Genomic DNA, 112,271 nt, shown 5'->3' with positions numbered 1-112,271 from the left:
GCTCATCCCATGGTGCACATCAGTACAATGCTTCAGGCTGTTTGAGCTCTGCATCACATGAAACTTCATCCCTGCTTCTTATTCTTCACCACATTTGTGACTCCTGTTCTTTGCTCATTCTTCAACTCCACTGTTTTTGTGCTACAGTCTCAGAGACTGGTGGGAAAGGCACTGACATTGGAGAACATGCACTGACATTGGAGAGCATGCACTGACATTGGAGAACGTGCTCTGCCATCTAATGTGCATGGAAGTTTCTGGAAACATTGGTCTCCTTGTGATGCCACCTCCCAGTGGATTTCCATGTTGTTGAAAGGAGAATGAGCAATAACTTGCTGCTTGTCATTAAAAGTGTCCTGGGTCCATTCAAGGAGGGAAGATTTGGAATCAGACAAACTTCAAAATTTTGACTTCTGCTTTGAACCAGAGAATGAGGAGAAGACAGTTGTCAAAAGACACAAAACTGATGTGATCCTAAGACTTTTAATTAAATAAGCAGTGAATAGCTCATCTTATGCATACAGGTCTTGGAAAAGCTTAACATAAAAGAACTGCTACAAAGTTGTGTTGAGGGAAAGGAAAGATAAGGAAGTGGTAAGAGATTTGAATCTTAACCAAAAACATTAATCCTTTACTCTGTACCCTGACCATGGCTTTTTTTTATGTTGCAGTTAACCTACATATCTGACCTACAAGCTCATGTTTATCCCACCCCGCAAATGCACACTTCTGGGTCATGTTGAGCTTCTCATCAACCAACAACTCCAAGTTTTGTCTCTTCAGGACTGTGTTTAATTCATTCTCTGTCCAGTCTGAATTTGTGCTTGGGTTTGTCTGGATCCATATGCAGGACCTTGCACCTGACTTCATGAAGTTTGCATGGGCCCACCCCTCAAGCCTGTCAAGGTCCCTCTGGATAGCATCCCTTCCCACCAGCATGTTGACCACACCACATGGCTTGGTGCCATCTGCAAACCTGCTGAAGGCATGCTCAGTCCTGCTGTCCACATCACCAACAAAGATATTGAACAGTACCTGTCCCAATATGGACCCCTGAGGAGCACCATTCATCACATGCTATCTAGAGAAATCCTTTGACATTCACCTGGCCAGAAGCAGTTCACAACCCAGTCTTGCTGTGCTCTCTTCAAAGTCACCAGAGAGAAATAACCACAATGGATGGAGTTCTCAACATTCTGAGACTAATTCCAGTGTCCCAAGAGGCTGTAGACACCTGGAGGTACATCATATGAAACTCCTGGTGCTTGCTGCAATGCAATTTGCTTTATTTAGTGTTGTTGTTTTTCTACTAAAGCTGAGAACTATTTCTGAGTATTTCTTCTGTATGAAGAGAAGCAGACCAGAAGCTCAGAATTGTTTTCCAAGATGGAGGTCCTGGATCTACATTTCCAGACAAAACTCTGTGGCACGGTGGTTTTTCATCAGCTCCTTAACTGTCTGTATCTGAGGCATGACCACTTGCTTTTCTCATCCTGCAGCAAAAAGGCACTTAAGATGTTGGGTGGCTTTTGGCACCAGTAATGATGCCTGTGGATGCATCAGTGCTCCTGCCAGCTCAGATTTCTGCTCTGCATGACATCACAACACATTATGTTCTTCAATATTGTTGACAAGGCAGTGGCTCCTACTGAAACAGTAGAGGCTTTCCTCCAGGCAAAAGGAACAACATTTGAGGATGCAAGACAAATTACCTGAGATTCAGTTGGTCAAGCAAAGATGCTGTGTGAGCTACTCTGGAATATACTGTCTGGTTTCCAGTTGCTGTTTTCCAATGGGTCAGTCTCACAGAGACCTACATTATCTTTGCTAGCCACATGTGGATGTCTTGTATATCTTACACATCTGTGACAGAACAAGAGGACACAGTTTCAAGCTGCACCCAGGGAGGTTTAGGCTGGATGTTAGGAAGAAATTCTTCATGGAAAGAGTGATTTGCCATTGGAATGGGCTGCCCAGGGAGGTGGTGGAGTCACCAGCCCTCAAAGTGTTTAAAAAGAGACTGGATGAGGCACTTAGTGCCATGGTTTAGTTGATTAGATGGTGTTGGGTGATAGGTTGGACTTGATGATCTCGAAGGTCTTTTCCAACCTGGTTAGTTCTGTATTCTGTATCTAAGTTGGGCCTGAAAATTAAGATTTAGGCAACTAATTTAGGCAACTAAATGCCTTCCTTACCACGTTTTTAATACTTTGGTTATTACCATGTCCTGTTCTCATAAAGAAGATGTTTATGTGTTATTCCAGCCCACAGTTCCTTGTCCTTCCTGGAGCCCAGTAAAAAGCATTCAAGTGAAACAGAAGTCCCTCAGAAACATCCAGGTTATTCACAGCAAACAGAATGCTGTGGAGTGGTAATGCAAAGACTTGTTTTGAATCTGTGACAGTCCTCCTATTACAGGTCTGACAGGACCACTGATTCATAAAATAGCTGCTATTTTCTGCAAGGAAGGGCCATACATCATGCTATGAACCTTCTCCAGAGCCTGAAATGCCAGTATTAGGGGTTTATATTTTAGTATTTTATGATTTATATTACAATGAAGACTTTCAGTGTCCTGTCACATTTAGAGCTGTACAAGCCCAAAGGTTCAGTACTGTAAATATGGCAAATATGCTGGGAATACTTTTAATTAGCCCACAGGAAAGCTCTGGAAGAAATGGATGGGCTTTCCAGAACAAAAGCCTTTCTTTACACTTCTGTACCAAGTTTAAAATGGCTCTTGGTATTCCCAAAAGTATCTTCCTAGTCATATTTCTCGCTTCTTTGGTACTTAAGTGTGTACCTAAGTTCATTCAAAAGCTCCAGCTTGCCCCAAGACCAACCTGTTTGGAGTAAAACCCGTGTAAAACACAAATTTGGAGTGAGATCTAGAGCAAGACAAGGAGAGAACTCAACTCATGCCACCTTTCAGCATGGTCCTAAGTAGTCCTCGTGCCTACCACATGAACTGATCTCAAGAGCACTAGGGGCTGATGAAGTCACCCAGAGCTTCAATTTGGTGAGCTTCCTCAGGACCAGGGGTGGGGATGCCCTGTCTGTGAGCCATGAATCAAACTAGGCTCCAGGCTTTGCTTCAGCCAGTGCTGTGCCTGCCAGTGTAGACATAACCAGAGGAACTTAATGGCACAACGCAATACTGACCTCACTAGCACAGGAGATAGTTTCCTTTCCATAGCCATCTGGAAGACACTTCAGCAATGTTGCACTGCAAATCTGGAAGCATGGTGATCATCATTATCTCACATCTATTCATAATTGTTATCAGTGCCCTGGCAGGCATGGCTGAAGCTGGTATTAGCTGTTCTCCCACTTGGTGGTAAATGTTAAGTGATAGGCATTATATCTGGTAGCATTATGTATCTGTTGAGTTTAACCTCCTTGCCTCTTTCCTTTGGACCTTAAACATGCTTTATTATATCAAAGAGCAATTAACATTCCTCAGGGGTGAAGGTAGCTCCACGGTGTGTTTACGGAGGCGGCCAGCTGTCGCCACTTGGCAAGCAACTTTTATCATAAGCTGGCTGAATTTAACATATATCAGCATTTGTCAGCCCAGACTCTGTCAGTTTTATAAATGAAAACAGAGGGACAATAAATCATTTGGTGCCCAGGTGATACGGCGTACATAAGAGAGTATATTTACCAGGTTAGGTGGATTCAACCAACAAAACGCATCTCAGATTTTGTTATTTGATCTTTATCAAACGTAGCCTCAGATGGGTGGTTTTTTGGTGCACAACCCACATCTGAAAGCTTTGGTGAGATGCATGCTGAATGCCCCCCTCCCCTCCTTTTTTTTTGCCTAGGCTGGTTGCATCGCCTTTCATTTGTTTTCAGTAGGATGTGAGCATTTCCACAACCAAGAACGCATGGGGGCCTGCTCCTGACTAAACTAACAAGACCAGAATGGACTCTCAGAGAACTCTGTAAGCCTCTCCCCCAGCAGTCACTCCAACAACTTGTCCATAGTGAGGTACAAGTAAGGTAGGTGCCCTGGGGGAGCAGGAGAATGGCTAGGAGGAGCCTGGCATGTCTGTAACAGCTCCTCCCTACAAACTGCAAACCCTCCCTTCTGCTTCTGCCAGACCAGCTAAGGAAGGTTTTGATTTGACTGTCTGACTCTGCCAACTCCTCATGTTATATTAAAATAGTTTTACCTTTGGTTTTTTTTAGACCTTATTGCTCTCTACAACTACCTGAAGGGAGGTTGTAGCCAAGAGGGGGTTGGTCTCTTCTCCCAGGCAACCAGCACCAGAACAAGAGGACACAGTCTCAAGCTGTGCCAGGGGAAGTTTAGGCTCAAGGTGAGAAAAAAGTTCTTCACTGAGAGAGTTGTTAGTCATTGGAATGTGCTGCCCAGGGAGGTGGTGGAGTCACTGTCCCTGGAGGTGTTCAAGAGGGGATCAGGCATGGCACTTGGCACCATGGTTTAGTCCTAAGGTCTGTGGTGACAGGTTGGACTTGATGATCTTTGAGGTCTTTTCTGGCTTTATTAATTCTATGATTCTATGACTTCTGTTGGAGTACATTTTACTCAGCATCCATAAAATTACTAATAAGTCTCCTCAGGGGAGGTTTAGGCTGGATGTTAGGAAGAAATTCTTCACAGAAAGAGTGATTGGCCCTTGGAATGGGATGCCCAGGGAGGTGGTGGAGTCACTATCCCTCAAAGTGTTTAAAAAGAGACTGGATGAGGCACTTGGTGCCATGGTTTAGTTGATTAGATGGTGTTGGGTGATAGGTTGGACTGGATGATTTCGAAGGTCTTTTCCAACCTGGTTAATTCTGTATTCTGCATTCTGATGGAATATAGAGCTGGGAGAAGAAAAACACTGAGGTGGGGCAAGTCTGCATCCTTAGATGCCTTAAAGAATTACTCCAATAATTTTCAGTCATGTTTCATCCCAGTCTCAACATATGTCCTCTGAATCTTTGAGGGTTAACCAGGGCTTGTAGATGGCATCTAAATGAGTAAATGTGTCAGTATCTGTTGTCTTACCTTGGGGACTAAATGGCTACCCCAAAGTGAGTGGTTCAGCCATAGCACCTACCGGATACAGTACTGTGCTACTCCTTAACCATGTGCAGGCTAGCTGGCATGGGATGAAACTCAGCCAGGATGTGTGCTGAAGTCTTAAACAGAGCAGTGAATTGCTGGACAGGAGGCAAACTCTGCATCTGGGGGTAACTTAGGTCACACAGCACTGTTCTTACATTGGGCAAGATGGAAGAAGGGGCATGCTGGGATGTACCTGCCAGTCCTGAGGGAACTGGCAGAAGTTGCTAAGCAACTCTCCATCATATTTGAGAAGTCATAGCAGTTCAGCAAAGCTCTTGCTGACTGGAAAAGGAGAAGCATAACCTCTATTTTTAAAAGGAAACAAGGAAGACCCAGGAAACTACAGGCCAGTCACTCTCACCTTTGTGCCCAGTAAGATTGTGTAGGGGATCCTTCTGGAAGCTGTTAGGGTGCATGATAAATAAGGAGGTGACTGGTGACAGCCAACATGGCTTCACTGAGGGCAGGTCTTTGCCGGTGGCATGGACAGTAGTGCATCCTTAGCAAGTCTGAAGATGACACCAAGCTGTGTGGTGCAGTCAACACACTGGAGGGAAGAGATGTCATCCAGAAGGACCTTGACAGGCTTCAGAGGTGGGCTCGTGCTAGCATCACGAAGTTCAACATGGCCAAGTGCAAGGTCCTGCACATAGGTCATGGCAATCCCAAGCACAAATTCAGGCAGGACTGAGAGTGAATTGAAAGCAGTCCTGCAAAGAATGATTTGGGGTGTTGGCTGATAAGAAGCTCAACATGATCTTGCAATGTGCACTCACAGCCTAAAATGCCAACTGTGTACTGGTCTGCATCAAAAGAAGTGTGGCCAGCTGGTCAAGGGAGGTGATTCAGCTCCTCCACTCTGCTCTTGTAAGGCCCCGCTCACAATAGTCATTCAGCTCTGGGCCTCCCAACATAAGGAGGACATAAATCTGTTGGACCATGTTTGGAGGAGCACCATGAAGATGATCAGGAGGCTGGAGCACCTCTTCTATAAACACAGGGTGAGGGAATTTGGATCGTCTTGCCTAGAGAAGAGAAAGCTGCAGGCAGACTGTATAGTGACCTCCAGTACTTAAAGGGGGCCTGCAGGAAAGATGGTGAGGAACATTTTATCAGCAAGTGTAGTGATAAAACAAGATGTTAACTGTTACAAACTGAAAGAGGGTAGATTTAAGTTAGATATAAAGAAGAAACTCTTTACTGAGAGGGTGATGAGACAGTGGAACAGGTTGCCCAGAGAAAGTCTGGATACCTCTTCCCTAGAAGTGTGCAAGGTCAGGTTGGATGGGGCTTTGAGCAATTTGGTCCAGTAGAAAGTGTCTCTGCCTGTAGCATTTGGGTTGGGACAAGATGAGCTTTAAGGTCCCTTCCAACCCAAACCATTCTATGATTCTATGACTCTAAAATTCTGTCTTTAACTGAAAAATTGCTGAGAGTGCATCATTCACCTGTCTGCCAGCATCTGGCAATATAAACATTGTTAATATGACAATGAACATTTTCATTCTTCACTGTTCTTTTGGTTAATAATAACCCAATCGGGATCATGATCCTGTAGAGAAGCCCTCTAGGCTCAAACTTTTAAAGTGAAATGGTGATCAAAGAATTTGCAAGACTGGCAGATGAAAGCAGAGGGATACAGGAGAAGAAAGAACAGAGTAATCCCTGTTTTCTAGTTGGAACCTTTATAATGGTCATCACCTATTTCCAAAGAGCTGCCCTAACTCACATCTGCCCCAGATCTATCCCCTTATTATCCTTCTTGTCTCACATCACCTGACTATAAACCTCCACTTCTGTAGATGGAGAAGTGTTGCCCATATCTGGGGAAAGGTTGGCAAGTGCCCTTCTCAGACCTCTGTATGTGGGAAGGTGCTTAGATGACCTACTGCCTGCACATCTTCCCGCAGGGAAGTTCTGTCCTGTACAAGGACATGTAACTGTCTGCACCTCCCAGTGTCAACCAGCCCCAGGCACTGATTAAACAGATGGTGGGTGAAAACCAGGTAATTTTCTTCTCACTGGTGTTAAGACAGATACCTTTGGCTGCTCACCACCAGTTTTTGTTGCTGTCAATGGGCAACAACATCTTCTAGCACATGTTTGACACTGGCTGCACCAGGGAATTACTGAAACTTGGTGTCTGTTGCTGTGTTGTTTCCTGGGGGAAGACAAAGCTCTGTCATTCCTCAGCCCTGCAGATGGAAATGCCCTTTGTCTTCCTCTTGAGCTGATGCACCCTTAAGACTACATGTTGCTCACATCCACCCTCTCCTGGCAGGGACACATGACTAAGCCTGCGCTTTGAGATATGCAGTGGCTGGTAGTTGCCTGCTGTCACAGAAGGACATGGGCAATGTCTAGCAGGAGGCACAAGGCATGTCGTTCCTGACTGTTGTCATCTTGTAAGGCACCAGCACTCCCAGAAGTAGTTCGTCCTGACATGGTGTCACCCATTGCACATGGTGATTTCCATTCATTGCTCAGATGTGGACATGTTTGGGTGCCAGACAGCTAGTGCAAACTGGGAACTGCATTATTCAGAGGCATCCTGGAGCATGGGAATAACTTTCCACATACTGGTGACAGAAATCATAGCAGCTGAATAGTCGCTATCAGCTGAGAGATGGCTGCTCCAGGACATCCCAGATCAATAGCTACCCAGTGCAGTGTTAGCAGTGAGCTCTGAGGATAGGGATGTTTGCCATGCAATGAATGGAATAGTTTACTCCAGGGCAGTGACCTAAACAAGGGACTGAAAGAGCAACTGGATTCATGGAACAGGCTGCAGTGAGTCTGCAGGTATCTCCCATATCATGCAAACATATCCCCTGTCAAGTGAAACCTCAGTGGGCCACAATGAGAAGCTTGTGGCAAACTTGTGGGACAGTCACGTGATCCAGTGAGTTCATCTGGCCTTACACCAAGGACACACGTGTTCTCTAGGAGAGCTGAGCTCCTTGTGGGAGCCCTCTTTGCCTCCAGAGGTTGAATGCATGACAGTGATTCCCTGACCACAGAGCAGATGACAAAAGGGCCTTTTGTGGGTTTGAATATGCCAGCAGCAAGGTAGTAGGACTTCTGTCCGGTGGGTGCCAAGAGGATTCTGTCATCTGGTGGAAGAGAAGCTAATGCTGGCTGGTTGGACATAGCATGATTTCTGCAAGGAATAGGCAGGAGTTTTATTCAGTGCCCCAAAGATTATTTTCTTTAAGGCCAGGCTGGATGTGGCTCTGAGTAACTTGATCTAGTGTGAGGTGTCTCTGCCCATGGCAGGGGGGTTGGAACTAGATGATCCTTGAGGTCCCTTCCAACCCTGACAATTCTATGATTCAATGATTCCAGGCAGCTGGTGTGGCTCAGGTGTGGCTCAGGTGCCTGACATGGTCCCAAATGTCTGTGGGGTGGCAGTGAGGGATGTGAGAGTGGCCTAATACACATGCACCTCACCCAAGTGTGCAAAGCGGGAAGTGGGAGAACTGCACCTGGCACGTCACACTCCTGTCAAGATGTTGCTGCAATAATTTCAGTGTTTGGAAATGGATTAAGGGTTTTGGGCACAACCTCCCACCTCTTCATTCTCTCTGAGCACCAAAGCATAAGCATGCTGTCCACATCTCTTCATTAGCAGATAATACCAAATTAAAACGAGATGACACAGAGATTGGATTTCACTCACGTAACTGCAGATGCCCAAGCCTGACTTAGCTGATCGCTTTGTTGTGAGCGAAGGCTCCTGTACCCAAGCACTTGGCATGCATCTGCCCAGTGCCTATGTTGAGCCAGTGATTTGTAAGAGAGCCTTTGGCTTTCTTGAGCACAGCTTGAACATTGTCTGGCTGCTTGGTCCTGCCCAACAGGGGGAAAACCTCATGGACAAATGTGCAGCTTTGTGTTCTGCAGCCAGCACCCCTCAGCCCCCAACCCTGCTGCCCCCACCAAGGTGGGGTTAAAACCTTCTCGGTTGTACACTGGGCAAAAAAGGAGGCACTGTCAAAGAGGGACATGGAGGCAGAAGGACCTGTACCAGGATCTGGTTTGAGAGGGATGGCTGATGTGGGAAGCAACACATGGTGCAGGTAGAAGCCATTTGATATCAGGAGGGAGAGTGGGCACTTTAACTTTGCTGAATGTGTTTGGATCCTTTCCTTTGGGCTCACAGAGTGTCTAAGTCTGCCTCAATAAAAAAGGTGTGAGGAGCTCAGGTAAAACCACAGGCAAAGGCACAGAAGGTGTTTGCAGTGTGGCCTCACCACCAGAAGAGATTGCTCCTTCCATTGCTCCCACTTGGCTCCCACAAGGGCACCAGAGCTCTGGAGTGCGCTGGTTCTGCAGATCGTGATTCCAGAGGGACAGAAAATCCTTGGAGCTGTTTCCACATCCACCCAGAGCTAATGCTTCGTCTTGGGAAAAGCGCTAAATGCATCTAGGCTTTGAAAACACAGTGAAATCAAATCTGAATTTAAAACAGTTTATGCATAGACCATCATAACATTTTAATGGGGAAAAAAATACACAGTCGTTTCAAGCTTGAAGAGTCTAAGTAGTGTGATTTTGTATAAATGGTTGATAGGTTATTTGTTTATTGGGCAATCTGCTTTTTTATATTGTTTGTCAGGCTGTATAATTTTAGGTGAAAGCTTTTTAGCATGCTGCACCTGACAGAAGAACTTCCTTTATAGGCAGGTTTCTGCTCCAATGTGCATAGAAAATAGACCATTAATTGCCTCCTTACCCTTTCTTGCATGCTTAACCAGAACCTGGCTACTCCATAAATTAAACAAGGGCATTAATGCTGCTGCTGCACAAATGAGTGGAGGACTCGTTTCAATTGAAGTTCACAAGAGAATCATCTAGTTTAAGAGGCTGATTTTGGCAGCCTGGCACACATTTATTCAATTGGAAGCTTCCTAACCACAGCCTTGGCTGGGGGGTGGACAGTGATCTCTTCTTATGACACCAGCCAAGGTTGAAAGACATGAACTATTTCACTGGGATTATTTCTTGGGGTAGGTGCCTTCCTTGCCCTGAGCTTCTGTCTGCCTTGGTCTGCTCTGGGTCTTTGGGCTGTTCAGTACTTTGAGAGGAGGTCTTCTCATAGATTGAGCTGATGTTGGGACACATGGCCCTGATGGTTGTAGGGATTCTGAAAACTTCTTTACTAAAACATGAGGTCTCACTTAGAATCATACAATATAGAATCACTTTGATTGGAAGAGACCTTTAAGATCAGCAAGTTCAAACATTAACCTAGCACTGCCAGGTCACCACTAAATCAGTGTTCCTAGGTACCACATCTCACATCTAAATACCTACAGGGATGATGAAACCACCACTTCCTCGGGCAGCCTGTTCCAGTGCCTCACAACCCTTTCAGGTAAGAAATGAAGAGATTTTTCCTAACACCCAATTTAAACCTCCCTTGGAGCAATATTTTCTCTTGTTCAGTTATTTGTTACTTGGGGAGAGAGACTTCTGTTGTAGAGAAGAGGTAAAGTCTCCCCTAAGCCCCACTCCCTCCAGTTGCTGTGATGTAATTGCTCTCATCAAAGTTTCTGCAATGCCATGTTCATTTTATTGACTGTGAAAAACTGTTGTAGATGCAATATGGGTGAACAGCCTTCACTTAAGAGATCTAGTAGTTATGCCTGGCTAGAAACCTGGTTGATAGGTGTTGCTCTGCTAAAGCCCACCAAGTGGCATTTTAAAGTGTAAAACCCATCGGAGCCTCTCACCACTGGCTCAAGCATTAATCCTCTCCTTGGCAGTGCAGGCAGCAGCTGTGTCAGGAGTCAGCACAGTGCAGGGCTCTTACAAATTCAAACGAACTGAGTAACCACATTGGAATTTCTTCTTCCCTCTATCTTTCCCTAGCACTTCTGCATTCACCGTGCACTCCTGGGCTCTCTACCCACTCACTACACAACCAGTCTAGAAGTGCTCTTCCAAGGACCAAATGCTCAGTGAGTCCCTTACTGGCTAGGGGAGACTCTTCCCCTTTGACTCTCTTTCAGTGGACAAGACCAATTACTCTCCCAAATCACATTAAGTGTTTTCTGACTGCCAGTTTTTAAAGCCTCCAGTTATTCCTAGGACTTGGACCAAACACTGAGTTAATGATTGCTGGGTGGAGTTTCACTGGCTGTTTTGAGAAGACAGCCTTTTCCAGCCTTCTGGACACCTGAGGCAGGACATTTAATCAATGTCTTTGTCCTTGTCAGCTGATGCATTAAATCAGGTGATGTTTAGGTACATAAAAATCATTTCAGGCTCTGACAATGTTCTTTCCAGTGTGCAGGTAAGGAGCAATAAACCCTACATGCATCGTTAACAGAATGAAAATGTATCTGAGCTTTCAGCTAAATGTGCAGATTTATACCCATTACGTATGTACAGTTTATCGTTGCTCCATAAGGATATTGTTTTTATCCTGGTCTGCTATGTAATTGTGGGTTTAAATCACAGCTCTTCAACCTTGAGCTGGGCTTAACTTCCAAGTGTTATATAGATATAAAGATATAAATAGAGCACATAAATACTACACAGGGAGAAGGAAATACATATATAAATAAGGGACTGGGAAATACAAGATGGAAATGCAATTAAGAAGATTATGATGGAGAAAGAGAAAGTGAAAGAGAAATCAAGTGAAAGAGAAAGTGTGGCAAGGGTAAGCAAGGCACAGGGAAAGAGATAGAAGCAAACAGGTAGAAAAATTCAGGGCTACATGGATCCCTAGCACGAATAAATTGCACTTGAAACATTTTGTTATAAATAAAATATGCAAGCTAATAGATGTTACACTGCACAATAAATATTCAGATTATTTTACACACAGAGGGAAAACAGTGGTCATTGCAGCTGAGCAAAGGAGCTGATTGTGCTAACATTTGTATTTGTAATTCTCTCTGAGAAAGTTCCATCTTATTTTCCGTCCTCACAAGAGGTCCTAAAGAGTTTTCAGAGAGCAGACATCTCTGAGTTTAAAAAATAGGTATGTACTTAAATATTTCAACTTCAGTCTGTGGTAGTAACTGTTACAGTCTCAAGCTGTGCCAGGGGAGGTTTAGGCTGGATGTTAGGAAGAAATTCTTCATAGAGAGAGTGATTGCCCATTGGAATGTGCTGCCCAGGAAGGTGGTGGAGTCACCATCACTGGAGGTGTTTAAGAAGAGATTTGATGGGGGGCTTGGTGCCATGGCTTAGTTGATTAGATAGTGTTGGAGGATAGGTTGGACTTGATGATCTCGAAGGTCTCTTCCAAGCTGGTCTGGTCTGGTCTGGTCTGGTCTGGTCTGGTCTATTCTATTCTATTCTATTCTATTCTATTCTATTCTATTCCATTCCATTCCATTCCATTCCATTCCATTCCATTCCATTCCATTCCATTCCATTCCATTCTACTCTTCTCTATTCTATTCTATTCTATTCTATTCTATTCTATTCTATTCTATCCATGCATAAATCTCTCTTCTCTTGTTGGATGAACATAAGAATGACACGCATTGCAGTGTGTTCCACAGACAAGGAAATACAAGAAAGGAAGTTGACTGAACAGCTTCAGCCAATGCCACTGACTACACACAGGTCTCCTGCTCTCCTTCTGCTCCTTCACAGGACTCTTCTCTTATTTGCAACATGTAGACAAAGCCCAGTTAAACCAATTCTGCATTTGTTTTACTTTCCCTGCTGATGTCTTCGAGCCCAAGGCATACTCATAGCAGATTTTATTAGACCACTGCTCAGAGGACAGAGAAGTGAGTTTCCTCATAGGCTCCTTACCAGCACTTCCCTCTGTGGGCTCTGAGTGGTTCATAGCAACTCCAGGGTTGATGTGGTATCAGTCTATGGAGTGGAGGAAGCAAGCTGGTGCCCTGATTTCAGATGGATTTCAATCACTGCATAATAATGTAAATACTTTCTGAAAGTCACATTAGATCAAGTGGAATTAAGTTTAAAATTCTTCACTATTTCTTAGTGCCAGTTGCAGTGCTCAAAAGTGCTACTGGACTCACAAGCTCAGAAGCAGCCTGTGTGGACAGCACTGGAGAGGCTCAAGATACTTCCAAAGCCCAGTTCTTGTTGCATTGGGCATTCACAACCAGACTTCCCAAAAGCTTCTGCTTCTCCTGGGAGTACCTCAAGCCATTGCAAACCAGACATCTAGAAAAGCAATGTGTCTGCAGCTAAAAATTCTTTCTAGAAAGTTCCCGTGATATCTATCAAAGTTGTATTATCTCCCTTTAGTCAGACCTGCTGGAGCATCTGTGCAATCTAGGTCCTGCTTCCCACATCTCTCAGCTCTCAGCTCCTGGGCTTGATACCAAAAGTGCAACACAGTGAGATCTCTCTCAGTCCTGAGGCCCAGGGCAGGGATCTGCTCACTGTCGAAAGAACCTGTGAAGAGCTTCGCTGCTAAGTTGTAAGACATGTCTGTGGATCCTGTGTGATGTGCAGTAGTTCAGAGTTTGACTAAAGAGACTGGTCTGGAGCAACACTGCTGTCTGGCAACAGCCCAGCAAGAGTTCTAACATTTAAATCCAGTATATAAACATGGCAGCAAAGAAAACTTGACAGGAAAATTGTGTGTAGGGTTGCTGTCTCCAGATGTCATCTGTTCCAGTCATCTACTTGTTTGGGATTAGCCATACATCCATTGCTCTTTTCAGAGGCTTGCAGGGGCAGCTACTCCATACCCTCCCCATACAGCCAGCTCCAGTGGGCCACCTTTTCTCAGCTTTCCTTTTATACCAGTTCAAACCAATTTAAGATAAGTTTTCCCATGAGTGGTGAGAGGTGGAGATACAGAATGGAAAATTTCAGCCCAAATGATTGGAGTCCAGCAGAGCTACAATGGACAAACAAGAGACCAGGACTATGGTGGGAACTGCCAGGTGCCACCTGCACAGCCAGGCTCCAGATGAGCCCAAAACCTGGCCTGCCCCAATGAGCCCAGAGTCTGGAGGAAAATTCAATCAAGGAAGGGATGTGAGGGGGAGTCCTCTCTGAGCTATATTCTTGCCCTGAATTCTTCTATCTGTTACTATGCTATATATATATACACACATACAATATACATTTTTTCTTTCATATATATTATGTTATTTTATGTTTATATATATATATATATATATATATACACACACCATTTTCTACTCCTTTCTGATATAATAAACATGAAGGGGAAAATAGAAACTCTTATAGGGCAGATAACATTAAGTTCTTGTGTTTTTAGTGGAAAGATCCACAGTATTTTAAAGTAATTCCTGAACTCTTATATGGCAGTGAATTTGTGCCTTGCTAGTGATAGGCAAGATCTCTACCAGAGTTTTATGGCGACTGGGGATAATGGGAGGAAAATGTAAAGGTATAAAAGAGAAAGTGTAGTAAAAGGCTACGCATATAAGATCCTCTCCTGCTCTCAGCATTTCCCAAGGCAACGTTCCCAAACATTTCCTGGACAAGGTCTTATTCAAAAAGGCTTAGGTAAACATGTGTTTCTGCAGTTTAAGATGTGGCTCGCACCTATGGTGTGAAGAATCTGATGTGTGGTGGGAAGAGCAAACTGAAGTCGCTGTGTGTGAATGCAGAATCACTCAGAGAGCAAAAAAATCTGCCCCCCCCCCCAAAAAAAAAAGCTGATGAACTAGTGTTACTTTAAGGCAGGTGGAATAGTTCATGCTCTTGTTTTTATCGTTAGTGCTAAGAGGGAAAGACAGCTTTGTTTTCACATGGTTATTGATTATTAACCAGCTTTGTGAAAGGTTACCTTTCTGCTAGATACAGCCATGGTGGGGGCAGGGAGAGGGTGTTAAAAATCAATCCCTGGGAAAGCTCTGTTGTCCTGTCAACTTCTCCTGCTCCCACTGCCTTCCTGTGTCATGGAGACTATTTCCCTGTGTTGGTTTGAGCACAGCTGGGAAAGAAAAAGAGATTATTTTGAGTGTGTTCTACTCACTTTCAATACTTCTGCCTAAATGTGGATTGCAGAAAAGCAGTTGAGTGCTGAGAAGTTACTGAATGTTATACAGATGTAGAAAATCAAACCAGATTACTACAAGGAAGAGTGACTGAACTAGACTCATTACTGTTGTATGCTCTAGCAAGACAGGGAAGTGGGGGGAATGACGAAACCACCATCAGCCCTAACAGGAAAGGGGACTAATTGAACCTAAGTGATACTGTGATACTGTGATACTGTGATACTGTGATACTGTGATACTGTAATAGTAGGTCAGTGTGTAGATACTTCTACTTCCAGTTCCAAAATATTCTTAGATTTGCTCAAATCAGTGACCTCTAATTAGCACCAGAACAAGGGGGGACAGTCTCAAGCTGCACCAAGCTGCACCAAGGGAAGTTTAGGCTTGAGGTGAGGAGAAAGTTCTTCATCGAGAGAATCATTCGTCATTGGAATGGGCTGTCTGGGGAGGTGGTGGAGTCACCATCCCTCAAGGTGTTAAAGAGGGGATTGGACATGGCACTTGGTGCCATGGTCTAGTCATGAGGTCTGTGGTGACAGGTTGGACTCAATGATCCTTGAGGTCTTTTCCAACCTTAGTGATACTGTGGTACTGTGGTAGAGGATCACAAATTATTTGCATTGAAAGGCAAACAAAATGCTGGTGCTGCCTTTCCTAGGGAAAATCCAGCCACGGTACTCTGTCCAGATGGTTTTATGTCTCACTTATCTCAGCAGCTCATGATGATACCTGTCAGACACTACTGAGGAAGAAGTGAACAAGACTTTCAAAATGCAGTAACTCCCATTAAGCCCCAAAATTAGCCATTTAAAGGTAAGATCATGAAAAATTACAATGAAGATCAAGAGTCACGTTGGGCATGTTGGTGCACATTTTAAAACTACACAGACAACACATGAGGTCTGTGTCTTGGACCTCCAAACCCCCCCATACCATTTTGTAAAGTTTTGGGCTTCATATCATACAGAGCAAGAGTTAACTGTGCAGATGACCTCTTCTCTGACAGGCAGACACCCAGCTAAATGAATATGATCAGGATTCTCTTGACAAACCCTTAATGCATGCTTTAATATGGTAATTCAATTATTGCAGTCTTGCTACTGTGTCACCTTACTGTAGGACAGAAACAGCTGAGCACTTGACATCCTTGTTACTGGAGTTCTAACATCTGAATTTCTGTGCTTGTTTTGAGGGTTGTAATTACAATCTTCCTGTTTTACTTAACATTGCTGCTATCACCATCATCCTTCATTTACTGACACAAACTCGTGGATTCATTTTTGTTTAATCTCTTGGAATAATAAACTTGGTCTAAGGATTTATGTTCTAGGTAGATTCTCAGAGCAACTATATTTGAGTGCATTAAGATCCAGAAAAGTCACCTAAAAGGAGTAAAGTTCTACTAGACAAAACTGACTGGATCTACTTGGGGTTGTTCTCAGCATGAACTGTGACTGTGTTAATGGTTGTGGGACCACGCTCAGGAGTCTAACACAACCCCGAGTTGAAAGTGTGAGCTTTCTAGATCCATGGATGAAGATGGGCAATCTGAACATGGCAGCCATAAATATTCTCAAGATCTTTGGGGGAATCTATGGTCCATGAAAACTTCCTACCAAAGGTAAAGTACAGGACCTCCAGATGAACTGTAACATACATATCAGCCAGGCTTTAAGATGAGTGAAAATCTACATAACCCATTGTTGACTTGTTCTGGTGTAATACATCCCTTACTTTTCTCTGCTTTCAATTATTAAAACTCTGGTTTACATTTATCAGTGGGAATAAACATGTTTGTATCAGCCATCTTTCCTTTTCATGGTTACTCACAGAGTGAGAATGGCCAAATTTCTTGTCACTTCAAGGCTGTCAAAATCAGACTTGTGGAATCAGGACAAGGGAAGTTCTCAGCTAGGAGATAACAATGTGTGTGCTCGAATCCCTGGGTTCACAGTTTAAAGTATTCAAGTACTGCTGGCCTCACAGGGTTCACATACAAACTAAAGAGGCAATGCCACACCTTTTTATTCCTTATGTCATGCCTCTCAAGGCTCTCCTAGTTGTAGAATTAGGATTAATTAAATGCAGCAAGTTGCAAAGTCATTAAAGTGTGGTGGTGCCTCTGTTAATCTAGGGAACACTTTGCCACGAGATGGTGGGAGGCAAAAGGTTTGCATAAGGTTTCAGAGATGTGAGATGCATAAGAATCATTTGAGAGCTATAACATCTACGTGGCTCTGGAAACCCCTGGAGTAGAAAATTTTGTGAGTTTGGGAGAAGGTTTGGGTGTGGTATGTTATGTGCATACCCTGCTGGGACTGCCCAAGGTGATTCATATGAACATCTTCTAGGAAGAGGTTGACCACTAGACCTTTGTCCTTGAGTCAGCACAGTGGTATCTGCAGAACCCACTTTAGGGGCTGGTGGAGCCATTCCCATCACTCCCATCTGCCCCTTCCATCACCCACTTTCCACACCAAGTGGGCACTGTGGTGGGACCCACTCATACCTCAAAGGCTTCACCTGAGAACCCACAGCTATGGAGGAGCTCAGGAGCTCTTCAGCTAGATCTCAGTGGTCACATGTCAGGAGGGGGAGGCAAGCCCTTGGGCTCGGGCTACGGGCTGGCTCATCTCCCCACCCCGTGACTCCGGGGCTGCTGGAAGTCTCCCACCCCTGTGCCTGGCCAGTATCCCCCGGGCCGGGATGTCCAACGGGGTCTTTTTCCTGCATTGCAGCTTGTCGCCTTGTTGTTAGCACGGCAACGCGTGCCCTTATAGCCTGCTCACGCAGGAAGAATGAAAGAGAACTAGGTCTAAATTATACGAAATTCATTTGCTTTAAATGGGAAAGTGTTTGCTTTATTTAGAAATGTTCGTTATAGAGAACAGATCGCATTAAGACACCGGGTAATGGTCCTCTCTGGAGATGAATCAATTTGCTCTGGTTTTTATGGCCTCGCGTTTGTTTGACCGTGACTGTTCCCCGTGGAAAACCCGGGGGTGTAAATGCTCCGGGGAGCAGATCTCTGGGGAAAGAGCTGGGGGGTGCTGGGCTGGATTAGGGGCACAAGAAGATCGGAGAACACCCATGCCTGCAAAGGACTTCAGAGGAGACATCGCTGGCGATACTGAGGAGCGGGGGCACCACCGCTGAGGGAGCTGACCCATCTCAGCACATCCCACCATGGGTGCACACAGACTGCGAGCCCCAGGCAGGACACGTACCCCGCCTGGCGTGCTAGGGGGTGGAGAAGGAGGACTCTGGGCAGCGGGGGAGAGGGGTGGGGGGCACCCGAGCCGCAGTGATGTCTATCGGTAATTCCCGCTAATAAAATACTTTTTCACTATCCGCACTATAATTGGTTTACAACCTTTTTTGTTTATTTATCCATAAGAGCTGCTGTTAAATGGCTTGGGAAAGCAATCGCTTAATGGCTCAATATTGAATCAAAGGCTCAGTGTGCTTTCTAAGAGACGGGAGACCCGCGTGGGTTCAGAGCGGAAACGCATTTTAAGTGTAATGGACTGGGCGGGTTTATGATCTCACGGAACCGGGTGCAGGGGCGAGGTACCGGGAGCTTCTTGCCCCGCCTGCTCCGAAGATGCATTGCCACCGACAAGCCGAGCCGGGCTGGGCTTAGCCATGGGAAGCCGAGGCGAGCCAGGCCGCCCGTACCCAGGTTCGCCTCGCTGCTTCCCTGCCGCCCAGGACAGAGCTGCCGGTGCACGCCCCGACGGCGGCGGCCGGAACCCCGGGGCCGAGGGAAGGCACCGGGGGAGGAGATGGTGACAGCAAGCGGGCCGGGCAAGTACGAAGTGTGCCTGCCTCCGAGGTGGGGAGAGCGGCGGTCGGGACGAGCGTAGAGAGGCAGGGAAACGATCTTTGTTCCTTTCGGTAGCACTCCGCCTCCTCATAGCCTCGTCACCAAGCCAACCGGCACCAGCTCGGAACAGATTATCTCCGAGGGTCAACACATTGCAGTTCAAGCCGCCGAGAAGGCTCCCAAATTTACCCCTTGGGCAAACAATCCGCTGCCTATCGGTCGCTCGCTCCGGTGATAGCATTGTGATCCTCACCGGCCGCATCCCTCCAGGCGGAGGGGGAGTGGGCAGAAACCCGGTCCTTGCCTCCTGCCAGCACCCCGGCACACAGGTCTCCACGAGAGAGCAGCCCCTCGGCTCACCCTACCCGTCCCCGGACACTCGCATCTCTTGTCGAGATGCCCTCGCATCTAAATTCCCGGGTGCCAAACCCCTTCAAGGAGTCGTGTCTCCTCGAGAGGATTTTGCTCTCTGGGCCGTACCGGGAGAAGGGGAGGGGGGCCTGGGAGAATGAGCAGGCCCTGTATAGTCAGGGCAAGGAGGAAAAAGGTGGATTTAGGGTCCTTCCCTCCTAGAGCACGTCGGGGCAACCTCTAGACCACCTCCAAGGCCCCGCAAATGACGCGTCGTGTGGCTCCTCACCCCAAAGTAGGGAGCAGCAGGGTCGAGGGGGTTCCAGGGCTTGCCGGACTGAGGGGAAGGGGGTTGCGGGGCCAGGGCCACGCCGGGTGGCCTCTCATGGGTCGTGCCCCGCCCCGGAGGGCTGCGGGAGGGCTCACGTGGGGGGAGCGGCGCCTATGGGGAGGCAGAGGGAGCCGGGCAGGGCGGCGGGGCCCGGCGGGGCGGCGAGCTGTCAAAGAGGCATCCCGGGCGCTGGAGCAGCCCTATGTGTCCCTAAGCTGCGAGACCCCCGCCCTGGCCAGCTCGCCATGAACACCGAGGAGCAGTATTACGCCTCGGCGCAGCTCTACAAGGAGTCGTGTGCGTTTCAGAGAGCCCAGGCACAGGATTACAACCCCAGCCCCCCCGCCTGCCTGTACATGGGTAGGCAGCAGCAGACACCTTATCCTAGCGCCTTAGGGGCTCTCGAGCAAGGCAGTCCGCCAGACATTTCTCCTTACGAGGTACCCCCCATCACAGAGGATGCCGGGCTCTCCCACCTTCATCACCATCACCACCACCACCCTCATCTTCCTCCTCCCCACCAGGACGCGCTGCCTTTCTCAGACGGGACAGACACGGGGGCGATAGAGGAGCCTCGAGTGCAGGTGCCTTTCGCCTGGATGAAGTCCACCAAATCACAAGCCTGGAAGGGACAGTGGACCGGTAAGCTCCGCCGTCTCACTCCACCACGCCGCTTCTCTTCCTCTGGGCGTGTAGGAACCTTCCCCTCCACCGGTTCTGCATCCGCCGCTCGGATGTAGCGTGGAGAGGTCCCGAAGGTCGCCCTTCTTCTACGGCAGCCCCTCAAGACCCACTGGTGTGGGGCTGCTGCCTTTGGGTTGAACTCCGGGATGGAAGCCGGCCCTCCGGTACCGGCTGGCGGGCTGGCCGCTCTCCGCGCTTTCCAAGCTCTAAGCAATTATTAACGAATTATTTTTCACCAATTAACTAATTGTCGCCAACTAGGGACGAGGTGCGAACGGCTACTGGGCGCTGCTGTTTCGCTGAGCTGGGGGTTTAGCGGTGCGGCAGCTCCAAGGGCGCCGCGGGCTCCGCTCCGGGGCTGATGCTTCTCAGGGCGAGACTTGGGGCCATAGAGATACCCGCGAGCTCAAACGGGTCGGGAAGCGGCAGGAAGGGGTGTGAAGGCAGGGCACGGCACGGCTGCCCCGCGTCCCTGCAGTCTGAAAGGGAAGATGAGCTCTACCCCCCAAAACCCTGAGTCAGCTGCCTTGACCTCTCTTCGCTGCCTCTCGATTCTCCCTGGTGTCCCAATGGCAAAGCCCATCTCTTCTCCCGGCCCCTCTATCCAACCCTTTCCTGCTTCCCTGTGTGATTTAGCCTTAACTGCACCTTTCCAAGTAAAAATTAGGGCAGGGGAAACAATGCACAAACGAAACAGAGCTGCCAGCGAGAGGAAGAAACTCTATCTAGGCAGAAAGTTCCGCTGCTCAACAATATTTCTGTCTCTGCTTGCACAATGTTATCGTGTTCTGTGCCTTTGTCACGCCTATACAGCAAATATTATATTAATGGCTATGTTCAAATAGACAGTTGAAAAAAGGACTGGAGTATTAAAATCACTGTGGAACAGTCTGGGAGACGGAGGGGGGGAAGGAAAGACAGGCGGCGGTCCCCAGTCCCCACGGAGGTGTATCTGCCAGGCAGAGGAGAGGCTCGCATCTCCACGCCGCAAAATCGGGGACAAAGATTGTGCCGGAGGAGTGAGGTCGTGAGAAAAATCTGACTGTTTTTCTTGCGTTGAATGAACTTCGTGAATATTAAAAAAAAAAAAAAAAAAAAAAAAAAAAAAAAAAGGAGGGGGGGCTGATGGTGGGTGTGAAGGAAAAACAAAGATAAAGGAAGGGGAAAAATAATTATAAAGCCCGGTTCTCAAACTAAGTGTATTTCCCCTCGTTTCCTGTACCCAAGGAATGCAAAATGAAACTTTTCCCTTAAGAGGCGAAAACTCTCCCCTGTTGTTTCCAGTTCTCCCGGGAGGTCCAGGCTAAGGCTGTGCACGGTGCATGCGGTGTGTGCGAGCACAAACTCGCACCGGGCTGCCCCTGCCGCGGGTGCGCGGTGCACGCCCTGGCAGCCAAGGGGGCACAGCGCTGCGCCAGGCACCGGCACAGCGCTCGTAGCCAAACCTTGGGATATTTTGTCAAGTATATATTGCAAACCATGCAGCCTAAAGACGTAATTTAATTTCTTTTAATAGAACCCCTCGAGATTTCGGCGTACACGGATTCTGAGGGGGGTTGTTTGTTTGGTTGGTTGGTTTGCTTTGTTGTTTTTTCCTCCGGGGAAAGGCACCCCAGAGAGGCCACTGCAGAGCCCGGTGTCAACTGCCGTGCCCGGCGGTAAGCGCGGCCTGGAGAGCCCCAGGGTTCAGCCGGTAGGCCCAGGTGTTCCACCTTCCCGGTAGCATGAGCTTACTTCACCAAAACAGATCCATTTTTTTTTTTTTCAGATCCGTACACACACACGAGTGAAAAAAAAAAACTATGTGTGAGGTTGTATTTCAAAATATTTTAATGAATATACATTTATTTTAATGTATATTTTGGTGTATATATGCACACATAGGTTTGTGTTTATAAACAATTTAGTGTACGTGCATGTGTTTCCAAAATAGACGATACAGATAAGTTTATCTAGATAGGTTTACGTTTATCAACATTAAATATAAAAATCATGTCAATAGGAAGATGGGAGCCACGGAACCCTCACAGCTCTACTGAAATGGGTGCTTCAACCCGGCTGTTTAAACCACTGTTCCTTACAAATGATATTGACACCAGAAGTGCGCCTAGCTGGTCTTCCGGAGCTGGCAATAGCCAGTCGGTGCCTGGTCCCGGCCGCACTCGCTGCTGCCGCCGGTACCACTCGCGCCCTGTTCCCGCACAGGACGGCTGCGGCCGTGCTGATAATGGAGAGTCAGCTGCTGCCGCTCTTTCCAGGAACAAGAAAACCAAAGTTTCAGCAGCCTGGCGAAACGGAGGGGCTCCAGTCCCGTTCCCGGCCTGGCAACCGCCCCAACACCCTCCCCGCTGTCACCCGTGGAGGTCCCGGTGTCCCGAAAAGGGCCGAAACCTTCACGGGCCCAGAGCTGCTAAGAGGTGATATCCCGGGAGAAACCCCCAAACTCCTGTTCCATGAGATCTCTTTCCACCTTTTTTTGGCCCTTGCCGTCGAGGCAAGCCACCTGCCCACCCAGCCCTGCCCAGCCCCAGTAGTTCTCCTGCCACCCCGGAGAACCTGCTGCCAGAGCTGGCCGTCCGTAGGCCCTCCGCTGGAGAGTGGCTGTCTTTTTCCTCCCGCTGGCTAACAGGACAGGTGACCTATTTTAACAACATTTAAAAATTATATTTACTTTGGTTTCTTGTGCGTGTGACACACACGAAAGCCAATTTTTGGTGGTTGTTGCATCAGTGCTTTGTTTGGGGTATTTTGCTACTTAAAAAAACCCAAACAACAGTTTTGTTTTGTCTTTTCTTTCTTTTTATTTTTCTTTTTCTTTTTTTCTTTTTCTTTTTCTTTTTCTTTTTCTTTTTCTTTTTCTTTTTCTTTTTCTTTTTCTTTTTCTTTTTCTTTTTCTTTTTCTTTTTCTTTTTCTTTTTCTTTTTCTTTTTCTTTTTTTTCTTCTTCTTCTTTTTCTTTTTCTCCTTCTTCTTTTTCTTCTTCTCTTTCTTCTTCTTTTTCTCTTTCTCTTTCTTATTCTCTTTCTCTTTCTCTTTCTTTTTCTTTTTCATTTTCTTGGTGGGTGGGTTGGGGGAGATATTTCCTTTATGTTTTTTTTTTCCTTCTTTCCTTTTCTTTTCGCCCCAAACTGAGAAATTGACAGGCCCTGGTGGCACCTGAGGGAGCGGTGCTTCCCTGAGGACTTCGACCAAATTATTATTTAAAAAAATAAATAAAAAATAGCAGCAGTCTTGATAGCCGCTATCCGCACTGGCTAGTTGTACCCGACCAGGTGTGCTCCCCGAGTCCTCCCCCTCATCTTACTTGCTTTCCCTGATGTGTCCTCTACCCCACGCAGAAGTGCGGGGCCGTGGTCCCCCTACCCGAGGGCGCGGCGGAAGGGCTGGAGCTGACTCTTCTTTCTCTCTAGGGGGGTCCTATGTGGTGGAGCCGGAGGAGAACAAGCGGACGAGGACGGCGTACACCAGGGCGCAGCTGCTGGAGCTGGAGAAGGAGTTTCTTTTCAACAAATACATCTCCAGGCCGCGGCGGGTGGAATTGGCTGTCATGTTGAACTTGACCGAGAGACACATCAAGATCTGGTTCCAGAACCGGCGGATGAAGTGGAAGAAGGAAGAAGACAAAAAACGAGGGGCAGGGAACAGCAATGACTCCGAGCAAGACTGTGTGGTGTCCTCCGGGGAGCTCCCGGGTAAGGAGGATCTCCAGTCATGCTCCCCTGAGAACCTGCCCTCGGGGGCCTCCAGGGACCTGCTCGCTCCCAGTCTCGCCCCCAGAAGGCAGCAGGACTCTCGGTGAGTCTCGGGGAGCCCCGAGTGCCAGGCCAAGGAAGAAGATGAGACCAGGAAGAGAGATGAGAGACAGACACCAGCTTCCCACTGCCTTACCCTGCCGTGGCCGACCCTTGTCCGCCTTCCCCCGAGGAATTCAGTGCCTTCACTCAGAAGCTCCCATGGTGAAAAGACATAAATTTAAAATTATCAGCTGTAGCAAAGAGATGCTCTCTAGGGCCAGAGAGCTGGATGAGGCCGCAGCGATCCGCCGGGATGGCGGTGAGCTGGGCCCTGTTCTCCCTGGGCGCCTTGTGCCACAGCAGGCCCTGCGGGGCAGTTTCCCCCGGGGAAGGCGGGTCTTGAGTGGTCACCGACCGTGTGTACAACTCTGGGTGCACGGAGCAGCCTGGAAACTGGAGGAGAAGCAAGGGCACGCCGTCTCGCCGAGGACAGCTGCCCGGTCGGGGCGCGGGTCCTGCGATGCCTGGCGCTGCACAAGCGCGGATGCAGAGCAAAGCTTTCCAGCCCTTCCCCGGGCTGGCACCCCGCCGTCCCCGTCCTGTCCAGCGGCTCCGGAGCATCACCTGTACCGATCTCTCCCCCAGAACTATTACTCACTTCTTTGGAAACTGGAACCTCCTTTGTTTCGTTTTGTTTTCCCTTTGGGAGAAAAAAAGAAAAGAAAAAAATAATTAAAAGGGCGGGGGTGGGGAAGAGAGAAAAAGAAAGGGGAAAGAAAAAACCAAACAACCACCAACCACCAAACAGAAACAAACAAACAAAAAAACCCTCGAGCGTCCTGCTGGCAGTATTTGTCTCTCCCGATGACCAGCTCCCGATGACCAACCAGCGTAGCCAGACTTCTCTGCAGGCTCCGACAGCAGCTGCGGAAGACGTGCCGCGGCCCGCGGCTCCGTGCTCGTCTGGGCTCCCCGGTGGGGACTCGGTGGCGCACAGGGCTGCGCTCCTCTCCCCAGGGTGCGAGCGCAAGCCCAGAGATGCGGTAGAAAATTCGGGGCCGATCTCCGGGCAGCGAGCAGAGGCAGACTGGGCTGCGAGCCGAGAGTGGGACATCTGTAGGGTACGGCTTGTCCCAGAGTAATTTTCCTTTGGGGAAAGGCTCCTGCCTCTCCTCCACCTCTCCCAAAAGTTCAGACTTTGCCTGGGAGAGATTAAGCCTCCCTGCAGCACCAACTCCCGACCTGTCGTGCCTCTCTGTGTAGTTTTTCTCAGCAGACCTAGCTTTAGACCTCAGCAGAGGTTGGGGGGCGGCTGCTTCCCAAGGCGCTGTAGGGCTTCAGTGCCTTTTTCTTGGCGTTATTTTTCGGTCTTTCACGACTTGGAGCGAGAGGCCGACCAGGTGCAGAGTCGGCCGGCCAGGGCTCCGCTGTCCCTGACCCAGTCTGCCTTTTCTTTATCCTCTGCCAGTCTGTTGCCAGAAACATCTTCTGTGTCTCGACAACGGCGGGAACAGGCATTCTGTTCCAGAGACCGTCGGGAGTTCAGCTAAGTAGGGAAATTTAGAAAAAACACCCCCCCAAACTAGAAACAGAGAAGAGCGGCTGGGAAGAAGCAGGAGCTGCTCGGGTTTGCCGTGGGTCAGGCAAATCTGTCTCCCCTTATCGACGAGGAGGTTCCAGACCTGACCCTGGAAACAGTAACCCCTCGAGCATCCCTTCCTGCACTGTGGGTCCGGGAGTGTCGTGGGAGGGAGAAGAGGACGAGGACCTGTTCCACTCTGACCAGAGGATATTCCCAGTCTCTGGGCTGATAGCAAAGGGCAGAAGTAGTTTGCCGCAGCTCTTTGTCTTTTGGGTTTTTTTTCTTCCATCTTACAGGAGTCTTAACAATAAGATGAAGACTTGAGCTGAAGGTGTAGTTAACCTATTGCTTTTCTTTCCTTTGAGGGCATTAAGAGACATTTCTGCTCATTTTTCCTGCAAGTTGCCTGAGAAACTTCTCATCTGAGCCTGTATATCCTTATTCATTAAAACGCAGCCAATGACTGAGAACTTTACTAAGTGATTGTACAAGCTTGAGAAGCAAAGCACCATATTAATTAAAGTAAAATTTCTCAGACTTTGAGGGCTAACGTCCCCATTTTTAAATCTCAGCATTTCTCATCACTATTTGTTCACATGTTACTGGTAACATGCAGTGGAATAGTTTCCAGGTACCTTCTACGGTGTCTGGCATTGAAATGGCAACTCTGGAACCACTATAAACAGGGATCTGGCTGTGGAAATGGTGTCTATCACACAAAATACCACAATTTTCTGCTGAGATTTGTACAGCCCATTGACCCAGATAAACAGCATATGTGGTGGATGAAATTTTGCCTGTCCTTGCTCAAGTCTAATGCATTCTGCTTTTATTTTCTCTGTTCATTGGTGCAAAACCAGAGAAACTGCAGAATTTATATATGAATTGTTTGACCAAGGTGCCACGGTATTTTTATGAGTGGAAGGAGAATCAGACCTGCATGGCTTAATTTTAATGAATAAAACATTTTTCTTTGAAGAATTGACATAGTTTATGGATTTAGCGCTCTAAAAAACCCCAACCCAAACCAAAACACATTCTTTTTACAACTGCATCCATGGAAAAATAGTGTTAACTGAGTCGAGGCAGTTCTGGAGACATTGTGGAGGTAATGGCTTATGGTAACCTTCACCTGTCAGAGCAGTCAGACCTGCACCATGCTGGAGAAAACCAAGGCTGACACAGAAGGTTATAAGGCAGATAGAATTCTCATGCCATGTTGTCTCACCAAAAAACTCCCAGTTGTCCAGACATACCCATTTCTCCTAGGAGACAACCTCCCTTATGAAATAGCTAATAACTTAATGAATCAAATAGTCCATCATTTATGTTTATGGCAGGGTGGTTCGAACGAGATGATCTTTAAGGTCCTTTCCAACCCAAACCCTTCTGTGAATCTGTGAACTTTTAGGCTAGCATTTCTACAAGATATTCTAAAAATCCTGGCTTTAAAAATTAGACAAGAGATTAGAAGTGTGACATGTCTTTTTATTTCCTTCTCAGGCAATACCCAAGTCCTTTAGGTCTGTGTGGAAGAGATGTGTACCCAAGAATCACATGTTTTCAGTGTTAATTATTTAAAGAAAAATTGAGCAAGATTCAGGGCAATTTTGCCCTTCCTGGGTGCACCTGGCATGGACCTCCACAGCACCAGGAACTATGGAGACATCAGTTCTACCTATGGGTCCAGGGGAAGATGGTGAGGCTGCAGGTCTTGATGCAGCTTTGCACAGGCAACACCTTTACTGCTCCTGCTTTGCTCAGGTACATGCCCCAACAACACAACAAAAGCTTTCTTCTCTGCTTCTGTGCTACTGAGGTACTGACTGTTGTTACATGAAGGACCGCAAGGAGGAAATAATTAATGCCCTCTTCTTTCTGCAAGCAGAGCTGAGCATCTAGTGAGAATGGCACACAGCTAGCAAACCCTGACCAGGAATTGGGGGTTGTTGTCACACAGCTGTCAGACAGCTGCCACAAAATGGTTATTTGTTTGCTGCCGTCTGAGAAGCTGCATCCAAGCAGCCCCTGGTGGGGCCATTCTATCACAATGGAAGGGAAACAGGAGCCCCTGTGCTAACTCCTTTTGCTTCCCACATACAGGACCATGTTCCAGGATCCTGCAATGATGGCCACATGAAAGGTAGGATTGGGAGACTCTGCTTGTTCTTCCATTATAGACCCCTACATATGCCTGAAAATCCCTTCGTGTATGAATAATTGTGCCCATAAATCAATTCTGAAAGCAGTGATTTAACCTAAGGTGCAAAAGTCTTTCCAGTCCAACATTGAAGCTTGCCACTTCCCATGTTGTTGGTGCTGCTGCTGCCATGACCACAGCTGAAGACAGGTGTTGCAGGCTTAGAGAAGAAACATTGCTCAGGGAGGCTTTGATGCTTTGAAGTGCAACTAGAGATGGAATGCCAGCCTTCCACCACCACCAAGGCATGGCCTGGGATTAGGCAATGCACCTTACAACCTGGCCTCCACATGGGGCAGAGCTGGCTGGGATTTAAGGGTTGTGGTTACTTTGGAAGTAGAAAGAAATGACATTGGGCTCTCTTCACTGCTGATAGCTTATAGGGTTGCTCGTATGAGAGGGTTTCACAGGTTAGACAGCCAATATACACATCCATGCACAGACATGGCTTACAATAAAACATGACACAGAAAGGCAGTTTCCTCCCTACTTGGTTCTGTCCCAGACAAGGGTAGGAATGACCAGGTCTTGAAGGATATTTTTACAGCAGTCAGGAACAGGTCTGGTTCAGCCTTTAGGAAGGACAAAGAAATTTGGAAATGGTGCTATGTCCATGTTAGTAGTGGTCACTGCTGACTTTCATTTATTCACTATTTACTTTCATTTATCATTTTTCCTCATTGCTCCTGTTCCACTGGCTTCCAGCACCCTTTGCAAGTATTTCTGTCTACCTTGTCAGCACTGATGTCTCCAGCAGTGCTTTAGCTGCAAGCACAAAGAAAGGTGGAGCAAAGGGGAAAATGTATGGAGTGAAGGCTTCTCCCAGTCTCTGCCTTCTCTCCTCTGACCACTGACTGTTCAGACACACAACTCTGTTCCCTAGTGCTTCTGGGATAAAAACATATACAGGGGCAAACAAAACACAGAGAAAATAAGCTGAGTCTCTCTTTTTCCTCTGCATGCTTCATTGATGAGCCAGGCTGGCCAGTCTCCTTTGTGGAACAGAAAACTGAAATAAGAGGTTCCTCTAGTATTTTGGCCTCATGCACTTGCTGCATTATGTTAGGGATTATTCCAAAACCTATTTTCTTCCATCAGTGGCACCACTGGAAAGAGAGACTGCACTTGCACTGTCTTTTACCAAGGTGCATTTAGGAGGGGCCCCATGTTCACAGGAGCCCTGATGCTGACTCCACACCAGGATTTGCTGAGCATAAGAGGCTGGTGCCTTGACAAACAGGCTTGATTTTCATGGATGACTCAAAAATACATTGGGATGGAAGAAACTTGAGTGACAAGGGTGAGCTGGACCAGCATGCCAAGAACAGAATCATCCTAAGCAGGAGTGGAGCATCCCACTTTGAGGGCATTGGCAAAAAGGGGGTTGCTGGGCTTTGTTTCATGATAGGGCTGGTAATGAGTACAATGAGCACTAGTTGCCACTGGCAGATTCATGTCCTCCCTGCCCCTTGACACAGACCCAGGGGGAGAAAAGTATCTGCTCAAAGAAGCCTAGGCTCAGTGTGCTTCAGAGTCAAGACTGAAACTTATTTAACAGGCACGGAAAGCAGAAGCTGTGATTGTTTGTGTCAACACTCACAGGGCTAGACATGATAGCAGGTAGTGGAAAAACTACTGTCTCCATGAGTGACTGGTAGCATGCTAGTATTTCCTCTGAGCAGAGGCAGTGTGTACCACTATGTGTTTAGCCAGTTCTGTTTTGCACATTACCTGTGGATCCCAAAGCACTGAGCAGAGACAGGGAGTGATTAGTGACTTCCCTATTCACTGGTGTAAGAAGCCAGAATAAAGAAAGTTTGCCCCCTTTGGAGTGCACAGAAGGTGATTGTAGCCTATGCCAGGAGACCAAGCTTTCTCAAGACCAAGATGAAGCTAAGTGAGGGATACCAGGTCCTGGGCTGTGTGGAGACTTGTGTTTGAACACCACTTCCCTGAGCCCAAACCTTTCTCCAGGGAAAAGCAAACAGTTACCTGCTGGGAGCCTTAGCTAGGTGTGGCAGAGAGGGCATAGGGCTCCAGAGTCATGTTTTGAGTGCAACCCCTACTAGAAAGGAGGCTGTTTGCCTCTGGAACAAGTGGTAGTGAAGCAGCCTCCTTGCATCCCGGCTTTTAACTACAGTTAGTCATGACAGCTCAGCTCCTTCTGATTCAAAATATGTCTCTCACACCCTGCCAGTCTCCCAGCAGTAAGAGTTGATCTGTCATCTGGTACACTCTCTCTCTCCTTCTCCGCTGCTAACCCCTTGTTGGTGAGTCAGTATTTGGTTAAGGGTGAGACTGCAGGAGGTGACATTTCTCAAGATAAGCTAGCAGAATAGCAAGCCTTGTTTTTTCAGTCCACTCTGTAAACTGGACTTTTATGCCAAGATCTAAAATGACCAAAAAGGGGAATGAGAGGGAAACATCTCTATTTTGAAGCCATCAAATCCTTTACCTTGGAATTGGCGTGGTAAAACTAGTTGTTAAAGTCACAGCTGGTTCTTGGGGTTGTGACTGGAAACTTGCTTAAAGCTTCACCCTCTGCTGCCATGTCATTAAAATTTGGTTATATTCATCCCACAGTGCTTAGTGAGTTTCACTTCAAATAGAAAGAGGTATGCCTGATGGCAGGTGTGCCAGACAGTATTTTGATCTATCCATGAGAATAGATGAAGATAAAGGGAGAGGAAAGGTGTTGTTGTATAGTTAGATCATAATGTATAGAAAGGATCATAATGCATAGCACCACAAGACCCTCACATGGGAATTAAGGAGATTCCTTAGAAACACCCCCAAAGGACCAAAAAAACCCAAAACACAACCAAACCCAAACAACAGCAAAAAAGTGAAGCTGGAGCCATTGAGGTATCTACTCTCTCCTTTTGCCCAAACCAGGATCCATTCAGACATGTTGCACTTCCTTCTTCATTAAGGCCTACAAAGCTGCAGATTTTCTTCCTCTGTTCCAATGTATTGATATTCCTACAGCTGGGCCTACAACAGAAGCAGAGGAATGGTACTCCAAGCAGTGGCTGAAGGTAATACTGTGAATGAATGTACAAGTAGGAAGATGAGCTGGCATTGAAAGCAGGAAGGGTCAGAAGAGAGGCCAGTGGAGTCTGAAATGATTTGGTTTGTTATGGGGAGAAGCCAGAGAGAGCCATTAATGGAGAATGGTGAAGAAAAAGGTAACTGATGCGGTGCCAAGATCTCAGCAGCTACAGGATTATGATGCCAATGAGCTCATTAGCCCGGAATGCAGTTCTGCTTCCCAGGGAACAAGTCATGATACAGAGACCAGGTGCTTTGTGTGTTTTCCTTAGCTGTTAATTGCAGCTTGCACCTTTCCTGGGAAGCTTGATTCCCCCTCGTGAAGTGATGGAGTTTGCTCATTCATCTCTGCTTTCCTCCTGGTCCATACACTAAGAAAGTGTTAGGATTCCAGCAGAGATTTCAATTTATTGCAGTTTCTCTGTACCGATGTTTATTAATTGTTAGACACAAAGTTTGTTTCAACTATCCCTGGTCATTACAGATCAGGTCCACATAGTCCAGCTTACTCCAGGCTCTATATAAAGCTATTTTTGGCAAAACATCTCATCCCAGTTGGTTCAGATGGCAGGCACTGGAAATTGTCAGGGAAACTGCAGAGATGTAAAAGGTACAAATCCATTTGGGATGACAGATTTATGTTCTGTTCCAGAAAAGCTTAATTTGCTCCTATGCCTGCTTCTATCCTGTCTTCTCAGCTTGGTCTTCTGCATGCTTACACAGTGCCATCCTGGTTCTGTGCCTGGTTATGGAGCCCAGAGTGGGAGATAGAGAAGGATGCAGCAGCAGCTAAAAGCCAACCAAGGAGGGAGCACTCTGTGCTCCCTGGCACAAGCCTTCTCTCTCCTGAAGGTCTACATGGAATGAAGCATGGGGCAGAAAGCAATGATGCAGATGGAGTAACTATCAGGCAAGGGTAGTGTTGAGGAGCACAAATGGATGAGAAAGAGTCATAAAGTCATCACATCCCAGTCTGAAGGTGCAGCAGCATGTCACATTAATCCAAAGTACTAGTGCTCCCTCTCTGCCTGCTGTTTTGTAGCAAACATGAAGATGCTGGATGAGACAACTCAACTCATTGATCCAACAAAATGCCTACTGCCCTGCAAAAAGTGAATCTCTTCCATTTTTGGAAACAATTAACCCCAAACTTGTATCTACACTAGCTTTGACACAAAGCAGGAACTGAGTGCTCCTGCAGGATGGGGAGCCAGGAAGAGGCAGGCAGGGAGGTAGAGAAGAATCATCCACAGGGCTGTGGATGCAGCACAGACACTGAAAGGTGGGGAGAGGAAGGAAAACCTATGAAGGTGATTTTGTCCAACAACTCTCTGTTTCTCTAATTCTTCCTAACTTCTCTGCTGGATGTCAGCCACACTTCTGGCCCAGACAGACTTCTGCTTAGGGATGAATTCATACGAGAGAATCTGAGGTCAGTGAAAGAAACAAGGACAAAAGCAGAGAGCTGTCCTTTGCCCATTGTAGGATAACTGCAATAACAAGAAGAAATGTGAATGAAGCAAATGCCTTGGGACCCATCCTTACAGTGAGAAAAGTAAAGAACAGTGAGAAAAGCCAGAAGAACTTGCCTGGAGAGGCTGTAAATTCTCCCTACTAGGTAGCTTAAGAAGCAGCTTAAGCATAGCCCTGCCAGCAATGCCATGACTGCTATCAGTGTGATCAAGGAAAAGGAGACTGGATGAGGTGAGCCTTTGAGAATGCTGCAGCTCTATTTTTGAGAAATCCTCTTGCCACTACTATTCCCCCACCAGTACTGCCCTATTTGAAACGTGGGTAATATGCTCATTTACTTAAGGTATGTACCACTTTGATGCTCTCCTCACTGTCAGCCTCCTGCCTTGTCCTGTCGAAGAACTTTGTTGCATTGCATAAGTTTCCTTTTGAGGCCAAACATGTATTAGCCACTGGTCACCTTTATTTCCTTGCTGACAGTCCAGCAGATACCCTACTTTGCCATTAACCTCACAACCTTATGCCATCTCTTAGACAGCCCCTGCTCCATCCCAATAAGCTCTCTGAAGCCATAATTTACCCAGTGTAGAGAGTTTTCCTTCCCTGAATGAAATGGGACCAAGGGAAATTTATGGAAAGAGAGTCTTTAGGCAGGCAGAGACTGTTCCAAGTGGGGGCATGGAAGAGGCATAAAGCCATGAGCCAGCAAGGAGATCTAGGCCACAGTCCAAAGCTAACTGCAGCCAATGGGACTGTTTTGAATGGTCTTTGGACCAGACTCCTAGAGAGCATCTGTGAAGGAGGATACCAGGAGCATAATGTGTGTAGAGATCTAAGGACAGAAAGTGAGGAGGAAGGATTTGTTCAGCCATTTGAGCATGCTTTATGTAGGACATATAATGGCTTTCTTAAGTGCCAGTAGGGCTCTCCAGACCGTGCCATAGAGGTTTGCAGGTTCTGCTTCACGGAGTTGTGTTTCACATGACAGGAATGACTGATGTCTTGTACTGCAGAAGCCACAAGTATTTGAAGAAAGGGAAAACAAAACAAAACAAAACATCAGAGGGAGGAGGGCAAGTGGAATTGTACTCAGTGCTGCTCTACTTCTTGGTGAGAAATGAATACTGAATGGTTTCAAAACTCCCCATATCCATCCCTGATGGCACAAGGCAAGGAGAATGTGCTGAAACAGTCCCACTCAGGAGGTCAGATCACGGCAGTGATAGAGTCCCGAGGAGGTAACACGTGTTTCACAGGCAGCTTGAATTTTTGCTGCAGGAGATGAATTGATGGCAGCAGTTCAACAGAGAACGTTGGGCCCCGGCAAAGCGGAGCCGGGGGCCAGGTGAAATCCCCTGATGAAGAGCACCTTCGGCTTTCACCTGGAGATGTCATGCTCGGTGCGGAGGGACGGCTGCGGAGCCGAGGCTGGTGCGGGGCTGTGGCTAGGGCTTCACCGCTCGCCTGGACTCCCGAGCCCAGCCTCGGCGCCTTCCGTGGCGACCCTGCCACCTGGCGGCTGCGCTGCCACCGCGCAGCCCCGGGAGAGGTGGGGCCGGGCTCCTCTGCCCCGCAACCAACCATCCTAGATTAACTTGATTTATCTTCTCTCCTTTCCTTTCCTTTCCTTTTCTTTTCTTTTCTTTTCTTTTCTTTTCTTTTCTTTTCTTTTCTTTTCTTTTCTTTTCTTTTCTTTTCTTTTCTTTTCTTTTCTTTTCTTTTCTTTTCTTTTCTTTTCTTTTCTTTTCTTTTCTTTTCTTTTCTTTTCTTTTCTTTTCTTTTCTTTTCTTTTCTTTTCTTTCTTTTCTTTTCTTTTTTTCTTTTCCTCTTCTTTTCTCTTCTTTTCTTTTCTCTTCTTTTCTCTTCTTTTCTCTTCTTTTCTCTTCTTCTCTTTTCTTTTCTTTTCTCTTCTTCTCTTTTCTTTTCTCTTCTCTTCTCTTCTCTTCTCTTCTCTTCTCTTCTCTTCTCTTCTCTTCTCTTCTCTTCTCTTCTCTTTCTCTTCTCTTCTCTTCTCTTCTCTTCTCTTCTCTCTTCTCTCTTCTCTTCTCTTCTCTTCTCTTTCTTCTCTCTCTTCTTCTCTTCTCTTCTCTTCTCTTCTTCTTCTCTTCTCTCTTCTCTTCTCTTCTCTTCTCTTCTTTCTTCTCTTCTCTTCTCTTCTCTTCTCTTCTCTTCTCTTCTCTCTTCTCTTCTCTCTCTTCTCTTCTCTTTCTCTTCTCTTCTCTTCTCTTCTCTTCTCTTCTTCTTCTCTTCTCTTCTCTTCTCTTCTCATCTCTTCTCTTTCTCTTTCTCTTCTCTTCTCTTCTTCTTCTCTTCTCTTCTTTCTCTTTCTCTTCTCTTCTCTTCTCTTCTCTCTCTTCTCTTCTCTTCTCTTCTCTTCTCTTCTCTTCCTCTTCTCTTCTTCTTCTCTTCTCTTCTCTTCTCTTCTCTTCTCTTCTCTTCCTCTTCTCTTCTCTTCTCTTCTCTTCTCTTCTCTTCTCTCTTCCCAAACCTTCCATTCCCAGAATCTGGGTGACACAAGCAATGAGCAGCACAGTACCCGCAGTCAGTCTCTGTTGCAGCTTGAAAGCGACCCAGATGTCATCCCAGATCTTCCTCATGCAAAAAGAACATATCCCAGAGCATGTCTCAAGGCCATTCTAGCCCCACAACACGGAAACTCTGCAAAGAAAACCAGTTTGGTCTGTGAAGAAACAGGTAGCAATTTCCTGCTGGAAGCCAAAGACTCAGCTTGCTCTTGGTCAGAGTGGCAGGGGGCTGCAGTTGTCAGACAAGTGTTGCCAGCTCTCCTCATCCTGGCCAATCAGCCCACCAACTGCACAGGCTCAATTCTGGGCAGCTTCTTGGCAATAACAGCAAAAATCACTACTGTAAGTTCAGCACAGCTTGAGCATCTACCCTGATTCTGCTTTTTGGTTTTTTTTTTTTTTTTTGTCTGCTGTGGAAGCCAAGAGAAAGGAGTAGATTCCCTACACACTAAGTGTGTCCACGTATTCAGATATCTAGGACTTCTTACAAAGCTTTTCCTGAACTGATTTATGTGATTACAAATGCTGCTTACAAATCTGAGACTACATCTACACCTGTAAGCTGATCATGCTCCAGATCAGTCCCTCAGCATTGAGGCCAGCTGTCTCCACATAACCATATGCAGATGGCTTCTCTGTTACCCTCTAGGACAGGTTGGTTGTACCCTAGGAATAGTCCCTTTGCCTGCACTAAACCCTCAAATCATGTCCTTGGGCAAGCAATAGCTGGGCCAAGTAAAGAGCTGGTTGTGGACCATGCCAACCATTTACCAACCCAGATAATTGAGCTCCAGTGCCCAGGAATATTCCCTAACACTTTTTTAATGTTTCAGGTTAGAGGTAGGAATGCAGCTTGAACTTTTCTTCTCTGGCTTAACAAGTGGACACTTTGACAGGAGCAGGAAGGTTTCTGTCATCTGAGCAGGTTCTGGATGACTTCAGGAAATGTCCATGGCAGTAACAAGATGCCACTGTATCGTGTTTGGCTTTCAGAGGCAAATACTCCACTCTTGGGTTACAATGCTTTGGAGTGCCAGAGCAGTGAGCAGCTGGAAGTCAGTCTGAGAGAATGCAAACCAGGACTGACTTGAAAGTGAGGAGCACAGCTGTAGGGCTCTGAGCACATGCTGACTTGGGAAAAAGCAGTCTCACGTCTTTTGTAAAATGACGTACATAGACTGTGATGTTTGCCAAGGAAAAATATACTGAGCAAGATTAATTATCAGGACTCTTTCCTGAAACATTTTAAGTCAGGTAAAACCCCACTGCTGATTCCTGTAGCGTGAATCATCAGTTTGTGCTGACGTGCTCTCCTAACAGTTCACACCGGCCCTTGGTTTTCCCTTGGCTCTTGGAAGGACCCATGGTCTGAGAAGACTGGGTGGCTGGGGAATGGAGAAACATGGTGGCCCTCCGTGGGGGCTGGAAAGGAGCAGTGGCTACTGGGCAGTGCTATTGGGCTATCACTTTCTCCTCTTTGGTTTGGGTTTGGTTTTGTGGGTTTTTTGGGGTTTTGGTGGTGGGTGGTTGTTTGTTTGGTTGGTTGTTTGGTTGGTTGGTTGGTTGGTTTGGTTTGTTTTTTTGGTGGGTTCTGCAAGCTGCCTCAATGGATTTACTTATGTCCTTCTCAGCAGGGCCTCCATTTGCTCTGGACCTCAGAACAGATCACAGACTGGTCTGGGCTTCCCGGCAACCAGAGGAACCTCCCGGGACACAGGCAGCTGCCAGGCTGGAGTGAGTGGCACTGCTGCCTGCATTACATGGGCCCGGGTTCACCCTCAGCAGGACGGCAGTGGGTACTGCTGAGGAAGGGGAGATAGGCATCCCCCTGCCCCCAGGGGCACTTGGCACTGCAGCCCCATCTTTTCCCTTTCCTGTGGCAGGCCTCACTCCTTCTCTTTGAGAGAGGAAAATTACTTCTTGTTTTGTTTTGTTTTTTCTCATTCTACATTTGAATTTTCCTGTCTTATGCAAGAGGAAGCCAGCACCAGGATGTGATGGCAGCTCCCAGCCCACTGGGGATATAGGACCATTTTTTGAGGCCAACAGAGGTGGGAGATGTTTTTTTTAGGTGCCTATGGTAAGATGTCTGGGGAAGGATGTGCATGAAAGGAGGCTGAATCCCCCCATCCCCTAGACCACCATGGGATTTGCTGGAACTGCTGAGCCCTCACCATGTCAGTCCTGGCTGCCCCTGCTTGGGCAACTGCTTTTGATGGACTGGTGTCAAGGCTGTATTTTCCTACTCTGGTATCAGGAGCATGTGCCCACAGGCAAAGAGATAACACAGGGCATGTTTTACCAGCAGGAGCTGTCAGCAGAGGGCAAGCCTCCTAGAATGGAAAACACCTTTGGAGCCATGATGGAAGCTTGATGAGGCATGACTGATTATGTAAGAGAGGTCCAAAGTATTGTTCAGACTTTAGAAGAGCAGGGTGTTGCTACTGGGAACAGAAAAAGGCTCATGTTTCTAGGCTGAAATCCTAGAGGAAGAAATACACTCCTGATAAGAGACAGTTGCTTTTTCTTCTGAGTCACTACATTCCTAGGAGTCATTGTGCAAGATGTTTTTAAAGACCTCTTTTCAGTCCCTGTGATTACCTCTACATCTAGAGATACGTATAAACATCTTGATGAGGATTAAGGAAGCTTGAACTCCTTCTATGACAAGATGACCCAACTACAGGATGAGGGAAAGGTTGTGGATATAGTCTAGGCTAGGCTTTCAAAAAGCCTTCGACACTGTTTCCCACAGAATTCTCATGGACAAACTGGCTGCTCATGGCTTGGATGAGCACATACTCTGCTGGATAAAGCACTGGTTGGGTGAACAGGCCCAAAGAGCGGTGGTCAATGGAGTTAAATCCAGTTGGTGGCTGGTCACAGGTGGTGTTCCTCAGGGCTCAGTGTTGGGACCACTTCTGTTTAACATCTTCATTGATGACCTTGATGAAGACATAGAGTGTGTCATCAGTAAGTTCACAGATGACACCAAGTTAGGTGTCAGTGTTGACCTTCATGTGGGTAGGGAGGTTCTACAGAGGGACTTGGATAGATTGGATCATTGGGTCAATGTTAATGGGATGAGCTTCAACAAGGTCAAATGCCAGGCCCTGCACTTGAGCCACAACAACCCCAAGCAATGCTACAGACCTGGGGAAGTGTGGCTGGAAATCTGTCTGGCAGAAAGGGACCTGGGACTTCTAATTGACAAGCAAATGAATATGAGCAAGAAGTGTGTCCAGGTGGCCAAGAAAGCCAATGGCATCCTGGCTTGTATTAGAAATGCTGTGTCCAGCAGGAGCAGGGAGGTGATCGTCCCCTTGTGCTCAGCTCTGGTGAGGCCACACCTTAAGTATTGTGTCCAGTTTTGGGCACCTCAATACAAGAGAGATGTGGAGCTGCTGGAGTGAGTGCAGGGGAGGGCAATGGAGCTGGGGAAGGGCCTGGAGAATAAATCTTATGAAGACTGACTAAAGGAGCTGGGGATGGTTAGTTTAAAAAAAGGGAAGGCTGAGGGAAGACCTTATTACTCTACAACTACCTAAAAAGACATTGTGGAAAGGCTGGTGCTGGTCTCTTCTCCTGGGTAATTGGTGATAGAACAAGAGGGAATGGCCTCAAGCGACAACTGTGTAGGTTTAGACTGGACATCAGGAAAACATTTTTCCCTGAAAGAGTGGTCAGGCATTGGAATGTGCTGCCCAGGGAGGTGGTTGAGTCACCAACCCTGGATGTGTTTAGAGGTTGTTTGGGTTTGGATGTGGCGCTTGGGAATATGGTTTAGGGGTGAACCTTGTAGATTAGGGTTATCAGTTGAACTGGTGATCCTGAGGGTCTTTTCCAACCTGAAGGTTTCTGTGATTCTGTGAAAATCTAAGAAATTAACATTATTGCTAGAGAAAAAATATATTACACTTATTATATATGAAAAATGAGTGGCTTGATTTTTTTTCCCCTATTATTACAATTCATGATTCATAAAGCAGCATATTTTTATTTTAAGATAGATTAAACATTCTTTGGTGCTGGTGATAGGAGATGATTCTCACTGAGAGCTAATGTCAATAATTAATATTTATTCAATTAAATCAATTACATTAAATGTATTAAATTAAATTTAAAACCATTAATGTTAATTCCTTCTTATGCTCTTCAATTTTACAAATAAGAAACAAAATTAATTCTGCAGATTAGGTGAGGACTGGAATCTCCCTGAAATGCAGTTGAAAGCTTGAATTATCTTTAAGGAACTCTCAGTGATTAACTGTTACACAGTTCTTTATATCACTTCTGACAACCATTGTGAAAGGGATCAGCTCATTTTCAAACTGTAGAAAAAGAAAGAAAAATATTGGATGCTGTCTTGACTCCTGCTTGATTTAGGAACTTAGTGTCTTGAGGCTTGGAAGGCCTCTGGTGTTCATGTATCATAGTATCATAGTATCAGTCAGGGTTGGAAGGGACCACAAGGATCATCTAGTGCCAACCCCCCTGCCATGGGCAGGGACACCCCACACTAGATCAGGCTGGCCACAGCCTCATCCAGCCTGGGCTTAAACACCTCCAGGGACTGGGCCCCAACCACCTCCCTGGACAACCCATTCCAGGGTTTCACCACTCTCATGGTGAAGAACCTCCTCCTCACATCCAGCCTGAATCTCCCCACCTCCAGCTTCATTCCATTCCCCCTAGTCCTATCACTACCTGAGATCCTGAGAAGTCCTTCCCCAGCCTTCCTGTAGGCCCCCTTCAGATACTGGAAGGCCACAATTAGGTCACCTCGGAGCCTTCTCTTCTGCAGACTGAACAGCCCCAACTCCTTCAGTCTGTCCTCATAGGAGAGGTGCTCCAGCCCTCTGATCATCCTCGTGGCCCTTCTCTGGACACGTTCCAGCACCTCCACATCCCTCTTGTAATAGGGGCTCCAGAACTGGACACAGTACTCCAGGTGGGGTCTCACCAGAGCTGAGTAGAGGGGGAGGATCACCTCCCTCGACCTGCTGGCCACACTTCTCCTGATGCAGCCCAGGATCTGATTGGCTTTGCGGGCTGCAAGTGCACATTGAGAGCTCATGTTGAGCTTCTTGTCCACCAGCACCCCCAAGTCTCTCTCTTCAGGGCTACTTTCCAGCCAGTCACTGCCCAGCCTGTATTTGTGCCTGGGATTGCCTTGACCCAGATGCAGGACCCTGCACTTGCTCTTATTGAACTTCATGAGGTTGGCTTGTGCCCACCTCTCCAGCCTGTCAAGGTCCCTCTGGATGGCCTCCCTTCCCTCCAGCGTGTCTGCTGCACCACACAGCTTGGTGTCATACCCCATGTCTTGCCCCTCTTCCTTCCGCTCAAGATGCCTCAGTGATGAACCGTGATCTTAGAAGAAGTCCTGAGATCCACCTGATTGTGGAAGCCCCTGAATCATGTTCCTTGTTTCCAGTGTTTGAGCCTTGCAGCAGGACATCCTCCAAAGACTTGCTTACAAGTAATCCTTCATTGGAATCCTAAACTGGCTTTTCTGCTTTCACTCAAGGAGACAGGGGACCAAGGAAGTTTAGTAGCCCTCAGAGATTTTTCTCTTTGCACAGCATGGAAAAATTACACCACAAGCAATCTAGGTTTCCAGGGCTGAAATCTTGTCTAATTCACCTTGTGAGGAAGGGATTTTCTGCAGTAAGGAGCATTCATTTTCAAAGAATGTTGGAGATAAGGCAGTTTTCCGCTCACATGCAAGTTATTTGAAGGAGCATCTGTGACTGTGGAAGGGAACAAGGCTTGTCAGGGGAACAGGATCTGATTCAAAAGCAAAACTACATGAGCTATCAAAAACTGCCAAAAACTACCTGGCTGAGTAAGGAAGCAAGAATGCTGAGAGCAGGGAATGTCCACGTGCTCTGTTTGGCTTGCTCTCTTCTTTTGTCAAAGCGCTATAAGAAGTGCTTTCTTTCCAAACCTGCCTGTGACAGCCGGATGCAGGAGTGCCTGAGGGCAGACAATGTGTCCAGACATTATATTTAGCATCTGTCACATTGTCTTTACTCCAGCTCTAGTGCTAGGGGTTGGTACATTGTAAATAAGCAATCAGAATTTTAAATTGATAGAAAGACATAAGGAGGATATTTTTCACACTGAAGGTGGGTTAGCACTGGAACAGGTTGCCCAGAAAAGTGGCCAATCCCTGGAAACATTAAAGTTCAGGCTTGAATGGGGCTCTGAGCAACCTGATCCAGTTTAAAAGTGGCCATGCTCATTGCAGGGGGGTTGGACTAGATGACCTTTAAATGTCCCTTCCAACACAAACCATCTTGTGATTCTGTGAAGCATACAAACCACCTTGTGATTCTGTGCTGAGGGAGCTGGCAGAGGTCATTGTCAGACCACTCTCCACCATCTTTTGTAAGTCATGGTGGACAAGAGAGGTACCTGGGGACTGGAGGAAAGCTAACATAACTCCAGTCTTCAAAAAGGATAAGAAGAAAGACCTGGTAACTATAGACAAGTCAGCCTTACCTCCATCCCCAGAAAGGTAACGGAACAATTTACCCTTGGTGCTGTCCTTAGGCATATCAAAGACAAGAGGGTCATTAGGAGCAGTCAACATGGTTTTACCTAGGGGAAGTCATGTTTGATCAACCTGATAGCCTTTTATGAGCACATAACCAGGTGGATAGATGATGGTAGGGCAGTGGATGTGGTTTATCTTGATTTCAGTACAGCATTTGACACTGTCTCCCACAGCATCCTTGCAGCTAAGCTGAGGCAAGGTGGTCTGAATGATCAGGTAGTGAGGTGGATTGAGAACTGGTTGAAGGGAAGAAGTCAGAGAACTGTGATCAATGGGACAGAGTCTAGTTGGAGGCCTGTATCTGGTGGAGTCACTCAGGGGTCAGTACTGCAGCCAGTACTATTCAATATATTCATCAGTGTCCTGGATGAGGATTCAGAGAGCACTGTCAGCAAGTTTGCTGATGACACCAAACTGGGTGGAGTGGCTGACACACCAGAGGGTGGTGCTGCCATTCAGTGAGACTTAGATAGGCCAGAGAGCTGGACAGGGAGAAATTTAATTACATTCAACAAGGGCAAGTGTAGAGTCTTGCACCTGGGAAAGAATAACCCCATGTACCAGTACAGGTTGGGGACTGACCTGTTGGAGAGCAGCGAAGGGGAAAGGGACCTGGAGGTCCTAGTGGAAGGAAGGGTGACCATGAGCCAGCAATGTGCTCTTGTGGCAAAGAAGGCCAATGCCATTCTGGGGTGTATTAGAAGGGCTGTTGTTAGTAGGTCAAGAAAGGTTCTCCTCCCCCTCTACTCTGCCCTGGTGAGGTCGTATCTGGAATATTGTGTCCAGTTCTGGGCCCTTCAGTTCAAGAAGGACAGGGAACTGCTTGAAAGAGTCCAGTGCAGAGTCACAAAAATTATTAGGGGAGTAGAACATCTTCCCTACAAAGAGAGACTGAGGGAGCCGGGTGTCTTCAGCTTAGAGGAGACTGAAGAGTGACCTCATCAATGTTTATAAATATGTAAAGAGTGAGTGTCAAGAGGATGGAGCCAGGCTCTTCTTGATGATGCCAAATGACAGGACAAGGTGCAATGGGTGGAAGTTGAGGCATAAGAAGTACCATGGAAACATGAGGGGAAATTTTTTCACTGTGAGGGTGATGGCACATTGGAACAGGCTGCTCAGGGGGGTTGTGGAGTCTCCCTCTCTGGAGATATTCAAAACTTGCTTGGATGTATTGCTGTGTGACCCAGTATAGGTGATCCTGCTCTGGCAGGGCGCTTGGGGGGATCTTTCAAGGTCCCTTCCAATCCCTAACCTTCTGTGATTCTGTGAAGAAATTTAAGAAAGGAGATGATGCACTTCTATTAGTTTGAGGAATTGAATCAAGGCCTCTACCTTGACCGTTAGGTTAGACATGATATTACATTAGATAGATTATCTGTTATAGCTAGAGAGATTGTGTTAGATACTTGGTTAGGATAGACATTAGCATAATTAGAAGAAATTAGGAACAATAGGGAAATTATCATCTTACTTACCATCTTGCCAACAGTTAATTGCACTGGGGCCAGCTGAATGCCACAGATGTGTATCTAGACACCCAGGTGAACATGGAATGAGAATCGTCTGTGAGTTTTCATCCTCTTTGTCCCCATACTTCCCATACTTTGAAACCATCTGCAGAGGGATCCAGTGGCTGTCCCAACATAGGTGATACTTCAGTTTAGAAATACAGGGCTAGAAAGGGATTCCTGGGTCTCTGGCTCCAGTCTCTGGGCAAGAAACTATTTGTTTTAGTGAATAGCTCAAATTTTTCCTTCCCTTTGCAAGCGAGTGTTTTCCCCCCTCTTTCAACCAAGGTAAGTTTGACTTCTGAAAGCACTGAAAACTGCAAATGGAACTGGGGGCGTTGCTGAGATATAAGTTAACAGAAATTGTCTGTGTTCACCTTGGTCACAGCACAGCAGAATATGCAGTTGAGAAGGAAGCTGCCCATGCTCATCAATGAGATATGAGGGATGCACTGCTCCACTAAGGACATCAGCTAGATCTGATCAAACCAATCCAGAAGGCTGTTAAAGCTTCCAGGAAAGTTTGACTCCACCTGTCCTCAAAAGTTCTTGACAATTCTCTGCCATGATTTTCCCCCAGTAAACAGAGCTGTTTTTTATAGTGAGCTTCCTAGCATGCACCTCCCTGACACTTGTCCTGTGCTGCTTCAGGCCACCCCTCTCATGCCATCTCATGCCATGTTGTCCTTGTTTTCTTGAAGAAATACCTATGCAGCTGGACATGCTATCAGCAGACTCATGTCCTGATGACTATTTATGAGCTCTTTATTCCTAGAAGACCTCCAGCACTGCTCTGGCATCAACTTTTGCTTTCAGCTGTAATTGCTCTATACTCCAGAACAAAGCTCCATTACCTGAGTGGGATCCAAGGCAAGTATTGGTCACAAATTTTGACCACAAAGCATTGCATTCCACAAAGCTATATCAACAGAATTGTAAATTCCAGGATTTCCTCTTCTACTTCAGCCACTGATGGAGGGGCAAAGAGAAGGCTATGGCCTCACACAGCCACATAGCTCTCTGAAGCCAGGATTCAAAACACCCGTAGCAAAACCCCCTCAGTTTCAGAAGGATGTACTTTGCTCTCAGTTAGATGGCTGGTATCCAAGTCCTCTTAGGACCTTACTACTCTCCCTATGGTGGGCTATGACACATATGGCCATTCTTGCCCCAAGCTCAAACAGATTTCCTGAGAAACTCATATATTTGCCTAAGAGCTAAGCCAAGAGAAGGGATCCTAAGTGCTTTGTTACTTTATGGTGATAGGAAAAGGAAAATTTGTCAAGAGAGGGAGAGCAGGGAACTGTTTGGGGGACAAATCTTCTAGATTTCTGGATTTTACCCAGTCTGGGCAGAGGCTTTCTGAGGATACCTGCCCCAGCCTCTGCCAAGAAGAAAAGGTGCAGCAGCTCTGACTCATTGTGTCCCACTGCCCTGGCTCAGCTCACTGATGCAGGACAACTGGGAGCTTTGTAAGAGGGGAAAACACCTATGGAATAGGCAGAGGGTCACCACAACCAGCTCACCTCTCCCAGATGGTGCTTCTGGTTCAGTGTTGTGGTCCATTGGACTGATTGAGAATCCTGTAAATATCACCCCAAATAAACAAGTTATCCAGTTTGTGCCTTACTCTCCTTTATGGCTCACGAGGAATGTAAAGAAAGACAGAAGGTTGGTGGTTTATTTGTTTGGGGATGGGAGAGAGGAAATGTTTGAAGTTGGGTGTGGATCTAATTTGCTCAGTCAGTTCCTTTTTACACCAAGAAATTTGAGTTCTGCATTATCATAGTCATGAATGTGAGGACACCTCACAAAATTAACATTCAATAGCAAAGAGGGGAAGAGAGATGAAATGAAAATGTTTACAGTAGGCCAAGTTTGCTTATGTGTCTCAAACATTTTGGAGACAGGAAACTTTTGTGGACATCCAGCAGTTCACCTCAATGTGGGGAACCCCTTCTCAAAAGTCCTACAGGAAAGAAATTTTGTTAGTTTCAGCATTAAAACCAATCAGGAATACACTGATGAAGGGTTACAGGAACTGCCCCAAATGTTGCCATGCCAAAGCTGGTGCTGGGGGCAGCTGCATGCCACCAGTGAAGCGAGAAGTCCTGGTTTCTGCCAGTCCCATGCCACTCCAGCCTCATGAGGGGCCAGTGAATGCCAACAAAACTCTGCCAAGCAGCACCTCTTACACCCCCTGATCCTTTGTGATTGATTTACCTATTGATGGTCTTTCATAATTCTGTGGTCATCTCTTTTCACGCTGCCATTAATTATTCCTGGAAGCAAATAGAGGGGCCCACCTATATCTCCCCCTCCCTCTTGCCACAGCCAGCTTTTCCTTAGGGAGAAAAAACTTGTGCTCGTTTGCAGTGGGACAATGCCGACTTTTGAACCTCTAACCACTAAACAAACAAACCTTGCGCTCTGCTCCACAATCCAAACAGGGTTTATTGACAGGCGTATCGCAGCAACGTGGAGCAACTTGGGCAGCAGCTGGGCTGGGGATCAATGCTGCAGGGGTGGCCCCAGGCATCAGAGGGCATCCTCGAAGGGATGGCACCACCCAGGGCCGCCCTCACCTCAGTTGCAGCATGGCTGTTGCCCTCTAAGAGCCCTTTTGCCCTCATGAGGAGAGCAGTGGAAGAAGTGTACTATGGTGTCTGCAAAATCTAACTCAGTCATCTCTGTCACAACTGCTCTCCTCTGTTTTAAGGCTGATGCTGCACAGCCAAGCCCCTTAGTTTGGATTCTGCTCAGCTATAGGTGTCCCAAGGGAAGCAGCTCCTGTAGAAAGATCCAAGGACCCTTTCAAAGTGAAGAAGGATGGACCTGGCTTCTGCCTTCCTCGCCCAGAGTGAACCATGGACATTGGACCCAGTAGGACATGTTGTGTGTCAAGCCCACATTAATGAGCCTTGGTGCTGCACCCATGTCTCCTGACAAGACCTGCTTCAGAGACTATGCATAACACAGAAAATCAAGTAGGCTGCCTGCACTGGATGTACTGCCTCCCACCATGGTCTTCCTCTGGGCACAGGAGCCCTGGACCAAGTGTACACATGCATTTGCTGTCAGTCTGCCAGTCAGCACCTAGCCCCTGCCCCAGCAAGCCATGGAACTACACATGGCCAAAACCCAGTATGAAAGCTTTGAGGCTGGGCTCTCCATTTTCTCAAGCTCTCTGAGGTGGAGAAATCCACCTTGTCTGTGGGGCCAGGCCTTGGCAAACCAATCTTCCTTGTGAAGTTCTGTAGATCCTGCTGTCATTCAACTTTGGCTTGAAGCAAAAAGATGAGAAAAGGATCAGTAAAGAGAAAAACAAAGTGCACCCAAAGAAGACAAATGGAATAGCTTAAATAAATGTGACAAGTAAAACAGAATAACATGGGGTCAAACACTGGGGAGGTCAGAAAACTACACGATGTGTTCAAGGGCTGGACAGTACTCCCATTCTTGCTGAGGCCCAGATCCACATGAACTGAACCCAAACGCAGCCCTGGGCACTGGCTGCAGCACGACTGTCCTCACTTCAGTAGAATTTCTCCTGGTCATAAATAAGCAGCACACACAGCAAACAGATAGGGTGATTTAGCCAAATGAACTGGACATCCTTTTTTCATCTCTGGCCAGTAGAGTCATTTAGCATCTCTATCCTGGCCCATACCATCTAGCCAGCATGTGGAAATGGGCCATAGCCTGTGCAAGGTGGGTTCTGGAACAGCACAGGGCTGTCCTGAGGGTTTCTGCTCCTGGTGAGGCTGCAAAGAAGCCCAAGTAAAGCTGATAAAACCAAAAAGACTTTGGAAAACTAACTGAAAAAAACCCAACCAACCAACAACAAGCAAACAAGCCAAAAATTTTAAGGTGAGAAAACACAATTTAACCAACGGGATGTTGTACACACAAGCAAGGCTCCTCATTCCAGTGTGACAGGACACCTTTCTCAGAGGAGATTTCATTCTTTCAATTTCTTTGCATTGCAGCTGATAAATCTGGCTGGATGACTATCAGCATTGGATTTATGGGCTCTTTTACAAGTGTCTAACATTAAGCAATTCACTTCTGAACATTCAAACAGTGCCTTATCTAGTTTGTTCTGGCCCTTAGGGCAGGATGAACATCTTGCATATTGATAGTTAGAAAAAGAAAAAAAGAAAATATAAAATAATTAAAAAAGAGCTTTAATTTTCTTTCCTGTTAAAATTCATTGGTAGCCCAACATTTGTAAGGTCTTTCGGACCTATCCCTGAGATTCACCAGGGGCTGACTGGCAGGCAGTGCCCCCCTTTTATCTAATAAACTCCAGGGTAAAAAACCCACCCAAACATAATAATAATAATATTAATGAAGCGATGACCACGCTTCCCCCGGACGACAAGACACATATACTGTACATCTGTACACATGGCCGGCCCTGCGGGTGCTGTAGTGCATAGGCAGGTGGGGGGCTGCTCCCACCGCTCTCCCCTGGGCCTGGCCCGGCCCGGCCCGGCCCGGCCCCACCGCAGCCGTGACCTCCAGCAGTCCCTGCGCCGATGTCCCCAAGCCGCTGTCACTGCGGGGCGGCGGGGCCCAGCCCAGCAGTAGCTCCTCCTGCTGCGGGACCCTGCAGCGGGGCACCGGGGCTGAGAGGCTCAGTGCCGCTGGGCTGTGCCTGTTGCAGCTTCTTCTTGTTGATCTTCCTCTCCTTTGCCCGTCTGTTCTGGAACCAGATTTTCACCTGTCAGGAGCAAGGGAAAGAGGGCAATGAGTGGAGTGAGTCGCCAGGAACTTGTTCCTCCAAGAGAGAGCATTCCTGTCCCATATCCCAGCCTTCATACATCCTAGTCCCCTTGTATCCCAGCCTCTGTGCATACCAGCCCCCATACATCTCAGTCCCTGCACATCCTGGCCTCGAACACCCCGGCCACGCTTAGCAAGCATGGGGAGCATCACCCGAGGGACCGACCTGCCTCTCCGACAGCCCCAGGTTGGAGGCCAGCTCAGCTTTCCTCCTGATGGTGATGTAGCGGCTGTAGTGAAATTCCTTCTCCAGCTCCAAACGCTGGTGGTCAGTGTACACGACGCGGTACTTGTCTTTTGTCCTGGTTTTAACTGTGGAGAACAAGGCCGGGGTTGGGAAAGTCAAAGTCAAGGGGCCTGGGTGGAGTGTGGGTCTCTGTGGGTTCAGGGTGAGCAAGATTAGGCCTCCCCCAGTTGCTGCTCGACTCCCCCTGCCTGGGGCTTTACTGAGCTCAGAAGACAGAGGGGAGAGGAAGAAACCCTTTCTATAAGGGCAAGCCAGGAGTCAGCTTTTGGCCCTGGCTGCCAGCCCCAGCCCTGCAAGCATGCCTGTACGTTGCCCTTGGGACACTTTCATTGTGCACTTGCTGTTGGCTTTCAGTTTTGTTTTGCCTTCCCTATCGAGAACATATTTTTTACAAAGAGAAGGGGAAGGGGGGGAAAGGAAAGCCCCTTCAGGGCATGGTGGCTTCGTTTCTAAGCAAGAAACACCGTCCTAAGCGCGGACACCAGGGAGAGGACGTCGAGGACCTTCGGGGCCCAACCGGGCTCCGGTCCAGCCCCCCCAGCTTCTCCCCCTGCTGCCAGAGTCGAGGCAGCGGCTAAACCACCTTCTCCATGACCCTGGAAGCGTGATACGTAACTTCAGTGTTAAAAAAAAGAACGACTCAAAAATCCGAAAACCTAAACTCAACGAAATCAAAGGAAATCCAAAGAGAAATGCCAGCAAGCGGCCGGCGAGTGTGCATCGTCGCAGCCGCTGACCTCCTTTCTCCTGAGGGTTTCTTGTTTAACTGGTTGTGTCCCCGGCCCTGCCGTTCCCCGGGGAGCCGAGGCGGGGAGTTTCTGCCCTCAAGGTGCTTAATGGCTAGCAGGCTGACTTTGTTCAGGTAAACTCTCTGCAAACCACAACAAAAGCACCCTGTAAAGATACAAGCCTGATCAGAGAAAACTCCCCAGAGCCAGTGAATAGGGAACACAATCCCAAACAATGCAGGACAAGGAGATCTTATCAAAGAAAAACCCTTCTCAAAGCCTTAATGACAGCCACATTCTGTTTGAATTACCACTACTGAACAAATGGCGGCAGGCTCTTTCATCCCCCCAGCCCTGCGCATTAACATAAACACTGGCTCCAAAGACAGAATTTGAATGGAGACAAGGGATCGGCCACGACCGCACAAGCCCAAACTGTGGGAACACCACGGGCTGCTGTGGGAAGCGCGACGGGCCTGGGAGAGCTCCACCGCCATTGCCACTCGAGGAGTAGCCGGTGCCAGCGGCCGGCATCGGGACTCCGGGGTTTCCCCTGCGGCGCGGCGGTAGCGGGCGTGTCCGGGACCCCAACTCCGCACCTCCAGAGGAGCCCCAGCCCGATATGTCGTCCATCGGGCAAGGCAGGAGATGAGAGAAGAATGCCAGAAGTAGCCACCTTTTTTTTTTTTTTTCCCTTACCTGCCAATAGATAAGGAAGGGGAAAAAAAAATGATATAACCCCCAAATAAAAACAAACAAACAAAAAAGAATAAAGGAAAAAGAGGAGACAACGGCCGTGGAAGACCTATATCAAAGTTGGGGACAATGATCTCCCCTAGCAGGGCGGGGCAATAAAAGAGAGGGTCTGTGGGGTATTAACATCAAAAGGGAGCCCGTCCCGTCCTGGAAGCCGCGGCCGGCTTCCTGCGCTGGGGGCGCGGGGTACGCCCTCTCACCTCCCGTCCCCACCGTCGCGGGCTGGCTTGGCCTAGGGCACGACCCGCAGGGGTCGGCGGGCAGCCTCTGCCTTTCGGGACGCCTGGCCGTACGGAGACCTTAATGAAGGGCAGGCGCCCAGTGACTCAGAAACAAATGCGGAGCGACACCAGCAGATGATTTATATGACTATAATTGGTTATAAAAATCTTCTAAGTGGCTATAAGTGGACGAGCGGAGCAACGGGAGGAAGAATGAGTGTTTCCTCGGCATTCCAGGTCATTCCGCTCTGCTCCTGCCAGAACGCACCCCGGAACGCACCCCGAGGCACCGGCCCTTGGGGCCGGCAGCTGCTGCTCGCCGGCGGAGAACCCCTCCTGCCGCTACCTGCCCGGCGCCGCTCCGGGTCCCGACTCCGTAGTACGGGCAGGCTGTCTGAACAGCCTCGTAGCCTCCTCACTTCCAAGGACTGTCCCTTGGGCGGGTTTGTTTCTGGCTAATTTTCTCCCCGCCGCCGAGCTGCCCGGCGCACAAACAGCCGGCGGCGTACCAGGGGAGCAGTAGGTGGGACAGCCCCCCGCCCTCTCGCCTCCCCCCGGCCCGTGCTTACCCTGGCTGCTAAGCGGGGTCTGCGCCGGCTTCCTCATCCACTCGCAGAGGCCCCGGCGCTGCCCACTGGGGGACAGTGGCTCAGGGGCGGCGGCGTTGGCGGCGTTGAGAGGCTGCATGACCCCCGCAGAGCAGTGGGGCGCGGGGCCGGCATGGTGATGGGCGTGCGGGTGGTGGTGGTGGTGGTAGTCGGCGGGGCTGTAGGCCATGGCGGCGGTGGAGGACCCGCCGTTGAGGCCATGGACGGCGCCGGCGGCCGCCGGCGGCCCTTGCCCGTAGGCGCCCCAGTCATCGCGGAGTGGGGCGGCGTAGGGCGCAGGCCAGGCCGGGCCGGGGGACTGGGCGCTGTCGAGGTTGACATGGTAGCCGCCGTAGTCCGCGTACTGCGGGGCGCCCACGAAGTTCTGTGCCGCCAGGTTGAGTCCCCCCGAGTGTCGCACCGGTCCGGGGTACATGGGCCCGTCCTTCTCCAGGAGGTAGCTCACGTACATGCTGGCGGGGCCCCGGCGACGGCTCTCCGCATGCTGTTGCTGCTTGGGGCTCTGGCAACGGCGCGCCTGCCGCTTGAGGAAGGGCTGCCCGGGGCGGGGAGGGGGCAGGCGGAGGGGCCGCGGCCCCGCGCTGTGCTCCGCGCTCCGCGCTCCCGGCTCCCGGTCCGAATCCAATGGCCGGCAGCACTTACATGATTAACGATTGTTTACAAGGCTCTATTAGTAATGGCCCAGACACACCAAAGGCAGGTGACGTGGAGAGGCGCTGGGTATATAGCTACTACCCCTAAAAGACGATTTGCATTTAAAAAGATAAGGAGAGGGCAGCGACCTGATCACAGCTAAATATTCAAGCCTTTATTGTTTAAGAGCTTCCTCCTTCCATTGCAACCTGGTGCACTTTAACCTCCAATCAGAGGTTCAAAGGATGAAATCAAGAGACTTGCAAAAGACAGAGAGGGAGATCTAAAGGCGAGGGTGGGAATATGGGAGCCGTGTATCGCGGGCGATCTGTAGGCAGCACTTTAACCAGCTCTTCTCCATGCTTGAGGCTGGGGGAGAGAAGGGGCGGCGGCAGAGGGAATTTTTATTAAAAATCCACAAAGCCATTTTGTCGTGGTTGTTTTAAGCAACAAATCCTACCGCGACGGCCTGTTGCTATTTTCCAACGCGCTTCCCACCCGCTCCCACTCGGTCACGGGCGATGAAAGAGAGGTAAGAGGACAAATACCCCTTCGGAAGGCACTGCGTCCTTCCCCACGCGTGTGTGCTTGCTTTGCTTCGAGGTCAGGAGCTGTGCACCTTTCCTGTCCCAGCCTGGGCCTCGGGGACGGGGCGGGACGAAGGGTAGGGTTTTTAGGCCTTCACCTGAAACACCCGCTGCTCTCGTACCCCGCGCTGGAACGAGGTTGAAACATCTCTTCGCCCGCAGAGGCCTGGGTACTGAGCCAGGGCATATACTCCCGCCAAGGGGGAAACCATCCGACTCTTATCGGCGACTGTACCCTTCGCTGTCGACCCCGTGGGGAATCCGGCGACTTGTCTTTCTACTCACAGTCGCTCTTCCCTACCCCGGCGCTTTGGAAACCCTCTGGAAATGTCGTCCCTGTAAGGGCTGCTCCGGGGCAAGCGTCAGCCGGCTCCCCCGGCCCGGCCAGCCCTCTTTGAAGAGGCGACCCCCTCTCAGCTTCCCCCCGTCTCTTTTAAGCTTTAACTTTTCACCCTGAGCGGGGACAATACCAGACAACGCTTGCATATTCGCATCTGTTCCCATGACACAGGGAGGAAACCTTTCAGCAGTCGAGAAAAAAATGGATGGGGACGGGAGCGTCCGCTCGTTTTCCCGGCACGGTACGCCGGAGCAGAGCGGCAACGGCTGTCACCATCGGCTCTCCCGGGCACTTGGGGCGGGGTCTTGCCTGGGGTCCCCCACAGGCCCCGCGCTGTGACCAACCACTCGTGTTCGGGACTCCCGTGAGGAGATCCGGGTGGCCGTGTCTTAGGGTATTTTTGCCTCCTCCGTGAGCGGCTGTTATGCAGACCGAGGACTGTCCCTCCCCAAGTCACTGAAATGCGTTTTTGCAGCTAAGGGTGGATTTCATCCCTGTAGAGGCAGATGTCCCCAACTTCACTCCCTGAAAGTGTCCCTCTCCTTCCCTCATTACATTGTGTCCTTTGGTGCTGCTGAGTGTGGGTGTGCGGCGTAGATATGCTTTACCCGAGTGGGACTAATTCATCGATGTGTCTCAAAGTATCCAGGAAGGTCCCCTGTCACTGGCCTTGAGGGAACGAGGCTCTCAAGGAAGGAGCATCGCTCCCGCGGAAGAGATCACGGGCAGCCTCCTCGGAGCCGCTAGGCTGCGAGGAACGCGGTATTCCCACTCTGCCCACAGCCGGCAATGCTATGCCTGCGCCCACACCGTCACTTGTCTGTTGCAGGCTCTATCTGACGGCCGCAGTTGAGACCCTAAGGTAACGGCACTACAATAGCAGAGACGCAGGTACGCCTGCCAGCCGTCTTTTCTGGGGAGGATTTCTGTCCGTGTACCCATTCCGACCAGCACGCCTTGCCGGTGGGGTAACTGGGACAGGGAGTGAGGCTGGCAGCCCCCAGCAGTCTGTGCCACCGGAGACTGAAATGTAACTCTGGAAAAGGAACGCTGAGTCCCTTCAATGTAATCGCTTCTTCCGATAAGCACGACCCAGCCGATCTATTGCGGATGTGAATTTGATGATGCCATAAACGGAAAAAGGGGCTATTAAAATGACAAAATTCTGAATACGCTCTATTAAAAGGCACAAACTCCTGACAAACCCCGATGCAGCCCGATTTAATGTCTAAGTCTCAATCCACGAACCCCTAGCAGGCAGACGGCAGCGCTTTCGGGTGAGACTCGACGGCAGCCCGAGCTGACGGAGTTGGGGGCTGTCGGCTGCGGAAGTGGTTGAGAACCCCAGGGCTCCAGCGGAGGAACAGGACCGAGCTCTGAGGCAGTACCTAACTCTCAGAGAGCGCACCATTCCACTCTTTCCCGTCCCGGGCTTTGCCTTTCTCTGTCGGACAGTGACCCCAGCTGTACCGCGAGCGTGGGGAGGACTGACATGGGGAGGACAGGCCTTGCCAGTCGTGTGCCCACCCCAGGTGGGCTATGAGGTGGGGTCGACACCCGTGTTCCCCGCCGCTTCACAGCCACGGTCTGTTCCCGATCCGTAGAAGCTACCAGCCAGGCGTCTGGGATGGGGGAGGCTCATTCCCTGGACTCCCTTTTCTTAAAATAAGACGGATCCCGAGCCGTGCACATGCCAAGCCTGCGTGGCTGGGGGCTGCCGGGCTTCCTGTCATTGCGACTGCAGCAGAATTTGTCCCCACGCTCTCTCCTCAGCGATCGGGGCTTCCCGAAGGGATTGAGGAGGAGGTGCATCTCTGTTAGGTGGATTCTCTCCTTTTCTCCTTGAGGTCCTGGAAGGGGCGACCAAGGCGGGAAGTTTCCCGAGACAGTCTCGGCAGCTGCCCACTCCTCCTCTGCTTCCATCCCAGGGCTTTCCGCCGGCTGCCACGCAGCCCCCAGAGCGGATCGGGACCTCGAGATCGGACCCCGAGACCAGAGAGCAGGAGAAGCCCTAGCCTCTTCGGATTATTTCGGGGTTTACCTATTTCGTTAGATCTTGAGTGAGGAAATGCGACCCAGCGTTTCTGAAGTCGACAAGTGCCTGATCTGGAACACAGTTTAAAGGGAAATATTTCTAGAAAACATTTTCCTCCCTCCGTGCTGACCTCTGTATTCTCACCAAAGCGCCGTTTCACTTGGGGGGCCGGCCTGGGCAGAAGGCTTCCCGGCTTCCTCCTTCAGCCCCAGCCTTACTATCCGAGGGGATATGCCTACCCGGGGTGAATCAGATCAGCGGTATGATTGCGTGAGAAATGTTGGGGGCACGGCGCTGCTGCCCGCCCTGTTTGGTATCTTCTGCCGACTGGCCATGCTGCCTGCTGCCCGCTCTGCCTGCGCCGTTGCCCGTCGCCGGACGCCCGCAACCCGGGGAGGCGGAGGCTGGTGACCGGGTCTGGAGCGGACATCTCTCTTCAGAATCAGCGCTCATCGCCACCTCGGGCCCCGGGGTTGTGGCGGACTGGGGAGTAACGGGACGGTCAGCACACCCCAGGGACCCCCGTCTCGGTTCAGAGACTTCCCCGTAAGCCCCGGGAAAGGCCGGATGCCCCGTAAGCCCTCGTGACCTATCCGACGCTACCGCTCCCGTTTGCCGGGATCTTTGATGGGATGAGGATTCACCCCGCATCATTCGTGTTTATTTCTAATACCTTTCGAGTTTAAGTAATTTTTCTGACACTTAGGAAAAACTCGGGGTGAGGGGGAATCCTCCCTTCTTCACCACTTTAACGACACGGAACTGGGAGTTTTGTTTGCAAGGTCGAAGGAAAAAGAAGAAAAAGAAAAAACAAGGGGGAGGGGGAGAAGGGGGAGGGGGAAAAGGGAAAAAAAAAAAAAATCGAGTCTGTTGAAAGCCCTTTGGTGGCCGAGGAGAGAGAAGGAGGAATCGTGTGTTAGTCCGACCTGTGGAATTTATGACTCCCCCTAAGCACAGACATGATAAGGACTCAGAAAACATCTTGGATCTTTTCAAGCCGGCAGCCCCTGAGGCTTTGATGTAGATTACTTTGCAGAATAACCCAATACTTTTATCGTGGGGTTGATACTCTGCTTGTTTAAGCGCATGCCTCTCGGATCGGGTTAGATGCTAAACGTTCTCTCCCGAATGGATTCGCGTTGCTGGGAAGGGAGCAAAGACGAGGAAGTTGGGGGTGGCACCTTGTGCCGGGCTGGGCACCGCCGCTCTGCGAGCCCCGGCAGCCGACGCAGGCCGTCCGCACTGCCACGGCCACCCCCTGCCACCGCACATTGCTGTTGTCGGACCTCGTTTCGAATCACTCCGGCTCTCCGCCGGAAAACAAAGACGTAAGGAGAGAAGGAAGGAAAAAAAAACCAGATTATGCACCAGAGGCTTTGTGCAGCCACAGGCCGGTGCAGATGACCCCAGACGGTCGGGTCCAGTGGCCATACCCTTCTGGAGAGACTATCGTTGTGTCCAGGGGGAACTAGAGGCTTACCCCGTCTTGCTCTATGACCCTATTTCCGCGGGCTGGCCACTGGCCTGCTCCCATGGAATTCGCTGGTGCAGGGCGACCGAACCCCCCGGGGCAGCTCTGCTGGCCGGTGAAATACATGAAATACATCCTTGCCTGGAGATAGATATGTATATACATATGTATGTATACATTTATGTATGTGTATATATATATGTATGTATATATATATATATATATATATGTATGTATATATATATATATATAAAGAGTATGTATATACTTTTTAATAGCTAGAGCAAGAAAAGCTGCAGCAGTGCGCTCCGGGCCGTGGTGCCTGCCCCAACAGTCTGAGAAGCTCTTGTGCCTGGGCCCCGCTGGCGTATCCCTCCTCGAAGGGCCTGATCCGGTCACAGAGGCCGTGAGTCACCGGCGACGCGCATCCGAGGGGCGGCCCCGACGGCATGGTCCCAATGGGTGAGGGAGGTGGCGGGTCTGCTCCCGAGGAGGGAGCCCAGGGCCCGATGGATACCGGTCCGTCCGCTCCCTGAGGATATCGCCCTTCTCCCGTACGGACGCTCACCGGTGCACGCAGAGCTTCTGTTATCTTTCTCGAGGGGAATGTCCTCTGAGCTCACCAGCCACACTCTTTCGGCTTTGCAGCGGGAAAGACAGCCGGGACGCGCTGGGGAGCCCGAGGCAGGCGTGTCCCGTGGTCCCCAGCCCTTGTCCAGAGCCATGCCGCTCCCAGGGAAACTGCAAGTCAGGGTCCAGATGGCATAATAGTGCCACTAACGTGCATGTCGATTACCACGCCAAGCAAAACTTTGAATTCCAGCTGCAAAACGGCTTGCACATGTTTGCCAACAGTGAGCCCCTGAGCTATCCCCTCCCCAGCCCAGGGGCAATGTAAGGCCGATGTCCTTACTGCCTTCCTAGTTGATTCATTTCCTACATTTCCCAGCTTTGAAATGTAACCTTGTCATGGCAGTAATGCACGCCCCATGGCCGTGTCCTCCCATGTGTCTCATCAACGATAGTATTCCTGCTGATTTCTTTCCCCTGCTCCAGGGCCTTCCACGGTAAGATGGTGTGGGACTGCTGCCCCATAGCACCCCCTCCACCTGTGTTTCACAGTGGGCCCAATCCAGGAAACCTGTTCAGTCAGCAGAGGCGTGGGGTGACTCTAGCCTGCATAGACGGTTTGTTATTTGCAAGGTCGAAGGTTTCAAAGGCTGTAACTGTTCACATCCCTGCAGTGCTGTGGTGCTTTGTGGATAATATTTAGAGCTAGGCAATGTGGGAGGACAACACAGGCTGGTGCCAAGCATTTCTTTGGCCCGAAAGGGAGCAGCCTGAACCTCTCATATGGGACATTTCTTTATTCTTGGGCTGTAAGAAAGCAGAAGATTTATCTTCTTCCATGGGCAAACCTGTTACTACCTGAACAAGCAAAAACTCAGTTCTTTTGGCTCCAAGGAGAAAATGGTGCCTGACTGCTCTCCATCATCTCCCATCTGCCCCCAGCTATCTTCCCTTAGTTCTTGGAAGCACAGAGGAGTCTTATCTCTCTTTTTTTTTTTTTTTTTTTTTTTTTTTTTGGTGTGAAGAGAGGCCCCAAAAGAATTCAAAGGTAGGGCCAGGCCTGGATCTCAGGGCCAGACCCTTCACCTGTGGCTCACACTGCCATCCTCTGGCCAGTGGCATTGTGGCTCGGCTCCTGGGGATCAATCCTGACTCTGCCTCAATTTGTCTCTGCAGCCCTTCTGCACCTAGGACACTCCCAGCTACAGGAGGCTTTTCCAAAGGAGATCCTAGTCAACATCAGATAGAATCATGTAATTGTTTCCATTGGAAAAGACCTCTAAGGTAATTGAGTCTAACTATTGACCTAATACCGACATGGCCATTAAACAATGTCCCACAGTGCCATGTGCGTATATTTCTTGAACACCTCCAGGGACTGTGACTCCACCATCTCCCTGTGAATCCTGTTCCAATGCTTGTCAAGCCTTTCTGTGAAGAAATTTTTCCTAACACCCACCACCACACCTGACACAATTTGAAGCTACTAGATACTAAGGAGAACAGATGAACACCCACATCACTACACCCTTTCTGCTTGTTGTAGAGAGCAGTAGCATCTCCCCTCAGCCTCCTCTTCTCCAGAAGAGATAGGTAGTCCCTTCTCCAGGATAAATAGGGTGGAAACTAGATCTAGGTGCCTCCTTCTTTTCAGGATCTGAAACCTCCAACCCTCTTCTGAGATTGAGGATGTCATGACATTGGTAGGATTGGAGGGCTGCCATTAGAAGTGACTTCCAGTCTTTCTTCAGCTGAAAGATAGTGATACCTCTACAACATAGAGCATCAAGGGGGGTAACCCTGGTGCAGCTGAGAACAGGCTTCTCTGGACACACATGGGCAGCTACAACTAAGTGCCCAAGAGTAGTTGTGTGTAGTGATTGTGTGTAGGTGTCATATGGTGGAAGTAGTGTATCACTGTTAAGAGCTCCCATGGGTTTTCATCCAACTTAGCAGTCCAAACAAACCAAATCTCAGCCCAGTCTTCATGTTCTTCTGTGGAGGTGGCCTCTGTGGAAGTGGCCACCACTTCTCCACCTCTCTCCAGAGCACAGATCTTCAAAATTCCTTCTCAGCTGAGATCTGATCCAGACTGTACCACAAGGCACCTAGGTTTCTGCAAGGAGTGTTGCTCTATCAGTATTCCAGAAAAGCCTAAAACACTTTAATTGTGGCAGTAGCCTAAAATGCAGGATCCTCAACCCAAGTATCTCCATTGTTTATCTCCTCTCTGTGAAATATGTCAAGAAGCATGAATTTGGCCCAGGTCTCAGATAGCTTGGCTGAAAGAGACTCCTTCCCAACCATACCACAGTGTTGGGATGCTCACCAAGGGTGAGAAGGAGGCAGGTCAGATTCCACCTCTTTCTGAACTGATCTGTGGATTCCTCAACCACAGATCTGTGTGGGTCTCTTTTATTTTGCCTTTTAAACAAAAGCTGGTTCATTTTGCATGGCTTAATTAATAAACCATTGATGAGGGAGAGAAGGAGGCAGCCACTTACTAGAACAGCAGCTTATTTAGCCAGGAAGGAGTCCTGTGCCACTGAGTAATTGATCTAGTTCAATATCTGGGAGAAGGGAACTGAAGTCTGGTGTGCCCAGCTGTGTGGAGAATGCTCCAATACAGTTATCTTCAGTCTGCCTTGACTTTTGCACCCTCAAAATATCTTCCAGCAGACATGTGGACTCTTAAACAAAAAAGACAACCAACCAACAACCAAACCAACCAACCAACCCAAAACCAAAACCTCGCCTCCCCCCCAAAAGAAAATCAACCCCCTCCCCAACAACAGCAACAACAAAAACCAGCCCCAAAACAATGAAAACCAAAATTATCTGCAAATACCTCAAAACTATCTGCAAATATGATCTTGGATTTCCTCATAGAAGTGTGTCATTTGGAAAAGACCTTTAAGATCATTGAGTCCAGCTGTCAACCTGTGGCCACCATGGCTGTTAATTCTTGTTCCAAAGTGCCATGTCCACATACTTCTTGAACACCTCCAGAGACAGTGACCCCACCACCTCCCTGCACAACTTATTCCAATGCATGACCATCCCCCATCTTGTCCCCTTTCACAGATTCCACCATGAACATGTGGACTCAATGCCACTGCTAGCCTACATGACATGGTCATTTCTGCTATCCTTGTTCAACACACAATTACCTGCAGCATCTCCCAGAGGGGATCTCAGGGAACCCACCTCAGGTGTCCCAAACCAGAGGGTGAGATATATTGGAGAAGCACCTCTATTTTATCTTGAACTGGACAGGGAAGGGCCTCGTTATTTTTGGTGTCTGCTGCTTTCGGTGCATGGGCACAGCTGTTTAGGAGATACACTGAGGGAGGGCCTGGCTAGTTTTCACTGGTACCTGGCATATCCTATCAGTGCTACGAGGTTTTGGCTGTGGTTTCCTTTTGTCCAACACTCCCATCCCCACCCCTGCTCCCTTGGGGCTCCGGTAGCACTGGTCCAAACAAAGGAGCCGACCCAGGCCCTTCTGCTAAGCACCAGCCCTGCTCCTTGACCCCTCTCCGCCGCCTGTTCCCGCACTAGACTGCCGGACAGCTGGGGAAAGCCGCGGTCGCGGAGCTCCACCTAGTGCCAGCTCCGGCAATGGGACGGGGATGGCGGTCTCAGGGGACAATACTGTGAACATCACGGGGAGGTCTCCTTCCGACCGGGCTGCAGGCTCTGCGGTGTTCTTTGGCCGGGAAAAGGGAGAGAAATCAGAGCCAATTCCTCAACGCATCTTGTCTTCAAGTTTGGGTTGTCATGTATTTCCTTCTTGTTCTTTCTTTCTGTCACTACTAATAAGGAAAGTGCAGAGTCTTTTGCCATTCAGAACTTTGAAATGAACTCAAGCCCTTCTGTTCCCCTTTTTCCTGGTTTAATGATTACTGAATCTTCACCAGTTTCTGCCAAATGCATCTGGCTTAGACTAATGGCATCTCTGCTGGAGGTCTTCAAACGAACTTAAATCTCTCTGTTCATTGCAGGGGGAATTTGGAACTTTTCCCAGAGGACCTGCACTTGAAGGCACAGATTAGGGGTCTGGATATTAAGAAGAGAAATGTGAGCATTTTCCTTCAAAAATTATGAAACACTGGCTGTGGTCCTGCAGGAACCTGAAGAATGGACCAACTAAATTGCTGGGCTATGATAAATGGTGTTGGAAGTCCCTTAGGAAGGAAAAGTGCTCATAAAAGAGCACTGAAAATCTCCTGTAGCTTTATTCCATCCCTCTCTGCTGTGTGAAGAAGCAGATGCACAGTGCTTCATGTATCCAGCCTTTACAGGAGAGTCTTTCTTCCAATTGTATTTGCTCACTGAATGCCGTGTTGCCTGAGATGCTTCTCACATGTGCCTCGTGAGGAGCTTGTGTTAGCTTCAAGGTTCTCTATTTGCCTGTATATTCCTGAATCTCAGCTCACTAACAATGATGGAGCCAGATGACCTCTGTCCATTCCTTTTTTGATCTTGTGGAAAAACTTTTGACACAACTCCCTGACACGTTTTGAAGCACATGGGATTTCCATCTGCTCCTCTATGAGCCAAGTTCACATCGGCTCAGCTTTCAGGGCCAGATAGGCTTGGATGCACCCCCTTCAGTGTTATTCTCCTTTAATTCTGAAGGCTGAAAACTCCTGCCTTCACATGACCCTCAACTCCCACTTTCCAGCTGGTGCAGGCTATGTGTCAATGGTGCTGAGCAGTGCCATCACATTGACGAACATTTGAAACTGTGTTGTGAGTATGTTAAAAGTCATATATGTTTTCCATAAAATGCAACGTAAACATCTTATTTCTAGCTTTATATTTCCAAAATTATTCTTTGGCAGCTTATATACGATTTAGAAGATCAGTGATTCCTTGCTAATTCAACAACATTAACAAAAATACTGCTATATTACAGCATTAATTATTTTCAGGCAATGGTAGCAAAGAGCAGCTCTATTAAGGTGATAGCATATTTTGTCCAAACAGTTAATTAATCTGTAACACTTGCCACTGGAAAGCCTAACTACAGTTAACACCTTGTAAAATGTAAAAGAGAAGGAAACTATTAACCAGTATATTCTCCTCTTGGTTCAATATGGTGTAGACCAATGCATCCTCTAAGTCATTATGAAAGCTTCAATGACAGAGCCTCTATACTATTAGAATAAACCAAACCTTTATTAGAATAAACCAAACCAGGTTGGATGAGACCTTCAAGATCATCGTGTCCAACCCATCAACCAATCCAACCCACCCAAACAGCTAACCCATGGCACCAAGCACCCCATCAAACCCCATTAAGCCTCTGGTTATTGCCCTCAGAGTCTGGGACAAAGTTAAAGAGACATACTCTCATTTTATTGCAGAAGGGCTTATACAAGCAGGCTGATTTTTGGGAATGGTGATACTACACTCCCAAATTGCTATAGGAGATAAATTTTCCTAAAATGAAATACCTTGCTGTTAAAACATAGGATGTCCAAAGAATTGAATTAGCTATAACTCATTCCAAATGAGATTTCCAGTTGGACACTGCCACATGGATTTTCTAGACTGAGGAGGCAGAAATCATCTCCAAATATCATCCCTCCTGCCTGTTTTAGATGTTTATGTTAGATAGAAAGGATTCATTCACTGGCTTTCATCAGCCCATGCAGAATGCAGCTTGGATGACTGGAGACCACCTGAGGACCTAAATCTTGATGAGAAGAACTCACCGGAACTGGTCACCTATTAGGAGCTTTACAGCAATGGAGATGTTCACGATAAGAAAGTTACAATCACATTCATAATTCTTTGTAAAACAAGTATGATATTTTAAAGTTTGGATATTTAAAGTTGGCTACACCAATGGCCTTCTTTTGCAATGCTCACTGTCATCTGAGAGGCCTTGAACACAAGCCCTATGAGGAGAGGCTGAGGGAGCTGGGATTGTTTAGCCTGGAGAAGAGGAGGCTCAGGGGTGACCTAATTGCCCTCTACAACTACCTGAAGGGTGGTTGTGGCCAGGAAGGGGTTGGCCTCTTCTCCCAGGCAACCAGCACCAGAACAAGGGGACACAGTCTCAAGCTGCGCCAGGGGAGGTTTAGACTCGAGGTGAGGAGGAAGTTCTTCACCGAGCGAGTCTTTCGGCATTGGAACGGGCTGCCCAGGGAGGTGGTGGAGTCATCGACCCTGGAGGCGTTCAAGGGGAGAATGGACGTGGCACTTGGTGCCATGGTCTAGTCATGGGGTCTGTGTTGATAGGTTGGGCTCGATGATCCTTGAGGTCCTTTCCAACCTAAGTGATACTGTGATACTGTGATCTGGAGATAAAGATGAGAACAGCACTTCCAGAAATAACACAGTGCTTGTAAACATTGACTAAAAAAAGCCATGGATAGTCTTGTGTTTGCTTGCAACACGGTAAGAACAGTCTGAATGCATTGATTAGACACTATTTGCACAAACAAAACCTGGAAATGAGATATTAACTTGTAGAGAAACAGCCAAAAGACCATTGCTTCTGCCTTGAGATAGACATGTTTGCTAAGTTCTCCCCCTCTACTCAGCCCTGGTGAGACCCTACCTGGAGTACTGTGTCCAGTTCTGGAGCCCCTATTACAAGAGGGATGTGGAGGTGCTGGAACGTGTCCAGAGAAGGGCCACGAGGATGATCAGAGGGCTGGAGCACCTCTTCTATGAGGACAGACTGAAGGAGTTGGGGCTGTTCAGTCTGCAGAAGAGAAGGCTCCGAGGTGACCTAATTGTGGCCTTCCAGTATCTGAAAGGGGCCTACAGGAAGGCTGGGGAAGGACTTCTCAGGATCTCAGGTAGTGATAGGACTAGGGGGAATGGAATGAAGCTGGAGGTGGGGAGATTCAGGCTGGATGTGAGGAGGAGGTTCTTCACCATGAGAGTGGTGAAACCCTGGAATGGGTTGTCCAGGGAGGTGGTCGAGGCCCTGTCCCTGGAGGTGTTTAAGAGCAGGCTGGATGAGGCTCTGTCCAGCCTGATCTAGTGTGGGGTGTCCCTGCCCATGGCAGGGGGGTTGGAACTAGATGATCCTTGTGGTCCCTTCCAACCCTGAATGAAACTATGAAACTATGAAACTAAGTTCCATGAAACTAATTGTGTCTTCTCCTCAAAGTAACATAAACATGGACTGGTCCATAAGAGATGTGAATAGAGCAGCAGCTGGTTTCTCTTCTCAGTGGTGATACAAAAGATTTATGCTACACAGAGTTGATGAAAATACTGGCATCAAAATTAGAACCCAGATTACTTCTCAACCTGAGAGTCTTCATGATGGACCACCATCAAGGTTAGCAGAGAGTCCTCATCCTTGCTTACATGTGGTTTAGTTTTGATGCTGGAACTGTGCATAGAAGTATTTTCCTTAATATTCTGGTAAATCTAGAACAGAGAAGAAGAAATAAAATACATCTTCTGTTGTTACTTATTGTATTTGGGAAACTGCTTTTCTCGTTGTGAAGCAGAGAGTTGTAAGGAACATTCCACTTTCTCCTGAGCGAGAATCACGCTCTCATCTGCCCATTACTTCCCACTGACTCCAGAGGGAGTCCAGACAACTGCTTAAGTGAGATGGATCTTATCCAGCCAAAAAGAGCCTGGTCGAGGAAAGGCACTGAACTGCAAAGGAAGATTTTTCTCCCAGATACAGTGCTTTGAAGTTGCTCATCAATTTGTCTCTATGCTTGGCAGCTTCTGCCAGGATAAGAATTTGCAGAGTCTTATGGCTGCAAAGACAAGAATCATTCATTTATCCCCACATTCCAAAAGGCTTGCAAAGAAACTTTACTGGGAAATACTGTCTAGCCCAGAGTAGATACCCAGTAGGACTTGATAGGAGTTGCTTGTCCACTTTGAGGAAGAGATCGCAGTCTGGTAAGGATGGAATATGACTTCCTCACATCCTGTTTATTATTTTGACCTTTAAGAATGACATACAGCCTTCCATCTGTGAGGACATGGCAGCATGTACTTATGGAGGCCCTTTTAGTGTTCCCTGGCAGATAGTCCAGGCTCAGCTCTCCTCACCTGGCAGCAGCATGACCAAAGGAAACTGCAGTGGCTCCTGCACAAGGGAAACTTGTTCTCAAAGCACAAACAGAGATTTCAGCCTTTCAGAGGCACGGTGTAGGCAGTGGGAGAAATGAAATCCTCACCAGGGAGGTTAGGATTCCTCCTGATATCATAAGAAATTTCCCCAAATCCTTACATACATCCATGGGCAATGTATTCATAGCACAGTGGTGTACTTGAAAAAAACAGAACACTGTTTCTCAGCTCATTGTGATCTATGGGGCTACACATAAAAAACACCCCAAACCAAACCAAACCAAACCCAAAACCCAATCCACAAACCCAAACCATTTTTCTTCTTTTTGTGTTTACTTACTGCTCCTTCTGCCTCAGCCAACTGACAGGTGAGAGAGGAAACCAGCCAAGCAAAAGAGGGTCTTTTTCTGGAGTCAAGGGCCCAACAAGACTGCATCACACGATAGCTGCAGGAGAAAAAAGATGCTTAAAGAGGTGTGAAAACATATTAGCTGTCAGGCTCTCTGTAAGTGACTACATAGAAATGTGTAATTTGGATGAGAATCAGTCTGTAATCTGAGAACAAGAAGTTGCCTATGAAAGGAAAGCACATTTAAGTATAGACAACAAATTAGTCCTTTCAAACACACTTAACCTTTAGCATTGATTATTTCTGCTTTAGGACAAAAAAACTTACATAGGACAAGTGAAGGGTCCTGCATCTGAGGGGAAGTATAAACTGGCACCAGTACAGGTTAGGGGCTGCCCTGCTGGAAAGCAGCTCCATAGAGAAAGACCTTGGAGTCTTAGTGGGCAGCAAGTTCTCTATGGGACAACAATGTGCCCTTGTGGCCAAGAGAGCCAATGGTATCCTGGAGTGCATTAAGAAAAGCATATCCAGCAGGCCTAGGGAGGTTCTTCTCCCCTTCTACTCTGCCCTGGTGAGACCACACCTGGAATACTGTGTCCAGTTTTGGGCTCCCCAGTTCAAGAGAGACAGAGACCTGCTGCAGAGAATCCAACAGAGAGCCATGAAGGTGATTAGGGGACTTGAGCATCTCCCCTATGAAGAGAGACTGAGAGCCCTGGGGCTGTTTAGTCTTGAGAAGAGAAGACTGAAAGTGGATCTCATCAATGTGTATAAATATTTGAGGGGTGGGTGTCAAGTGGAGGGAGCCAGGCTCTTTTCAGTGGTGCGCAGTAATAAGATGAGAAACAATGGGTACAAGCTTGAACACAGAAGATTCACCTCAACCTGAGGAGAAACTTCTTTACAGTGAGTGTGACAGAGAACTGGAACAGACTGCCCAGAGATGTTGTGGAATCTCCTTCTCTGGAGACCTTCAAAACCCACCTGGAGGCATTCCTGTGTGGACTACCCTAAGTGATCCTACTTTGGCAGGGGGGTTGAACTCGATCTCTGGAGGCCCCTTCCAACCTCTAATGTACTGTGATACTGTGATAAGCAACCTTTTTCAGAGTTAGAAGAGCATCTCTTTTCTTTTGGAGCAAAGTGCAGTGTACAAAAAAATAGAAGGTAATGCAAACAGTGACCTGGAAACAATAAATTCTCATGCTGCACATCACTCAGCAAATACACTTACACCTCTTTTGTAGCATAATATGGTGGGTCCATTTTAAATCCACTTTGTATTAATTTGTAAAAGTTTGTATCAACCTGAATGCCAGGGTAGGGATTTACACCTGTGGGAAATATTGGAGAGTACATGTTAATTCAGAAGTTGCTAACAACAAGCAGCACACTCTTGCTGTGTTACAGAACATACCCAAAGAGAATATTTCCCATAGTAGTATTCCATAAGACCAGACATCACTCTTCATTGTGTATGTCCTCTCAAATAAGCTTTCAGGAGCCATCCATTTAACTGGTAAACGAGCCTGTACAGATAAGAAAGGAGGCCAGGTCATGCTCTACATGACTCACTGTAGCTCTCACTGCTTGAATGGGATCAATTCATGTTTGCTGAATAAAAAGCTGGGCCTCTCTTAGTAGCCCCTTAAATTTTTCCTTAAAGAGAGAAATAGGAGCTTCTAAGGAAGCAGTTAATCTAATTCACTTTAGATGATTATTTAAGAAGGAGATGAGCTTTCTTCCCTTCTCTGACTTCCAGAATGAGTAGCTCAGATGGACACATCTGCTCTCCCATTCTTCATGCAGCAGGAAGACCTGGTAGATGCTACTGGCCCTATACTATTGTTGTCCATAACAGTAAACAATTCCCAGCACTTCCCATTGATGGATTTCAGTGTACCTTAGAAAAGACATAGGTACCTTCGCCTTTACAGTACTAGCTTAATCAGGTTAACTATAAGCTAAGAATCTGAATTTGCTAAAGGCTCAGAAAAAGTGAGATTTCTGCACTATTTTTCTGGGTCTCTATAAACCTAACAAGGAATCTGAAAATGAAAAACTTTGATTTCTTGGTTTCTTATTCTTACCATGGTGTCAAAAAAAAGAGTGCACTCAGGAACTTACATTGCCCCTGACAACATAGTTGGAGTCATTTACTACATCTCTGGCAAGGCCAAAGTCACATATTTTCACCACTTTTCCATGGGTCACCAGTATATTCCGGGCAGCGAGGTCTCTGTGAATGCACTTAGAAGGAAAAGAAGGGTTAATGATCTGCAGCACTCGGTATCAGAGGGAGGTAAGTCTCCTGACTCACTTATAGCTCTCTGAATTTCTTCCTCTTTTCACATAGTTTGGAGAGTGAGCAGGCTGGACTGTCTGTCCCTGGTTGCTTATGGCAAGGAACAGGGCTAAAGCAGGCAGAAGTGCGCAGCCACTTCTTCCTCAGGGCCATATATAATATGGTAGTCCAGTCCTTGCCATGAAGGAGGTACAGTACAAACCTGCCACTGTGTGGCTCTGTTCTTCAGCCTGCCTTTTACAGACTGATGTATTTTTGCCATCTTTTCTATTGAAACAGTTTGCTACCCTTCACCATACCGATTTGGACTCCAGAAACTCCATTCCTTTGGCAACTTGATAAGAGAAAAAAAGAAGGTCTTCAAATGTGAGCACATTGAAATCCTCTTCTTCGTCCAGCTGTCTGCTTGCATGTTTAATTGTATCTGTAAAAAAACAATGGAGTGTGAGTTTTCCATGGGCTTCCTTACTCTCTGGTCAATACTACTCCCTGTTATAAGGATTTTCATGCGCTCCAAACAATAACAACATCTCAAAGAGCATTCTTTTACATCCTTTTCTTGGATACACAATAAAGGAAAGGGTATTTTCATACTCAAATACTGTATGTACCATGACCAGAAGCATCAGCCTCTGGTCTTAAGTGTTGTAGAATCCTTCTCCATCAAAATTTCTTCAAGGAGGGAAGAGACACATATCATAGAGATGTGCCTCCTGTGTGACTGAATCTAGTTTGGCTAGATAATAATACAGTATCACAGTATCACAGTATCACAGTATCACTAACTTTGGAAGAGACTTCGAGGATCATCGAGTCCAACTTATAAACACAGACCCCATGACTAGACCATGGCACCAAGTGCCACATCCAATCTCCTCTTGAATGCCTCCAGGGACAGTAAATACAATAATAACAGAATTACTAGAGATAAAAGCAATTGAAAGTCTTACCTTCCTCACAATACAGCACAATCCCATTTGGTTCAGATGTTACATTCATATTTTGACTTCTTTGTGTAATTTCAAATTCACCTTCTCTGCACAGAGTTGTATTCACATCATACTGCAAGGGAGTTCCCTTCCTGGAGTGGGTGACATGTTTTCAGAGGTTAGAAGGAGTGGATCACATAATCTACGCATAAATTGTTTTGCAGCTTAAAAGGCATGATAATTGTTGCTATTAAAAATCTGGGCACAGACATGAGCTTGCCTCAAAACTGGAAAGAAAAACAAGGGATTGCTTGTCTTTGCAGTCCAGGGAGAAGTCCATCATAAGGAGACTCAAATCTCAGCTCCTCCCAAAGCACTTCTTATTAAAATACGTGAGGGCACGTTATCAAGAATTCAATAACTTCACCAATTTACAGCACAGCTGACAACACAACTTAAAAGAGACAGCAGCTGTGCCAAATATTAAGGTGTTTCTGAATGTTTTACCTGGAATTTTGGTCCAAATGGATATTGTGGTAAAAACTGAAATTGTGCTGTTTAAAAATATCTGTCAGTGTCCAGTGAAACTTTTCTCTCTTGCTCCTTAAGTAGTTCAGAAGGTCACCATAGCAACAGTACTCAAATATCAAGTAGATTGGTCCTGAAATAGTTGGAAATGTAAATGCATCTTGCCATTTATAGCACACTCCCCATTAAAGCCTTAGTGATGTCTCATCTTTTCCCAGGACTAATCTGTATGAAACACCCCAAATATCTTCCCTCCCAGATAGATAACTGGTAGTGTTGGGCATGTTTACTGATGGCAGTTACTGACTGGAATACTCCTTTGGAAAGTTTGTCTTGCTGATTTTTCCCTGCTGTGCATTTCCCAGGGGATACTGCAAATCCCTATAAAGGCAGAAATGTTCTTCCCCACGCCATATGGCACTGGGGAGAGCAGCACAGGCTACAAAGATGCAACATATTGTCTAAACCATACACTATTCAAGCAAAAGATGCCCTTTGCTAATTATCTTGATGGCGGAATGGTTTCATTTGACCTATTCCCTTTCATTTATCTAGACTCCCTTTATGCTCTAGAAAAATCCTTTTGTTTTCACAAAGGTCACCTGAAACCCAAGTGTGTTTGCTGGGAGGACCTAAAGGAGGGAGACTTTGCAAGGGAATGTGTTTGAATGGAGCAATGGTCAGGACACTTTCTCAAGAATGAATAATATCTTGAATTCCCAGCCAGGCAGGTGTGCAGAACAGCCATGACAAGCCAGCAGGAACAGAGAAAATGGACCAGGGAGACCTCTGTCTAGATGTTAGGAAGAAATTCTTCATAGAAAGAGTGTTTGGCCATTGGAATGGGCTGTCCAGGGAGGTGGTGGAGTCACCATCACTGGAAGTGTTTAGGAAGAGACTGGATGGGGCACTTGGTGCCATGGTTTAGTTGATTAGATGATGTTGGATGGTAAGTTGGACTTGATCTCAAAGGTCTCTTCCAACCTGGTTAATTCTATTCTATTCTATTCTATTCTATTCTATTCTATTCTATGCTATGCTATGCTATGCTATGCTATGCTATGCTATGCTATGCTATGCTATGCTATGCTATGCTATGCTATGCTATGCTATGCTATGCTATTCTGTCACATATCACCCCTGCAAAGTCTTACACTGGCTTCACCAACTTCTGCCTCAGAAAGACTGACTATGAATTTGTGGATATTTGTGCCAGAAAGCCCCTGTCAAACAAGGTAGGGTACACTATGAAAAGTCTGTAAAGTCTTTCAGAGGATGGATGTGAAGGTTTTGAGAGCTATATAAATGCTTCTGAACATGTGACTTATTGTAAGGCTCAAAATATCCCTGACCTACCCAGTCAGACCAAGATGGTATTCCCTGCAGCTCTCCTGCCTACACCATCACCTCTTGCCAAATTTTCCAGAAGGCAGTGGCAGCCTGTGTAGTTTTAAATCTGCTAAGGCCACCGCCACCTAACTGTTGCTTTCTTCTTATGCCTCAAATATCTTTGCATGACAGTATTCCTGTTGATGGGGAATCCAGAGTTAACTTCTATTTAGCCTTGCTGATGTCATAAAGATCTGGCAGAAAATCTGTCAAGTTTTTCAGTGGCAGATGTTATTACTCATGATTCGGACAAAACACTGGGTAAACCTCTTCCCTGTTCCTGGAGCCATCTGCTCTTCAGTCTCCTCATCTGCTCCTATTCACTGATGGAGTAGCCAGAGGGGGAGCTCTTGGGACAGGAATATCCATGTACATTGATTCAGTGGTAACAAATTAGTGATAATATCCTGCCACTTTCATCTTAGATCACCTTTGTTTAGTTCTTTCTGTCTTGCTGTCTCTCTTTTCATTATCTGCTTCTATCCTCATCTTTCTTCATCCCTCTCCTGCTCTTTTACTGTTAATTTTCTTTGCTGTCTAGCCTTTGGTATTTGTTCCATTTCTTTCCAGAACGTCACTGTTTGGTGAGCAACATGATTAGGGAAAAAATATAAAGAAGAAGAAGAAAGCTTTTTAATGTGAACAGAATCATGTGGATAAAAAATTACTCTACATTCAGGAATTTTTTCCTTTTTACTTAATCTCATGCTGCGCCAGGGGAGGTTTAGGCTGGGTGTTAGGAAGAAATTCTTCATAGAGAGAGTGATTGCCCATTGGAATGGGCTGCCCAGGGAGGTGGTGGAATTGCCATCACTGGAAGTGTTTAGGAAGAGACTGGATGGGGTGCTTGGTGCCATGGTTTAGTTGATTAGATAGTGCTGGATGATAGGTTGGACATGATGATCTCAAAGGTCTCTTCCAACCTATTCTATTCTATTCTATTCTATTCTATTCTATTCTATTCTATTCTATTCTATTCTATTCTATTCTATTCTATTCTATTCTATTCTATTCTATCCTATCCTATCCTATCCTATCCTATCCTATCCTATCCTATTCTATTCTCACTTAATAAAGTGGCCCACGTCAGTGCCGTCACCGCTGTGATAGGAAAACCTCTTCTGTGGAAGGGCTGCTGCACCACTTCATGCAAGTACAATTAGAAAGGACCCATTTTTTGTACACATGTATGGCCTTAACTTTACTTTCAGTTCATCTTCATTCTATTTTGGCCAGTGTAGAACAGTAAAATCAATTGGGCAAAGACAGGATTTAGGGGTGAAGGAAAGACTATCAGCATTAGTAATAAATGATTAATTATGGCTTGGATGTTTTTAATACTGCTTTCATTGATCCTTTTTGTTTGGTTTGGTTTTGTTTTTTTTCTTTTAATACTTCTTTTCTGTTTAGTAGACCTCATTGGTCTGGAAGTTTTCATTGGCACCTTTCCACAAGTTACCTGAGACAGTGCAAGCTCCTAGTAGGTTCACAATATTTTCGTGGCTTCCAATATGAGTCATCATTTTCAGCTCAGACATTAGAGCATCCTTTTCTGAAGCATCAGGTTTTTCTGTAAAAATAATAACACAGATTTGGAAATCTCCAGCAGAGAAATAAAAGAAAAATGTAGATGGTTGTGATGCTTTGTCTCATGCAACTGGGCCAGGCAGCCAAGAGGGCAAATGGCATCCTGGCCTGCATTAAGAACAGTGTGGCCAGCAGGAGCAGGGAGGTCATTCTGCCCCTGTACACTGCACTGGTTAGGCCACACTTTGAGTACTGTGTCCAGTTCTGGGCCCCTCAGTTTAGGAAGGATGTTGACTTGCTGGAACGAGTCCAGAGAAGGACATCAAAGTTGGTGAGGGGTTTGGAACACTAGCCCTATGAGGAGAGGCTGGGGGAGCTGGGCCTGCTTAGCCTGGAGAGAAGGAGACTCAGGGGTGACCTTATTGCTCTCTACAACTACCTGAAGGGGGGTTGTAGACAGGCAGAGGTTGGTCTCTTCTCCCAGGCAGCCAGCACCAAAACAAGAGGACACAGTCTCAGGCTGCGCCAGGGGAGGTTCAGGCTGGAGGTCAGGAGGAAGTTTTACACAGAGAGAGTGATTGCCCATTGGAATGGGCTGCCCGGGGAGGTGGTGGAATTGCCATCACTGGAGGTGTTCAGGGGGAGACTTGACAGGGTGCTTGGTTGCATGGTTTAGTTGATTAGGTGGTGTTGGATGATAGGTTGGACACGATGATCTTGAAGGTCTCTTCCAACCTGGTCTGGTCTGGTCTGGTCTGGTCTATTCTATTCTATTCTATTCTATTCTATTCTATTCTATTCTATTCTAATTTCAAATTCATTGAACTGACAGCACGTTTGGGAACATTTAAAGAATCATTGTATAGTGGGGAAAGATTTAGCCAGAAGTGGAAAGAAAATATGTGTGAGTGTATCATTAGAATGATTGGAAAAGCACCCATAAAATGTTAATAGTTGTCATCCTTGGGCTGACAAGGAATGACAGCAGTGTATTAAGGTGTTCACATTACTTCCAACACTGTTTCTGCTCTGGAGCTGCCAGAACACATCACTGCTTGTGAAGGGCATCTATAATTTATTGTACCTTTTAGCATTTTGACTGCAACCTGGACTGAATCTCCTTCATTTCTGATTCCATAAGCTGTTGCATTCACCACCTTCCCAAAAGCCCCAGAACCAAGGACCTGTCCTACAAGAGACAACATGGTAATAATATTTGCAGCTGGTACAGCACGGGCTACTACTCTAACACTGTGAATTGACTTGTGGACTGCTCACCAAATTCCAGGTTTTCCCTGGGAAATTCCCATTTGAGGTCATATTCAAATTCTCGAAAATCAATGTAGATGTAGTTGTTATCCAACGGCCCTACCATCCGTATCATTTGCAACTGGCTTTCATACCTAAATTGCTTTGGAGTTAAACAAAAGGAAAAGAAATAAAAAAGAAAGGAAAAGAAATAAAAAAGGTGGAATAAGTCTTAGAGAAGAAGAATTAGCCTGGTAGAAACAAATGGAAAAAAATTAGGGAAAGGAAAGGGGAAAGGGAAGGGAAGGGAAGGGAAGGGAAGGGAAGGGAAGGGAAGGGAAGGGAAGGGAAGGGAAGGGAAGGGAAGGGAAGGGAAGGGAAGGGAAGGGAAGGGAAGGGAAGGGAAGGGAAGGGAAGGGAAGGGAAGGGAAGGGAAGGGAAGGGAAGGGAAGGGAAGGGAAGGGAAGGGAAGGGAAGGGAAAGGAAGGGAAGGGAAGGGGACAGGTGTTTATGTTTGCTTGTACCTTTTTGTACTTCTGAAAAATGAACAGAAACAAAAAACCCATCAATAGGAGCAAAAATCCAACAGTGACATAGAAAGCAGCATTGTCCGGAGGGGAGGAAACAGCTCCTGCAACTTTAAGAGATACATATTACTACCCACTGAATTAGTGCTTGTTTGTACAGCTAACGATGCAAGGAGAAACTGTGGTGGCTTGGTCAGTTCTGCCAGACTGCAGCCCTTTCATGCCTGAGCCTTCTCTACACAGGAAATCAGATGGAGCCACATGCAAAGCATGATGCTGGGCAGGAAATATTAAGTGCTGGGCAATTCTGTCATCAGTTTTCATTACAAAAACATATAATAAACCTAAGTTCACAGAGATGTTGTGTGATCCAGATTTCATGAGCACAAACAGGAGCAAGCAATTCCCCCTCCAATCACTTCTCAGACCTCTTTCTCCTGATGCCTTCCTCCAGACAGTGTATGTTGGGTACCAGAGCACCTGTTATTGGTGGGTGGATGGTACACAACCGGCTTGGAGCATTGCTCTGCTGCTCAGCCAGGACCTCTCTTAACAAGTCAAGCCCAAGGTGCTGGTGGTTCAGGAAGTGTTACATGAGACCTGTCCTCATATTCCTAAAGGCATAAATATGAAGCATATAATCTACTGTGATTTCAACATAAATGCTCAAACTCTATCAGTGGTCACACCTTTTGTCAGCTGTAGCCAAGAGCACCAAAGAGCTTGTTTGTCCATGACAAAGGAAAACTCTGTGCTGCAGATATCTGGGTGCTTCAAAACTCTGCCCAGATGCCACAGCATGTTCTCTGTAAGTGAAATGTTTTGTCCTACAGCATGGATGTGATGCTATGAGTATAAATGCCATCATATTGATTTTCTTGCTCAACAAGGAAAGAATCTCTCATGTCCTCTACAAGATGAGAGACTGTATGGTGGTTCACAGCCAGGGCTTAGCTTTCTGCCACTTGCCTACAGCAGTTTAAGAAGGTCACTTCTCTGGTACTTGCTTCTGCTACCCAGACAAGGAGTGTACCTTGAGTGGGTCTCTTTGCTCAGTCATGCTCAAACTCGGGCATGAAATGACCTCCAATGGGGCGGGCAGAGCAACCACGGGCTCTGCAATGACCTTTAGGAGAGGAACAAAAACCAATGCCTGCCACCAGCTACCAAAATGGCTTCAGCTCTTTGCCAAGCTGCTGCCTCCAAGTTTCAGGTAGGGATTACCAAGAGGGTATGAAAAAGCAGACCCTAACATAGCCATGGCTCCACCTTGCACCTCCTATTCATGTGATATTTTTGCTCATTTTAATGTGAGAGGCCTCTTCTTTGGGACCAAAGGAAAGACACATCTCCCCCTCACCTTTCACCAGACTGCATACACACAGTGCTTGTGTTTTACTTGCAGTTTCTTTGAATAGTCAGCCATTTAGGCAAATGAAAACCACTGTAAATCCTACCATGTCATCTTTGATTGAGAAAACTTGTGCTAAAGAACTGGCTTATGGTACCTGACAGGTTAATGAACCTTTTTTCACAGGCTGAACCAGCAGAATTTTTTGCACAGCACTCAACAGAGAACGTTGTTGTTGTGTCTTGTAAATCTAAAGTGCTGTTTGAAATCCATGACCCCAGGGATCTCCTCTCTGGCACGAAGTTGTGAATCCCTTCAGTGATTTCTTCTGTACAGCTGTAAAAGAAAGCAGACCAGTTCTAATGTTTGGTTCATGGTGACATTTTCCAGGGAAGAAGGTGAGATGCTTCAACACATGGCTTACGTATGTTTTGTAAGAGAGGGAAGGAGGGAGGGATAGATGGGCTTGGTTGTTTCTTTTTGTTTGCTTGTTTTTGCTGTTGTTGGGTTTTGTTTGTTCGGGTTTTTATTAGTTTTGGGTTTGGGTTTTGGCTTTGGCTTTGTTGTTTTTTTTCCTGTTAGAGTGAGGATCCCTACTTTGTAAACTAGACACTCTCATTCTCTGCCACTGTTCTAGCAGGACACCTGAACCCCCTGACCTTCCGGACATCCACCAATTTCATGGCTGAAACGACCTTCTGCCTACTGCATCTATTCCCTCTGGTTTCACCTTCACCTCAAACACTCAAACCAGTGAGTGGATCCAATGAGCCACTAATAAAACAATAAAATCAAATTGAACCCCCAGTAAAAGTTCTTTTTCCTAAAGGCATGTGTTTTCAACCACTAAGTCTTTCTCACTCAAGATGGAGAGCATCCACCCTGTATTAATGACTTATTTAAGACCTGATATGTAGAGATACTGTTACACTCACGGGAAAGGAAGCCAACACAGAGGTAATTTTGACTTTTAACTTTCCTATCATTCATCAGATTACTGCCTTATTTACTGTCCACATCAATAAATAAGGAAGTAAATAAAAATTATTCATCTCTACATGTAACTCCCACATGTGAAAGTTGCCAAGAAGAGAAATGTAACAGCATTTTCTTTCCAAAAAGCTGTTTCAAGGAGTGCTTTAAGCTCATTTGCTGGAAATTTTTCTTTCCTCTTCAATTTCCATACAAAGAGAATGACATTAGGAAGCCTTTTTGGAGGTATGGGTGAAAAAACAGTCTAGATATATTAATTTTTTTTGACATTTTGTTAAAATACTTAGAGCTTTAACCACATTTTCCCAAAAGATATTTTGACCCAGTACTCCTCTGCACAGTGGATTTATTAGTTCTTTAGTACACCTAAAATAAAATCTGCAGAGTTCATAAACCAGCTCAAAGCTGTTTCAGCAACTCTTGAAATGTTAGGGCCTGACTCACTGCCCTAAATAAAAAGAGGAAATAGGAACACTCTCACTAACTTTACTGGAAACACTCTCACTGACTTTACTGGCTTTGGTAACAGATCACCATAACAGCTGTATTAATGAAAGCTTAACCTATTAATTAACCTCACTCTAACTAATGCATTCCTTGCATGGCCCTTAAGTTTGATAGGCTGTGAGAAAGACTGGACATTTTAACTACCAAACAACTGGTATAAACCCAGGAATGTTTATTTCAGCATAAAGAACCTGACAAACAAATCTTTACAAACTTCATCTGATGCCAGTAAAAAACCTAAGCACTTTCTACAGTTTTGGTGAGACTATGTTCCATTGTACAAAGAGTCAAGAGTGCATTTTACACCTGGTCTCTTAGAGATCAGTCTTCATGTAATGAAGATATGGTTTTCACAATGAATCAATGAATTATTTACTTGGATGAGTTCAGTTTGGGACAGTTCCTCCAAACCCAGGATGAGGCAGGGTAACTGTCAGCGGTGCAGGAGATCTGGTTGAAAAACAACTGCATTGTTACTTCAGGTTTTCCTGCAAGAGGGTAGCACAAGACAATTTCTGTCAGCATATCAGTGACCAACATGTTTACATTTATGTGGCAATGCTACGTTTACTGAAATCAAGATCTGCTTCTGTGCTTTCAAAATAACTCACCTGCATGTCACTGTGAGAGCTGGATGCAGCCCTCAGACCACCTCCTTCCTCCAGCCCCACACCTCAGTTCTGTGGTACAGTAGTGTGGGCAAGGCAAGGAGAGCAGCCACTTCTCTGTACACGCTCAGCCATACCAAAACAGTGGCAGAGCCAAAATGACAACTCTTGACTTCTGCTTTTTTGACTTGGAGCAAGCATTTGTATCTTGGACAAAAGTTTCAGCTCTGTATGGTTAGAATACTGTCACTGTGTTTTACAGAGCTCCTAGGCTTTGTGGTTTTCTTAAGAAGTATTAATCTTCTCAGTGTATGACTAATTCCTCTTATTCTGTCCTCTCTCTTTATAGTAGACTAAAGGGAAGAGAAAAAAACAACTACTAACTTCCTCCTCTGTTCTCCATCCCTGACCAACACAAGACATAGCACCCACAAGCAGCTGGCATCCTTTTCTGATCCAGTGCCTGTGTGAAGAGAATCACATTCTTGTCTTGTGCTCCTCCATTTTTGACAATAAATCAATGCAGATGAATTGAGGAGTATCAAGGGAAAAGCAACATATAAGCTGCATTTACATCAGTGGCAATATCTCAGACTTTGCTAAACCTTCACAGGGATTGCTTTTTCACTTACTTCTCACATACAGAGTGAATTTTTTTGTCACGACCGTATCATCATTTTCTGCATAAAATACATATATCCCAGACTGGTGATGATGGTTGCAGAACTTGGATGAAATGCTGTGGAGCAAAGTAAAGGTCAAGAGGCCAGCTTCAATAAGAGTTTAAATGCAGTTAAGACTCATATACATATATGTTTGAAACAATTCAACATATATGTTTGAAACAATTCAACACCTTCTAATGAGGAACCCAGACTAAATTAGTTTTGATTAGAGAACAGAAACACCTGAATGTAACTGTTCAGATAAGAGATATTTTTTTCCAGTAGTACTGTTCTCTCCTCATAGCTCCTGAAATGCACAGGGGCTGTCAGGCTGTGATTTTGTTGTCAATCCATTGGAAGACAAGGTATACAATTCATCTTGGCACACATACTAAGACCAGCAAAGGTTCAATCTCTCTACTCTCCAAAGAATTTTGGTGGGAGTTTCTAGCTGATACAATAAGCAATGTTAGGAAATAACAATGCCAGGTAGGATCATACAAGATAAACCTCTCCAGATGGAAACACCTGAGGGAAACTCAGACATGGGATCATCATCAGAAGTTCATTACCAGTGAGACAAAGCACCAACCATCAAGATATTTCAGCAGGAAGAAGGCTGCCCTTCTACTAACCCCTATGGTGATCACAGCAGACGAGGACTCAAACCATGCAGGAAATGGCTTGTGACAATGTAAATGGTGAGGGAGGGCTCTAACAAGTGCCTGAGCAGAAGCTAACAATGGAGGACTGTAGAAGCTTAAAGATTTATCTGCATGACTGACATAGGATGAGGCAGGGAGAAGTGATCAGATGATCTTACAGATTCTATTTCTGTCCTTTTGACTAGGTTGTTGCTGTCAGGACAATCATCATACTCAAATGGCAGCTATTGCAACTCTCCATCATTTGGAGCTGGCATTTTGTGGGCAGAAGTTTTAGCTGACTGGGTAGAAAGCCTCTAAATCTACTGGTAAAGGCAAGTAGGCATATCAGGAGGTTGAAGCAGACAGAAAAATTACAGCATATAGTAGAAAAAGGACAGCATATACTAGTAATTTGCAGAGTAAGAGAAAGAAGTAATGAGCTTGTAACAAGAAATCTAGGTAACTACAATCAAGGTGTTTCTCATTAAACAAGATACATACAAATTAACTAAAAGACCTATGCAATTCTGTACCAAGAAAACTCGCATCAAAGCCATTGGCAATTTTACCTTCTGACTAAGGCAGCACTTCCATATCATTATCGACTTTTTGATGTCTTAATCAGAAATGGCCTTCAAGACATTCTTGAACTCAGGGACTTTTTCAACTCAGATTCTGCTAAGCTGCCTCAGAATGGATGCTGAGGGCAGGGAAACCACAAATCATCTATTGCTTTTGGAATCTTAAGTCTAAAGGATTAAATCCTAATGAAATAACGAGAAAGTCATTTTAAAAAGAGTGGTTTTGATATCTGAAAATATAAGGGGATGTGAGATAAATATTATGAATTTAACAGAGATCATTCTGAGCATGAAAACTCCTTCAATGTATGAGGGAAGTGAAAATCAAGTGTGCTGAAACAGAGATACAACAAAAGTAATCAGAAAATGGAAATTCTGAAAGAATGTCTGAAAACAAGTAAAGGAAGTGGTAGGAGAGATGAATCCTTGGCACTCAAAGCTAGAAGCTAAATAAGGGGATAGAGTTAATAACATCTAGTATGATCTATAATCAGGACAATTTGATAAGGAAATGGCAGAAATAAAGAAAAAAAAGGAAATTAAAAGGGTTATGAAAGGATTAAAGTAGAAGTGTTGGGAGAGGGGGTTACACAGAAGTCGACTAAAATAGTCAAAATCAGGCTCACAATGCATTAAGGTACTCAATGACTTATTTTGTTTTGTTTCAAAAATCCTTCTGCTTTAAAATCATAAAATCTGTGGTGCTATAGCTTTCAGGGAGAGGATTTAAAATGTAATGAAATTTCTACCCCGTCTCTTTTTCCTCAGGTGAAACTTAACTATCCAGTGCTGGTACTTGACCAAAACTGGCTAGCTGGATGTTTGTACAGGCAAATGTAGTTGCCAGGTAAAATAATCCCCATTTTAATGTGTTTTAATATTTTTTCCCCATAAAATAAATAGAATGATAAATAAATGAGTTATATAACTCCCTAAACTAAAAAGAAAGTTATTTAATCAGCAGCACAGTCAGACTGATGGCTGAGCTATCTGTTCATAGCAGCTGAAGTGGCTGTGGCCATGGCTGGCACAGGACTGGCAGCAAGTGAGTCAGCCCAGGACATAGCGGTCCAGAGACACAGGGTGGACTTTCCCCTGCCCAGCAGGTGGTGATCAGCACTCAGCAACTGCTGCTTCTGGGCTGCAAAGGCTATCTGAAGTGACTCATAAATTCCAAGCTGCACCTTCCTGATTAATGAGGGTTACCTAAGCTATTTCAAGAGTTCTCAAAATTGTTATTGTGGGCTCAGTCCATACTACCTTCTTATCTGGATAGAATTCACGCTAGCTGTCAGTCATCCAAGCAGAACTAACTCCTACTCTTAGAATCAGTGAGAAGAGGTCCATACCAGCTGCAAAGCAGATCAACCTGGCATTATCAGCTGGAGGGTGGTACCTATTGGAAAAGAATGAGCAAATGCTCATGGCCACCCCCTGAGACCCCATTTCCACTATCAGTCATGACCAAAAAGAACAGATCTGCCTAGCCCATGTCAGGCATTGCAGATTAATCACCAACATCCACCCAATGCTATCAAAGTTTGCTGATAGTCCTTACTTTATCAGCAGTGACAGAGTTCCTGTGGCCATTGCCAGGAGATGACAATTTTCTAATCTGAACTGAGATGTCTCTGAACCTCATGAGGGGCTGACTCCTATACATCACTAGATGCAGATGAAAAGGTCAGTTGGTTGCAAAGATGACTTGAAAAGCAAGTGAATAAAATGAAGTGTACAAAAATACTGTGGAAAGTGAATAAAATGAAGTGTACAAAAACACGATGGAAAGAAACCATAAAAGGTATGATCAGATCCGTGACACAGTTTTATGCAGGTGCCAAGAGAGGTTTTAAGAATAAGAGAAGAAATTGGTGCAGCAGCTACATTAACTGCTGTCTAGGTACTGCTTGGTTTAAAGCTAAAACTTTTAAAATGCATCCTGGCTTTATTTTCATTGAAGTGAATAATAGCTGTTACCTTGAAAGCCATGGGACTACACTGAAGGCAACTCTGAAGGAAATTAGATAATGTTATCAAGAAATTAGAAAGCCTAGGGAATGGAGAAAACATTAGCCTTAAACAGGATTCATGCCAGAACTTCGTTGTAGGAAATAACAGAAAAGGTAGATAACTAACAGGTTTATTCAAAACATGTTTTGCAGCAGCGGAAGAAATACATGACCTGGGTAACGAGCAGAACGCTATGTTTCTGTGGCACAGGCGCACTCAGATGGATCTGACAGTGCCTTGGAAATCCATGGAGCCCTGGACTTGATTTAAAAAGTTCAAAAGGCACTGGGAACGTCATCAACAGCAAGATGAAGAAAGGGCAAGATGTAGAACTTGTGACCTACTGTGAAAACTAAAACAGACCTGCAGCTGAGAAATTATGTTAAAAAGAAAGGGAATGGCAAAAGGCAAATATCAGCTGAAGGGCTGCTAGATGCATAACTTCTAAGGTCCTGCTCTGGCAGCGGGGGTTGGACTTGAGGATCTCTGGAGGTCCCTACCAACCCCTAACATCCTGTGATAACTTATCAAAAGGTTTGTTTTAACATGGAGAATAAAGTGATTCCAGAAGTTAGATCCATAAACTGCTGCTGAAAGCCAAATTAATGTTTGAGTGTCTCTTGTTAACATAGCTTCATGATGTGGCCCATCCACATTTTAAAAGCACAAACAGAGTACAAAATATTCATAGATACATTCATAGATTCATAGAATGGATTGGGTTAGAAGGGACCCGGAGGATAATCTAGTTCTGACCCTCCTGGCATTGGCAGGGACACCTTCCACCAGACCAGGTTGCTTAAGGGTTCATCCAATCTGGCCACCTCCAGGCAGGTGACATCCATGACCTCCATGGGCAGCATGTTTTAGTGTCTTACCACCCATATTGTAGAGAATTTCTGCTCAATATCTAGTCTAAATCTACCCTCCTCAAATTTCTGTCCACTCCCTCTAGTCTCATCACTGCAAGCCTTTGTAAAAAGTCCCTTCCTGGCTTTCTTGTAGGCCCCTTATGCAGGTACTGGAAGTCCACTATAAGGTCTCCCTGGAGCCTTCTGCAGACTGAACAGCCCCAGCTCTCTCAGCCTGTCCCCATAGCTGGGGTGGCGGTAGGGGACAGTAAGTAGTCCAAATGAGACATAAAAAGGAAACATTATTATATCCAATTACTTCTAAATATTCGAGTACCTGTGTCCATCCACACTGTGACTTTGTTTGCAGGGAAATGTTTTTTTGGCAAATAGCCACAAGCATCTTACTGCTGGATATGCTGTAAAGTTAACTTCCAAGCAAAACTCTTCCTCACCAATTTCAAAATCTTCTTTAGAATCCATGATATTTATAAATCCCTTCTCTGAAAAGAAAAACAAGAGAATAAAATGGATACTATATTACAAAAGTTGGGCTGCTTAATGAAGGAATTTTGGCATCTGTCTGTTTTTTGGTTTGGCTGTCACAAGAGAAAAAAACCCACACCATGTTACATCACAAAAGGCATCCAGTTAATCACAAGAACATAATGCTTCAAAATAGCATTGAAATGACATCACCATATTCAGCTGCAGACAAACAATCTGAGCCTGCTGAAGTTTGCATATTTGGTCAGATCAGAGCCCTTCCAAGATGCTCTAACATTTCTCCCCAGTCTGCACTACAGAGCCAGAAGGCCAACAATGTCATTATTTATTTGTTTTGCTTCAGGTGCATGTTCCAGGTGTCAACAGCTGCATCTCCTGGCTTTTCTCTAACGGGCAACAAAACCACTCAGCATCACCAGCATAATAAGACATTTGAAGTAGCTGTTTCTCCTTCCCTGGAATGAACTGAAGATTTTGTAAACGTCCTGTAGCTGCTCCTTTATTTCTCCATCTAAATTAGACATCTTTGATGCAGGACAACAGAAACAGGAAAAAGTGTTCTGAAGGCATGTGTGAGCCATGAGCTGCTGGTACTTGCTCTGCAAGTGTGATATTAGCTTCACCTAACAGAGCTGTCAGAAGTTTTGTGACCAAACCAAGCTACTCGTTTGAACCTCTGATAAACTCAGTACAATGAGAGAGGATTGTATCCTGTCCTAAAATAGAGGACAAAAAAGATGTGCTGAACTGCCTCTGGGAATATCTGTGTCTTGCCACTGACTGCTGAAGGAATCAAATCGATTGCTTAGGCTAGATGTCTCATAACATGAAATGGAACCCCATCCAAGGAAACTGAAGACCAGGGAAATGTGGAAGGTTGTCCTAAAGGGATCAATGGGACTGGGATAAGCTCTGTGAAAATCACACTCATGTACATTTGGAAATCTCTCTGGAAATGCCTAGTCCAGCTCCTGCTCAGAGAGGGTTCACCTAGATGAGGTTGTACAGAGCCATGTCCAGCTGAGTTTGGGTACCTCCAAAGATGCAGAATCTACAGCCTTTGGGAAATTTGTAGCAGTGTTTAATCAGCCACATAGTGAAAAACTGCACTGTAGAAAGAGTCTTTTGAGTTTTTCTTCTGGTTGTAACCCTATATTCTGCTTGGCATGTTTTATCCCTGTCTAGCTGTCTGGTTTAATAAAAAATACCATCTGGAAACTCCCATATAAACCACAAAAATGTCAGTATTTTAAACCAAGAAGCAATTCCTTTTATAACTGTTCTCCTAGGTTTTGATATTAAAGGCTTATTGGTTTTATAAACTAGATCTTTTTCTTGTGAATGATCTTTTGGATCTGATTCTTCCACGCAGAACATCATCTCTGTGTGTAATGTTAGCAACACAAGCAGCCAAGAGTAAACACTTTCTCCAGAGTGCACACAAGAACTTTGGAGCAGGGTGTGCCATTTCTCTGGAAAACAACTAAGAAAAAGCAGTTTTCTTTCTTGAAGAAGAAATAAAATAGCACATGATTGCTTGGCTTATCATTTTTGGGGCAGATTTAACTGTATTTCTGCCAGGGAAACAGTGAACATGGTTATTCAGTAATGACAGAGAAGTCAAGTGAAATTCTTGAGACTGGAATCAAAGCCTTCACATCTTTGTGTTTATCATGTTTTGCTTTAAAGCAAAGATGTGTTGCAAAATAGCTTACATATTCCTGAATCAAGATTATGTGGTGCTAAAAATTCTGTATTCAACAGTGGTAGAAACTGAGACTAAGAATGGCAGAAGCAAAGGGCTTTGCAGCTGTAGTTGTCGGCATGATCTCTGCTATGCTTTAAAGTGTCCTAACCACCCTGCCTGGCCTCACCAACTACACAATATGGGATAACTTGGTGAAGTATCAGCTAGCAAAGAGCAAACCAGAGCTCTCTGGCTCCAAGGTGTATTAGAGATTAGAAGACCACCCTTCAATATAGTTATGCTAGCCAGACTGCCCAGGCAATTCAGTGCATGCCAACCAAATCAGTTTTCTCTTGGTTAAGTTACGTCATGGCGTTGTTTCCCAATGCAGCTATAGATGCTGACTCATACACAGTTAAGTTGGGGTTTCCCAATGTAGCTATAGATGCTGACTCATGCACAGTTAAATTGGCATTTCCCAATGCAGCTACAGATGCTGACTCATGCACAGTTAAGTTGGAGTTCCCAATGTAGCTGTAGATGCTGACTCATGCACAGTTAAGTTGGGGTTTCCCAATGTAGCTATAGATGGTGACCCTTGCACAGGGATGGCTTAAAGGTAGGACACTGATCATTTCAGAAACTGTGACACTATGACATAGACAGCTTGGTGAAATCTGTATCTGTGTCACTGTTGGATGCTAGCACCAATTCACACCAACAGAAGTTGTCATTAATAGATTAGACTAAAGGCTGGGGCAGATCAGAGGTACAGGATGTCCATGTATAACCTTGGAGAGAGAAGCATGGCTGTCGGCTAGATATACCAACATTCCACTGCTTTAATCCATCATGTATGTAAATGAACAGATTTTTTTATCTGCAAATCCAGCAGGCCCTCTAAACAATTTTTTTTAGCATAAAGGGTATTAAGAGTACAATCATTGTAGCTTGGCTTACCCTGTCAAAAACCACTCCACTCAGCCTTTCAGGGACAGTGACCCAAATATCCCCAGTTATTGACACAAATTCATACTTGGTAGTTTATGGATCCAAGAAGCTACTAGTTCAGAATTAGACATCAACACTGATAAGGGGAAGATCTTTCCCTACCTCTACAGTACCCTTCACCCCCACCTTCCTCTTTACTAAGAAGGTGTATGTAGAAAAAAAAAGCCCAGGTATCATATTCTGTTATTGTAAATGGTGAGAGAACTTCCTGCCCAGAGGTAGGCAGAAACTGAAAAGAGGATATTGCACTGGGAAAGTAATTTCTGAAGAGACTAGGGTAAATATTCTCACTTCCTATCATTTCTGTCTTAGGTGGTGTAAAATCTGAGAGCAACTACATCTAAGGTCCAACACATGAGTGCTTCAGGGGGCCTTGTCTCAGGGCTACAGACTCCAACTCCAGGCACATCATTCAGAAAACTACTCCCAATGCTCGTCTCCAGCAGCATAGGCTGAATTACAGCTTTCCTTTTTATGTTTTGTTTACAAACTTTTGCCTATTTGTGTTATTATTTCCATCTGAGAAACAAAGTTTGTAGCTGGGGCTGCTCTGGACTAACTTCAGCACCACTGGGTTTTAAATCTCTGCATTGCAGAATGAGGATTCCTTTGGGATGCTTTTGATTTTTCACATTTTCAGGCCTTGTGTAACTTGGTGTTAGGAGAATGGTTTTCCTTCAGTGCCTGAAAAGCAGGAGACACGCAAAACAAACAGTAATGCTGCAGTAGTTGTGTCTCTAGTTTCAGGTTTTCCTTCACATTTATCACAGCTGCAGCAGCACTTCTCCATGGCAGTTTGCCAGCACAAACATTTCAATTCCTTTTCTGATACCAGTTGCACAAATTTTGAAGTGAAAATTCTTCCCTAAATTCACTTTCTCATAAAAATCTGGCAAACTCAAATGGTCACTTGTCAGTTGCTCCCTTGCTATAATGGAAAATGTTGATTTCTTCTTTGTTCTGGGTTTTGAGTGGCAAAGCCCATCAGCAGGAACCTTCCAAATGTTTGATTCCCTGCTTTTCAGCCCAGGTCATGCCTGGTACAGATTTTGTATCTGGTGGTTGGGGTTTTTTGCTTGTTTGTTTGTTTTCTCCTGTATAAGATCAATGAGCACTTGGAGGGACCATCCAAAATAACAGAGCAGAGGTTATGAGAACTTCTGCCTTATTTCCCTACCTCCGAAGGTGCAGTGGAGGTGCCATGCATGACTGAAAGGGAGATGGAATGGGAGTAAGTGAGGAGGAGACTGAGGCTATGTCTACAGCTTTTCAAAACCTAAAGTCACAGCAAGACATACCTGTCTCATATTAGTTGAAACTAGTCACTGCTCATCCCAGACGCTGGCCAAACTAGTACACAGAGCATTAATAGCTGAACAGACAGGGAGGTCATGTGTTTTATACTTTTGGCCAGCTCCAGAAATGGTGTTTTGTGTAGTGCTTTACCTCTTGCTGTTTGTACCTGCTCTGCAGCTGCCTACATCTGAGTTGGTGGCACAGAGAACTGCTACACAGCTACATTACTCTTGCCTGCTCAGGAAGTCCAAGGCATAGCCTCTTGGGAACTCTGTAGCTTTGTGTCCCCATAAAATATCTCTGTGACTTTGTGCCATTGTGGCTGAGAGTCACCTATGATAATATGAGATGAATCGCAGCCCGTGTTTCCGTATATACCATTGAAGCAATCATCCAGACTAGATCTCTAAATAGCACTTTCATGCTTTACACATTTTCACTTCTAAAAGCACTTTCTTTTAATGGCAGTTATATGAAAACAATACAAAGAAAAAATTGACTGTCTTCAGGTACCAGTATGACTCTCTTGGCTCTCCTGGACTGCCAGTAAGCACAGTCTTTTTTCTTTGAAAAGGAACTATAAGCATACCCTGCATCCCTGCAAGCAAAGAGCTGCCCTATGGGAAACAAAGCAAAACAACCAACAGAGGGACAACAATTAACACTGGGGGTTATAATTACCTAAAACTGTAACCAAAGCAGTTTGATTTGGATGGGCAGTTGAAGAGCAGGTGTAACGTCCACTATCACTTCTTCTTGCTGCTGAAGTGAACACATACTGGACCCGAACTGCTGAGTGATCTGCTTGATAGTCTAATCCTTCAAACTGGCGATCCTAGTTTCCAACAGAGATTCCCATTTAATCTGCTGATAGTGCCAAATATTACTTATTACTTACACTAGCAGGTGTTGATCTGTTAGAGGGTAGGGTGGCTCTGAAGAGGGACCTTGACAGGCTGGATAGATGGGCAGAGACCAACAGCATGAGATTTAACACATCTATGTGCTGGGTGCTACACATTGGCCACAACAACCCCATGCAGTGATACAGGCTGGGGTCAGAGTGGCTGGAGAGCAGCCAGGCAGAAAGGGACCTGGGGGTACTGGTTGACAATAAGCTGAACAGGAGCCGGCAGTGTGCCCAGGTGGATAGGAAGGCCAATGTCATCCTGGCCTGTATGAAGAATAGTGTGGCCAGCAGGACTAGGGAAGTCATTCTGCCCCTATAATCAGCACCTTGAGTACTGTGTCCAGTTCTGGGCTCCTCAATTCAAGAAAGATGTTGAGTTGCTCAAATGTGTCCAGAGAAGGGCAACAAAGCTGGGGAGGGGTCTAGAGCACAAACTCTGTGAGGAGCAGCTGAGAGAGCTGGGGTGGTTTAGCCTGGAGAAGTGGAGGCTCAGGGGAGACCTTATTGCTGTCTACAACTACCTGAAGGGTGGTTGTAGACAGGTGGGGATTGGTCTCTTCTCCCAGGCAGCCAGCAACAGAACAAGAGGACACAGTCTCAAGCTGTGCAGGGCGAGGTTTAGGCTTGGTCTTAGAAAGAAGCTCTTCAAAGAAAGAGTGATTGCCCTTTGGAATGGACTCCCAGGGAGCTGGTGGGGTCGATGTCTCTGGAAGTGTTTAAGAGGAGACTGGATGAGGCATTTAGTGACATGGTCTAGGTGATTAGTTAGGGTTGGATGACTGGTTGGACTTGATGATCATGGAGGTCTCTTCTAAGCTGGTTGATTCTGTGACTATTTTAAAACATGCCCTGTCTTCTTACCTGCTCAACTTCTTTGCTTTCAAAAGAGAATTTTATTCCAAATTTATAGTTATGGTGAACAGCTCTGCATCTGATCAGCAATGGCTCCCCAACTTTAAGAAGTAATTCAGGTAAAGGTGCTGCTTGTCTTTCATTTAAATCTGTGAAATAAAAACATAGTCCCTGAAACAACTGTGATTTTGCCTGAAAAAAAATGCTCAGTTAGCTCAACACTTTTGTTGTGCTGCTACATGGACACATCAGTTGTCCATAGAATCATAGAATCATAGAAATAATAAGGTTGGAAGAGACCTCAAAGATCATCAAGTCCAACCTGTCACCCAACACCTCATGACTGCTAAATCATGGCACCAAGTGCCACGTCCAATCCCTTCTTGAACCCCTCCAGGGATGGTGACTCTACCACCTCCCTGGGCAGCCCATTCCAACAGTTAAGAGCTCTCTCTGTGAAGAACTTTCTCCTCACCTCGAGCCTGAACTTCCCCTGGCACATGGTAGGGGTGTTGCAGTAAATGACCTGAGGTCCATTCCAACCTAAGCCATTCCATGATTCCATGATTATTACATTGCAATGAAAATTAGAGTTTGGGAAAATTACTCACAGATCATGAAAATAGTAAATTTTATGTATTTAGCTGTCTCAAATAAAATTTTCTCATAACTGACAAGATATCCATAGGGCACAGTCCAGCACAGGGCTTAGCTCAGGTCAGCCTTGTTTAAAATGAACCACAAATGAAACTAAATGTAGAGACAAATTTGTAACTATTTTTAAGTACATATTTGAGCACACTTTGAAGAGCATTTCCACGCAACCCAGTCTTAACAGCATGAAGATAAAATTAATATATGTTTAACAAACATAGAAAGGAAAGGCATTTATCACAGAGACCACAAGTAAATATTGGAATTAGATTTTAAACATGCATCACAGCACTCATATGCACTGTTAGACTTGTTCTAGTGATTACAAACAAATAGTTAGGCCAGCAACCATACCCAGAGGAGTAGTGCAACTAAACTCAGTGGCAGGACCCAGATCACAAGTAAATAAAACTTATAAAGTTACCTATTGTGGAGAGGCTGGTGCATTCTCTGCCCAGGTCATTAACTGCACAGCACCATATGTAAGCTCGAAATAATTCATGTTGCGACTTCTCTATGCCATCTGTTTTCCCAGTTTCTTCATGCATTTTATCAGGGCAACTGCAATTACAAGCACAATTATTCATTGACCCATTTGGTTAACCTCAAACAAATAAATCTGATAAATCTCCAAGCCATGAGAGTATGTAAACAATAGTGGGAAAACTGGATCTTACACAGCTGAATAAAAAAAAAGGAACTAGGAAAGGTGAAGATAAGAAAATAAAAATGTCACAGCCTAGGCAGAAGTATGAGCTGAAATGCCCTGAATATGCTCAGAGTGGCTCATAGGCAGGTAATGTTATGACTAAACTGTGGGCAAGAGTGAAAACACAGGGGCTGAGCTTTCACACTACATCCCTGAATTCTCGATGGTGAAACCTGATGCAAATCCAGTGGCCACTTCTCTGAAACTCTGTAGAGAAAGTCATCATTCCTGCTGTTAATTGAATCAAATTTGTATATTAAGAGGATGGAAAAAATTAATTGGCTCAGAAAAGTTTGATCCTTTGTAACATCCTCCCAGCTCTAATGCTTCAGGTCCTTGGTAATTGGAAAAAAGGAAATGTAACACCCATTTTTAAAGAGGGTAGAAAGGAGGACCATGGGAACTACTGATCAGTCGGCCTAATCTCTGCATCTGGGAAGATCATGGAACAGATTCTCCTAGAAGCTGTGATAAGGCACATGGAGGACATTCAAGACAGGAAGGAGGTGATTCAAGATAGCCAGCATGGCTTCACCAAGGACAAGCTCTACCTGACCAACCTAGTGGTCTTCTGTGATGGAGTGTCTATGTCAGTGGACAAGCAAAGAACTGTTGTCTGTCTGGACTTCTGTAAGGCCTTAGAAACAGCCCCCACAATACCTGTCTTTCTGAATTGAAGAGATATTGAATTGATGGGTGGACTGTTCAGTGGATGAGGAATTGATTTGGCAGACACCAAGTTAAATGATGTGGTTGACATGCCTGAAGGATGGGATGTCATCCAGATGGAAAAAATATGCCTGACAAGTGGGACCATTTGAACCTCATGAGATTGAATGAGGCCAAGTGCCAGGTCCTGCACATGGGCTGGAGCAATGCCTAGTATCAATGCAGGCTGGGGGATAATGTGATTGAGAGCAGCCTTGTGGAGATGCCTGTTGGTGGATGAAAAGCTGGACATGAGCTGTCAAAATGCACTTATAGCCCAGAAAGCCAACTTTATCCTAGGCTGCATCAAGAGAAGCATGGCAACATGTTGGAGGGAGGTGATTCTGCTCCTTGTGAAAGCCCACCTCAAGTGTTGTGTCCAGTTCTGTAGTCCTCAGCACAGGAAAGACATGGGCCTCTAGGAGGGCCACAAAAATGATCATAATGTTGGACAACAAGGCTGGTGAGAAGCCTTGAGCACAAGGAGAGGCTGAGGGAGCTGGGATTGTTTAGCCTGGAGAAGAGGAGGCTCAGGGGTGACCTCATTGCCCTCTACAACTACCTGAGGGGTGGTTGTGGCCAGGAAGGGGTTGATCTCTTCTCCCAGGCAACCAGAACCAGAACAAGGGGACACAGTCTAAAACCAGGGGAGGTTTAGACTAGAGGTGAGGAGAAAGTTCTTCACCGAGCGAGTCATTCGTCATTGGAACGGGTTGCCCAGGGAGGTGACTGAGTCCCTGGAGGCGTTCAAGAGGAGATTGGACGTGGCACTTGATGCCATGGTCTAGTCATGGGGTCTGTGTTGATAGGTTGGACTTGATGATCCTCGAGGTCCTTTCCAACCTAAGTTATACTGTGATACTGTAATATCTCTCTTAGGCAGAAAAGCTGAGAGTGTTGGGATTGTTCAGCCTGGAGAAGAGAAGTCTCTTCAGAGACCTTATCATGGACATTCCAGCAATTAGAAGGGGCTTATGAGAAAGATGGGGATGAACTTTCTAGCAGGGCCTGTTGCAATAGCACAAGGTGATGGTTTTAAACTAAAAGAGTGGAGATTTAGACTAGATGTAAGGATGACAATTTTTACAGAGGGAGTGGTGAAATACTGGAACAGGTTACCCAGAGAGGTGGTAGAATACCCAGCCCTGGAAAAATTCAAGGTCGAAAATTCAAGGTTTTATAGAGCTCTGAGCAACCTGATGTAGTTAAAGATGTCTCTGCTGATGGCAGGCCCTTTCCAATCCAAATCATTCTATGATTGTATGATTCACATTAAACAAAAACCAACTAACCAAAAAACAATTTAGAAGGAAATGAGATAACCCAAAAGCAAATGCTCTTGTGACATCAAAATACTAGACTAACTTTTTTTCAAGCCAAGAAATGAATGTTTCCAGGCGAACATGACAGCCAGCATTTCTAAGAAAAATATGTTGCAACATTCCAAAACCAGATCACGCAGACACAGATTTTCAACCAGCACATGAAGGTGCAACCCAGTGGAGCCAGCCTCCAAAAATTCGGACCCAAAAGCTCTTTTTTACTTATCTCCCTAGCTCACTAGGCACACTAAGCACTACAAAACCTTCCCATTCTTCTTCAGAACTGTCAGTCTAGAGATTCAACATGCATGCAAACATACACCATACCTCTTTTCCGGCGTTTTGCAAAATATCCACTCCACAGAGGGCTGGGGGTAGCTCTCAGACATGCACTCGATCGCATCTGATTTTTCCCTTTTCCTGAAATAGGGTTTGCTTGGTTTCTCTGTTGAAAATCATGCAAGTGGCTCAGAATGTTTAAGTCATTTGTTCATTTCATGGTTCATGAAGTTACAGAGCTGTAATTTGTTTCAGGAGGTTTCAACACAGGAACATTGTGGGCTGTCTCGTGAGCTTTTCAGCCTTGATTGCTAAATGTGCAGCTTCCCTTTATCAAAGGTGGTCTTCTATGCACTACAGAATAATCCTGAGACTGATACCTAAAGGTGTTAATTTGCTGTGGGTGTTGTTCGTTTCACTGGGCAGGAGCATAGGTACCTTTTGAAATCACATCCTAAGCCCAGGGCCTTTGGTGGAGTATCTGTTGAGATTCTGAAGTCTCTACACAAAATGGGATAGCTGCATACTACTCAGTCCAATCATATACATGATGAAAAACCAATGAGTGATAATGACTTCTGATAACCAGCAGGCTGCTCTATCCTGCATCTGCAACCCGGAGCAATAAGATTCTTAGAGAACTTCCAGTTCCCTGAACTTTGTCAGACACAGACTCAGACTTAGCAGAAAAATTTAAAGTACTAAAACTGCTAAAGGTCTGACTCAAAACAAAAAGCACTGAGTCTGGTTTTAGGTCACTTTACAATGAAATTACAGGTTCCATGCAGAAAAGTGACATTTTCTTTAGAGTCCTACTTCCATTGCCTGCAAGTGACAGGCAGTGGTGAAACCAATACTTTTGGCTTTTTAATTTCTTTCTTCATTTATCTCTTATAAGATGGGCCTAGAAGGGTTGGGGTGTTTATTTCTACCCGTAAAGATTCACATCCCAGTTGAAGGATTCACATCTAGCCTGGAGGATTTTATGAGAGATGTAATTATGATATTAGATTCACAGAAGTGGAGAGGATTCAATCCAAGCAATTGGTTTTATTGAGATAGTTTCGAACTACACTCACTTGCACATGTAATGTTTTTGCCTCTAGAGTCAAATAGATACAATAAAGAAGGTAATTTTTAATTAAAGATTTAATAACATTTCCCCTCATTGGAGCTGTTAAAATTGTAACTGAGACATGCAATAGGCCTTCAAATAAACCAAGAAGAGATTGGAGGTGACATTTCAGATGCACAAGGGAAAAAAAGTCAAAGAGAAGAAATAATTGACAAACAAATAGGGAATAAAAATTTGTTGATTAGTCATAGTTTGCTTAAAACAAGACAAATAATGATGCTTATTGTTAAATCTGTCTCCAGAAAGGTTTGTCAGTCTTTTAGCTATTTGGATTGATGTTTTGTCTTCTTTTCTTTGAAATGCCTTTTGCGTTTCTAAAATTTCATCTTTAAATTTGTCTCTTTTCAGACAAATAATATTGTATGTCCTATCTGTCTAAAAAATCATTTCATCATGTTTTTGGGTTTTTTTTAAGATGTTCTTGGACACCTTTAATTAGAAACAGAAGGTTGAACTTTGTTGCAGCAGTTAGAATAGGATAGGATAGGATAGGATAGGATAGGATAGGATAGGATAGGATAGGATAGGATAGACCAAATTGGAAGAGACCTTTGAGATCATCATGTCTAACCCATCATCCAACACCATCTAATCAACTAAACCATGGCACAAAGCACCCTATCAAGTCTCCTTCTAAACACCTCCAGCGATGGTGACTCCACCACCTCCACAGGCAGCACATTCCAATGGGCAATTACTCTCTCTATGAAGAATTCCTTTCTAACATCCAGTTTAAACCTCCCCTGACACAGCTTGAGACTGTGTCCTCTTGTTCTGGTACTGGTGGCCTGGGAGAAGAGACCAGCCCCTGCCTGTCTACAACCTCCCTTCAGGTAGTTGTAGACAGCAATAAGGTCTCCCTTGAGCCTCCTCCAGGCTAAGAAACCACAACTCCCTCAGCCTCTCCTCATAGGGCTTGTGCTCCAAACCCCTCACCAACTTTGTTGCCCTTCTCTGGACATGTTGAAGCAAATCTTTCATCAGATTTGCCTCTAGTGTGATCCTTGAGAAAATGCAATCAAATCTCCACTGTGAGCCTTTCAAAACATCACACCTTGTGTATGGTCTGTCAGGAGCTTTTAACAGCAGTTAAAAGCTCAGCATATGCAAACAAGGAAAGGCTGGCACTGAAAAAAAGGGACCCTTGCCCTCAGGGGTGCCTCTTGCTGCCTAAAGAACTGTGAAAGCAAAAGCTATGAGAGAAGTGCAAAGAGACCCAGAGGAAGGCACAGGTGAAGAAGTGGCAGAGTGGAACAAATCATCACTTCTGAGCGCTAGAGACAGAAAATTAGAGGGGTGTCCTCATCTGGTCCAGACAATGGCCCAGCCAGCAATACCAAGAGTATGCAGGTTAAGGTAGATGAAGGCAAACAAATCTAGATGGCAAACTTTGAGAGCACACAAAGTCCACTCTTGATTCCTGCCTTTCAGCAAGGAGGGGAATCCCTCATAGGTTAGAAGATAGCTGCTGCACATTTACATCTTTATCCGTTCATTCCTCTAGTATATGTACTAGTGAAAACTGACCCTCACACAGTCTGTGCTTTTGACTTCAACTTCTGAAAACAGCTCCATGTCCTACGTAAATGTAGGAAAATGTGAGAGCTTTGTTGCTTTGACTGGACTTGAATCTCTCTCCCCTTGAACCTATTGATGAGAACCCTTAAATCCTTCATCTGAGATATACTTACTTCGGATGAGAACAGTCACAACTACTGTGTAATTGCCAGTTTTACTTATGACTGAGAGGGTGTATTTTCCAGCTTGTGTTTCTTTTATTTGGGAAAAAGCCAAAGATGTAACATATCTATAAAACAGAAAATAAAGTGGAATTTGTTATCTAGAAGGTAATATGCAGCACACACAAAAACCTTTCAGAGATACGGATATTCAGTATTTACATAGTGCCCTTCAACTTGAAGTGTTTTCATCCTGTATCTTCCTGCACAAGCAGCATGCAAGAACTTAAAACCAACAGGTGCTGTATTCTTGACGCTGAATATTTGGACAGATGGATTTCCAGAGTGTAGGACAGCTGGGAATGACCACAGGAGGGGAGAAAATGCTTTCCCTACAGTTCCATCCCTCACGTTTTGGAGTGAGAGGGAATAATCCAACCCAGGTTCCAGCCCAGGTTTGACTGTGAGAATTAGCATGCCCTTTCTGCTATTGTTCCTGATCTGCAGTGTGACCCTAACAAGTCACATAGTTTTCCATGCCTTGGTGTCTTTGACAATAAAATTGTAAGCACTGCAAAGCTCAGACTGATCAACCTCAGAAAGTCCCTGGAGACACAGTGCTATACAAATGAAAAGAATAAGCTTATCTCCAAGTGTTCTAGCCCTTAAGGTTCATATATGTATATGAATCAGCAATGTGTTGTGTGACAACAGTGAAGATGAGAAGACATAAAGATAAAGCATTATGTGAAATTAAATGCAAACACAGCCACAAAAAAATTCTCCATTTGCATCCTACAAGAAATGGTATCTTAAAGGGTCTTTGATTCTGTACATCCTTTAACTTACCGATTCTCTGAGTCCAATGAAGGTTTGCAAGCTTTGCTCTCTTTAAAGAACCAAAAGCATGAAATGATCTCTGAAATATTCATTATCACTCTTAATTCAATATCTTCAAACACATTGACTTCCACATTTCTGATTGGTTCATAGATGTTCTCTGTTCCTTGGGAATTCAAATAACACCCTAGATCTTTGAAAATATTAGAGATCTGCAGTGCAAGAGGACAGATTGTTATGCATTTATTAGCTTTATTTGCTTGGTTTTTTTGCATTAAAATATTTTTAAAGGATGCTCTTCTGGAAAAGCTTTCACAAATTAATAATGTCACAAGCCCTATGAGGGGAGGCTGAGGGAGCTGGGACTGTTTAGCCTGGAGAAGAGGAGGCTCAGGGGAGACCTTATTGCTGTCTACAACTACCTGAAGGGAGGTTGTAGCCAGGAGGGGATTGGTCTCTTCTCCCAGGCAACCAGCACCAGAACAAAAGGACACAGTCTAAAACTGCACCAGGGGAAGTTTAGGCTTGAGGTGAGGAGAAAGTTCTTCGCAGAGAGAGTCGTTAGCCATTGGAATGGGCTGCCCAGGGAGGTGGTAGAGTCACCATCCCTGGAGGTGTTCTAGGGGGGATTGGACGTAGCACTTGGTGCCATGGTTTAGTAGTCGTGACGTGTTGGGTGACAGGTTGGACTTGATAATGTTTGAGGTCTGTTCCAACCTTATTGATTCTATGATTCTATGATATTGACATAACATATCCATACCTTCTGTGTTGTTTATTTTCCCCTACTGTTGTGCCTATCCATATATATGCTGAATTCTGCTACAGAAGGAAACACTACAGGATTCTTTTTTTAATTAGTTAGTTCTATTCTCTAGACAGATATCACAAAACAATTTTAGTCAGGAGCATGATAATTTTCCTTAGTGATACAGGCTATTCTTTACTCTTTGTTTCCTTTTGTGTGGAACCATAGGATGACACAGAACTACAATATGACCTTTCTCCTTGCAACCTCAACACTAAGGCAGGGCCAGAATATCTTTTTGATAAGCATCCCACTGCTTGTCACTGCATCATCTGGCTATGCTGTGCCTCAGGACCTTGGGGGCTTTGCTAGGCAAGAAACATTTGGGCTGAGCAGACTCACAGCTTTCACTTCCCCACCACTGTATACCGCTGAAAGGGAATTGCAAAGAGAGAGTATTTCACTGTCATTCTGAAAACCATGGATGGATTAATGACTCTGTAAGCTTAGCTGCAGTAAAAGGTAGCAAGTAAGTAGCTCCACCTGAAGAGTGGCCCTGAGTGTCTAGGTGACTTTGGTGACTGGTACTTATATGGTGTGAGTTTATAAAAATTCATTGAATCCTCTGCCCTGCACTGTGCTTGGTCAGCTGGTTCTTCTTACTCATTGCTTCTTCTTTCTTCCTTCCATTGATCTGAGAATTATCTAGAGATAACAGCCATATTCTACTTTGTCTAATATAAGAAAAGCACAGCTTTAACTCATATACTGTAATTTGTTCTCTGAATTACTGATTTATTTGTCCAGAAATGAGAAAGTTTTCCTAAGACTACCTTGAGGCAATAGCAATGCAAGCAATTAAAAAACTTGTTTTAGAGAAAGCTAGTCATTATCTATTTACTGTTTCAAAGTAAACTGTGATATGTTTTCCCCTCCAACCTTCTGTTGTTACATTTTTCCTAAGCCTGGTTATTTTGACTGTGACATCCCCACAGCCTAAGGGTTTAGAGCATTGTAAACTTCTGGGCAGGTATTTCTGAAATGGATACAAATATGTTATAAGCAACTTGTGGATACCGATGTCCCTCGTCTTCCTGAACCTTCATCCTTCTGGCTGATAAACACACATGTAATCTCAGATGTGTTTTGATTCACTGCAGAAGTGAAAGTAACTGCTGTCATAACAAGAACTGTAAAACAGAAATAGAAAACAAACAGAAAACTCAGGGAGAGCAATTTTCATAAACATAAGCTACAACAAAACTACAGAAAGATTACAGGTTGGTCCCAAAACAGTGGAAAAGGCAAAAGGAATATACAGGTATGCTGTATTCATTTGCAAGCTTTGCATTTGTGTATATTGACGCTGAGTGGAAGCGCTATCTGAAGAACCTTTCTAAAGCACAGATACATCATCACACTTTAGAAGTATGTCCTGTAACCTTGCAGAAAATACCTGAAGACAAAAGGCTCTATGTATTATGGAGGCTCCTTTTACAACCACATTATAAAACACAGGCTCCCTCTTGCAGACCACTTCACTGTGTCTGAAAGGACCCTGCAGCCCCAAAACCTGCAGCTCACAGGTCAGATTTGGCTGTGGTGAGACAGAAGACAATCATGCACCATTCCTCCCCTCAGCATTAATGAGGTATACAAGCATCTTTCATGCCTGCTCAGAGCAATGGTAAAATAAAGTCCTCCAACTTGCCTTTAGAGCCCACACTCAGATCACCCAAGGACTCAAGATCCATTCTTCCCTTTTCTTTCTCTACAGGACAGGGTGCATTTGATTTGCTATACTGGACTCTCTCCTGAGCCCTTCTGGCGTGGATTTGTGCACCTCAGAAGCTACCAAGTGAGGTCCAGGTTAGATGCATTTTCCCTTGACAGACTTGTGTTCTTTCCCTTTTGGGAAGCAAACAAGGCAGCAATTCCCACCATTTTGAGGAAAACAGATGGAGAAAATGGGCACTATGCCCATGACTTTCTCCTGCCTTCCTTCTCCATACCTCCCTGTGGTTCTGTCATGCTTCAGGACCCTACACAGCCAGGGCAGCTCATTTGGCAGCTCCCAGCCTTCACAGGAGTAGTAAATGTTGTTCCTCCTTATGTATAAGGAGCAGTGTGGGATGCTTCATAGGCATCATCTCTTTTGGAATGCTTCATAGGAGCCTTTCTGCAGCTTGAAAACTCAGCTTTTAGCCTTAAAGGAGCTATACAGTCACTTTGTTCCCATCATTGCACATAAACAAGAAAAAGAGAAGTAAGACTGCACAATTGGCTTGGTGAAATGTGTCAGATTTCCACTAAGTCCTTAAAAACCATACCCCAAGAGTATGAATAAACACTGAATCATAAAACACATCTCTGTCCTGGTGACCTGGTAAATTTATAGCCTCAGGTCTTGTTTTTCATCTCTCTTTTTTTTTTTACCCCTCTCTCTCCCCTTCCCCCCCCCCCCCCCCCCCCCCCCTTTCCGTCAGCTCCTGTGATGATTGAACATAAAGCAAAGTGCAGAGTTGGAAGGAGGAAAAAAGTAAATATGTCATGAAATGCTTGAAGCATAAAAGTAACGAGACTGCTTCCACAGGTGATGGAAAGAGCAAAATGGAAGAAGCAAGAGTTGCTGCCATCTCTTCGATGTTTGTGCCTTCTGGAGCTGTCTGAGCTCTAAGCTGGCAACACTTTGACAACACCTTCTCAGCCCTCTTGGCAAATGTAGATTAAGACTGAGTCCTTCTTATTCAGGCATGTAACACACTTTGTTTTGGGTGCCACCTTTTCACAGTGTACACAGGCAACAGTCTGCTTTTGCAGACCTCTGAGGAAGACAGTGTCCATCTGTCTCTGATCCCTGAGAAAGGTGAACAGGACTTCTTTGAGGAGATGTGTCTCTCTGCACTGCCTATGAAGATAATGTTGGCACTTCTTGAGACAGGAAATGCCAGAGGGTAGCTGCAAGGCAGGTATGCATTAAGTATCTACACCAATCATGCTGAATTCCTCCCCGCATATTCAACCCAGGCTTCCAGGACTCCCACTACCCTTTCACTAAATCCTTCTCTGCTCAGCTCTCTCCACTTCTGTTTGTTGGCCATTTTACCTTTCACCCTTTTCAAAACAGAGATCTTCTGACAGGATCACAGCCAGCAGCTTAGGTGACAAAAACCCACCTATGTCCACTGATTTCCAAGATTTATCAGCTGAAACTACTTGAAAATATGACCTCAAAAGTTCTGTTGAGCATTCCCTTGGTTCAGCTTTCCAATCCCACTTCTGACACCCGGCGAGCCTTTATCGGTTAGTGATAGGACTAGGGGGAATGGAATGAAGCTGGAGGTGGGGAGATTCAGGCTGGATGTGAGGAGGAAGTTCTTCACCATGAGAGTGGTGAAGCACTCCAAGGAGGTGGTTGGGGCGCCATCCCTGGAGGTGTTTAAGACCAGGCTGGACGAAGCTCTGGCCGGCCTGATCTAGTGTGCGGTGTCCCTGCCCATGGCAGGGGGGTTGGAACTAAATGATCCTTGTGGTCCCTTCCAACCCTGACTGATACTACGATACTATGATACTATGAATCTGCCAATAATTTTAGCTTCTGATTGTGTGAGCTGAGCCTACTTATCCCTGGTATTATTAATGTCATCTTGACAGCAGGATGCATAAATGCTGCAGTAGGAAAGGGAAAGATGCATTTAAATGCCAACAGGGAAAAGATCTGTGGATAAGAGTTAGTCAGAATTGGATAGATGTAGTAACTAGACTGTGAGTGAGACAGGCAAACAAGCTGTTTGATGAAGTGGAACTGCACCTGTAAAGAACAGTATGTGGGAGTGTATGCTGGAAGAGGGAATAGTGAGCACCCTGACACCCTCATGTATAAACAGCACTCCTTGCTCCGTTAACGGCTAGAGCGTGTCACTGCTGTCCTCTGCCTTTATTCCTGTGAAATACAGGAAGGCTTTTAGGGTAAGGAAGGGTATTTTTAATCTGAGATGATTCCACCTGCTTTGCAGTGGAAAAAAAATGAGCAATGTGATAGCCAGAAGTATTTACACAACATGGGTCGTCTTAGAGAAATATATCACAGTGACAAAAGAGAAAATGAGAGCATAAAGAAGTCTTTCAGAAGAAGCAGAATCAGTAAATGAAATATTGGGAAAATAGTAATGCTCCAATTCACTGTCTTGACCTTTCAGCTTCTAGCTGGCCTGCTCAGGGACTGCTTTTGTGATCTGCATGTCAATCATTCTGCTGAAAGACTAAAGTAAGAAGTGCAGAGACTGAAAGTACTGGGTAACAATATCAAACATTTAGTGTGCACAGTCATATTGTGTATTACCACACTGTGCTGAAGCTGGAATGGAAATAATGCTGCCTCTGAACAATGTTTGTTTATGTCTGCTTTCCGTTTTCATTACATTTTTATAGGTGATTGAATAAATGTAATAGGGGAAATCTTATTCTCACTGAGGTCAGACAAACCTCTAGTCGCCATGAACTGAGTCCTGATTTCATCAAGGCATGCAGGCACCTACATGAGGAAATGCCTGTACAAATGAAAAAGTGGGGTTCCATGTTTCAGAGCTGAGAAGGAAGCTCTGAATCTCCTGGAGACATATGAAACCAAGCAGTTACATTTAAGCTAGTTCAGCTGTCAGATGGTTTACCTAATGGTAGTGCCTCCAAAATTTTGTTTTCAAGTGGGGGATAACTAAAGCGGTCTTTGTAAAACTGAAAAAGCCACTCCACAATGTGTAGCAAGTCCTAGTTTGTCAGAAAGAGGATAACTGAGGGGCTGGAGCCCTGTGAAGGATGAAGAGAAAACCTTCCTCTTGCTATCAAGGAAAACATCTTGTATTTGTGTTCAGCTCATGGGGTTTAGTGTTTTACACGTATGTCAGGCCTTCACGAGATATAGAACAGTCTTTCACTCTGCTTTATAGCCCCGGAGATGTGTAAACCAAAGTACGTCTTGCTTCTTATTTGGCTTCAGAATCTTTTCTGTGGGTGAGGCTCTCTGGATCAACTTTCCAAAATTTTCACCCTGACCAGGGGAGGTAGACAGACCCTTGTTTTCAAGGATAGTTATAGTTCTCCCACAGTCATCTGCTGCCAGAAAAACATATCTGTAGAAGTGATGACATGGACAAGCCTAATACACATACACTCATTTTGAGAAACCCTCCACCTTTGCATGTGGCTCTCTTTTTCTGATATCACTACCCAAAAGAGTGGATCCCGAAGTGAGAATTTTACTCAGCATAAATGTGACGCTAATCAGAGAAAGGTGGGATAGGTAGAAAGGATTGATCTTAAATTAATTTCTATCTTTTATCCATAACTCATTTTTTCCCATCAAACTTAACTTTCCCCCTTCCCCTTTCCATTCAGCATGCTTTCCACCCTTGGTATCTTCACCCTTTCTGCTTAAATAACTCCCAGCTTCCAAAGGAATGCAACCCGTGAGTTCGTTCTCACATGATGAAGGGCCAGAGGTGTTGTACCATGCTGCATGATAATAATATTGTCAGAATATGTTTTAACAAGCAAGGTAGGTGACAAGATCCCTCTCTTCCAGCTTATGATCCTTGTGACTAGTTGCTGTAACACTGGATGGGGTTAGGACCAGTCATCAATCTGGTTTTACCAGTTAATTACAACAAACACCACGTGAACTGATGTAATTAACGATAGTCATGTTCAAGCATGATTGAGATTCTGAGATGGCAAAAAATGTGTATGGAGTGTGGTAGATTGTCAGGAGGGTTCAGTGGAAGGAAACCAAGAATCCCCAGATTCGAATCACTGAGCAGGAAAGCAGTGAGAGAGGGGCGCGGGAGGCTGTGCAGTTTTGGGAAAGGCTTAATTAGGCTCTGTGTACAGACTCAGAGCATAAGAACGAGTAGCAGCACTGACAATCCACAGCGCCTTGAATGCGGCTGTTACCTGTCAGCCTTGTTTGTCCTTGCCTGCAACCCTTCACCTGGATTATTTTTCCAGCTGGATCCACACCCCACCCACCCACACCCCATTTCCACTGCCTGAAGCCGTTCAGGATTGGGTACTACGGACTGTTTCTTGCCGGGGCTTTTCTACCGGAGAGAGGAGGCTCCATTGTAGGGGGACCTAGAGCTGAGGACGCTCGCTCACTGGCGAGGCCGCCCCAGGGAGGGGCCAGGCGGCGGCCGCCAGGGGGCGCTGCCGCCCCTCGCAGTCCCGCGCAGCCACTCGGCGCAGTGCCGCCGGCTGCCCGCGGCGCCGAACTGCTCGGGAGCCTGCGCTAACCCGCAGGAGCAGCGGCGAACGCACGCACACACGACCTTTTGAAGAGCAAGGGAAACACAGGGGTAGTTTCCCGGCTGGTGACTACACTCGACATGTTTGGCTCCTGTTTGCTTGCGAAGGAGCTGCCGGGTGTTTTTTCACTAGGAAATAAAACTTGATAGGAGAATTCCTTGTCAATTCTTCCATACACCGATTAAATTCTTGATGACAAAGAACCGATTTTTATTTATTTCTTCTTTTCTTCCATGGGATCTGCAGCAAACTTTTCTGATTTAATATTAAAAATAGACAGAACACTTAAAAAAAAGCTTTCCTGGGGAGATCCCATGGCTTTCCTTTCACGGCTCAGATAGGATTCCAACACAATTATGACATTTTGAAAATAAACAACCAAAAACCCAACAATTAAAAGGCCCTTTTTTGGTGTAGAGGAATAACTCATGCATGCACAGTGAAAGCTTCCTACTAAATAGATCATTGTCAAACAGGTCATGCCCTGTTTATTATAGTGGTCTCAGAAGTAGTGGGTTTTTTTTTTCCTAAGAGATATTAAAACAGAACTTGTCATGGTGAATAACTGTTTCTAATTCACCCAATGCAAGCACCAGCAAAGTGTTCTGCTGGTTGACAACTTACTTTATGTCAGCTTCTGTAGTAAAACTACACTGCCTCCACCTAAGGCATTTGCATCCCTACTCCTCTTAAATCTAATCCATGCCTGAAAGTAAAAGATCTCCTTTCAATGTATGGGAAAGAGAGAAGGAATGTGTTCAGTCTGTCTCAGGAACAACACTGCCAAGACCCATCTACTCCAACAGTTTGCCATGCTCATCAGGGAAAACTCTGTCCACAAATTAATTTTCTGGGGGTTTTTTGTTTGTTTGTTTGTTTTGTCTTTTCTTCAACATTCCACTTTCAGCTTCAGATGAAAACAGCTGCAAGAAATTTACTGTTCAACATTATTTTGTACAACTAATGACTTGGTTAATATTTCCAAGAATTTGTCCTCTGCCTTGTTATGTCCTAACATAATTTTGTTTTGGTACAGATTTCAACAAACTTCATCTTTTGGATGAAATTGTGCCTTTAAACTCTAGCACCTTTCTTTTTAGAGGAGGACAGTCCACAGCCAGCTTATAAATTACATAGAGTTTTAAAGACAGGATAATTAAGATGGCTGAGGTCTTCAAATTAGGAATCACATCAGGCATGTATTTTACAATCCCCTGACAGACAGCCAAATAGTCTTCAACAGAACAGGTAGCTGGGAGTCAGCAGAGCTACTCTTGCTTTGTCCTGATTAATTACAGATATGTAATTAATAAGCTAATGGCACAAAGTAAAAATAAGCTAATGACACAAAGTGCAGGAATACTCTTCACGTGATACTACTACATATCCAACTTTATTGACTACTTTTGCCATTGACTTTACAGCAAACTGACAGCTAGATCATCCTCTGTGATTCGTACTCTGATTTCAGCATTCATTTAAGCCAAGACGAATAACAATCCAGTTTTACTTATATATTTCTATCACTTTTCAGACTTTCTGATCATACACCTAAATACAGGAGGTTTCCTGTTCCTCTGGCTATGAGTTGCTGTTGACGAGGGATTGTGTATGTTTATGAGCAGCCCAAACCCTTTAGGTGTTACAGCCTGCTTTGCTAAATATAAACTGGCCCTAGCACTGTGTTGTTCCTTAATTTACAGGTTTGCTTTGAAATCAGCTTTTTGAGTTCTCAGTCTATGCCAGTATCTCAGGGTTTTTAGCTGAAGAAAAATAGAATCTCCTTATCACAAAGCAAATGCTAAAGGCTGAAGCAAGCAAAGCATTTAGCTCCCTTTTATCTGTCTTGCCTCTTCTGTTTTTTGCTTACCTGGGTTTGGGTGAAGAAAGACTGCAGGGCTGTATTCAAAAGCTTATTTGCCTTTCATTTCACTAAAACAGATTTACATCTACCTTCCCTGTGAGTCTGAGATAAAGGCACTGCTAAAAGAGTTGAACTGTTATTTTGCTTGTTATTCATTTTGTCTGCTTTGCATGGGACCAGCTGAACAAATGACAGCCTTTCCACAGGTACCCCCAGCTGTGATCATAGAACCACAGAATATTAGGGGCTGGAAGGGACCTTGAAATATCATCTAGTCCAAACCACCCAGCCCCCCCCCCCCCTTGCCAGAGCAGGATCACCAGATCACACAGGAATGCATCTAGGAAGGCCTTGAATATCTCCAGAGAAGGAGACTCCACAACCTCTCTGGGGAGCCTGTTCCACGTGGGCTTGTGCTCACACTGAAATCCCTGCTCTTTCCACAGTTTGGGAAGGATCACAGTTTGGGAAAGATCACAGTTGTGATCCAGTGTGCAAAGAATAACTGGGACAGCTGAAGAACCCCCTTTTGGGGAAGTGGCTGAAAAGTGGCTGAAAAGGCAATGAAATTCAGTATCATGGCAACTTCCCTTTCTGATGAAAGACCTACATGTGGCTGGTTCTTCTTCTGCTTCTTACCCATGTGTTCCATCCTCTCAAGGGAGCTTCTTCTTGGCTCCCACATCACCCAGACCTTTCCACCCCGTTAAGAATGGTGAGCAATTGTATCCTAGGCCACATTAGGATGGTTTTTTATTTTGCCAGCAAATAGAGGTTGTTCCCCTGCACTTAGCACTGGCAAGGACACACCTGGAATCCTGTGTCTAGTCGTAGGCTCTTCAGCATTAAGAAAGATATGGACATACTAGAGAAAGTCTAGTGAAAGGCCACAGAACTGATGAGAGGACTGGATCCTTTCTCCTATGGAGAAAGGCTGAGAGGAATGGGACTGTTTAGCCTGGAGAACAGAAGCCTCAGCAGGGATTGCTTCAATGTATATAAATATCTGAGGTGTCCAGTGACAGGACTAACAGTAACAGGCACAAACTTTTTCACCATGTGGGTGACTGAGCACAGGCACAGGTTGCCCAAAGAAGTGCTGACCTCCACTCTCAGAGTGGACAGGGTCCTGAGCATCTGGCTCTAGATGGCCCTGATTCAGCAGGGAGGTTGGCTGGACCAGATGATCTCCAGAGGTCCCTTCTGTGAAAAAAGGGACAATTCTGTGGACCAAGAAGAGCCGGTGTGATGCCACTACAGAGGTCCAACATGAATGAAAACATGAATGAAAAAGTGGCATTGGGTTGCCCTTATTCTTGACTGTTCCCTAGAGGGTGTTTGCTTGTGGGAAAAGCCCTTAAAAAGCCAGATAGACAAGCCTGAAGCAAAGCAAACAAATATGTCTTGCCTAATGACCTCGGTCAGTTTGCTTTAAGTATTTATTTATTTTTTTTAAACTACTCTGTAGTTAAGTACTCCAGTCTTGTTACCTGACACACTCTAGTACTTTTACTGACACTAGTGGACTTGCTAGCCTCTTGAAAGAAAGGGCTACTTTAAGTAAAGGTACTTAAGAGTCCTGGCACCTCATCAACAAGGAGAAAAGTATCTACTCAAAACAGAAATGAAAACAGAAGATGACAGATAATGAAATGATACTACCTGTCATCCTAGTATTACAAAACTTCCCTTTTAAATGAAAACAATGGTTTCCACAACTGACTATAGTATATCATTCTTCCTGTCCTGGAGTAGGGAGTAAGGTCTGAGTTGTGTGCGAGTGAAGGATGGACAGAAAGGGGAGAGAGGGAGAGAACAATTGTGCTACAAAGTATAAAAATACAAACATGAATCCCAGGTGTTTGATAAAAAATGGCAGTCGGTATTTGGCACCAAATTTGGTAAAAATTAACAGAAACTAAATACTGCTTGCTCCTATTGTATCATTATGAGGCTAGGGTAAAAAACAATTGCAACTCCTGAGCAGCTGTAAAATGCATCATACACCTCAGACCGCATGTTGTAACAACAAAAACCTTTTCAAAGCAGCCCTTGTATCTCACCCATTAGAAATCTTATCTACATAATTAAGCCTAGACTACAAAGGAGTAAATAATGTCTTTTACAACAGTAACGGGGCTAAATATCTGACAAGCTAGTTTTGCTATCTGTTCATCCTGTTCAGTGTTTTCATCAGTTTTTAAGTAAAAAACTTAGAAAAACTGGGGAGCTCTCCCTTCCTTTGGATGAGAAAGAGGCACATGATGCTTATCCAGCTACCTGTCTGACTTTGTTATGATCTTATTTCTCATGAAATACAAGAAAGGAATAGTCTATCCTTCAAACACACCAGCAAGTTTTAGGGTGTTATTTCTGTCTGAAGGATTACAGATTCTATTGGAAGCATTTTGCATCACATTTCAGTTTAGAGTCCTAGAGCACCTACTTAAATGTATTGCTAGTAACAGCGTTAAAGTTCAGTCATATGGGAAATAAAGTTTTCCTGTCCATTTGAGAAATGCTGCTGTTTGTTGGCTCTGGAGTGATTCCCTAGTCCCCTTTTTCCTTTTAGAAGCATTTGATCATGGGGAATAAACAGTCCTTGTGCTTTTCTAATGTTACTGTAAAAAAACTGGAATTGCTTTCTGCCTTCATTGGTCATCCATTCCTGCCACAGTCTTCCACAATTTTGCTCTGTAAATGTTCTACTCTTCAGTTCAATTTCTGCTGCTGGTTGCTGGACTTTTTTTGTCCCTGATTTTTGCAGTAAAAATGTCCATGAAGATTTCCAGAAAATCTAGCTCAACTCAATGACCCAAGCCAGCTTCTCAGCTAGCAAAGTGGAACCTGAAATATAGGTGAGTTTATGCCATGAAGTTTCAGGTATTTTGAAAGCTACATGTTCAAAACCCCATGAATAAGAGGTGCTCTGTCCTATACTATTTAGTGATCATCATAGGAAGGGATGTTGTAGAAAGACAGAATGCCAACAGCCCTGCTCTGCTGACAAACCTGGTCTGTTGAGCAGTCACAGCAGTGCACACCCACTCATCACTGAGCAGAGATGTAGGGGGGTGGCCCTGGCCAGTTGTTGGGCTGTGCTCTGGGCATCTTCCAGCTTCTCAGTAGCTTGAAATATTATTAACCCAAGGAACTTTCTGGAGAAAAGTGGGGAAAGCAAATGGGGCCAAACCTCAAAAGAATGAAACACCCATAGTTTTAAGTTGAATTTACTTTTGCCTTCAGGAATCTTCATGTCAAAAGTGATACCTTATCTTCTGATATATGAAATGCATGGTGATGGATGGCCCCAAAATATGTTCTGTTGAGTACAACTGTTTCCCTGAGCAGGCAGACTGTGTACTGGCCTTATCCAGCATTCTCAGCTGGCTTCCACACAGGTTTTTGCATGTTTTGGGAAAGAGACTGTAGTCAGGATCAAACTTGATTCCCCCTGGGGTGCTCATTGATTTCACCTTATTGCCTGTGGCAGGGCTGGGTGCCTGAACTTGTTCTGGAATGTTTGTCAGCTGGTTTGTCAAAGAGAAATCGGTGTGTTCCTGGGAGATGGACAGATTCTTCAGGTTGCTGGGTCCCAAGCATTTCTGGGGTTCTTCTTAAATTGTAGAAGTGTGCTGTCCCAGCTCATGCTTTCTTGTGTCTCTGACACAGGAATGTACTGGACACCTGCATGTTCTGTGACAGTTTTTTCAACAGTATTGTCCTATAGCTTTTGTGCAATCAGGTATACCATAATCTCATTCAGAGCTCGTTAGAGCCTGAGTTTGCAGTGCCTACTCATGTAAAATTTCCTCTCATTTGCCAGCCACGTGCAGATCTCAGTCAGCATCTCACAGCTTCATTTCTCTGAGGTGTTCTTAAGCTGCAAGTAACCCCATGAACAGCTCTTAGTAAGAAAAAGTGAAACAAAACCAAAAGGATCAGGAGTAGGTTTTAATGGAAAACTTCCCCTGTTGAGAAAGGTCACTGAAAGTCTCTGTTCATCATGAAATTCTCCAATCTGCAAAACATAAAACTGCTACATACAAGGGCATGTAGTGATAGGACATGGGGTAACAGCTTTAAACTGAAAGGGGGTTGATTTAAATAAGATATAAGGAAGAAATTCTTCACTCTGAGGATGGTGAGACACTGGAATAGGTTGCCCAGAGAAGTTGTGGGTGGCCCCTCCCTGGATGTGCTCAAGACCAGGCTGGATGGGGCTTTGAGCAACATGATCTAGCAGAAGTTGTCCCTGAGCATGGCAGAGGGGTGGGACTAGACGATCTTTAAGGTCCCTTCAAACCCAAACCATGCTATGGTTCTATGATACTGCCCCAGTTCCCACAACCCATCCACCCTTCTGCCTCATCCACTAATGCAAAGCTAGCTGTATGCTGTATAAGATTCACTTTGACAACCACCTCTTCCTTAAGATGACCAGAGAAAGTTAAGAAGATGAGGAACTGGAATAGTGCTTTTAAAATATATAGTTGTATTTACATACACACTGTATTGTGTGTATTGTTTTTAAAAGTTCTTGGGATTACATTCCTTGCTGCTGGGAAGCAATTATTTCCAGAAGAGAATACAGTCAAGATGATTTATCTTTCCTACAGATCTGAGACTATAATTTAAAGACAGAACTGATGCCTTAGGTCTGCAGGTCTCTATATTAAAACTCACTTCTCAAAATATAGGTGCAGAAACAAATGGCCACAGACATAGTATCCAGAAGATTTACAGTTTAGCTTATTAAGAACTCTTCTGGTCCCTCTTCTTGGAAGGATAGCATTCCACTATAAGCTTGGTCAGCTGAGCCCCTTGTATCTTTTAACAACACATCAATTCTTCATTATTGTGGTGGGTTTAGGCTATGCCTTTAAAATTTAGTTACAGATTTTGAGCAGAGAAGTAGAAAAATATAAATAAATCACTATTGGGTGTTAAGAGAAAAACTAAAGATTATCCTAAACAAATTCATTGGAGGGATATCTGCTGTAAAACAAGCTGTACCAAAACAATTGTTTCTCTTTTCTGATCTCTTCTCTGTTTGCTTCACTCAGGAAAGATTAACCCTGCACAATGTATTACTAAACCTTATGTCTAGAATAGATAGATTCCTAAAGGGAAAACATGCATTTTAAAGAAATTACACATAATTCATCAAATCCTTAGCTTTTTTTTTTCCTTACATCAAAATTGCTTTAAAATAGTGATCTACTAGAGAGATGCATATGGAGCTGCAGTTCTCAGGATTTCTGCTCTCAGCTGTGCCTCTGATACTTCAAATCCTAGGCAGTCTGTACATCCAAAAGAACTTGCCTTTCCCTCCTTTAACAGCTAGCCTTACAAAAAAGTAACTTTTCCTCCCTATATACCTCACCTTGACTAAATAAAATCTCAATGCAAAGAACACCAGTCCTCCTGGAGGTAAATCATACCTTGAACCTCTCACACCTTTTTCTCTTTCTTTGCAGAACTGTCTCTTAGCTGCACTATAGTCTGTCCCTCATAGGGACCTTCGGGCACCATCGGATCCCAGATGCTAATAATTCATAGTCACTTTGTTATACTGCCTGCAAGACTAGCAAAACCAAGTCAGGGAGAAAACAGAAATCCCTCTTTGACAAGGTTTGCCTAGTAGTAGTATCAGAAGTCATGCAAAGCAGGAGATCATAAACCACTAATTTTCATTTTTGCTCCATCTTCTCTTCAAATAGCTCATGTAGACTTTCAGCCATGAATGAATAATATCTAACAATTCCTCTTTGGAGTAAAATACTATTATCCCTGTGTATGTGAAGTTGAAAATGGACCACAGATTGTTAAATAACTTTCTCAGGCATACATAAGAACACACTATCTTATTGTTTCAGTTCTGGATTTTGAATCAGCAAGATCATGTTTGATAGAAGCAAGCCATTTATTTTAGAGGTAGAAAAAAATAGCTTCAGGCATTTGAGATGGGGGTAAATTTTATTTCCTTTTCTCTTAACAGTTAAATGCTAGAGTGATTTTCAGTAGAGGAAATAAAGCTTTAAAATCCCAAACTCTTCTCTCTAACAAAACAAAGGCACTTTCTTCTATTTGGATCATTGAACTACAATAAAACCTGGCAAGATACTGGATGAATCATTGCATTTCACTTTACCAGGGTGTCTGGTTCACAGTGTATTTACCTGGGAAATTGCAGATATTTTAAAGTGATCAGGTCAAGCTAGCATTAACACCAGGGACTACATTTACACCAGGAAAAAGAAAACAAACAAACAAAAGTAAATCAGTATATTTAAATACTCGTTGCCTTGAGTGTGAAATGAATCAGATGCAATGAGAGCAAAAGCCAGGCTAGGCTGGGCAAGACAAGGATGGAGAAGAGCATGTCCAGGAGAGAGAAGAAAAGTGGAGCATAAAATAAAAGATGTGGGAGAAAGTGAATAGTTGAGAATCAAAGGAGAAAGTAAGGGAACATGTGAAAAAATGCAGTGAGAGGTTGGGAAATGGAGAGGAAACTGTCCAAGGAGTGCTGCAAGGAGACCTTACCTGCTAGCTGAAACAGGCTTCCAGCAAAGTGGCCATGGGGCCAGCCCTCTGCCATGGCTGATAATGCCCTGCCATCCCCCATCCCCAGGGAGTGAAACTGAGCCCTGCAGGTGGTTGTCTTAAGGGTGCACGTCACTGCTCACAGAGAAACCACTTCTTCAAAAATGAGGGCCCAAGACCTGAGTCTGAAGGAAACGTCTGTGGGACGCGGAGAAGAGGGCCTCTCTGGGGGTCAGGGAGTCTCTTCCTTCTGTTGGAGGATGCCTCCACCAAGCCAAGCAGATGTCTCTGCTCTGGCTGCTCAGTCCTTGCCTGCTTCTTCAGCCCTTTGCTCACACTTCTACAAAAACATATTTTCTTGGGTAAATTTGGTGCAGCTGGCTTTTTTTTTTTGCCATTTCACCTCATTTCTTAATTTTTAAGCAGTTGTAGTTTCTGCTTTCATGCACTGGCAGTCTACATAATTTCTCTGAGTATTGATGAAGGGAAGAGCAAGTGGTGCTGCCAAGCAGAGCTAAAACACCCATCCAAGTGAAGTTTGAGCAGTGTCATGGGAATACGCTGCTGTACCTGTAGTCAACAGGCTGAGGGAGGTTTCCCATGCTGGGTGAACACTTGGTCTGATGGTGACAGAGGACCTGCTGCAGTCACTTCCAAGAGCAGGAGGATGCTGCCTAGATGGGGAGTAAATTTGCAGTGAGGGGCTGTGTTTACTCAATAGGGAATAGGGAACTAGCACTGTCCACAGAAAAGTTCAAACTAAGCTACAGCTGCTTTGAAATAATTTTGCAGATGACTTGCCTAGGGGATAAAAGTAAAGGCTTCAAGGCTTGCTCCCAGATGTGAGCCTCTAGGGACATTCTGTCTGCCGATAGCCTGTCTCTGCTCACTGCCTCTCTTGGACTGTAGCACTGCACGACCTGCCTCCTCATTGTCTCCCAGCCACTGCTATGTAAAGGGTCAAAATAGCTGGCCTGTGGCTGAAGTTGCTTGCCCCAGCAATGCCCTCTGGTTTGTATGGGGACAAGACACTGCAGAGGGGCATCTTCCCTTGGTGTGCATTGCAGCCCCTGGGCAGAAAGTGGATCCAGTTCTAAGGGATAAGATGAATCATATCCCCCAGGATATGCTGAGGGATTTTTACTCTTTGTTCAGCTGTTAGATTTTTACTTGCTAGGCACTAGACATCCATTCTGCGATTGTACAGAACCTGGATAAATGGAACCCCTAAGCAAATACATCCAACGTCAGTAGGTGTTGCCTAAAACCTGCCAGAGATGATGCCAAGATTCACATTTCATTTTTTATTGATACCTGGTAAATAGCTTCTTTTGCACTAGGGAAGATCAAATAAAAATATAAATTGACCAGAGCTGGGCAGGTGTATCATAGGTAAAAGTAACCACAGGAAATGTCTCAAATATAATAAAGACTGAGGCAATAGTTCTGTACTCTGGTGCTGAAGCCAAGTTTGTATGTGATGCATTTCAAGGGAAAGAACTGAAATTATATGAAAACTAGGGAGGTACATATTTGCAAAATAGATGCAAACATCAGGAAAGGAAGTGCATGATTCTATAGGCCTTAGACAAACAACCTCATGCAGGGAAACACTATGCTGGCAACAAGCTTTCCTGGCTGGCAAATTACTTTTTTGTTTGTTTGTTTGTTTTTTTAACTCACAGCCCTCACTGGTACACATTCTGAGTATGGATGAAGTTGGGAGACACTTCTGGAGTCCAGTCCCCTGCTCAAGGCACAATCAACTAGCATACATTACTCCAGAGCACATCCAGTAGGGTTTTAAATATCTTCAAGAATGCAGAGTCCACAACTTCTCCAGGCAATGCATTCAGCACTCAATCACCCTCACAATAAAGAAGTATTTCCTTATGTTCAGAGGGAACCTCTTGAGTTTCAGTTTGTGCCCATTGCCTCTGGCTCCATAACTGAGTACCAGAGAAAGAGTCTAACACCCTCATCAGATATTTTTATACATTGTTAAGATTGCCTCAAGTCATCTTCAGGCTGAAAAGTCCAAGCCCTTTCACATGTCAGATAACCTAATCCCTCATCATCTTCATGGCTCTTGACTCAACTCACTACAGTAAGTCCAAGCTTGTCTTGTACTTGCTTGTATCTCTTCCAACACTGCACAAGTTTTGCCCTCAGAAACCAGAAGGCAGGCAGATTGTGCTTCTGTTTTGAAATTACCAGACATTTATCCCCACTACTTACAGCTCATGGGCAGTCAGGTGGTATGGGA

The 112,271-nt window shown here is 45.6% G+C and overlaps 3 protein-coding genes across 3 annotated transcripts; 1 reads left to right on the top strand and 2 right to left on the bottom strand.

Moving 5' to 3' along the window:
- Positions 1-19,816: 19,816 nt before the first annotated feature.
- PDX1 (pancreatic and duodenal homeobox 1) lies at positions 19,817-25,491 on the top strand. The gene is made up of 2 exons (XM_068142053.1): positions 19,817-20,213; positions 23,665-25,491. Exons 1-2 carry the CDS (start codon positions 19,817-19,819, stop codon positions 24,051-24,053), a joined length of 786 nt encoding a protein of 261 aa, XP_067998154.1. The 3' UTR covers positions 24,054-25,491.
- Positions 25,492-47,058: 21,567 nt separating this feature from the next.
- On the bottom strand, positions 47,059-50,926 carry CDX2 (caudal type homeobox 2). Its single transcript, XM_068143484.1, has 3 exons — positions 50,202-50,926; positions 47,847-47,992; positions 47,059-47,618 (listed from the first exon to the last, which is right to left on the bottom strand). The coding sequence occupies exons 1-3, from the start codon at positions 50,689-50,691 to the stop codon at positions 47,451-47,453; spliced, it is 804 nt and encodes a 267-aa protein (XP_067999585.1). The 5' UTR covers positions 50,692-50,926; the 3' UTR covers positions 47,059-47,450.
- An 11,710-nt stretch (positions 50,927-62,636) lies between these two features.
- On the bottom strand, positions 62,637-110,080 carry FLT3 (fms related receptor tyrosine kinase 3). The gene is made up of 24 exons (XM_068143471.1): positions 110,006-110,080; positions 96,373-96,485; positions 94,557-94,759; positions 93,720-93,835; positions 90,942-91,059; positions 88,300-88,436; positions 87,231-87,370; positions 86,141-86,294; positions 81,296-81,461; positions 76,837-76,943; positions 75,973-76,084; positions 74,254-74,432; positions 72,743-72,855; positions 72,249-72,381; positions 72,055-72,159; positions 70,903-71,013; positions 68,034-68,187; positions 67,548-67,678; positions 66,897-67,021; positions 66,420-66,542; positions 65,710-65,821; positions 65,527-65,626; positions 64,284-64,389; positions 62,637-63,277 (listed from the first exon to the last, which is right to left on the bottom strand). Exons 1-24 carry the CDS (start codon positions 110,058-110,060, stop codon positions 63,143-63,145), a joined length of 3,048 nt encoding a protein of 1,015 aa, XP_067999572.1. The 5' UTR covers positions 110,061-110,080; the 3' UTR covers positions 62,637-63,142.
- Between the last annotated feature and the right edge of the window lie 2,191 nt (positions 110,081-112,271).

The sequence above is a fragment of the Melanerpes formicivorus genome, unplaced genomic scaffold, assembly GCF_026170545.1.
Source record: "Melanerpes formicivorus ecotype bairdi unplaced genomic scaffold, bMelFor1.0.p_v2 SCAF_1, whole genome shotgun sequence".
Classification (NCBI taxonomy): domain Eukaryota; kingdom Metazoa; phylum Chordata; class Aves; order Piciformes; family Picidae; genus Melanerpes; species Melanerpes formicivorus.
Note: the sequence above shows the minus strand (reverse complement) of the source record. Positions and strands in the feature narration are given on the sequence as shown.

Coding starts and splice junctions, on each gene's coding strand:
- CDX2 (XM_068143484.1), bottom strand. CDS start 50,691: ATGTACGTGAGCTACCTCCTGGAGAAGGACGGGCCCATGTACCCCGGA. Junction 47,993..50,201: donor GACCCCGCTTAGCAGCCAGG/GTAAGCACGGGC, acceptor TGTTCTCCACAG/TTAAAACCAGGACAAAAGAC. Junction 47,619..47,846: donor TGGGGCTGTCGGAGAGGCAG/GTCGGTCCCTCG, acceptor TGCTCCTGACAG/GTGAAAATCTGGTTCCAGAA.
- PDX1 (XM_068142053.1), top strand. CDS start 19,817: ATGAACACCGAGGAGCAGTATTACGCCTCGGCGCAGCTCTACAAGGAG. Junction 20,214..23,664: donor CTGGAAGGGACAGTGGACCG/GTAAGCTCCGCC, acceptor CTTTCTCTCTAG/GGGGGTCCTATGTGGTGGAG.
- FLT3 (XM_068143471.1), bottom strand. CDS start 110,060: ATGGCAGAGGGCTGGCCCCATGGCCACTTTGCTGGAAGCCTGTTTCAG. Junction 88,437..90,941: donor TGCAAAACGCCGGAAAAGAG/GTATGGTGTATG, acceptor TTGTAATTGCAG/TTGCCCTGATAAAATGCATG. Junction 71,014..72,054: donor TGCAGTCAAAATGCTAAAAG/GTACAATAAATT, acceptor TTATTTTTACAG/AAAAACCTGATGCTTCAGAA.